This window comes from Rhinichthys klamathensis, unplaced genomic scaffold (assembly GCF_029890125.1).
Source record: "Rhinichthys klamathensis goyatoka isolate OS25496 unplaced genomic scaffold, OSU_Roscu_1.1 h1tg000786l_1, whole genome shotgun sequence".
Taxonomy (NCBI): domain Eukaryota; kingdom Metazoa; phylum Chordata; class Actinopteri; order Cypriniformes; family Leuciscidae; genus Rhinichthys; species Rhinichthys klamathensis.
In genome coordinates, this window is record NW_026607183.1 from 43,713 (window position 1) to 163,163 (window position 119,451).

Sequence of the window (119,451 nt, forward strand, 5' to 3'; positions counted from 1 at the left end):
CACGTTTTGACACCTCATTCATGGGTCTGTGACAAAAACTGCGGGAGGAGTAGCGCGTCAAAAAGTGGCCGGAAGAATAATAAGAAGAAGAATAATAAGTATGTGAGATAACAATAGTGTTGCTTCGCCATAGGCAAGCACCACTAACTAGAATGTACATTTCCAGAAGAAAATGTGAAGTGGTGCTTGCAGTGGCAAAACTCGCCGCTCGGTTGCTAGCATGCGGTTAGCTAGTTTTCACCAAGATGCTAGCATGATTAGCATGTTGCTAGCATCATGCTAGCATGATTACCATGTTGTTAGCATTATGCTAGCATTATTAGCATGTTGCTAGCATGATTAGCATGTTGCTAGCATGATGTTAGCATGATTAGCATTTTGCCAGCATGATGCTAGCACGATTAGCATGTTGCTAGCATGATTAGCATGTTGCTAACATGATGCTAGCAAGATTAGCATGTTGCTAGCATGTTGCTAGCATGATGCTAGCATGATTAGCATGTTGCTAGCATGATGCTAGCATGATTAGCATGTTGCTAGCATATTGCTAGCATGATTAGCATGTTGCTAGCATGATGCTAGCATGATTAGCATGTTGCTAGCATGATGCTAGCATGTTTAGCATGTTGCTAGCATGTTGCTAGCATGATGCTAGCATGATTAGCATGTTGTTAGCATCATGCTACCAACACGCTAGCATGATTAGCATGTTGCTAGCATTATGCTAGCATGGTTGCTAAGGTGTTACTAGGTGGTTGCTAGGGTATTATGGGTGGTTGCTAGGGCGTTGTTAGGCGGTTGCTAGGGTGTTCTGGGTGGTTGCTAGGGTGTTGCCAGGCGGTTGCTAGGGTTTTCTGGGTGGTTGCTAGGGTGTTGCTAGGCGGTTGCTAGGGTGTTCTGGGTGGTTGCTAGGGTGTTCTGAGTGGTTGCTAGGGTGTTGCTAGGGTGTTGCTAGGCGGTTGCTAGGGTGTTCTGGGTGGTTGCTAAGGTGTTTTGGGTGGTTGCTAGGCGGTTGCTAGGGTGTTCTGGGTGGTTGTTAGGGGGTTGCTAGGGGGTTGCTAGGGTGTTGCTAGGTGGTTGCTAGGGTATTCTGGGTGGTTGCTAGGGTGTTGCTAGGCGGTTGCTAGGGTGTTCTTGGTGGTTGCTAGGGTGTTGCTAGGCGGTTGCTAGGGTGTTCTGAGTGGTTGCTAGGGTATTGCTAGGTGGTTGCTAGGGTGTTCTGAGTGGTTGCTAGGGTGTTGCTAGGTGGTTGCTAGGCTGTTGCTAGGGTGTTCTGAGTGGTTGCTAGGGTGTTGCTAGGTGGTTGCTAGGGTATTCTGGGTGGTTGCTAGGGTGTTCTGGGTGGTTGCTAGGGTGTTGCCAGGCGGTTGCTAGGGTGTTCTGGGTGGTTGCTAGGGTGTTGCTAGGCGGTTGCTAGGGTGTTCTGGGTGGTTGCTAGGGTGTTCTGAGTGGTTGCTAGGGTGTTGCTAGGGTGTTGCTAGGCGGTTGCTAGGGTGTTCTGGGTGGTTGCTAAGGTGTTTTGGGTGGTTGCTAGGCGGTTGCTAGGGTGTTCTGGGTGGTTGTTAGGGGGTTGCTAGGGGGTTGCTAGGGTGTTGCTAGGTGGTTGCTAGGGTATTCTGGGTGGTTGCTAGGGTGTTGCTAGGCGGTTGCTAGGGTGTTCTTGGTGGTTGCTAGGGTGTTGCTAGGCGGTTGCTAGGGTGTTCTGAGTGGTTGCTAGGGTATTGCTAGGTGGTTGCTAGGGTGTTCTGAGTGGTTGCTAGGGTGTTGCTAGGTGGTTGCTAGGCGGTTGCTAGGGTGTTCTGAGTGGTTGCTAGGGTGTTGCTAGGTGGTTGCTAGGGTATTCTGGGTGGTTGCTAGGGTGTTGCTAGGCGGTTGCTAGGGTATTCTGGGTGGTTGCTATGGTGTTGCTAGGCGGTTGCTAGGGTGTTTTGGGTGGTTGCTATGGTATTCTGGATGGTTGCTATGGTGTTACTAGGTGGTTGGTAGTGTTCACATTTGGTTACTATAGAGTTTTTATAATGTTCATGGCATGATTTAGCACTTAGCTAATCAATATTAGCATGTAGCTATTCACAGCTAGCATGTTTAGCATGTTGAAAGTCCTGTGTGCTAGCATGAGTCAAAAGACCCAAACCCCATCTCTATACGATGTTCTGATGCAGAGATGTAGGTCTTGCAAAATGGTTGCTAGGGTACTCTGTTTGGTTGCTAGGGAGTGGCTTGGCAGCTGCCAATAATGAAACTCCAAAGGCTGCTTGTCAGTATGAATTATATAAACCAACCCCCATCTCTATACGATGTTCTGATATAGAGATGTAGGTCTTGCAAAATGGTTGCTAGGGTACTCTGTTTGGTTGCTAGGGAGTGGCTTGGCAGCTGCCAATCATGAAACTCTAAAGGCTGCTTGTCAGTATAAATGATATAAACCAACTCCCATGCCTCTGTGACATTCAGAATGGAAGATATGCCTGTTTGGATTTTGGTTGCTAAGGTGCTCGACAATGGTTGCTAGGTTGTGGCCAGTAAGTGTTGAGGTGATTCAGGATTGGCTGTTTGCTGCCCCGAGTCAAACGAGCCCACCCTCATGTTTCTATGACTCTTATATTCTGAGATATCCCTTTGATCTGTTTCAATGGAAGTCTATGGAACTTGTTGCTAAGGAGCTCTAAATGGTTGCTAGGGCGTGGCTAGATAGCTTCACAATGATCCTGAGAGACTGATTGGCCGTCTGAGTAAAATGAGCCCGCCCCTTTGTCTCTACGACACTGTGATCCAGAGTTATGTTCAATATAAAAGCGGTTTCTATGGTGTAGGACGGCCCATTTCATGGGCCGTCCTACACCATAGTAAGTCAATGGGGCAACTTTGGGCCCCTCCTGCCCCCCACGGGTGCAACTTTTACCCCATTGTGTGGTATGTTCTTACAGAGCCTGTCAGCCTCTTCAAATGTGGTAAATTACACGTTTCTGCGACATCCTCGTTCCGAGCTACGACGCGTCAAAGTTTGACGCAATGTTAAGTCTATGGGATTTTTCGGCCGGTTTTTCGCCCCTGGGGCGAACATCGTACCCCCGATCCCTTATAAAAGTCATAGCACACCATTCCCGAACAGGCCGCACGTTTTGACACCTCATTCATGGGTCTGTGACAAAAACTGCGGGAGGAGTAGCGCGTCAAAAAGTGGCCAGAAGAATAAGAAGAAGAATAAGAAGAACTAGAATGTACATTTCCAGAAGAAAATGTGAAGTGGTGCTTGCAGTGGCAAAACTCGCCGCTCGGTTGCTAGAGTGTTGTACATGATTGCATACAAGCCAACAACCATGTCTGTACGATTTTCTGGTGCAGAGATATGGCTTATTCATGTGTTCAGGTGGTTACTAGGGTACTCTATATGGTTGCTATGGTATGCTTATACAGTTTATGAGATGATATTTAAAGACTAGTTGACAGTCTAAGTCAAAAAAGCCAAACTCCATGTTTCTACAATTTTCTGGAGCTGAAATATGGCTTGGAAATGTAGTTTTATGGTTGCTAGGGTGCCCTAAGTGGTTGCTAGGGCATGGCTATGAAGTTATTATATCACTACTTATTGGCTTCTTGATAGGCCGAGTCAAAAAAGCCCAACCCCAAGTCTCTATGACCTTCTGCTCAAAAGATATGATCTCACAAATTTTGTGCCAATGTTAAGTCTATGGGACTTTTTTCGGCCAATTATTTGCCCCTGGGGCGAACACCGTACCCCTGATCGCTAAGAAAAATCATACCACACCTCTCCTCAATAATCCGCACAATTTGACGCCTCAATCAGGGGTGTGTGATGTCGGCGTGTATTTTTTAACAGATAATTACTGTGGAGTTTTTATTTGGAGTTTTTATAGAGTTTTATAGAGTTTTTATAGAGTTATTTAGTATGGCACGAGGCCTGCGGCCTCGTGCCTATCACCCACGGTTGCTAGGGTGCTGTAACTGGTTGCTATGGTGTGGCTTTGAAGATTTAGGGCCATTACTTATTGGCTGCTTGATAAAATAAATCCTCTGAGGGAGAGAGAGAGGGCCTGACAGCAGGGCTGTCAGGCCCTTTTCTGTGGGTGTGTGTGAAAGTGACAGTTGAGATTTAAATTTCTGAAAATTCCGCAATGTTAAGTCAATGGGATTTTTTTGGCCGCTTTTTCGTCCGCTGTGCGAACATCGTACACCCGATCTCTTAGAAAAGTCATAGCACACCATTCCCGAACAGGCCGCTCGTTTTGACACCTCACTCATGGGTCTGTGACAAAAACTGCGGGAGGAGTAGCGCGTCAAACTTTGTCCAGAATAATAATAATAAAAATTAGAATAAGAATAATAAGTATGCACAATAACACTAGTGTTGCTTTGCCTTTGGCAAGCACCACTAATAAGAAGAATAAGAATAATAAGTATGCACAATAACACTAGTGTTGCTTTGCCATAGGCAAGCACCACTAACTAGAATGTACATTTCCAGAAGAAAATGTGAAGTGGTGCTTGCAGTGGCAAAACTCGCCGCTCGGTTGCTACGGTGTGGTAAATGATTGCATACGAGCAAAGAACCATGTATGTACTATATTCTGGTGCTGAGATATGGCTTATTCATGTGTTTGTATGGTTACTAGGGTACTCTATATGGTTGCTATGGTGTGCTTATACAGTTTATGAGATGATATTTAAAGACTAGTTGACAGTCTGAGTCAAAAAAGCCAAACTCCATGTTTCTACTATATTCTGGAGCTAAAATATGGCTTGTAAATGTAGTTTTATGGTTGCTAAGGTGCCCTAAGTGGTTGCTAGGGCGTGGCCATGAAGTTATTATGTCACTACTTATTGGCTGCTTGATAGGCCGAGTCAAAAGAGCCCAACCCCAAGTCTCTATGACCTTCTGGTCAAAAGATATGATCTCACAAATTTTGTGCCAATGTTAAGTCTATGGGACTTTTTTCGTCCAATTTATCGCCCGCCGGACGATCATCGTACAACCGATCGCTTAGAAAAGACATAGCACACCTCTCCTCAATGAACCGGTCGATTTGATACCTCATTCATGGGTCTACGAGAAAACGTGCGGGAGGAGTAGCGTGCCGAAGTTTTGTCTAGGTGAATAGTAATCACAACACTAGAATGTACATTTCCAGAAGAAAATGTGAAGTGGTGCTTGCAGTGGCAAAACTCGCCGCTCGGTTGCTAGGGTGTGGTACATGAGTGCATACGAGCCAACAACCAAGTCTGTACGATATTATGGAGCTGAGATATAGCTTATTCATGTGTTTGTATGGTTACTAGGGTATCCTATATGGTTGCTATGGTGTGCTTATACAGTTTATGAGATGATATTTAAAGACTAGTTGACAGTGTGAGTCAAAAAAGCCGAACTCCATGTTTCTAGTATTTTCTGGAGCTGAGATATGGCTTGTAAAGGTTGTTTTATGGTTGCTAGGGTGCCCTAAGTGGTTGCTAGGGCGCCGCTATGAAGTTATTATGTCACTACTTATTGGCTGCTTGATAGGCCGAGTCAAAAGAGCCCAACCCCAAGTCTCTATGACCTTCTGGTGAAAAGATATGATCTCACAAATTTTGTGCCAATGTTAAGTCTATGGGACTTTTTTCGGCCGATTTATCGCCCGCCGGACGAACATAGTACAACCGATCGCTTAGAAAAGACATAGCACACCTCTCCTCAATGAACCGGTCGATTTGACACCTCACTCATGGGTCTACGACAAAAGGTGCGGGAGGAGTAGCGTGCCGAAGTTTTGTCTAGGTGAATAGTAATCACAACACTAGAATGTACATTTCCAGAAGAAAATGTGAAGTGGTGCTTGCAGTGGCAAAACTCGCCGCTCGGTTGCTACGGTGTGGTAAATGATTGCATATGAGCAAAGAACCATGTCTGTACGATATTCTGGTGCTGAGATATGGCTTATTCATGTGTTTGTATGGTTACTAGGGTACTCTATATGGTTGCTAGCATGATTAGCATGTTTCTAGCATCATGCTAGCATGATTAGCATGTTTCTAGCATCATGCTAGCATGATTAGCATGTTGCTAGCATCATGCTAGCATGATTAGCATGTTGCTAGCATCATGCTAGCATGATTAGCATGTTTGTAGCTAGATGCTAGCATGATTAGCATGTTGCTAGCATCATGCTAGCATGATTAGCATGTTTCTAGCATCATGCTAGCATGATTAGCATGTTGCTAGCATCATGCTAGCATGATTAGCATGTTTCTAGCATCATGCTAGCATGATTAGCATGTTGCTAGCATCATGCTAGCATGATTAGCATGTTGCTAGCATCATGCTAGCATGATTAGCATGTTGCTAGCATCATGCTAGCATGATTAGCATGTTGCTAGCATCATGCTAGCATGATTAGCATGTTTGTTAGCATGTTTGTAGTTAGATGCTAGCATGATTAGCATGTTGCTAGCATCATGTTAGCATGATTAGCATGTTGCTAGCATCATGCTAGCATGATTAGCATGTTGCTAGCATCATGCTAGCATGATTAGCATGTTGCTAGCATCATGCTAGCATGATTAGCATGTTGCTAGCATCATGCTAGCATGATTAGCATGTTCCTAGCATCATGCTAGCATGATTAGCATGTTTGCTAGCATGTTTGTAGCCAGATACTAGCAAGATTAGCATGTTGCTAGCATCATTTAGCACTTAACTAATCGATATTAGCATGTAGCTATTCACAGCTAGCATGTTTAGCATGTTGAAAGTCCTGTGTGTTAACATGAGTCAAAAGACCCAACCCCCATCGCGATACAATGTTCTGATGCTGAGATATAGCTGTTACAAAATGGTTGCTAGGGTACTCTGTTTGGTTGCTAGGGAGTGGCTTGGCAGCTGCCAATCATGAAACTCCAAAGGCTGCTTGTCAGTATGAATGATATAAACCAACCCCCATCGCGATACAATGTTCTGATGCTGAGATATAGCTGTTACAAAATGGTTGCTAGGGTACTATGTTTGGTTGCTAGGGAGTGGCTTGGCAGCTGCCAATCATGAAACTCCAAAGGCTGCTTGTCAGTATAAATGATATAAACCAACTCCCATGCCTCTGTGACATTCAGAATGGAAGATATCCCTCTTTGGATTTTGGTTGCTAAGGTGCTCGACAATGGTTGCTAGGGCGTGGCTAGGAAGTGTTGAGGTCATTCATGATTGGCTGTTTGCTACCCCGAGTCAAACGAGACCACCCTCGTGTTTCTATGACACTTCTATCCGGAGATATCCCTTCCATCTCTTTCAATGGAAGTCTATGGAACTTGTTGCTAAGGTGCTCTAAATGGTTGCTAGGGCGTGGCTTAAAAGCTTAACAATGATCCTGAGAGACTGATTGGTCATCTGAGTAAAATGAGCCCGCCCCTTTGTCTCTATGACACTGTGATCCAGAGTTATGTTCAATATAAAAGCGGTTTCTATGGTGTAGGACGGCCCATTTCATGGGCCGTCCTACACCATAGTAAGTCAATGGGGCAAATTTGGGCAGCTCCTGCCCCACAGGGGTGCAACTTTTACCCCATTGTGTGGTATATTCTTACAGAGCCTGTCAGCCTCTTCAAATGTGGTAAATTACACGTTTCTGCGACATCCTCGTTCCGAGCTACGACTCGTCAAAGTTTGACGCAATGTTAAGTCTATGGGATTTTTCGGCCGGTTTTTCGCCCCTGGGGCGAACATCGTACCCCCGATCCCTTATAAAAGTCATAGCACACCATTCCCGAACAGGCCGCACGTTTTGACACCTCATTCATGGGTCTGTGACAAAAACTGCGGGAGGAGTAGCGCGTCAAAAAGTGGCCAGAAGAATAAGAAGAAGAATAAGAAGAATAAGAAGAATAAGAATAATAAGTATGCACAATAACACTAGTGTTGCTTTGCCATAGGCAAGCACCACTAACTAGAATGTACATTTCCAGAAGAAAATGTGAAGTGGTGCTTGCAGTGGCAAAACTCGCCGCTCGGTTGCTAGCGTGCGGTTAGCTAGTTTTTACCAAGATGCTAGCATGATTAGCATGTTGCTAACATCATGCTAGCATGATTAGCATGTTGTTAGCATTCTTTTAGCATTATTAGCATGTTGTTAGCATGATGCTAGCATGATTACCATTTTGCTAGCATGTTGCTAGCATGATGCTAACATGATTAGCATGTTGCTAGCATGATAAGCATGTTCCTAGCATCATGCTAGCATGATTAGCATGTTGTTAGCATCATGCTAGCATTATGCTAGCATGATTAGCATGTTGTTAGCATCATGCTAGCATCATGCTAGCATGATTAGCATGTTGTTAGCATCATGCTACCAACATGCTAGCATGTTGCTAGCAAAAATAAGCATGTTGCAAACATGTTTTAGCTAGATGCTAGTATGATTAGCATATTGCTAGCATCATGCTAGCATGTTTAGCATTTTGCTAGCATGGTTGCTAAGGTGTTACTAGGTGGTTGCTAGGGTATTTTGGGTGGTTGCTAGGGCGTTGCTAGGCGGTTGCTAGGGTGTTCTGGGTGGTTGCTATGGTGTTGCTAGGCGGTTGCTAGGGTATTCTGGGTGGTTGCTAGGGTGTTTTGGGTGGTTGCTAGGCGGTTGCTAGGGTGTTCTGGGTGGTTGCTAGGCGGTTGCTAGGGTGTTCTGGGTGGTTGCTAGGGTGTTCTGAGTGGTTGCTAGGGTGTTGCTAGGTGGTTGCTAGGGTGTTCTGGGTGGTTGCTAGGGTGTTGCTAGGCGGTTGCTAGGGTGTTCTGAGTGGTTGCTAGGGTGTTGCTAGGTGGTTGCTAGGGTGTTCTGGGTGGTTGCTATGGTGTTGCTATGCGGTTGCTAGGGTATTCTGGGTGGTTGCTAAGGTGTTTTGGGTGGTTGCTAGGCGGTTGCTAGGGTGTTCTGGGTGGTTGCTAGGGCGTTGCTAGGCGGTTGCTAGGGTGTTCTGGGTGGTTGCTATGGTGTTGCTATGCGGTTGCTAGGGTATTCTGGGTGGTTGCTAAGGTGTTTTGGGTGGTTGCTAGGCGGTTGCTAGGGTGTTCTGGGTGGTTGCTAGGGTGTTGCTAGGGGGTTGCTAGGGTGTTCTGGTTGGTTGCTAGGGTGTTGCTATGCGGTTGCTAGGGTGTTCTGGGTGGTTGCTAGGGTGTTGCTAGGTGGTTGCTAGGGTGTTCTGGGTGGTTGCTAGGGTGTTGCTAGGCGGTTGCTAGGGTGTTCTGGGTGGTTGCTAGGGGGTTGCTAGGTGGTTGCTAGGGTGTTTTGGGTGGTTGCTAGGGTGTTGCTAGGTGGTTGCTAGGGTGTTCTGGGTGGTTGCTAGGGTGTTGCTAGGCGGTTGCTAGGGTGTTCTGGGTGGTTGCTAGGGTGTTGCTAGGTGGTTGCTATGGTGTTCTGAGTGGTTGCTAGGGTGTTGCTAGGCGGTTGCTAGGGTGTTCTGGGTGGTTGCTAGGCGGTTGCTAGGGTATTCTGGGTGGTTGCTATGGTGTTGCTAGGCGGTTGCTAGGGTGTTTTGGGTGGTTGCTAGGGTGTTTTAGGTGGTTGCTATGGTATTCTGGATGGTTGCTATGGTGTTACTAGGTGGTTGGTAGTGTTCACATTTGGTTACTATAGAGTTTTTATAATGTTCATGGCATGATTTAGCACTTAGCTAATCAATATTAGCATGTAGCTATTCACAGCTAGCATGTTTAGCATGTAGCAAGTCCTGTTTGCTAGCATGAGTCAAAAGAGCCAACCCCCATCTCTATACGATGTTCTGATGCAGAGATGTAGGTCTTGCAAATTGGTTGCTAGGGTACTCTGTTTGGTTGCTAGGGAGTGGCTTGGCAGCTGCCAATGATGAAACTCCTAAGGCTGCTTGTCAGTATGAATGATATAAACCACCCCCCATCTCTATACGATGTTCTGATGCAGAGATGTAGGTCTTGCAAAATGGTTGCTAGGGTACTCTGTTTGGTTGCTAGGGAGTGGCTTGGCAGCTACCAATGATGAAACTCCAAAGGCTGCTTGTCAGTATGAATGATATAAACCACCCCCCATCTCTATACGATGTTCTGATGCAGAGATATTGGTCTTGCAAAACGGTTGCTAGGGTACTCTGTTTGGTTGCTAGGGAGTGGCTTGGCAGCTGCCAATCATGAAGCTCCAAAGTCAATGTGAATGTATAAACCAACCCCCATCTCTATACGATGTTTTGATGCAGAGATATAGGTCTTGCAAAATGGTTGCTAGGGTACCTTGTTTGGTTGCTAGGGAGTGGCTTGGCAGCTGCCAATCATGAAACTCCAAAGGCTGCTTGTCAGTATGAATGATATAAACCAACTCCCGTGCCTCTGTGACATTCAGAATGGACGATATTCCTCTTTGGATTTTGGTTGCTAAGGTGCTCGACAATGGTTGCTAGGGCGTGGCCAGTAAGTGTTGAGGTGATTCAGGATTGGCTGTTTGCTGCCCCGAGTCAAACGAGCCCACCCTCATGTTTCTATGACTCTTATATTCTGAGATATCCCTTTGATCTGTTTCAATGGAAGTCTATGGAACTTGTTGCTAAGGAGCTCTAAATGGTTGCTAGGGCGTGGCTAGATAGCTTCACAATGATCCTGAGAGACTGATTGGCCGTCTGAGTAAAATGAGCCCGCCCCTTTGTCTCTACGACACTGTGATCCAGAGTTATGTTCAATATAAAAGCGGTTTCTATGGTGTAGGACGGCCCATTTCATGGGCCGTCCTACACCATAGTAAGTCAATGGGGCAACTTTGGGCAGCTCCTGCCCCCCAGGGGTGCAACTTTTACCCCATTGTGTGGTATATTCTTACAGAGCCTGTCAGCCTCTTTAAATGTGGTAAATTTCACGTTTCTGCGACATCCTCGTTCCGAGCTACGACTCGTCAAAGTTTGACGCAATGTTAAGTCTATGGGATTTTTCGGCCGGTTTTTCGCCCCTGGGGCGAACATCGTACCCCCGATCCCTTAGAAAAGTCATAGCACACCATTCCCGAACAGGCCGCACGTTTTGACACCTCATTCATGGGTCTGTGACAAAAACTGCGGGAGGAGTAGCGCGTCAAACTTTGTCCAGAATAATAATAATAAAAATTAGAATAAGAATAATAAGTATGCACAATAACACTAGTGTTGCTTTGCCATAGGCAAGCACCACTAACTAGAATGTACATTTCCAGAAGAAAATGTGAAGTGGTGCTTGCAGTGGCAAAACTCGCCGCTCGGTTGCTAGAGTGTGGCACATGATTGCATACGAGACAACAAACACGTCTGTACGATGTTCTGGTGCTGAGATATGGCTTATTTATGTGTTTGTATGGTTACTAGGGTACCCTATATGGTTGCTATGGTGTGCTTATAGAGTTTATGAGATGATATTTAAAGACTAGTTGACAGTCTGAGTCAAAAAAGCCAAACTCCATGTTTCTACCATTTTCTGGAGCTGAAAAATGACTTAGAAATGTAGTTTTATGGTTGCTAGGGTGGCATAAGTGGTTGCTAGGGCGTGGCCATGAAGTTGTTATGTCCCTACTTATTGGCTGCTTCATAAGCCGAGTCAAAAGAGCCCAACCCCAAGTCTCTAGGACCTTCTAGTCAAAAGATATGATCTCACAAATTTTGTGCCAATGTTAAGTCTATGGGACTTTTTTACCCAATGATTTGCCCCTGGGGCGAACACCGTACCCCTGATCGCTAAGAAAAATCATACCACACCTCTCCTCAATAATCCGCACAATTTGACGCCTCAATCAGGGGTGTGTGATGTCGGCGTGTATTTTTTAACAGATAATTACTGTGGAGTTTTTATTTGGAGTTTTTATAGAGTTTTATAGAGTTTTTATAGAGTTATTTAGTATGGCACTCGGCCTGCGGCCTCGTGCCTATCACCCACGGTTGCTAGGGTGCTGTAACTGGTTGCTATGGTGTGGCTTTGAAGATTTAGGGCCATTACTTATTGGCTGCTTGATAAAATAAATCCTCTGAGGGAGAGAGAGGGCCTGACAGCAGGGCTGTCAGGCCCTTTTGTGTCTGTGTGTGTGAAAGTGACAGTTGAGATTCGAATTTCTGAAAATTCCGCAATGTTAAGTCAATGGGATTTTTTTGGCCGCTTTTTCGTCCGCTGTGCGAACATCGTACACCCGATCTCTTAGAAAAGTCATAGCACACCATTCCCGAACAGGCCGCACGTTTTGACACCTCATTCATGGGTCTGTGACAAAAACTGCGGGAGGAGTAGCGCGTCAAAAAGTGGCCAGAAGAATAATAAGAAGAAGAAGAATAACTAGAATGTACATTTCCAGAAGAAAATGTGAAGTGGTGCTTGCAGTGGCAAAACTCGCCACTCGGTTGCTAGGGTGTGTATAGCTAGTTTTTAGTAAGATGCTAACAAAATAAGCATAATGATAGCATGATTAGCATGTTGCTAGCATCATGCTACCGTGTCTTTAGCATGATGCTAACATGATTAGCAGGTTGCTAGCATGTTTGTAGCTAGATGCTAGCATGATTAGCATGTTGCTAGCATCATGCTAGCATGATTAGCATGTTGCTAGCATCATGCTAGCATGATTAGCATGTTGCTAGCATTATGCTAGCATGATTAGCATGTTGCTAGCATCATGCTAGCATTATTAGCATGTTTCTAGCATCATGCTAGCATGATTAGCATGTTGCTAGCATCATGCTAGCATGATTGGCATGTTGCTAGCATAATGCTAGCATTATTAGCATGTTTCTAGCATCATGTTAGCATGATTAGCATGTTGCTAGCATCATGCTAGCATGATTAGCATGTTGCTAGCATCATGCTAGCATGATTAGCATGTTGCTAGCATCATGCTAGCATGATCAGCATGTTTGTAGCTAGATGCTAGCATGATTAGCATGTTGCTAGCATCATGCTAGCATGATTAGCATGTTTCTAGCATCATGCTAGCATGATTAGCATGTTGCTAGCATCATGCTAGCATGATTAGCATGTTTCTAGCATCATGCTAGCATGATTAGCATGTTGCTAGCATCATGCTAGCATGATTAGCATGTTGCTAGCATCATGCTAGCATGATTAGCATGTTTGTTAGCATGTTTGTAGTTAGATGCTAGCATGATTAGCATGTTGCTAGCATCATGTTAGCATGATTAGCATGTTGCTAGCATCATGCTAGCATGATTAGCATGTTGCTAGCATCATGCTAGCATGATTAGCATGTTGCTAGCATCATGCTAGCATGATTAGCATGTTTGCTAGCATGTTTGTAGCCAGATACTAGCAAGATTAGCATGTTGCTAGCATCATTTAGCACTTAACTAATCGATATTAGCATGTAGCTATTCACAGCTAGCATGTTTAGCATGTTGAAAGTCCTGTGTGTTAACATGAGTCAAAAGACCCAACCCCCATCGCGATACAATGTTCTGATGCTGAGATATAGCTGTTACAAAATGGTTGCTAGGGTACTCTGTTTGGTTGCTAGGGAGTGGCTTGGCAGCTGCCAATCATGAAACTCCAAAGGCTGCTTGTCAGTATGAATGATATAAACCAACCCCCATCGCGATACAATGTTCTGATGCTGAGATATAGCTGTTACAAAATGGTTGCTAGGGTACTATGTTTGGTTGCTAGGGAGTGGCTTGGCAGCTGCCAATCATGAAACTCCAAAGGCTGCTTGTCAGTATAAATGATATAAACCAACTCCCATGCCTCTGTGACATTCAGAATGGAAGATATCCCTCTTTGGATTTTGGTTGCTAAGGTGCTCGACAATGGTTGCTAGGGCGTGGCTAGGAAGTGTTGAGGTCATTCATGATTGGCTGTTTGCTACCCCGAGTCAAACGAGACCACCCTCGTGTTTCTATGACACTTCTATCCGGAGATATCCCTTCCATCTCTTTCAATGGAAGTCTATGGAACTTGTTGCTAAGGTGCTCTAAATGGTTGCTAGGGCGTGGCTTAAAAGCTTAACAATGATCCTGAGAGACTGATTGGTCATCTGAGTAAAATGAGCCCGCCCCTTTGTCTCTACGACACTGTGATCCAGAGTTATGTTCAATATAAAAGCGGTTTCTATGGTGTAGGACGGCCCATTTCATGGGCCGTCCTACACCATAGTAAGTCAATGGGGCAAATTTGGGCAGCTCCTGCCCCACAGGGGTGCAACTTTTACCCCATTGTGTGGTATATTCTTACAGAGCCTGTCAGCCTCTTCAAATGTGGTAAATTACACGTTTCTGCGACATCCTCGTTCCGAGCTACGACTCGTCAAAGTTTGACGCAATGTTAAGTCTATGGGATTTTTCGGCCGGTTTTTCGCCCCTGGGGCGAACATCGTACCCCCGATCCCTTATAAAAGTCATAGCACACCATTCCCGAACAGGCCGCACGTTTTGACACCTCATTCATGGGTCTGTGACAAAAACTGCGGGAGGAGTAGCGCGTCAAACTTTGTCCAGAATAATAATAATAAAAATTAGAATAAGAATAATAAGTATGCACAATAACACTAGTGTTGCTTTGCCTTTGGCAAGCACCACTAATAAGTATGTGAGATAACAATAGTGTTGCTTTGCCATAGGCAAGCACCACTAACTAGAATGTACATTTCCAGAAGAAAATGTGAAGTGGTGCTTGCAGTGGCAAAACTCGCCGCTCGGTTGCTACGGTGTGGTAAATGATTGCATACGAGCAAAGAACCATGTATGTACTATATTCTGGTGCTGAGATATGGCTTATTCATGTGTTTGTATGGTTACTAGGGTACTCTATATGGTTGCTATGGTGTGCTTATACAGTTTATGAGATGATATTTAAAGACTAGTTGACAGTCTGAGTCAAAAAAGCCAAACTCCATGTTTCTACTATATTCTGGAGCTAAAATATGGCTTGTAAATGTAGTTTTATGGTTGCTAAGGTGCCCTAAGTGGTTGCTAGGGCGTGGCCATGAAGTTATTATGTCACTACTTATTGGCTGCTTGATAGGCCGAGTCAAAAGAGCCCAACCCCAAGTCTCTATGACCTTCTGGTCAAAAGATATGATCTCACAAATTTTGTGCCAATGTTAAGTCTATGGGACTTTTTTCGTCCAATTTATCGCCCGCCGGACGATCATCGTACAACCGATCGCTTAGAAAAGACATAGCACACCTCTCCTCAATGAACCGGTCGATTTGATACCTCATTCATGGGTCTACGAGAAAACGTGCGGGAGGAGTAGCGTGCCGAAGTTTTGTCTAGGTGAATAGTAATCACAACACTAGAATGTACATTTCCAGAAGAAAATGTGAAGTGGTGCTTGCAGTGGCAAAACTCGCCGCTCGGTTGATAGGGTGTGGTACATGATTGCATACGAGACAAAAAATACATCTGTACGATGTTCTGGTGCTGAGATATGGCTTATTCATGTGTTCAGGTGGTTACTAGGGTATTCTATATGGTTGCTATGGAGTGCTTATACAGTTTATGAGATGATATTTAAAGACTAGTTGACAGTCTAAGTCAAAAAAGCCAAACTCCATGTTTCTACTATTTTCTGGAGCTGAAATATGGCTTGGAAATGTAGTTTTATGGTTGCTAGGGTGCCCTAAGTGGTTGCTAGGGCACGGCTATGAAGTTATTATATCACTACTTATTGGCTTCTTGATAGGCCGAGTCAAAAGAGCCCAATCCCAAGTCTCCATGACCTTCTGGTCAAAAGATATGATCTCACAAATGTTGTGCCAATGTTAAGTCTATGGGACTTTTTTCGGCCGATTTATCGCCCGCCAGATGATCAGCGTACAACCGATCGCTTAGAAAAGACATAGCACACCTCTCCTCAATGAACCGGTCGATTTGACACCTCATTCATGGGTCTACGAGAAAAGGTGCGGGAGGAGTAGCGTGCCGAAGTTTTGTCCAGGTGAATAGTAATCACAATACTAGAATGTACATTTCCAGAAGAAAATGTGAAGTGGTGCTTGCAGTGGCAAAACTCGCCGCTCGGTTGCTAGGGTGTGGTACATGAGTGCATACGAGCCAACAACCAAGTCTGTACGATATTGTGGAGCTGAGATATGGCTTATTCATGTGTTTGTATGGTTACTAGGGTTCCCTATATGGTTGCTATGGTGTGCTTATACAGTTTATGAGATGATATTTAAAGACTACTTGACAGTCTAAGTCAAAAAAGCCAAACTCCATGTTTCTACTATTTTCAGGAGCTGAAATATGGCTTGGAAATGTAGTTTTATGGTTGCTAGGTTGCCCTAAGTGGTTGCTAGGATACAGCTATGGAGTTATTATATCACTACTTATTGGCTGCTTGATAGGCCGAGTCTAACGAGCCCATCCCCAAGTCTCTATGACCTTCTGGTCAAAAGATATGATCTCACAAATTTTGTGCCAATGTTAAGTCTATGGGACTTTTTTTGGCCGATTTATCGCCCGCCGGACGAACATCGTACAACCGATCGCTTAGAAAAGACATAGCACACCTCTCCTCAATGAACCGGTCGATTTGACACCTCATTCATGGGTCTATGACAAAAAGTGCGGGAGGAGTAGTGTGCCGAAGTTTTGTCTAGGTGAATAGTAATCACAATACTAGAATGTACATTTCCAGAAGAAAATGTGAAGTGGTGCTTGCAGTGGCAAAACTCGCCGCTCGGTTGCTAGCGTGCGGTTAGCTAGTTTTTACCAAGATGCTAGCATGATTAGCATGTTGCTATTATCATGCTAGCATGATTAGCATGTTGTTAGCATTATGCTAGCATTATTAGCATGTTGCTAGCATGATTAGCATGTTGCTAGCATGATGTTAGCATGATTAGCATTTTGCTAGCATGTTGCTAGCATAATGCTAGCATGATTAGCATGTTGCTAGCATAATGCTAGCATGATTAGCATGTTTCTAGCATGTTGCTAGCATGATGCTAGCATGATTAGCATGTTGCTAGCATGATGATTAGCATGTTGCTAGCATGATGCTAGCATGATTAGCATTTTGCTAGCATGTTGCTAGCATGATTAGCATGTTGCTAGCATGATGCTAGCATGATTAGCATGTTGCTAGCATGATGATTAGCATGTTGCTAGCATGATGCTAGCATGATTAGCATGTTGTTAGCATCATGCTAGCATGATTAGCATGTTGTTAGCATCATGCTACCAACATACTAGCATGATTAGCATGTTTACTAGCATGATGTTAGCATGATTAGCATTTTGCTAGCATGTTGCTAGCATGATGCTAACATGATTAGCATGTTTATAGCATGTTGCTAGCATGATTAGCATGTTGCTAGCATGATGCTAGCATGATTAGCATGTTGCTAGCATGTTGCTAGCATGATTAGCATGTTGCTAGCATGATGCTAGCATGATTAGCATGTTGTTAGCATCATGCTAGCATGATTAGCATGTTGTTAGCATCATGCTACCAACATGCTAGCATGATTAGCATGTTGCTAGCATGATGCTAGCAAAAATAAGCATGTTGCAAACATGTTTTAGGTAGATGCTAGCATGATTAGCATATTGCTAGCATGATGCTAGCATGTTTAGCATGTTGCTAGCATGATGCTAGCATGGTTGCTAAGGTGTTACTAGGTGGTTGCTAGGGTATTATGGGTGGTTGCTAGGGCGTTGCTAGGCGGTTGCTAGGGTTTTTGGCTGGTTGCTATGGTGTTGCTAGGCGGTTGCTAGGGTGTTCTGGGTGGTTGCTAGGGTGTTGCTAGGCGGTTGCTAGGGTGTTCTGAGTGGTTGCTAGGGTGTTGCTAGGCGTTTGCTAGGGTGTTCTGAGTGGTTGCTATGGTGTGGCTAGGGTATTCTGGGTGGTTGCTAGGGTGTTGCTAGGCAGTTGCTAGGGTGTTCTGGGTGGTTGCTAGGGTGTTGCTAGGCGGTTGCTAGGGTGTTCTGAGTGGTTGCTATGGTGTTGCTAGGGTATTCTGGGTGGTTGCTAGGGTGTTGTTAGGTGGTTGCTAGGGTATTCTGGGTGGTTGCTATGGTGTTGCTAGGCGGTTGCTAGGGTGTTTTGGGTGGTTGCTAGGGTGTTTTAGGTGGTTGCTATGGTATTCTGGATGGTTGCTATGGTGTTACTAGGTGGTTGGTAGTGTTCACATTTGGTTACTATAGAGTTTTTATAATGTTCATGGCATGATTTAGCACTTAGCTAATCAATATTAGCATGTAGCTATTCACAGCTAGCATGTTTAGCATGTTGAAAGTCCTGTGTGCTAGCATGAGTCAAAAGACCCAACCCCCATCTCTATACGATGTTCTGATGCAGAGATGTAGGTCTTGCAAATTGGTTGCTAGGGTACTCTGATTGGTTGCTAGGGAGTGGCTTGGCAGCTGCCAATGATGAAACTCCTAAGGCTGCTTGTCAGTATGAATGATATAAACCAACCCCCATCTCTATACGATGTTCTGATGCAGAGATGTAGGTCTTGCAAAATGGTTGCTAGGGTACTCTGTTTGGTTGCTAGGGAGTGGCTTGGCAGCTGCCAATGATGAAACTCCAAAGGCTGCTTGTCAGTATGAATGATATAAACCACCCCCCATCTCTATACGATGTTCTGATATAGAGATGTAGGTCTTGCAAAATGGTTGCTAGGGTACTCTGTTTGGTTGCTAGGGAGTGGCTTGGCAGCTGCCAATCATGAAACCCCAAAGGCTTCTTGTCACTATGAAAGATATAAACCAACTCCCATGCCTCTGTGACATTCAGAATGGACGATATTCCTCTTTGGATTTTGGTTGCTAAGGTGCTCGACAATGGTTGCTAGGGCGTGGCCAGTAAGTGTTGAGGTGATTCAGGATTGGCTGTTTGCTGCCCCGAGTCAAACGAGCCCACCCTCATGTTTCTATGACTCTTATATTCTGAGATATCCCTTTGATCTGTTTCAATGGAAGTCTATGGAACTTGTTGCTAAGGAGCTCTAAATGGTTGCTAGGGCGTGGCTAGATAGCTTCACAATGATCCTGAGAGACTGATTGGCCGTCTGAGTAAAATGAGCCCGCCCCTTTGTCTCTACGACACTGTGATCCAGAGTTATGTTCAATATAAAAGCGGTTTCTATGGTGTAGGACGGCCCATTTCATGGGCCGTCCTACACCATAGTAAGTCAATGGGGCAACTTTGGGCAGCTCCTGCCCCACAGGGGTGCAACTTTTACCCCATTGTGTGGTATATTCTTACAGAGCCTGTCAGCCTCTTTAAATGTGGTAAATTTCACGTTTCTGCGACATCCTCGTTCCGAGCTACGACTCGTCAAAGTTTGACGCAATGTTAAGTCTATGGGATTTTTCGGCCGGTTTTTCGCCCCTGGGGCGAACATCGTACCCCCGATCCCTTAGAAAAGTCATAGCACACCATTCCCGAACAGGCCGCACGTTTTGACACCTCATTCATGGGTCTGTGACAAAAACTGCGGGAGGAGTAGCGCGTCAAAAAGTGGCCAGAAGAATAAGAAGAATAAGAAGAAGAAGAATAATAAGTATGCACAATAACACTAGTGTTGCTTTGCCATAGGCAAGCACCACTAACTAGAATGTACATTTCCAGAAGAAAATGTGAAGTGGTGCTTGCAGTGGCAAAACTCGCCGCTCGGTTGCTAGCGTGCGGTTAGCTAGTTTTTACCAAGATGCTAGCATGATTAGCATGTTGCTAGCATCATGCTAGCATGATTAGCATGTTGTTAGCATTATGCTATCATTATTAGCATGTTGCTAGCATGATTAGCATGTTGCTAGCATGATGTTAGCATGATTAGCATTTTGCTAGCATGTTAATAGCATGATGCTAGCATGATTAGCATGTTGCTAGCATGATGCTAGCATGATTAGCATGTTGCTAGCATGTTGCTAGCATGATTAGCATGTTGCTAGCATCATGCTAGCATGATTAGCATGTTGTTAGCATCATGCTAGCATCATGCTAGCATGATTAGCATGTTGTTAGCATCATGCTACCAACATGCTAGCATGATTAGCATGTTGCTAGCATGATGCTAGCAAAAATATGCATGTTGCAAACATGTTTTAGGTAGATGCTAGCATGATTAGCATATTGCTAGCATCATGCTAGCATGTTTAGCATGTTGCTAGCATGGTTGCTAAGGTGTTACTAGGTGGTTGCTAGGGTATTATGGGTGGTTGTTTGGTCGTTGCTAGGTTGTTCTGGGTGGTTGCTATGGTGTTGCTAGGGTGTTGCTAGGGTGTTCTGGGTGGTTGCTAGGGTGTTGCTAGGCGGTTGCTAGGGTGTTTTGGGTGGTTGCTAGGGTGTTGCTAGGCGGTTGCTAGGGTGTTCTGGGTGGTTGCTAGGCGGTTGCTAGGGTGTTCTGGGTGGTTGCTAGGGTGTTCTGGGTGGTTGCTAGGGTGTTGCTAGGTGGTTGCTAGGGTGTTTTGGGTGGTTGCTAGGGTGTTCTGGGTGGTTGCTAGGGTGTTGCTAGGGGGTTGCTAGGGTGTTGCTAGGTGGTTGCTAGGGTGTTGCTAGGCGGTTGCTAGGGTCTTCTGGGTGGTTGCTAGGGTGTTGATAGGTGGTTGCTAGGGTATTAAGGGTGGTTGCTAGGGTGTTGCTAGGCGGTTGCTAGGGTGTTCTTGGTGTTTGCTAGGGTGTTGCTAGGCGGTTGCTAGGGTGTTCTGAGTGGTTGCTAGGGTGTTGCTAGGCGGTTGCTAGGGTATTCTGGGTGGTTGCTATGGTGTTGCTAGGCGGTTGCTAGGGTGTTTTAGGTGGTTGCTATGGTATTCTGGATGGTTGCTATGGTGTTACTAGGTGGTTGGTAGTGTTCACATTTGGTTACTATAGAGTTTTTATAATGTTCATGGCATGATTTAGCACTTAGCTAATCAATATTAGCATGTAGCTATTCACAGCTAGCATGTTTAGCATGTTGAAAGTCCTGTGTGCCAGCATGAGTCAAAAGACCCAACCCCCATCTCTATACGATGTTCTGATGCAGAGATGTAGGTCTTGCAAAATGGTTGCTAGGGTACTCTGTTTGGTTGCTAGGGAGTGGCTTGGCAGCTGCCAATCATGAAGCTCCAAAGTGAATGTGAATGTATAAACCAACCCCCATCTCTATACGATGTTTTAAAGCAGACATATAGGTCTTGCAAAATGGTTGCTAGGGTACTCTGTTTGGTTGCTAGGGAGTGGCTTGGCAGCTGCCAATCATGAAGCTCCAAAGGCTGCTTGTCAGTATAAATGATATAAACCAACTCCCATGCCTCTGTGACATTCAGAATGGAAGATATCCCTGTTTGGATTTTGGTTGCTAAGGTGCTCGACAATGGTTGCTAGGGCGTGGCCAGTAAGTGTTGAGGTGATTCAGGATTGGCTGTTTGCTGGCCCGAGTGAAACGAGCCCACCCTCATGTTTCTATGACACTTACATCCTGAGATATCCCTTTGATCTGTTTCAATGGAAGTCTATGGAACTTGTTGCTAAGGAGCTCTAAATGGTTGCTAGGGCGTGGCTTGATAGCTTCACAATGATCCTGAGAGACTGATTGGCTGTCTGAGTAAAATGAGCCCGCCCCTTTGTCTCTATGACACTGTGATCCAGAGTTATGTTCAATACAAAATCCCTATGCAATTTACCATAGTAGGAAAAACACATGCATTTCATGGGCCGTCCTACACCATAGTAAGTCAATGGGGCAACTTTGGGCCCCTCCTGCCCCTCAGGGGTGCAACTTTTACCCCATTGTGTGGTATGTTCTTACAGAGCCTGTCAGCCTCTTCAAATGTGGCAAATTTCACGTTTCTGCGACATCCTCGTTCCGAGCTACGACTCGTCAAAGTTTTTCGCAATGTTAAGTCTATGGGATTTTTTTGGGCCGTTTTTCGCCCCTGGGGCGACCATCGTACCCCCGATCTCTTAGAAAAGTCATAGCACACCATTCCCGAACAGGCCGCACGTTTTGACACCTCATTCATGGGTCTGTGACAAAAACTGCGGGAGGAGTAGCGCGTCAAAAAGTGGCCAGAAGAATAAGAATAAGAAGAATAAGAATAATAAGTATGTGAGATAACAATAGTGTTGCTTCGCCATAGGCAAGCACCACTAACTAGAATGTACATTTCCAGAAGAAAATGTGAAGTGGTGCTTGCAGTGGCAAAACTCGCCGCTCGGTTGCTAGGGTGTTCTTGGAGTTTGCTATGATGATGCAAGGCAGTTGCTAGGGTGTTCTGGGTGGTTGCTATGGTGTTGCTATGCGGTTGCTAGGGTATTCTGGGTGGTTGCTAAGGTGTTTTGGGTGGTTGCTAGGCGGTTTCTAGGGTGTTCTGGGTGGTTGCTAGGGTGTTGCTAGTTTGTTGCTAGGTGGTTGCTAGGGTGTTTTGGGTGGTTGCTAGGGTGTTGCTAGGCGGTTGCTAGGGTGTTCTGGGTGGTTGCTAGGGTGTTGCTAGGCGGTTGCTAGGGTGTTCTGGGTGGTTGCTAGGTGGTTGCTAGGGTGTTCTGAGTGGTTGCTAGGGTGTTGCTAGGTGGTTGCTAGGGTGTTCTGGGTGGTTGCTAGGGTGTTGCTAGGTGGTTGCTAGGGTATTCTGGGTGGTTGCTAGGGTGTTGCTAGGTGGTTGCTAGGGTGTTCTGAGTGGTTGCTAGGGTGTTGCTAGGTGGTTGCTAGGGTGTTCTGAGTGGTTGCTAGGGTGTTGCTAGGCCGTTGCTATGGTGTTCGAGGGTGGTTGCTAGGGCGTTGCTAGGCAGTTGCTAGGGTATCCTGGGCGGTTGCTAGGCGGTTGCTAGGGTGTTCTGGGTGGTTGCTAGGCAGTTGCTAGGGTGTTTTGGGTGGTTGCTAGGCGGTTGCTAGGGCGTTGCTAGGCGGTTGCTAGGGTAATCTGGGTTGTTGCTAGGGCGTTGCTAGGCGGTTGCTAGGGTATCCTGGGTGGTTGCTAGGCGGTTGCTAGGGTGTTCTGGGTGGTTGCTAGGGCGTTGCTAGGCAGTTGCTAGGGTGTTCTGGGTGGTTGCTAGGGTGTTGCTAGAGTAATTTGGGTGGTTGCTATGGTGTTACTAGGTGGTTGGTAGTTGTCAAAGATGGTTACTGTTGAGTTTGTAGCATTTTATTGGCATGATTTAGCACTTAGCTAATCAATATTAGCATGTAGCTATTCACTGCTAGCATGTGTAGCATGTAGCAAGTCCTGTTTGCTAGCATGAGTCAAAAGACCCAACCCCCATCTCTATACGATGTTCTGATGCAGAGATGTAGGTCTTGCAAAATGGTTGCTAGGGTACTCTGTTTGGTTGCTAGGGAGTGGCTTGGCAGCTGCCAATCATGAAGCTCCAAAGTCAATGTGAATGTATAAACCAACCCCCATCTCTATACGATGTTCTGATGCAGAGATATTGGTTTTGCAAAATGGTTGCTAGGGTACTCTGTTTGGTTGCTAGGGAGTGGCTTGGCAGCTGCCAATCATGAAACTCCAAAGGCTGCTTGTCACTATGAAAGATATAAACCAACTCCCATGCCTCTGTGACATTCAGAATGGACGATATTCCTCTTTGGATTTTGGTTGCTAAGGTGCTCGACAATGGTTGCTAGGGCGTGGCTAGCAAGTGTTGAGGTGATTCATGATTGGCTGTTTGCTGGCCCGAGTCAAACGAGACCACCCTCATGTTTCTATGACAATTCAGTCCAGAGATATCCCTTCGATCTCTTTCAATGGAAGTCTATGGGAGTTGTTGCTAAGGTGCTCTAAATGGTTGCTAGGGCGTGGCTTGATAGCTTCACAATGATCCTGAGAGACTGATTGGTTGTCTGAGTAAAATGAGCCCGCCCCCTTGTCTCTATGACACTGTGATCCAGAGTTATGTTCAATATAAAAGCGGTTTCTATGGTGTAGGACGGCCCATTTCATGGGCCGTCCTACACCATAGTAAGTCAATGGGGAAACTTTGGGCAGCTCCTGCCCCCCAGGGGTGCAACTTTTACCCCATTGTGTGGTATGTTCTTACAGAGTCTGTCAGCCTCTTCAAATGTGGCAAATTTCACGTTTCTGCGAAATTCACACTCTGAGCTATGACTCGTCAAAGTTTTTCGCAATGTTAAGTCTATGGGATTTTTTTGGGCCGTTTTTCGCCCCTGGGGCGACCATCGTACCCCCGATCTCTTAGAAAAGTCATAGCACACCATTCCCGAACAGGCCGCACGTTTTGACACCTCATTCATGGGTCTGTGACAAAAACTGCGGGAGGAGTAGCGCGTCAAAAAGTGGCCAGAAGAATAATAATAAGAAGAATAATAATAAGTATGTGAGATAACAATAGTGTTGCTTCGCCATAGGCAAGCACCACTAATAAGTATGTGAGATAACAATAGTGTTGCTTCGCCATAGGCAAGCACCACTAATAATATAATATAATTTATTATATAGAAAATATAATCATATTATAAATATTTTTTTATAAGAAACTATACATATATATATATATATATATATATATATAGCATGTATACATGACTTCTATTATTTTTTATTTTGTAGAGAAACAGAAGTTTTCATTCTATTATTGTGCATATAAACAATTTTATAGTTAATTGAGATTTTAATTGTAATCATAATACTATTTGTTTATTTTCTTCTAAGCTGTTACTGTGTTATGATATTATGTAGAAAGCTGTCAGACGTTATTGTCTCAGTTAAAAGTTTCAGGGGCCGTTCACAGGACATGTTCTTGCTTTTGGTCTCCACTGTTTTTTTAACTGTTGTGTCAGAACTACATTTGGCCTTTTTTAATAATTCACCCTTTAATAACACAAGACCTGCGTTTTTTGCTCCCTACCGTTTTGCACCGTCTAGGTTTTTTACAGCTAACTCGCTTCCTGTGTGAACAGCCTTAAGTTCATAAGCAGGATTTTAAGATATTCCTTACACATTTCACAACCAAAAAATATCGCCGTTTCACACTTTTGCATCCAATATCAAGCTCAGAGTGGGGAAACTGTGTAACTCGGGTAAACTTGGACAGTGCCACATTTGAGTTCGATTCGTTTGAACAGAGCACAAAAACTGATTTTCACTCTCTCTCGTCAAAAGCTGCGAGAAGCGCTCTATAGCCCCGAGCGATGCAGGGGAAAGTTGCGCAGCGGAGAGGTAAAGAGGGAGCGCTTTGATCGGCGGCGTGCGCGTCTCTTCTGCTGGAGGTGATTTGCAGCGCTGTTGCTGCTGCTCTTTTTTTCCTATAAGCAGAGCGCTATGCTAGATTAGCATTTAGTGCATTTCCACAGGCTTGTCGACAGTGCAGGGGCCACGCTTCATCATCCGTCTGTGATTCACACAGGCGTTTCAATTGATAATGAGATGGTCCGCTTCTGCAGTGTCGTGCTGAGGCCACTGAAAGTGCTCTGATAGAAAACAACCAAGAAACACTGCGAGGCCCTTCGTTAAGATCTTAAATAACCATGTGCAGGGGTTTGTGAGGCCCTAAGTAAGATTTGTTTCACTATTTGTTTTAAAGCATTAAAGCGGACCTATTATGCATAGGCAGCGATTTATGTTTCTGCCGGTGGGTGCCCACACTCCATACTCCACCCCCTGCGATGACATCTACATCATTCATTTTTGTTTATTGTAAACTTGTAAGTGCAAATTCATTACCAACCAAGTATAAACATCTTTATTCACCTATGTTTCCATGAGCAAATGATAAATGGGCTAAGCAAGGTGACACATTCACATACGCAACAAATGCCACTTAAAACATTTTAACATGCTCCTTGCTCCATACTTATTAGGCTATACTTTTTTTTTTTTTTTAAGAGTACAGTCCGTGCTTTTCAGTTTTTCTCCGTGCGATGGTGCACTTGATGAATTAATTGCACAAAAGTTATTTGTGTATTGTGAAGAGAAATACATTTCCAACCAAACAAAAACATATTCTTTCCATGAGTGTTGTCACGAGTTGTCTCTTTCTGATAAACCTGATGGTTTTTGAGTTAATTACATAAAATGCATTTTATAATGGTGGAAAAAAACAGAAAAGCTTTTGAGTCAGGTTATGTTGTAATGCTAAATGTAATGGTATAATTATGTGTATCACAACCTGCCGGGACCAGATGTAAAATCCACCAATCAGAGAGGTTTGAATCTCAATTGATTTTTTTGATTGGCCATTTCTTTGGGTGCTCGGCACTTATGCTATTAATCATTTTTTTTTTACATTTTCAACTTTTAGTGTTTAATGTTGCTGTTGGAGCTTGAAAAGGGTCTGCAAATTTACAAAAATTTATTTCAAATATCTTTACATGGAAAAAGTCTAAACCTGTGTCAGTGGAGTAAAATGGCAGCTTGATTTCTTGAACAGGCGTAGCTAACTGGGTCTGTGGCTTTGCACGTCAAAACTGTCAATCTTGATGGGAATGTTGGTGTTTGTGTACGGTTGTGTCACAGCCTCCAAGCACCAAGTATCTGCTAGAACTCGCTCTGATCCAGGATGATGGAGCTGTTGATCCTGTAATGAACGTAGCTCTATGTAGTGTTGTTTTTGGCGGCCTGTTTTAATTTTAGTTTTAGTCTAGTCTTTGTGTCAAGCTGTCATTTTAGTTTTTATTAGTTTTAGTCATGTTCATACTCTTTTTAGTCTAGTCTAGTTTTAGTCAACGAAAACTGATGACATTTTAGTCTAGTTTTAGTCGACGAAAGACATAGTCTAGTTTTAGTCAATGAAAATTGTATTTTAGTCTCTTTTTAGTAATGCAATTCTATTTAACCTAGTCAATATAGTATAAGTAGCCTACCTAGTAGTAGCCTATAGACGAAACCAAAATTTTCTTTTAGCCAAACCCATTTCAAACAATATTATTTTATTATAGTTATCTTATTATATTATTGTTACCTTATAGACTCAAGAATACATCCATTCCAGACACGGAAGACGCTCTGATTTGAATTTACAACATATTTATTTTACCAACCAAACATGTTAGAAGTAGCCTACATGAAATGAAAGTTTTTCCAAATGTCATTTCTTTTTCTCCCAAAGACGAATCCCTTTCTCTGTGTCAGACTTAAAGCAGAACTCCGGCGCAAAATGAACCTCGGGTGTAATAACACATTGGTACAGACTAAATCGTTCCCTGAGATTTGTTTTCATGATAATCGAATATAAAGAGTTTTATCTCTAAAAACAGTTTAGCTTATAACGCTAGTATATTGGGCATCGAGTAAGCAAAAAGAGATCGCTAGTTAATACCATTAACAAGGCTCAAATTAGCCCCACACTAACACGTTAGCATAATGAGTGTCCTTACATGCAAACCGAAGCATTGAGAACTTTGTAAGTGTATAGACAGTTTAATAAGAAGATACTTTACACAGACAGTACAGTTAGCGCATACAGACAGGACCCATCTTGGAAAACAGTCTCGATCAATCAAACCACGAAGGTGAGCGAACAGTACGTGTAGATATTGAAGATAAGATAAATTATATTTGTTTTTTTATTTTCTCTGTTGCGTTCAGTGCTTCTCTTATGCGCTCAGTGCTTTCTTCCGGAAACAACGGACCATATGAGATTCCAAGTCACAGTTCAGCTCACGTATCACCGTGTTCGTGGTTTGACTGATCGAGACTGTTTTCCAAGATGGGTCCTGTCTGTATGCGCTAGCTGTACTGTCTGTGTAAAGTATCTTCTTATTAAACTGTCTATACACTTACAAAGTTCTCAATGCTTCGATTTGCATGTAAGGACACTCATTATGCTAACGTGTTAGTGTGGGGCTAATTTGAGCCTTGTTAATGGTATTAACTAGCGATCTCTTTTTGCTTACTCGATGCCCAATATACTAGCGTTATAAGCTAAACTGTTTTTAGAGATAAAACTCTTTACATTCGATCATCATGAAAACAAATCTCAGGGAACGATTTAGTCTGTACCAATGTGTTATTACACCCGAGGTTCATTTTTTTCAGAATTAACCTCCCGTAACGTTAGGTAGCTAAAGCAATAAGCAAGCTAACGGTAGATGGTCAATGCTGAGCTAAACATGTTTACTCGCCTATCAGGGTGCGTTTTTCAGATGCCTGATAAAATTAGATGTGGTTGAGCCAGAATCTTTTATCGTGATACTGCATATTTTGCATTGAGGGCTTCTTTTGAGCGCGTCTTGTTTGAAGTTTTTGAACCCAAAGCTAACGATGAATGGCACAGCAGTGGCCGATGCAGTCGACATTTTTGTTTGTTATCCTCTCATGTGTGGTCGCCCGCGCGCTGCCAGCAATAGGCCACGTAGTACGTGGTTACGTAGGCAGGTTATAGGTAACGGAGGGAGGGGGATAACAGCGAGCTAATCAGACGTTTCCTAAAAATAAACATTGTTCACGAGTCCCGCAGCTCAAGTCTGAGTCGAGTCTGAAGTCTTTCGAGGATGAGTCTCAAGTCGAGTCTGAAGTCACTGTGTGTGCGACTTAAGTCACACTCGAGTCCGAGTCTCAAACTCGAGTCTCAAACTCGAGTCCCCATCTCTGCAAGATTGTAAAAGAGACTTTGTTTGCAAGCAGTGAATCAGAACCAAATATATAAAGTGCACAAGTTGTATTAACTAAATCATAAACATGAATAAACTAAACAAACATGCATAAATACATAAATACATGTGTAGGAAAAAGGAGTGAGAGATGGAATGATGTAACGATGGAGAAGATCCATCTAACTATGAGAAGAACCAACAGCATTTAATTTTCACATTTCATTAAATTGAATACTTGCATTTGTAGTGGGAACAATTCTTGAAGTTGTGGAAAATTTAAGTTGTTGAGGGTTCCGGCAGTGTCAAGTGGAAGTTGTTTGAAAGTTATCTTTCTCCATGAGCACATGGCTGGTTTGGTCAAGGCCAGGGGCCCTGGGCCCTGTTGAGGCCACGCCGAGCACCCAGGAGAAGTGAGGAAGTCGGAAGAGTGGGTGATTGGAGTTGTTGTTGGTTGGAGTCGTGGTTCCAAACTCCTGAGATTGTCCTTGGTTCTTTGTGAGAGAGTCTTCTCTCTCCTGCATGAGCCCATATCTGGTTGGATCAAGGCCTGCAGGGCCCTGGGCCCTGTTGAGGGGGAAGGGGTTCCCCAGTATCACTAGAAACAGTGTTGCGGCTGGATGAGAAAACCCAAGAGAGGGAGGTCACATGTGGACTGTTTCTAATAAAGCCTGAGAAAGATCCAACCCCTAAGGGTTGAACTCGACCAATAAGAATGGTGACATGTCTGAGAGGGAAAGTGGCTCTTAGTTGATTTATAGTCTTTGTCCCCAGCGTGCTTATAGACTGTGCATTCATGCTCAGATAGATATAACAAATCCACATTGCATTCTAAGAGAAAGGTGATGAACATCAAAGAGTGAATCATTAAATGAGGATTAATTAGGTAGGAGGCATGATGCAGGTGAGGTTACATTGACCTTTAGCTGGTTATATAATAAAATACATATCATAGTATATACATAATCGTACACAAGACAGTAAATCATTTACACAATGCTATGAAGCATGTTCATTTATAGATCAGTTAGTCTATGATTAATGCAGCAAAGTCTGTTTTAAAGAGGGTTTCTGTCTTCCTATCGTCTCTTGTGCAGGTTTCCACATTCCTGTGGAGGTCGTAAAATCTCCTTATCAGCCCTGTAACATGACACTGTTTCTGCCCTTGTGTTCGTTTCATTTGGGATGTTAGTTTTGGAGTTTCATAGACCTTTGTACATAATGAATAATTAGTGTGTGTCTGATGGGTCCAGACCCTACAATCCACATCTTGAATGTGTAGCTTTGTGACATGATTCTGGGGGTCTAGAACGATTTGGGTGAATAATATCTGGATCCAGGGTTTCAGCACCACGGAGTCTTCCACCCTCTCTTATCTCTCTAGTGGAAGTGGGTTGTCGAGGATTTGTGGCACACTCTACAACCCGGTTCCTCAGAGACGTCGGATTCAGTGGCCAAGAGTTGCTTCGCACAGTAAAGAACTTATCTGAAGCAGCAGAGAGGAGCAGCAACTGGCTGTGGTTGAGACGGAAAGATTCTGGCTGGCTGTGTACAGGCAGCCACGCTACGGTTTCGTAGAATTCTTGAAAAACTCGAATAGTCTGTTGGCTTATTTGTATAGTTTACATAGTAATTACAGTTATTACGTTCCTGTGTATATTGCTTGAATGAGGGTTGGTGATTGGGCGGATATGGTGTTTCGCGGTAGTATGCCATACGAAACCGTTTCCACTGAACCTACTTTAACGAAGACAGTGGGGCTCGACAGCCTTAGTCAAACGGGTTGGCGCATATGGTTGGGTTGCGGAGAGATTGTGGTTAGGTCACATGTGAACTCCGAGGAAGGAGCAACCTCAGCAGCAGGAGGGATGTAAAGGTCAGTAAGCTGGGCTGAGTTGAGTGGGGGACGGAGGGTGGTGACTCTGGGATGCCAGAGTCACTGACGAGCCCTCTTGAGGTGTCGTGGGCTAGTCGACGAAACACTGAGGACGGAAGGTGCCCACTTGAAGATCCTAGAGATGTCCCCTACTCAGCTCAATCCAGACGGTTGTCATGCTGGTCCACTGGGGAGACCACACTGTAGTTGCAGCCGTTGTGTGTGCTGACGCGCCAAGTACACTGCAGCCGTTAACGCCGGACAAGAGGAGATTCACATCACCATATGGAAGGAAGCGTAAATGGATGAAGAAACATAGGTTACTGTAAAACTACGTCTTAGTTTGAGCTTATCTTGGCGAAAGCCGAGGACAAATCAGCATGAAGTTTTAACATCTACTCTCGTGTAATGGAAATCATAAGACCAGTATCTTTATCGTACTCTGGGGCGAGAGAACTAGAGCTTCACAAGGGGTGTCAGTGGTGGCTGCCCCATCACAGGACTAAACAGTGGCCTGAACTAGCACCTTTTAGGTTCAGAATTGACTGAGGTCTGGAGGTATGGGGCTGGGAACTACCATGACTACTCCAACAATGGATGCTCTTTTAATTCAACTTGGATCGGGCTGTCTCTGTGCAGGGTGTCAATGGCCACATGTCTGATTGTTGCGCCAGGAAAATTGGTCCAGATCTCCACTGGTGAGGGCCTGCTAACTCCAATGGTCAGCTGGGTTTTGAGCGAAGTCAACATATCTCTACCTGGTAACATCTGTCAAAGTCTGAATGTCAGCTACACAGGCCCCCACAAACACCTTGTATCGGCATGATCCTGACTTCAACCGTTGCAACACAGTAGTGGAATCAGACCAATATGTGACTTGTTTTTTGAGGGTCACTTATGCCTGTATGTGTGCAATTGGGCTCCAGAAAGTGAAGCACATAAGCTCTAGGCGTGGCATACATAGGCATTTATGGGGAGCCAATAGATCGAGCCAGCCCAGGATATAGGCAATGTGGACTTCCTCATGCTCATCTGTGGTCTGAAGGTAGGCTACAGATCCACATACCCTCTCTGATGTGTCACAAAAGACATGTAGCTCCCTAACAGGGAAAGGAGTGTCAGCAAAGGCAGGAGGTCTTGCTAGTTTTCGAGGTAGGGTTCAATTGGGTCATCCTAGCCAAGGTTATGTTTCCATAGATCCTGAATAAGAGTCTTGGCCCTTTTGGTGAATGGTATGGTAAACCCCAAGGGGTCGAATTGGCTTGCCAAAGTCTTACAGTATGTAACCCATGTTACTAATGGTTAGAGGCAGAAACAGAATACACTTCAAATTAAATAACAGATTAAAAGTATGAAGGATGCTGACAGAGTAAATATAAAGCTGTAAACAAATTAATTGTGTGTATATATATATACATATACACTCACCGGCCACTTTATTAGGTACACCTGTCCAACTGCTCGTTAACACTTAATTTCTAAGCAGCCAATCACATGGCGGCAACTCAGTGCATTTAGGCATGTAGACATGGTCAAGACAATCTCCTGCAGTTCAAACCGAGCATCAGTATGGGGAAGAAAGTTGATTTGAGTGACTTTGAACGTGGCATGATTGTTGGTGCCAGAAGGGCTGGTCTGAGTATTTCAGAAACTGCTAATCTACTGGGATTTTCACGCACAACCATCTCTAGGGTTTACAGAGAATGGTCCGAAAAAGAAAAAACATCCAGTGAGCGGCAGTTCTGTGGGCGGAAATGCCTTGTTGATGCCAGAGGTCAGAGGAGAATGGCCAGACTGGTTCGAGCTGATAGAAGGGCAACAGTGACTGAAATAACCACTCGTTACAACCGAGGTATGCAGCAAAGCATTTGTGAAGCCACAACACGCACAACCTTGAGGCGGATGGGCTACAACAGCAGAAGACTCCACCGGGTACCACTCATCTCCACTACAAATAGGAAAAAGAGGCTACAATTTGCAAGAGCTCACCAAAATTGAACAGTTGAAGACTGGAAAAATGTTGCCTGGTCTGATGAGTCTCGATTTCTGTTGAGACATTCAGATGTTAGAGTCAGAATTTGGCGTAAACAGAATGAGAACATGGAACCATCATGCCTTGTTACCACTGTGCAGGCTGGTGGTGGTGGTGTAATGGTGTGGGGGATGTTTTCCTGGCACACTTTAGGCCCCTTAGTGCCAATTGGGCATCGTTTAAATGCCACGGCCTACCTGAGCATTGTTTCTGACCATGTCCATCCCTTTATGGCCACCATGTACCCATCCTCTGATGGCTACTTCCACCATGTCACAAAGCTCTAATCATTTCAAATTGGTTTCTTGAACATGACAATGAGTTCACTGTACTAAAATGGCCTCCACAGTCACCAGATCTCAACCCAATAGAGCATCTTTGGGATGTGGTGGAACGGGAGATTCGCATCATGGATGTGCAGCCGACAAATCTGCGGCAACTGTGTGATGCCATCATGTCAATATGGACCAAACTCCCTGAGGAATGCTTCCAGCACCTTGTTGAATCTATGCCACGAAGAATTGAGGCAGTTCTGAAGGCAAAAGGGGGTCCAACCCGTTACTAGCATGGGGTACCTAATAAAGTGGCCGGTGAGTGTATATATATTAGTGTTGTCAAAAATATCGATATTTCGATAAATATCGATACTGAAATATCTGAACGGTACCAATACTAATTTCCCGAAGTATCGATACTAGCCGAGCAGTCACTTTCACTTCTCTCAAAAGGCGGGTTGACAAACACCACACGTGACGCACTCGTCTCATTCGCTCTGGTTAAATAGCAAAAGTGAAGTGAATGGAAAGATGGCGAGGGCGGCGCCCCCGCGACCGGCTGTGGTTGATTGATAAAGAACAACGCGAGCGGGCATGTCGGAGAATAGCGCGGACACGCGTAAAAAACACACCGCGAGCGGGCATGTCGGAGTCGGAGAATAGCGCGGACACGAGCTACACACCGCGAGCGGGCATGTCGGAGAATAGCGCGGACACGCGAGCGGGCTGCGGGCACCCAACAGATTGTTTGACTATCAACAATCCCTCACATCACTCATTTTTTAAAATTATTGTATAGGTGAAAACAGACTTAAGGAACAGGCTCCAGGGGTAGGCTACTATTTAGCAGCATATGCTCAGCATTAGGGGTGTTTGTTGTTTGGACAGACCTGCCCCCACTGCTAAAACAAATCCTCAAGGAAACACTGTAACTCTTCTCATTTGAACTTTTCTGAAACATTAACCAAGATGGCCTAGTATTGTTGTTGATAAGAGTCTGTGTTGTCTCGTTTTAATTCTTAAAGTTAACATAATCTGACTGAGGAATCTTAGACAAGTAAATATTGTAACTGTGGTCAAATGTAAACTAACTGGTGCCTATTTAACTTTATTCAGAAATTATTATTTAATTCTGCAATTTTCCTTCATTAGCGATTATCATCAATTTGATTACACAGATATTAATTAAACTAAACAGCTAGACAATGGCATCTCTGAATTCAATAATGAAATGCCTTTAACTGAAAATTGAATGTTTAATCTTATTATTATACATTACTGACTCTCTATCCTCCAATTTGATACTGTTAAGTGCTTTTTTGTTACAGTATATTTTAATCTTTGATAACAGTAGGTAATAAAAATACATCATGTTAGCTCTGGTCCAATTAAAAAATATAAACAAATAGAACTCAGGACATTTTTGTTCATGTAAAATATACCTCATTGTCATGTTCTAGACTAGTTATATTTAGCTTTAAATAAAAAAAAAATACCCCCTTAATATTGTGGCAGTTTTATCTCCGTGGTATCGAAAATGGTATCGAATATCGATATTTTTCAAGGTATCGTATCGAAGTTAGAAATTCTAGTATCGTGACAACACTAATATATATATATATATATATACAGTATATACAGTATAATTTATATATATATATATATATATATATATATATATATATATATATATATTAGGGGTGTAACGATACACGTATTCGTATTGAACCGTTCGATACGAGGTTCGTTGGATCATTTTTCCTGCCCACCAAAATATAGTTATTTCAAATCTAGGCGCGTCTCGCGTGGCAAGCGCGCTCATAATGTAAGAGACGCTGGCGTGACCACAACATTGCCCAACATCAAATGGCAAATGTTATGTAAGCGGAACGAAACTGAGCTTTGTGTGGTTGACGGACCGTTTATCAGTTTGAAGTTTTGCGAGATCTAGTGAGAAACATTCACATTTCTCTGTTATTAACGGATCAAACAGCGCTGACGTGGAAACCAGGAAGAAATATTGTGCCATGAATGAACTATCCAGTGTCCACAGATCAGCAACGTTCATCATGGATTTACTGTAGTAACACTACTAACTGTAACCATGGAAGTTTGGCAGGAATAGTAGGCCATGCTTTCAAGTAACATTACGTCGGTTTTATTTTGACATTATGAATACAATTGCTGCCCTCAAATGTTCATCTGAACTAAAATAAACCTTTGTTTATAACTACTACAATATGACATTTCATTTTGTCCAAGGAGCTGTTTTGTTTAAATGCTCCTAAGAAAAGTCAAGTATAGCTCCATCATTGCTCAAAGTAAAAAAATATCATACTTTATGATGTTAGTTTTAATAAAAATCTAATTAAAGAAATTTAATCAAGGAAATTTCTCTGACATTTCCTTCTTTTTGCTGTATCGAAAACGAACCGAACCGTGACGCAAGTGTATCGTATCGAACCGAACTGTGAATTTTGTGAACCGTTACACCCCTTATATATATATATATATATATATATATATATATATATATATATATAGGGAGAGAGAGAGACTTCCGCATTGTCCATTTTGATGGACAGGGACATCATTTTAATGATAATAAGCCATTTAAATAGGCTCTGTTTTTGTTCACATTTTCGTTTTTATTCACAGACTTACAGGACAAGCATATAGGCTAGATTATGCATTTATTTGTTTATGAAGAGAAAATTGAACGGAGACTGTGGGTCACTTTTCAGGTTTCATCTTGAATGTTTGTCCAATAAATCACAATAATCTTTGTTCTTTGTGATTCTGTCCATTTTATCACGTAATTCAAACAATAAATACCATTTTGGTGCTTTTTTAATGTGGCGCAAGAGATCACTGTAGCGCCTCAGTTCAACCGAAGCGGAGCGCGAGTGAACATGATCAGTCCTCCTTTTTTACTATGTTACAGAACAAAATAAGCATGAATAAACATCAGAAAATATGTTGAAAGATGCAGTCCATCTTACTGAAATGTCTCTCAAGTAATCGCTCAATCAGAGCAAGACACCTAACCCCGGCTGCTCCCGACGAGCTGGATGGCGCCTTGTATGGCAGACACCGCCGTCGGTGTATGAATGAGTGTGTGAATGGGTGAATGTGAGGCAAATGTAAAGCGCTTTGGTGGCCATTGGGTCTGTGAAAGCGCTATATAAATGCAGTCCATTTACCATTTACTAACTGCATGGCATGTTTCCAGAACTTCAAGATGACACCCTGTAAAGATGGCTCCAGTGTTGGCCTAGGAAGCAGTTGTTCATTCAAGCTTTGTCCTTGGTACCGGAAGGAACAGTTGAAGACTATTCAGTCTTTCCCATTATGATGCAACATGGGATGTGGAATAAACCAGGACTCTGTTGTCTTGTCTGCCTCCTTTGGTGACATCTTGGCAATTTAGCCTGCAGATTCAAGCTTTTGAATTTCAGAGCAGAAGGTTTTAGCCTGCTCAGGATTCTTTGCCAGATTTCTCTCAATATTTCTGGGTAGCAAGGCCTCTTGGTCTGCATGGAGCAAGGTGATATGAGTATGCCTTAGCAATGGGATTCAAAATACCGCTGAACACCGTAGCAGACTGTAAGAGGTTATAGGGATGTTGGTCCTGCTTTGATCTTGTGATCAGCCTTTCATTGTATGGCAAGGTGTTAATTTGCGCCATAAGCGCTTCATATGCTTATAGCCCATTGCGTGGGGTTGTCATAATGTGCAGACATTGTTGCTGGCCTCTGAGGGGTTGAATTGGACACATTGGGCCTTGCAGTATCCAACCAAGCCTTGTACATATGGCGACCGGGCCACCCAATGTTCTCTTATGTACATGCTGAGGAGGAGTCAGGAGGTGTGGCGTACCGGACCCTATTAGGAGTAAGGTTTTGACTCTGTCTACAGGTTATGTTGGTAGACTTTTCAGGTGCCGATATGCTTTCTGGAGAGCTGCCACAGGATAATTGTGTTCTTGAAGACATAGACCAGAGGCTGTAAAGGCATTATGGATGACAAACCTTCCGGTTGGTTTGGTGATGGGAGAAACCTCCAAGGTTACTATGGACCCTTCAAGTTTGGTATGACTTTGTTGGATTGTCTGTAGAGGGAGAACTTATGGGGCTTCATTTAGTCTAAGCTGCTGAATTACTGGAGGAAGGATGGTGGTTCTCTCGGAGCCATCATTAAGAATAACATAGGCTTCCATTGTTTGGCCACCATTGTGCAAGAGAACTTTGACAACCTTAAGCATAACTATGTGTGAGTGGTTGTGTCTGTCAAGATAGATTTGTGTGGATGTCAAATGTAATGTAGGACAGTAAGGAGCAGTTCTTTGCAGACTTCACATGCCCGTCACAATCTGGGTGGGGGTCAACATCTTGAATTTATCACAGGAGTTGAGATAAGGATCTCGGTTGTCACAATGAGGATAGTAGGTTTTTTTGGCTTGGAAATGACTTTAGCCTGTGCAGGTTCAGAGGGCTTGACAGCTTTCTCAGATGTCAGAAGTATAGGTTTTGACTACTCTCGGGAGAGATGTGGACTTTACAGGATCAGGCTGAAACATGGCAGCTATCCGGCTAGAGATGTGCTTCGCTTGTGACTTTGTTTGTAACCAAGCTGTCAAGTCAGGGAGAGTGTAGGTTCTATCTGTACCAGTTTGGAGAATGCCATGACTTAGACGGTACTCTACAAAGCCGTCTTAGTAAGCAGGTGGCATCTTGCCTAGAAGGCAGTCTACATGAAAACCACACCTAAGCTCATAGCTCATACCCATTATGTCCCTCTAGAGTCCTCAGAATGCCAATAAGGGATTGAGTGATTGGACAGATAAGGCAAATGAGTCGAAGGCATTGGAATCACCAATTTTGTGGGTGTGGTTGTGGTGGTTGTGGGTGGTGCATAAATGCCTCAGTCAACTGCTGAGCACTATCCAATTTCAGATGGCTCAGTAAAACTTGATATTTGTACTGCTCACTAATATGAGTATGATGGCTTAATAAATTGTCCAAGGCGAATTTCAACAAGGCAAAGTCACTTTCGGTGCCACTTTCAAACACTGGTAGTGTGGGGTGAGGGATGCCATAGGCAGCTGCAATAAAAAGTTTGGTTCCGGTTTGAGGTAAGTAACGAGTTTGGGGAACAGGTGGATGCTGATATTGTTGAGGATAGATGGGTGTGTTATATGAGACTGTCACTCTGTGACGAGTGGCTGGAAAGGGATGTGACTGACTGATTGGTGGACTGGTAACAAGGTATTCACATTTGAGGTTGAGGTAATGTTTGCAACAGGAGTCACAGTCTGTGAAATCAGAACACTATCTGTGTGTGGTGTCACAAATTGGGTTGGAGATGGTTGCTTGGGGTTGAATTGAGGTAATGGCCTTGAGACATGGTTAGGAGAATGCTGTGGAAACCTGTTGGTGGCAAGCTCTCCTGAGAATATGCAGCTTGAGATTTTCCTTGGAATTGAGTGACTGCACTTGGGGACAATTGTGCTGTGGGAGCTGGAACTCATGCAGGCATAGTTGCTTGTAATGTCAACTGAAGAGTTTTGATTATTGACTGAACTGTGCATTGGGCACATGTTCTCTGTGCCTCAGGAACAGTCTGTGTAGCTTGGATTATGGAAGATAATGGGTAGGGAGACTGTTGAAATATAGGTGGGTTGGCTAAGAATGACAAGGAATTGAGGTGGTTGCCCAGTGTTGTCTGGTGATGCTCGAGTCTCTGGATCAGTCAAACTTGTATCTTTACTGAGCAGGGAACTCACCAGCTTGGCCACTTCTAAATCAGTTTCTGCTCTTTCCAGCTTGCTTTGTCTTTCTAACTGGTTAGATAATGCCTCCTTTGCCATGAGAGCCTCTTCCTGAGCACATTGAGCCTCTTTAGCTTGAGTTCGTAGTCTCTGATATTCTATTTCTGCCGGCATGTCCACCATTTGTTGAAGGAGGTTGTGATACTGCTGCTGTTTTATTTTATCCTCCATCATGGCTGCCTGGCTGATTGTGAGTGCAGATGTAGCATGAACACTGGAGATAATGGAATGACAGCTGGATTTAAAAATTAGAGCTGGCTTTACTATGGGACGTTTTCGTCTCGAAGGACCAAATTCCGTCTCGAAATCAGCTCGAAGGTCTAAATTCATGTGGGGAAGCGCCTCCCAACATTTACTTTAATTCACTGATTTGATAGCGGACAAATATGGACAGTGATTCCGTCTAGAGCAGGGGTCTCAAACTCAACTTAACTGGGGGCCGCTGGAGGTAGAGTCTGGGTCAGGCTGGGCCGCATCAAGTATTCCACAAAAAATAGTATTCAAGTATTCCAAAAAAGGAGCACAACTGATCCAATCTTCATGAGCTGTCCTTCTGACAGTTGAAGTTCATTTTCCTTATACACAAAATCTTTGTGTTAGCTGCTACTTCATTTTACAAACATTCTTTTTCTTTTCCTTATAACACATATTTGTGATACTTATATGTGCTTATGTCCTTTTTATTTTCTTTATACAACACATTAATGATATTGAATGTTTTTTTTTGGAAGGCACATTTCCTTTTATTATACTTAGAAAAACGATTATTGCTTTTGAAATACAAATATTTGCAGTCATGTCTGCCCGTCTTAGGGCCTGTTCACATATCGCGTCTTTTGCGCGCTCAAGTTCGTTATTTCAAATGTAGGTGCGCGGAATGCGCGCTCATAATGGAAGTGACGCGTTCGTGGTGCGACGCGCTCGTTTTTTCCAAGCGCGTGCGCGCCGCATCGAGATAAAATCATCTCAACTTTTCAGAATGCCGCAAGCGCACCGTAGCTTAGCAACGACAGACGCCTACAGAGCGCAACCGCCCTAGCGCTTTGGAAAAAAGGAGAACGCGGCGCGCCTAGCGTTTTCTACGCGTTTTTGGGAGCTAAATGTGAATTCAGCCTTATTTAATTGTTTCTACACATAGATAGTGTCTCAGGCAAATTACTGACTTTGCACAAATCAAAGCAAACCTTCTTATCAACCTGCTGGACACATATTACTGTCATGAATTGCGTGGAAGCAAAAGCGGTAGTCGGATCTAATTGCAGCAGTAGACTTTAATAATGCAGACTAAACTCAGAACAGACAAGACACTCGTGGTATGTAAATACATTCATTCAATAACTGACAAAGACAGGGCAGAAACACAGGGCTTAAATAATCAGAGACAAACGAGCAGACAGGATAACAAGGGGGCGTGGATAACAAGAAACACCTGGGACAACTAATGACAAGACACTAATGACACTAAACATGACAGGACACAAGACCCACATTATGACATAACCCCCCCCTTAAGGGCGGCTCCTGACGCCCAACAAAACCAAAAAAAAAAAAAAAAAAAAAGTTCAGGAGGGCGGTGAAGCACAGGCGGTCTTGGGGGAGGGATGGAGGGCCAGGCCTGTGCAGGGGAACGGGACCAGGACCAAGGCAAGGCGGGCCTGGGCCGCAGAGCGTGGGCGGACCAGACTGGGCCGGTGACCAGGGCGGAGCCGGACGAGGCGAAGGCCAGGGCGGAGCAGGACGAGGCGAAGGCCAAGGTTGTTGATGCACAGCCTTCATGGTCTCTTCACCGGACCCTTGGCCCCCCCCCCCCAAAAAATACTTGGGAAAACCTAGGGGGACAACCTCCGGGCTGGCAACGGGCTCTGGAACAGTCTCATGGAGCTTCATAGACATTGGCCGAGCGAAGAGCAGAGACGGGGCCGGCAGGCCGAGGCGTCTGGGAACACCCACCGGAGCCTGGCGAACCAAACGAGTCCTCCTTCTCCTCCTGCGACGGCGAGTCACTGGGCTAGAAACTCTCATTTGGCTAGATTCAGCACTTGACTCACTTGACTTGGCACTTGACTCACTCGATTCACTTGATTCACTTGACACGGCACTTGATTCACTTGACTTGGCACTTGACTCACTTGATTCACTTGATTCGGCACTCGGCTCACTTGACTCGGCACTCAGCTCACTTGACTCGGCACTCGGCTCACTTGACTCACTTGACTCGGGACTTGACTCACTTGACTCGGGACTTGACTCGGGACTTGACTCACTTGACTCGGGACTTGACTCACTTGACTCGGGACTTGACTCACTTGACTCGGGACTTGACTCACTTGACTCGGGACTTGACTCACTTGACTCGGGACTTGACTCACTTGACTCGGTACTTGACTCGTGAACCGCGGGTTCGGCTGGGCAGACGTTAGTCGCGGGCTCGGAAGACAGAAACTCAGGCATGTCGGTCTCGGCGGGAAGAAGCTCAGGCATGTCGTGAAAAGCCGGCTCGACTTGGCTCACGTGAAGCGCGGGCGCGACTGGGTAGGACGGGAACGTGGATATGGAGCCGTCCACGAAGCAAGCCTCTGCAATGTACCGGTCCAGAGTCCAATCGGTAATGTCACTCGGCATCCATCGAGCGATTCGGTAATCCAGCCCGCTCCGAAACAGGCTTATGAGCTGGATTTCATCGAGCGTTCCTAGATGGCAAATGGAGAGGAAGTCATTAGCGTAGCTTCGGATGGACTGGTTCTCTTGAAACATTACCGAGAGATATTCTCTCAGGGCCCGGTTGCTGACGACTATGGGAGAGACTGCTGGAGCGACTGCTGGATCCATTTTGCGGATTGCGGTGAGTTCTTCTCCTAACTGCTAGATCCTGGGAGGTCAGTTATTCTGTCATGAATTGCGTGGAAGCAAAGGCGGTAGTCGGATCTAAATGCAGCAGTAGACTTTAATAATGCAGACTAAACTCAGAACAGACAAGACACTCGTGGTACGTAAATACATTCATTCAATAACTGACAAAGACAGGGCAGAAACACAGGGCTTAAATAATCAGAGACAAACGAGCAGACAGGATAACAAGGGGGCGTGGATAACAAGAAACACCTGGGACAACTAATGACAAGACACTAATGACACTAAACATGACAGGACACAAGACCCACATTATGACAATTACAAGCTCAAAATGATTATTCTCACATTGTTTTAGAGCAGGGGTCTCCAACACGTCGCTCGCGAGCTAGCAGTAGCTCGTGGCATGTTCACATATCGCGCTCACATATTTTGCTTGGTCAAGTTCGTTATTTCAAATGTAGGCGCGCGGCAAGGGCGCTCATAAGCGACGCGCTCATTTTTTCCAGGCGCAGTAAGTTTGTACTTCGCGGTTGTGTATGACAACTATTGACAACAAACCCACCGTAAGCTGTCATGAGACTATCTATGGTAGCCCAAAAGGGATAAAAAAAATATATATATTTTTAAAACGCGGCACACGCAACGACGGGCCGCACTAACATTAAACTTTAATGTCAAGTAGGGGGCCACAGGGGCCGCGAGTTTGAGACCACTGGTCTAGAGAATCAGGGACTGGAGGAAGTTTGTCTTATTTACAGTATTTCCTCTTAGTCTTTGTATTTCCTGTCAGTCACTTCAGTAGCAGCATGCGAACACTGTGCTCAACGGTGCAAATCACATTGTATTTTGTAAACCTTTGACGGTCTTCGGTCTACAGTGTGTGAACACAAATAAGCAAGGGGACCATTTAAAATAAGCTGCCTATCAATGGCTACTGAATTAAGTCGAAATAGTCTTGGCTATAGGAACCCCAGTCCGGCCGTACATAGTGATATCCGACCCACAACGAAAATGACAACGTAAATATTATTCCACCCGTTACATGAGATATTAGCAATTCACCCCCAGGACTCTGATTCTCGCCCAAGGCATACACAAAATAAAGGGACGAATCCTGGTTGAGTTAGTGTTAGTAGTGTGTTGAAACTAACGATCATGGTAAGGGGCAGGACATTTCTGTAACTCGTTTGAAGCAGCTGGCCAATCACAACACATCCAGTCGACCAATCAGAGGACATTGCACTTTTCAGAAGGAGGGGCTTCATAGAGACAGGAACTAAACAGAGTGTTACTGACAGACTGGGAAGAGAGTTGCTGAAAGATTGTAAATTGTGAAAAACATTTTAACATTTTTAACATTCAAGCACGAAAGCCTATTCTAGTAGACCCTATAAACAAAATCAAGACTTTGTAAAAAAGCATAATATGGCCTCTTTAAAGAATAAAGATAAATTGGATCCAAAAAGCCTATTCTAGTAGACCCTATAAACAAGATCAAGACTTTGTAAAAAAGCATAATATGGCCTCATTAAAGAATAAAGATAAATTGGATCCATTCGTCAATAACGTCAGATCTGTTTTTATTGTCTGTTTTAAGTGAACCTGGGAAGCTTATCCATCTGAGTTGTGCAATTATGAATTCAAGTCAGTAAAACATACTGAAATAGCCAAAACAAATAAACCATAGATGATCACAAAGGCTTTTTTTTATGTTGGATAAGTGGATAATCATAAGTAAATATGTTTTACACAACCCTTATGATTTATTTATGCATGCATTCAATCTAACAAATAATTGATTAATTTGCATAGAGCAAACCTCATGAGACTCATTTACTTTACATTAGTTGACTACACGCTGGACATACTTATATGAATGATAATGTGTGGCTTGTGAAGAAGTCGGATGCTATTATTCTTCAAAGATATCAGACTTACAATTGTATTTCCTGCCAGACAATAAAGAGGGTATAAATCTGTTAGATTTCCATTGAAGGATGGACCTGAGCCATATCATAGAGTAACGACAGTAGACTCTTTTGACTTGGACAGAATAACTTTGCCGTCACATACTGTAACAACATGCTAAAAACCACTCAGAACTTATCTACACTCCCACTGGCATTCTCTGCATTGTCATTGTGCATTTGCATGAAGATGAACTTTCTTAAATTTGTCTCTCCCTAATGTTGCCTCAGATCACCAGCTCTCATTGAAAATGAATGACTTCTGGTCGCTTTGTTTCTGCAGTGCTGTCAGTGTGAATGCCCTTAACATGAAAGAAATAGCTTTCATTGCTTTGGTCAGGACACGGTGTAAACCAAATGCTAAATCTACCCTTACAGATGAAGTAGTTATGTTTTCACTGAATAAATACTTTCTCCTATCCCAGTTTAATTTGCAGCGTCAACATTACTAGGCATCACTACTTTCATTTTCCCTAAAAGGGAGGTTTTTTTTGCAGTGTTCGGAAGACCTGTTAAAAAAAGAGGGTAATCAAATGGCAAAAAACTATGCACTTCACTTTTGATGTTAAAATTTTGGTACTTATTGGGTGAAATAATAAAGCATTTGTTGAATTAATTACATGATATGCTTGCTGATAAATTCACATATTTTATTAATATATGTTCAGAAAAGCCCCCAAATGAAGATGTCAAATACATCATTGTCAGGATTATGTTGTGTTTAGTGTGCTTAAGTTCAGTTTAGTCTTGATTGCATCCTAGTTAGTCTCCTTGGTTACTAATTACTTTTTGTCTGTCATTAAGTTTCCCTGTGTATTTATACTCCCTGTCTCATTCAGTTCATTGTCGGTTCTCGTCTTACGTACAGTATGTGTAGTTAATGTTATGATTCTCCTTGCCTTTATCTGTGTATTCTCTTCGTGTCTATTAAATAAGTTAGTATCTGATATTCTGCATCATGATTTGGTTAACGACCACGACAAGTGTGACAGAAGAACAGACCGAAATAGATTATGAGGACTGTTTTTCACAAAACGGCCTGTCGCTGGACGATTATGTGAAGGAGTACCTGGAACTATATCACGAGGTGCGCTGGGACGATGAAACTTTGAAACAGGGTTTCTGGAGTGGGATGGACGATATCCTTGGCTAGATGCCACTGTTGGGGGGAGGATCACCGTCCGTTCATCGAGATCATTGATTACGCCTTGTGGGTGTGCGGATCCTCCCTCACTATGGGATTCGTTGAGGACAACAACATCATTATCTCTGACTCCCCAGGACTATCTACACCTCCAGCAGCCATCTCTCTCGGAGACAAAAGCAGGTTTCCACTCCAATCCCGAGGATGAAGCCGTTCACCAGATCCAGCGACGAGTTAGGTCCGTCGAGACAGTTCTCCGATTGAGCCAGTTGAGGAGCGCTGGGTCATCAATTCCGCCACAGAACTTGTCCCTCTCCAGCCCACTACACTCTTCATTATAGATGACCCGATCCCAACCAATATCCTGCCCATTCCACTTTTGATCAGTTTAATGCAACCTTGCTGAATAAAAGTATAAAAGAGTAAAAGTAAAAAAATATCTTGATGATCCCAAACATTTGAACATTAATATGTATTGGATTGTATTATTATTATTAGTATTAGTATTATTAGTATAAGTATAACGGATATAAATATAACAGGTTATAAGATGTACATATAATATTAGTTTTTAAAAAAATTATCACGTTACTTTTTATAATTAATGATACAAATGAATGTTAAATGTGCTTCCCCAGTCCTCACACATATACAAAAATACATTTACTTTTTGTATGAACCAGGTTTTTATAATGTTGCCAAAAACGCTTCAAATTTAGCTTACTTATGGAGAAATATCATCAATTTTGTCTCCAAAGTAGCTTGCTCAGAAACGTGTGTGTGTGTGTGTGTGTGTGTGTGTTTAAAGCTCTGAAATATCTCTTCAACCAGACACCAAATGAGTTCACAGCTTGCAATAAAATAATATATTGTGACAATCCCCTGCAGGTTAATCTCTCCTCACCTTCTCCTCATTCTCTCTCTTGTCTAAGTCCCACCCTCACAGCCGTACATCCAGCAGGAGTCTGATGAGCCGTGGGTGGAGGGAGACGAATACACGGTGACCTGCATCGCTCCTGATGCAAAACCTCCTGCAGAAATCACCATGTTCAGAGGTACGCCATCACTTAAGAGTCCCACTCTTTCTTACGTCCATTAAGCATAGCTCTTATGAGACAATTACACTGTTGATGCACAACGCCGATAAAAGATGAAAACACTCTTTGGGAGCTTTCAAAGCAGTGGCTGTAAACTCAATTCAAGAGACTTCATGATTCATTTACTAAGTTTGTGTCACACCATCTCTTGGCAAGAAGTACCCTGAGGTAGCTTACAGACGCTAAAACTTTTGTGCTTTTTTTCCCCTTCTTTCTCAGATGGAGAGGAGCTGACGGAAATCGATTCTTTCACAATGTCAGGCTCACACGATAAGCTTTTAACGACTCATGCCGAAGTCATGTAAGTTTGTGTGCGAAAAATGAAGTTAAAGATTATTTGCAGTTGAATCCCCTTCACCACTTACCTTTTACTGGAATTAGAAAATACCTAGGATATGAAATACTGTATATAAAGGCAAAAGAAACAGTGGTCGATGGATTTTGTGAAGAAAACACTTTTAATTTAACCACCATGTGAACTGGGATCTAGAGGTGCATTGTGTAATATTTAGGAGGATCTGTTGACAGAAATGCAATATCATATACATAATTATGTTTTGAGTGGTGACCTTTGAGAATGAACCTTTGTTTTTATTACCTTAGAACGAGCCAGTTCTATCTATATACACCACGGGTCCCCTTACACGTTAAGTCGCCATTTTGAAGTCGCCTGAACGGACAAATGCGTTTCGTCACTATGTTGTTCTTCGTGCAAAGAAGCTAGCCAAAGTCCGCTAATAAAACACTGACACAATGATGAACAACAATAATATTTGAACAATAATAATAAAAGTTCTAAGGTGTGCAATTATTTTCAAGGAAACGCACGGCTAAAGTAGGTCCAGGCAGGTCTTGACCGCATTACAGTTCCACTTTGCCAAAATGATTTCAGTTATTTCAAAGGTCTTTACAGCCTTACAGAACCAAAACCCACAACAACACTGACTGAGCAAATAAATATAGTAAACAATAGGATAAAAACAACAAATTATTTCCAAGGTTTCATTTGCCACAAAATTAGTGGATAGTGGGGTAAGATGAGCCAGTGGGTAAGTTGACCCACTCCCTTTATCTTGGCAACCGTACACTTTTATTGTAATGTGAACATATATTTTGGAACCACCCACCATTTCTGCCAGACTTTGAAAAGGAGAAACACATGGCAGGAGTGGAAGACACACAACTGTTTTTGGGTTTGTCAGATGTTATGGCTGTTACATCATAGCAAATTCAAAAAATCGTCCAAGTCTAAAAATATTTATTGATTCGTATTGGTGATATAGCGATGTATAAAACCATGCAAATAATTTAGCTAATTATTAGCCTGAATTGGTAAGGTAGCTAGTTTTGTCCAAAATGGCAGCTATGGGGCGAAGTGAACCAAATGTTGTGGGGTAAATTGAGCCAGCATTTTAACTTACCCCATCATAAGGCACTGTAGTTGAGTTAAATCTCTGAAGTATAAACTGATATAATTTCAATGTAATATTACGCAACTGGTTTAGTTCATCATTGTTTTTTTGTTGCTACATGACGTTTCTCACTAGCTAGACTCGCTACTACACTCACTATTAGTAGACGCTGGTGCCGAACACTGTTGAGAGACACACAGATCGATGTAATTCACACACGTTCTTAATCTCTCTCTCTCTCTCTCTCTCTCTCTCTCTCTCTCTCTCTCTCTCTCTCTCTCTCTCTCTCTCTCTCTCTCTCTCTCTCTCTCTCTCTCTCTCTCTCTCTCTCTCTATATATATATATATATATATATATAATAACTGCATTAGTCTGCTGTCAATGGCTGAAGCCTCCATTACTAGCTCTAAAATTATATTTAGTTAGCAACGGAGGCTTGTGATGAGATGCGTAAGAAATTAGTCCCACACACAAGAGTGTTTTAAGGATAGAAACCTGAAAAAACGTCTTGAAATAGATCATCTGAACAATATTTTGAGCTGTGGTAACCGTAGTATAAGCAGAATAATTGACTCCGGGCCGTTGAATTATTAGAAAAATAATGCACACCCGAGGTGTAACGTCAATTATTCCTTACATAATACTCCACTCTACATAATACAATACGCTGCCATAAAGCGACTCAGCATTCCTTTGTTTCAAGTTCTGAAGTGAAGTTTTAGAATTAGTAACGGAGGACTGGAGAGAGGATCGTTTATAAGTGAGTTATGACCTAAATATCTGCATTTTTTTCATGCAAAGTTGTCTTGTGGCTTCAGAAGACTTGAAATATAGCTTTCAAAGTGCCACTTTATGGTTCTTATTCTTTTTTTCCTTTCTTCATTTTTAGAACTTGACAGCCTCAGTATTCATTCACTTTCATTGTATGCAAATGAACAGCCTGGACTTTCTGCCTAACGTCTCGTTTTGTGTTCCACAAAAGAAAGAAAATCATAGCAGTTGGAATGACGTGCAAAAGGACAATGGAATTTAGATTTTTTGATGAATTCCCCCATTTCAACATATGTTAAACCACGTGTTTTCTTTATTAAAACCTCTTTTCAGCTTTTTATGCAGCATAATTACCTAGACTGACCAAGGATTTTCTTTGCCTGCAGCCTCATACATGTTTAGTCTATGGCAAATCCTGAAATCCATGTGGAATTTTGTCAGAATATCTGAAACGTGTATCTTCTGCATTCCACTTGCGCTGCACTATTGAGTAAGGTATTGCTGAACAATCAAATCTTGGAGGCCAGGTACAGTTAAGTGTACACTGGCAATGCTCCAGGCTGGCAAATGAGTAAAGTTATGAGATCAGTGGGGTTGTGGGTAATTGTGGCAACACTGGGGATGAGAAAGTGTCACAGTGTGAAACGCATTAACGCAAGTCAATCCCTCTCTCTCTCTTACAGCATCAGGGCACAAAGCTCGTACGACACACGGCAACTGACGTGTCGAGCGAAGAACCCAGCTTCCCCTCGAGCTCTTGAGACTGGCATGACCATGAGGGTATACTGTAAGAACCCTGCATTGTGCAAATTCACACTGAACGTCTTTACAATTGAGTGCTCTTAATAATTAATAGTGATATTTTCATTTTTTTTTATTCATGTGTGTGATGTGAAGGGCCACTGGATTTGGTATTTGAAATCTCAGTTCAAGCAGAGTGTAATTAAATGGAGTACATACTGTAAATAATGAAAATAACCAAGACTTTGACTAATTAGATTTTAACATAGATTTTTGCTCTCATAGTGCCAAGTTCATGGCCACAGCTTCGTGACTCGTAGCCAATTGGGCCTTTTTCCTGTCAAGTAGTACTCCTTGTCCTTTCACTGTGAGAAGAGATGTATCCTTCACTCTGAGAGGGTAACAACTACCAAGTACCAAGAGTACACACTGAACCATTCAAATCAACATTAAATGCTGTTTGCAACCCATTTTCACTTCCACAATATGAAACATGACATTTGGCAAGGAACAAATTTAGATTTTTTTTTTCATTTAGAGCCGATTGGCAGTCAAAAATGTTATTTAAATGAACCTAAATACATTAGGCTACTCCTAAGAATATATATATATTTAAGGGTTGGATCAGATAGAAACACCTAAAGTAAATATTCACCAAAAAATGGGAATTCATTATCATTTACTCATCCCCCTACATTGGAGGGACATTGGAGAAAACATTATATTTAAATGCTTTCACGTTCTCTGAAAAGTTTTCCATCCCCCCCCAGGAATCTTTGCGTTCACTCGCAAAGATTTTGTGATGGAAATAATATGAGATGGGAGGCAACGCAAAGTTTCTTGGGAGAATGCCAATGTTTTGCAAGAGAATGCAAATGTTTTGCAAAATAACTCAGTTTCTCTGGAAGAACGCATACTTTTGCAAGAGAACACAAATGTTTTTGCGAGAGAGGGCAAACGTTTTTCGAGCGTACGCAAAAGCATTGAAATATACACTACCGTTCAAAAGTTTGGGGTCAGTGAGAATTTTATTTGTATTTTTTGGAGGAAAGAAATCAATACTTTTATTTATCAAGGCCAGTAAAGACATTTATAATGTTACAAAAGATTCTATTTCAAACAAATGCTGTTCTTTTGAACTTCCTATTCATCAAAGAATCCTAAAAAAAAAAAAAAAACTGTACAACTGACAGACCAACAACTGTTTCAACATTGATAATAATAATAAATGTTTCTTGAGCATCAAATCCTCATATTATACTGATTTGTGAAGGATCATTTGACACTGAAGACACTGACACTGGTGATGCTGAAAATTCAGCTTTGATCACAGGAATAAATTACACTTTACTATATATTCACACAGAAAACAGCTGATTTACACTGGAATAATATTTAATACTATAACTGATTTTTGTTGTATTTTTAATCAAATAAGCGCAGCCATGGTTAGCAGAAGAGAATTCTTTTAAAAGTATTTAAAATCGTACCGACCCCAAACTTTTGAACGGTAGTGTATATTTTTCCTCCCATCTCATATTTTTTCCATCACCATGTCCCCTTAGAGGCTCCATACCCTCATGACTATTCAAACATAAATGCAGAGTATAAAAGAAGAACTGTACAGTGAAAGTACTGTAAATGGGTTTCTAAACAACATTGGACCCCAAATGACTTACAGTATATCGTATGGACAAGAAACTGAGACATTTTCCAAATGTATCTTCTTTTGTGCAAACATTTTGAATAAACAATCCCTTTAAGGTAACAATTGCAGGTTGGCATTTTGCACCAAGTAGGTTTGATTTCCGTTTCATATTGACTTTAAATTGAAAAACAAAGTCCTTTCGAATCAATTAGGGCATCTTGTTTTATCACACAATAATGATAAAACAATGTTAATGATAAAACAATGTTTCCATGTTAAGTCTGTACGCTTACCTGTTATGTTATTAGGTGAGCTTTGAAAACCGATGCGACCTAATGAACAAAATCCATGTGATATGATGCATTTCACAGGCATAAGCTTCCCCCGAAACGCCAATCACATTTTCTCTGCTCGCTAAATTTATGCTTTAAAGCATTGCCCCCCTTCACTCACCCCAGCTCATGGTTCCATTACCGCCCAGCCAGTGCAATAAGTGCTAATGTAGCAGAACCGATGGCCAGCAACGCTGCCTTACTCAGCACGCCTGGCCCATCAAATCCGACTTTCCACTAGCCATTTTCATCTGCAGCAGATTGTAAGCAAGACGGCACTTTGTCATGGCAGAGACTCATCCGTCCATCGCGTCCACTTCCAAACTGATTGGGGCAATAACAAAGAGCGGCCCTGCCCCATAATTTATTTGATGGCAAATGTATTATTCAGCTCCACTGTAATTTATTCATGTTCCACATTGCCTTATTACGGTTTAAACATCTGTTATTTTGGTTTATGGACTGGTGCCAGTGTGTGGGTCGCTCTTTATTCTTAATGGTTTCATCAAAGGGACAAGTGATGTCTTCCCGCTGCACTGGCGTTAAATGTCCTCGATTTAACAATGTTGTACGGGACTAAAATAGAGTCGTGCTCTTCCTGACGCTGTGATGCTGAAACTAGTGGTCGTTTGTCTATCTTGCTCTTTGTTCTTCCATTTCATCTCTCATGACTGGCTTAACATGAAAAGATGCCCATCTTCACAGAACAAAGGCAAGATCTTTTGTTTTAATAATATTTTCCCTCCTTTTCGCACATGAACTGCACTCATTTCATTTTTTACTGGGAGTAGTGTGAGCTGTGCTGTGATCCCTCCGAACACATACAAATGAATCAAACTTCTATCTATTGATGTTGTAACCCTTCTTTCTCTTGTGGGTTCATTCGTTCAGTTCCCCCGCAGGCTCCGGTGATCATGGGATTAGAAAATGAAGAGGTCAAAGCTGGTTCCTTTCTGAGGGTGGTGTGCATATCGTACGGGGGCAACCCTTTAGCCACTTTGCATTGGATTAAGGTGAGAGAAATATACAAAATTCTTCATCGGTTGCCCTTTTCCTTTTCAGAAATAATTACTTGGCCTTTACTTTTACTTGAACAGGATACAAACTAAGACTTTGTGTTTGGCTTGTAGTTGTTATATTTCCCACAAATGAAAGAAACTTTTTCGGTTACACTTTATTTTAAGGTGTCCTTGTTACAGTGTAATTACACAATTAAGTAATAGTAATTAACTACATGTACTTACTATATAGTTAGGGTTAAGGTTTGGTTTAGCGTTAGTTGTGTGTCTCTGTGCATAATTGACTGTTATTACTATAGTAATTACATGTAAAATGTGTAACAGGGACACTGTAAAATAAAGTGTTACAACATTTTGTTTGATTGGTAACACTTTACAGTAAGGGTTACTCTCAGTTGTCTATGTGCGTAACCATGTGGAACTCAGAACAAGGAAATGAACACAACGTCGTCATTCGGTAGGGCAGGAGTTATGATCACACTTAATATGATTGACAGCTCTAGAGCGAATGAGCTCTCTGACTCATTACAGACACGCACGGAAGAAAACAGCGCTCTGTATGCCTTTCCAAGCTCTTCAGATCGCATAATTCAGCTGCTAATGAATAGAAATGGTGATCTGTATAAAGAACATGTAAGAATAAATCTGTTCTCAGACACCACTGATAACACTCAACATCCATTCTCTTATCTCTTGCGGAATACTTTTCTTTGGTGTTTACGCAGGTTTTCTAAACAGCTACCACTCTCACACTTTTGTGCAACAGCAGCGGCTCGGGTAAGCTGAAAAAAGACCCGCCCCATGTCCGACAAGCCATGCCGCTCTCACGCCACAAATCTAGTTATCACACAGTGAAAAATACATCGCGGAGCAAAAAGGAAAACTGACAACATCGGCAGACAAGACAGAGCAGGTTACTTTTGATATGAAACAAAGTCTCAACTTTCAAATTTGGTCGTTTCTTTAAGAAATTTAAGCAATAAATACAGTTTTTTGGCTCTTTAATGTCGTGACAGATCGCTGTAGTGCCTCAGTTCTCTTCCTTCTAGTTAATTTATAGCATCAAATAAACATGAATGAACATCTGAAGGAATGTTTTTTCAACTGTGGAAAGACATCAGTAGACCGTTTTTTCACCGACGTTAATCTACTAACTCTCCTGACTGCTTTGTCAGACAAAATGGCGGATTCGACGGATTATGATTGGTCAGATCGCCTGTCAATCAAACTCCCTGCGAAGGGTGAATTGGGTGGCTTGTTTTGTCGCCGGGCGATGAGGGAAATAATTTACACACTGGTCTGAAAAAAATCTTGCTTTGTTGATCTGCGATTGATTGCGGATGTAGTGAACAGCTCCATGGGGATCAATTGTTTCGATTAAAGTGTGTCATCGTGATGTACATTCGCATCAATTACGTTTATTTGCCACCACAGCACTTTATTTCTTTATTCTTATAGTGTGAATACATGAATTTTGCTTGGGTCTGTCTCACTTGATGCACCGAAATTACCGTAAATTTGCGGTCGAAACTGAAATTTTCATTTTCGGCTGAAATGGTTTTGGAGGGCTGAAATCATTGACCGAAACATTGACATTTAAATGAGCTTCTGTTTCGTGCACATTGTGGATAAATAACAAACATGTTGATTTCTTGCTTTTGATCGATAATGATATGGATTCTCAAGATCAGTCTTTTAGTCTGTGCTGTTTTCTGTTGTAAACATTTCTAAACATTTGTAGCGCACCCATCCAATAATCACAATAAACTCTGTGCTGTGTAATTTTTTATATGAAACAAAGTCACCGCGCCGTGTGGATACTGACATTCAGAATCACAGATTATTCTTTTTGGAAGTATGTCCAACAATAATTTTCACCGGAAAATGTCATCTGATCAAGTAAATAACATCCACTTTTGTTCTGGTTCTGACAATGTAGTAAATCTGACATTGTAAAAATTGCTCTCAAATTGTTCATGTTAACAACGTCAGCATTGCGTGACTACATGTAATGCTCTTCCGATATTATCCTTGTTTTCGCATGGGCCGGTTGCGGTCTCTTTTTTTCTGTAGCCACTCCGAAGTCCGAACGAAGTCTTTTGCATTTTACAGCGGGTGAATCTGTTGTCACTGGTGATCGTCGTTTGAACCTTTCTGGATCCGCCATCAAATTAATAAGTTTAATTATATCAAGTGTTGTGAGAAAAGGCTATAAATCTCCACCTCCAACATCCTCACACGCAATATAGCCTACTAGCCGAGACTCCTTCTTTATGTGTACAGATGTGACGTAATGATGCAAAGACATGCTCGAATCTCCCGCGGAAATCCACCAGTACCACTGGAATTAAAAACTTTATTACAAGCTTACCGCTTTGAATCGAGCTAAGGCAAGCAGAAAGTTTTGAACACTGGCTGGTTATGTATTTTCTCAAAAATGTATTTTGGATCATTTTTAACCCCAAAAAAGCTACAGATTTTTATGCAGCTTTAAATTAAATAAAACATTTTTTTTGCCATGCTGTAGAAAGGGTCCAAATGATGTCACTTCCTGTGTCACAATTTTAAGAAATTTTATATTTGTGTGTGTGCCATTTGGTAATAGGGTTTACCAAAGTACAAAGAGCAATATAACTGTGAATTTTCATCAGCATAACGATCACTTGATAGTTTTTCAACATATGCATAATGATTGATCTGTCACGTCACATAGGCGTATGTATCTCGCATTGTTTATAAGTGATATTATTGACAGTTGCATGTGTTGCAAGGAAACACAGATACATCCTTTTGTTTTATGTACATTTGCTCACCTGTCTAATAAATATATGCAAGAGCGGTGTTGCTCCAAATTAGTCGCGGACGTGGAGCTCTCGGCATCTCGAAAACGCCACGCTGATATTGATCCTCATTTTAGTTCTCCTTTTTTGTCCCAAAGTCTGCTTGCCATGGTCCATAATGTTTGAACGAAACAACAACAGCGTGCAGCTAGACGTTACGCTCTACACAGTTGTCCACGTCTCTCGCCATGGTTACGTCATGGCTATGGCAGTACGAGCGGAAACCGAGGAAAGCGCGGATATTGCATCATTGACAGGCGACATTTTTTACTTATTTAAAATGGGAATTTCTCTGAAATAAAAAAAATCTTTGGAGACTTTTGGGATATTGTAAGTACACAACTGCAGGAAATATATCACACTGTGCAAGTGATTTTTGGATATTTTATTACAAAATTCCTACATATTGTACCTTTAAGATTATTGTATAAAACAAGGATTTTATGATTGTCATTTTTGGTACAGTTCAGTCAAGAAGGTTAAGACCTCTGATGTGGGAGAGGCCAAAACCGTTATTTTGTGTGGAGGATTTGTTTGAAAAGTAGTTATTATGATCGTTTTATAGTTTACCTAACATATGTAATAGTTCACAATCCTAAAAAGTCATGGGACACCAAAGTGTACTGCATTCATGGAAAGTGCCACTTAGATAAATTGGCCCAAATGTTACGTTAAGCAGGTAGCTGTTAGATGAAAAATTATGGGCTGCATCATTCAACCATGTGAGAGCTGTTTACCAAAATGCTTTGCAGGCCAATTACCATGAATGTAATGCCAGAGTAAGGTCAGAGTGGAACGCAGGTTGCTAAAGTAATTTGAAGCTAGCTAGAATCTGGCAGGTGCACCAGTGGTTTTATATTCTTTCAATTTTCCCAACCTCAGAAATTATGAAGCATTGGCATCTCAAACAACTTAATAAATGTGATGCAAAGCTTCACTGCCACTGAAAACTCCGCTGAGACTGTGTCGGAGGACTAACTCAAGATAACAGCGTGCATATGTTCACAAAGAGACTGAGCCGAGAGCCGAGAATGAACAAAACCAGTGCTTTCTTGTAAAGGCCATTCAACATTTGGTAAAGACACGCTCTCGGGTAATGTTAAGAGGACTGCCCTTGTGTAAATTCTTCTCTTAAATAGGACATTAGGAAACTATGGTAAATGTATTGTTTTGTTATTCAACCATTTATTTAGTGTGTGTGTGAGTGTGTGTATCTGTGTGTGAATTAATAAAATCAGCAAGCCTAGGGGAAAGCTGAGAGCTATAACGAAGAACTTTATTAAATGTCTGTGTTTAGAGACAGAGAGAAGATGTCAAGCTTTAAATCATTTGCAAGTGAAGTCTAGGCAGCCGAATCTACTTGTCCATTCATGTAGTGTCCCGCAGACAGACTCGCAGTGGAGACTCTCGTTTTACTTTGATAAAGTGTGTCAGTCCTGACATCTCTAATAATTTTCAGCTAATGCAAATGTTAGTGTCTGCAAAGGCGTTGACTGGATGACTGATTTCAGACACAAATGTCTTTTTCCATCTATCTATCTATCTATCTATCTATCTATCTATCTATCTATCTATCTATCTATCTATCTATCTATCTATCTATCTATCTATCTATCTATCTATCTATCTATCTGTCTGTCTGTCTGTCTGTCTGTCTGTCTGTCTGTCTGTCTGTCTGTCTATCTATCTATCTGTCTCTGTCTATCTATCTGTCTGTCTCTGTCTGTCTGTCTATCTATCTCTGTCTGTCTGTCTCTCTGTCTGTCTAATCTCTGTCTGTCTGTCTCTCTGTCTGTCTGTCTCTGTATGTCTGTCTACTCTCGGTCTATCTATCTATCTATCTAATTATCTATATATCTAACTGTCTATCTATCTATCTATCTATCTATCTATCTATCTATCGTCTCTCAGTCGGTCTATCTGCCTGCTTGTCTGTCTGTCTATCTGTATATCTGTCTATCTGTCTGTCTATCTATCGTCTCTCGGTCTGTCTGTCTGTCTGTCTATCTATCGTCTCTCGGTCTGTCTGTCTGTCTATCTATCTGTCTATCTATCGTCTCTGTCTATCTATGTATATCTGTCTATCTATATGTCTATCTGTCTTTTTGTCTGTCTGTATATCTGTCTCTGTCGTCTCTCGGTCTGTCTATCTGTCTATCTATCGTCTCTCAGTCTATCTTTCTGTCTGTCTATCTGTCTATCTATCGTCTCTCGGTCTGTCTGTCTGTCTGTCTATCTATCTGTCTATCTATCGTCTCTCGGTCTGTCTGTCTGTCTATCTATCTGTCTATCTATCGTCTCTGTCTATCTATGTATATCTGTCTATCTATATGTCTATCTGTCTTTTTGTCTGTCTGTATATCTGTCTCTGTCGTCTCTCGGTCTGTCTATCTGTCTATCTATCGTCTCTCAGTCTATCTTTCTGTCTGTCTATCTGTATATATGTTTATCTATCTGTCTGTCTATCTACTCTCGGTCTGTCTATCTATCTGTCTGTCTGTCTGTCTCTCTGTCTGTCTGTCTGTCTGTCTACTCTCGGTCTGTCTGTCTATCCATCTATCTGTCTGTCTCTCTGTCTGTCTACTCTCGGTCTGTCTGTCTATCTATTTATCTATCTATCTATCTGTCTGTCTCTCTGTCTGTCTACTCTTGGCCTGTCTGTCTATCTATCTATCTAATTATCTATATATCTATCTGTCTATCTATCGTATCTCTGTCTGTCTATTTGTCTGTCTATCTATCTATCTATCTATCGTCTCTCAGTCGGTCTATCTGCCTGCTTGTCTGTCTGTCTGTATATCTGTCTATCAAGATTCAAATAGCTTTATTGGCATGGTAAAAGAAATCTTTACATTGCCAAAGCATTCATAACACTATACAATACAAATAAGTAAATAATTATAAAATAAAAATAAAAAAAGTTTCGGGTCGCTCACTTTACTCAGGTATCCTGCCAATTCATATGTTCTGTTTAGGGCCAAATAGCATTCCAGTTTACTCTGTTTGGCTGTTGCGTCCAATGTTTGAGGTATTTTTCTTTTTGTGTTTTAGTTATTTGGTTTGGTGTGGCTATGTTTTTGTTGTCAGTTTGTGACGTCAGATCTAAGGCCAATCGGCCGAGGGCGTTCTTCTCTGGCTTCAGCTCTTGGTAGGTCAGGGCTTTGTGATGGAGGGTCTGTTCATCGCTATTTTTTTAAGTGGGTATGGAATTTAATGGCTCTTTCTTATAGGTATTACAAGGGGGTATAATCCTAATTCTGCTCTACAGCCATTATTTGGGGTTTTGCGCTGAACTCGTAGCAAGATTTTGCACAGCTCGGTCTGCAGAGTCTCTATCGGGTGTTTGTCCCATTTAGTGAACTCTTGGTCTGTGAGTGGACCCCAGACTTCACACCCATACAGCGCGATGGGCTCTATTACAGTTTTGATTATTTTTAGCCAGATTCTGATTGGGATGTCAATTTGGATATTTCTCTTAATAGCATAAAAATGTCTATCTGTCTATCTATCATCTCTCGGTCTGTCTGTCTGTCTATCTATCGTCTCTCGGCCTGTCTGTCTGTCTGTCTGTCTGTCTGTCTATCTGTATATCTGTCTGTCTGTCTGTCTATCTGTATATCTGTCTATCTGTCTGTCTATCTGTCTATCGTCTCTTGGTCTGTCTGTCTGTCTGTCTATCTATCATCTCTTGGTCTGTCTGTCTGTCTATCTATCGTCTGTCTATCTGTATATCTGTCTATCTGTCTGTCTATCTGTCTATCGTCTCTTGGTCTGTCTGTCTGTCTGTCTGTCTGTCTATCTGTCTATCTATCGTCTCTCAGTCTATCTGTCTGTCTCTCGGTATGTCTTTCAGTACCATCTTTTCTCTTTTTCAGAATGGAGAAGTCCTGTCCACTAGCTGGGAGGTGGACGTTGTGTCACGTAGGTCCAGCAGCATGTTGAGAATGGAGGTGAAGCCAGAGGACAATCATGCTGTGCTGCAGTGCGAAAGCGTCAACCAAGTGTCTCGTTCACCAATGTCCCTCACTCGCACTCTTACCGTCGTGTGTGAGTAGTCAGTAAAAATTAATCTTAAAAAACTTCTGCTCAAAAACCCATTAAACTTCTAAGAAGGCCAAAAGCCTGTTGTTGCTAGTAGTTTTCAGCATAGCCTTAAAACAATAGCTTGATCTTTCATGACACACTGTCACTTACGATAAGCCAATTACACATGCCTGTATCATGGCTGACAAGTTAATCAGGTCAATACTCGCTGCTACTTGCAGTTTCTGTAATCTTTCATTAACAGAGGATGGTTTGTACTGGTGGTCTTGTCACCACAAATTCTAAATGTCAAATAACCATGTCTTATCACAAATCTACTGTCATTGACACATATGGCTTATTGAGAATAGATAGTCACACAAATACTGCCAACATTTGGGCCTTTATTAGAAGATCCCTCTGGACACTTCTCACCATTTCATTGATCAGCTAGATCATTATTTCAATACTGTAAGAGCATCATGAGAACGTATCGTAATGGCCTCAAATCCTTTGTGGCATGACTAGCGTGTTTAAACAATTTGCTGGGAAGATATGCTGACTCGATTTATCTTGCTTCTCTTTCTGTTGTGGTAATCACTTTTCCTCACAGTTGAGCCAGCTGAAGTAAAATTACTGGGCTCCTTTGAAGCTGTAGAAGGACAGGAGATCAATCTGTGCTGTTACACTTCCTCCAGTAATCCACCGGTTCACATACGCTGGTGGCTCGGGTTCAAGGAGCTCAACAGAACGGATGTTACCATCTCTGAGGTATTCAACCTAACACTTAACAGTCAAGACAGAGGACGCGGAAACGTATTCTCTTACAAAAATGTATAAATTATAATTAAAACTATTGTTTTATGTGGCACTCTGAAACAATGTTCCCTCTAAGCTGCGCGCGTGCGCGGCCGCGCAGAAAAGAATAAAATGCCACGCAGAGGACTGACGCAAAATGTGTGGGGAAATCCATTTGATTGTAGTTTAAGTGAGAAATAATTTCAGTGCTCTGGTCAACCGCTATTGAGTGAAAACTGGTGAATGCAGTTTACAGGTTTCATAGAAAGAGAACGATATGAGCGCGTGTGATTGGCAGTGAGTCGTGTGTGCGGACCAAATAGCTCAATACGAGAGGCAACGAGAAATGCAAAGACATGTGAAATAAAATCACATCATAATGTTTTAAAGAAGAGTGGTTTGATTAAAGTGGTGGAAATAACGGTTGATGGACACAGAACGGTAACAATTACACACCCACCCGCGTGCAAATTCAAAATACATCATTAGTTTAAATAGATGTTTTTGTGTGTGGGGGAGTTTCAGGGATGGTTAGATTATAAAAGAGTTCACATTCACTTTTCTTGAAAATATTTAGCTATTAGATCTATTTAAATGCTTCAGTTTGTTTTCATATTATAATAATATAATATGTAAACAAATTGAAGCATTTAAACTGATATATTATATCACTTCAAATACTTAAATTCGTTTTTTATATTATATTATAATAGGCCTATATTTTATTATTTTATAAGCCTAAATAAAGAATCTCACAAGGGTATTGTTTAGGGCTCCTTGCCATTAAAAAGTTTGAAACCCCCTGCTAAAGAAAATATTGGTAATTCATAAGCAATAAACAATCATTTAACTTTGATGGTTTAATGCTTCCTGTACACAATGAATTGACTGTACAAAAACACTTTATGGTTTTCCCAAACCATCTCAGTGTAACAGCTTAATTTTCTTTCATACTATACAGTATTCTATTATTGTAAAGAATTGAATTGTCCTGCAGAAGATTTTGTAAATTATTTTTCATATGATTTCTTGGTAAAGACTGTACAGTTAACAGCACTGTAAAAAAAAATATCAGGTAACCTAAAATGTGCTTTCAGTGACTTCTTAATTAACTGCTTGTTTTTCGAAAATATGATTTAATACCAATAAGTTACATCAAGGGTCAAATAAAATAGAAATGGCACATTCAAGTTAAAAGTTACAACTGAATGTCGAAACCATTGCGTTTCTACGTATGCTGTACAGGTCAGGTATAAAGAACATTTTTGCTCAGGTGGCAAAAAATGTCCGCCCAATAGGAAAAAGTTTTGCTCAGCAAGAAAAAAAATTAGAGGGAACATTGCTCTGAAACTGTTTCCATGTTTTGCTTTTGATAGGTTCATCAACAATACAAACTACCATCTAAACACTCACATGAGCCATTTCACCGACAGAGAAAGGCTTCGTGAGGTGTAGCGCTTGATTAAAGGAATATTTTTCAATTATTGTGTGAAATAAAGCCGGCGACCCTTGAACCGAGAGTGATTCAAAGTCTCCATCAAGACTGTGCTTTTACTCTAGATTCTATTAGTTACTACATAATATTCTGCGAGATCAGGGGCTTTTAGAGTCTCTCTTTTTTTTTTAATCTCCAGCTCTTCCTCTCCAGAGGTTGATTTGAATGAAACATAAGTGAATAAAAGCCGACCCGAGGCTGCTCTGTGCTTCACAGGACACTCCTTGTTCATTTGGAGGTGTTTTACATCTGATCTTTCATTTACATGCCGGTGTTAATTTATTATTTTTCTTTTTCTCTCTCCGAGCTTCTCTTTATGATATTTTCTAATAGTTTGGCCGTAAGTAACCGTGAAGCCAGGGTCAACTCTCTGAACAGGTGTAAATTAGAGCTTAGCAAATGAGCAGAATTAAAAACTCTGCCAATTGTAGTCGACATCGAAACAGAATTTGCTATTGTCTTTTTTCTATATTGTGATTTTTCACATGGGTGGGAATCTTTAGGCACCTCACGATCCGATTCCAAAACTATTTCTTTGTCTAATTTTTTTTTCTTATTGATTAATCTTATTAATAGAATTTAAAATATTTTTTTTTATTTAATTAGACAAGTAATAAGTACTCTTTAAATAATTAAAAAAAAAATTTAAAACAATTGCATGTTAAGCATTTTAAATAGGCTATATAAACTAATATAGCTTCATAACTTAAAATTTAGTAAATAAAGTGGAACAAAAAAAATCATACTACCAACAATAAACAGAGTGCTTTCATTTAAGTATTTAAGACTAGGCTGTCTGAATGTTTTCCGTTCAAGAGCTGTGAGTGATTTCTCTTTTTCACAGCTTAACTGTTGTTGGATGACATTTTCTCTCTTTACCAAGCGCGCGTGAGTATTTGAAATTGAAAGCAGCCTTCTGTCAGTGAGTTTCATATTTTTAATATAAGCCCACTGCATTCTAAACGACATAAATAATAAATAATGTCCTTGTAATTCGCATCAACCTTTCCGAACTTTATGAAAGGTTCGATTGATGTGTGTGTGTGTGAGGAATTGGAAGCAAGCAGAACGCACACGCAGTGTCATCAATAATGTGTGTTTTAAAAACTAAGCTCAGAATCAATCCAGAATCGTTGGAGATGGAATCTTTTCTCCCACACCTAATGTATAGTATATGACCGACACAAATATTACATAAATGAAATATAAACTGTCCTTTCCTTTATGCCAGGCCTATATGCGTAGCGTGGCTTGATGCTTCATCTGCAGACTGCTTTACTCTGTCAAGTGACCAGAGTGTAAAAAATCATGTGTTGTCATATCGTTATATTAGTAATTGTTCAGCCCTAGTTCACAGTGCCATTATGCTTGCCACACACTTGAAGATTTTAAACCCGATTTAAGGCACAATTTGCACCCCCCAATAATCAGAGTTGCATGGCCCAATTCGAGGCTTGTCGCAACTGACATTTTGTCCAAAAAATCCTCAATTGTGGGGTTTCATTATGATCATTTTACAGCTCCCGATCAAGTTAGAGCCTCCCGATCCCAAATCGTACTCTTGTTCGGACTGCCTCCGACATTATACCTGCAATAGCCGATGAGAGCGAGCAAGTGTAACCGGTCCTATTTGACCCGCTCCGAGTGGGATTGAACCGGTTAAAATCGGTTAAGATTTGAAAATCGTCTAGTGTGTCCCAGGTCTTAGCTTGTTAGCAAGGGTTCAAAGTGCCAAATGCGAATAAAAATTGGCGTTAAAACGGTGTTATTTAACAGTTGCCCAGTTACTTCAAGAATTTTGACATTGGATGGTTGTGAGAATGTTATATGGCTTAGTGCGATCATCAAATCGCAACTGTTGTGATGTTATTATAGTCTGACACGGTGCATGTTTCAGTGTAAACATTACAGTAAATGCTACTCTGCAAGTGCTCTGTGTGTGTGCTTGAGTCGCTTATAATTTGCATTTGGGAACGCAACATGTGCCAACCATCTTCCCAAATTCGTAACGAGAATCGGTCATAAATATGTTGTTGTGAACATAGAGGAGCGTTAAGGTCTTCCTGTGGTTTTCCACCAAAATAGAAATTAAGAAGACCATACATGTTTTTATTGTCTGTTGATCTGTAAAATCAAATCAAAATAATAATAATTATTATGATTATTGACAATTACATTAATAATTTTATTATAACATATTGTATTATATTAAATTATTATTACATTTTCTTACAGTATGTATTATTGCAATTGTAAGATATTTCTTTATTAATTAAATTAAATAATAATTAAATATAAATATTTTTAGTCATAATAATTGCCCGGGGGGCGTGGTTCCTTTTTTTTTTTTTAGCTGCAGCTTCTCAAACAAGAAATTCCTATTGGTCGAAGTCATGTGATTGACCCGCCCTTGCGCCGTAAAACATCATCAAAAAAGAGAAGAGCGTCTCTGCAAGAGGGGAGGGGAAGTTATTCTGATTGAAGATTATGAGGCCACATGTATTTTTCTAAAAATGTGCTCGAATAAATAATTTATAATGATTATATTATATTATTATAATTTATAACTGCAATATTCCATAAAATCAGAGTTGTCCATTTTGATTTCATGGTGACTTTAAAATAATGTAAATAATCAAGTCAAATCTAGTTTTCAACACTTTTCCCAGAAGGACTCATAGAAATCAGATGGTTTATACTTTCAATTTGTGTCACTAATATGTAGTCTAATTCATCTTTTAAAACAATTTCAGAGCCGTGGCTTTCCTAAGTGTTACACTCAGTCGGGTTCAAAGATGAAGAAGATTCTGAATTTCCAAAATAAAAGTATTTAATAAGCAAAATAAGCACAGAGCCAATGGCAACGTAACAGCGTGTCTAGCACAAGCTCAAACACAAATAATAACCGACTCTGAAGGCAGGGAAACGTGGAACTTAAATATACACTGATAACGAACTAAGGACAAACAGCTGTGATCACATCTATCACCATAGTAACTAATGATTGCGGGAACAGGGACAACAGAACACCAAGAGAAGCAAACTAAAAGTTCATAAAAATGTAACTAAACAAACAAATAACTAAATAATCCTCTCACTAAGTTTGCCACACTTGCATCTGTTTACGCAGTTAGTGAGATAGTAGAGCCACAATGTATTCCAACGCTTTTGTTTTTTCTTGGTTTTTAATGACCATATGTCAAATCACATCAGTTTCGAGAATGTGTGCCATCAAAGAGAGTGAATCATGGTGGTATAATTTGATGTTTTCACTCTTGTGTGCAAAGAGTATAATGTTACCTTATAATGGCTCTTTACGATGACCATATATTGTTCTCAGTAAAAATGTAAGGTCTCAGATGAAATATTTGTGTTGCAGGGGGACAATGGTGGGATGATGACGATGTCTAACCTGACACATAAAGTGTCACGTGAGGACAACGGTCTTCCTCTGACTTGCGAGGCATTCAACAAAGGCACCCGCTTCTCTAGTGTTCGATCTGAAGAGCTCATCGTTTACTGTGAGAGACCACTTACATTTTTATCTAACATTTAGGTGGAATGATCCCTGATAAATTAATTTATTTTATTTTAGTAGCTTAACTGGTACAGTAATAGGCAAAGTTATAGGTTTGTTTCCCAGAGAACACATACACTACCGTTTTGTTTGTTTGTTTTAGAGAAATTAATACTTGTGTTCAGCAAGGATGCATTCAATTGAACAAAAGTGACAGTGAAGACATTTGTAATGTTACAAAAGATTTCTATTTTAAAAAAATGCTGTTCTTTTGTACTGAATTAAATTATCCTGAAAAAAGAAAACCAGTAGCACAACTGTTTTCAACATCGATAATAGTCAGAAAAGTTTCTTGATCAACAAAACATGATATTAGAAGGATTTCTGATGGATCATGTGACGCTGGAGTAATGATGCTGAAAATGTAACTTTGCCGTCACAGAAATAAAATACATATTAAAGTATATTAAAATAGAAAACATTTAGTTTACTATTTCTCAATATTACAGCTTTACTGTATTTTTTATCAACTAAATGCAGCCTTTGTGAGCATAAGAGACTTCTATCAAAAGAATTTAACAATTGTTAGCGATCCCAAACATTTGAACTGTAGTGATTGTTGAGTAAAATGAATCCATTGTAATTTGGATAAAAGCTTATCTAAAATAAATAAATGTAAACATAATGATGCACTCTTTTTCAAACGTCTCATCAATGCACTTGTGCTGACTGGAATATCAGTTCTGTTAATGTCGCTTCGTCTTATTCTTAGATCCTCCTCAGAAGGTGTGGTTAGATGCTCCTCCACCAAACGTCTTCTTACACTCTGGTACAACTCTCCGTTTAGTCTGTTTCTCCAGTGGGGGAAATCCCACAGGTCAGCTGGTGTGGTTGAAGGTGTGTAGTGACATGAAAGCTTTTGTTGATGTGGTTTTAGTAACAAGTGTGTTTTGTTATTTCTGCCATTAAAAAGTCCTCCATGTCTGTGTGTGTGTGAACTACAGAACAACAAAGTCGTGCCAACCGCATCGAAGCAGGTGTCTTCAGAGCGTGGTGTGTCACGAGATCTCCTTCTCACCCTCCAGCCCAGCGACAATCTGGCCACCTACCGCTGCGACTCCTCCAACAAAGCCAAGAAAGTGCTCTCCGCTCAAAGCAAACTCAGGGTTCTGTGTATGTTTCTAAACCCCCCTGTGAAACCATATCAGTAATTTGGGTTAGTGTGGTGTACTTCTTAACTCTTAATTAATACATACCATATACCAAATGAGCCAAAACATTATGACCACCTGCCTAATATGCTGTTGGTCCTCCATGTGCTGCCAAAACAGCGCTGACCCATCGAGGCATCGACTCTAGTCTACAAGACCTCTGAAGGTGTCCTGCAGGGTTTGGCACCAAGACACTTGCAGCAGATCCTGTAGGTTGCGAGGTGGAGCCGCCAAACTTGTTGGTCCAGCAAATCCCACAGATGCTCAATTGGATTGAGATGATCTGGGGAATTTGGAGACCTTATATATATATATATATATATATTAGGGGTGGAACGGTACATGTATTCGTATTGAACCGAAACGGTACGGGCGTCACGGTTCGGTGCACGAATTTACACGGAGAATACACGGTATAAAAATAAATAAAACTTGCGTGCAAATTAATTAATGTGATGCGGAACTACTGTTAGATATGCGGGTTCTTTAGGGACACATAATCTGTACCATCGGCTTAGCTCTAAACGTGCGTTCACTTAAACGTTGGCTTTATACGCGCGTCCTATTCGCTTTGGACTAGACGCGATAGACGCTCTATTCGCGTTTGGTGTGACCACATAATGAACAGGCTGCGATGTCAAGATTGCAATGCTGGAGTGTGTGTGTGTGAGAGAGAGAGAGAGGCGCGGCCGCGATCGAACTGTGTGTGTGTGTGAGAGAGAGAGAGAGGCGTGGGCGCGATCGAACAGTGGAAACATAAAAAACATACTCCGTCATTTTGTTCATACAGATCATTAAACCTGCAAAGTGTTTACTTATATTTGTGTACACTCGCAATAAAACACAACATTGTGCTTTTGTCACACTGTAAACTCTTGTCAAACTGTAACCTACAACTGTCACCCAACCAAAATCACAAACACACACACACACTGTTTTAAAAGCAAAACATATTTATCCAACTCCATTTCAAAACAGTCTGTGGGTCCCATCTTTTGGACAGTCATCATCATATTGCATTGGTTTTCATTTCTTGTCCTCGGAGCACTAATCTTACACATTCTACATTCATTAAAAAAGAAAATCGAATGTGTTAATTAAAATTAAGGCAAACAAATATATTGATCTGAAATATAGCAATTAATTTTAAATGAATTCAGGTACAATTACCAAACATATCGCAAGGTCTTTTTGTCTTTTTATTAATTTAATTAATAAACGAATGATATAAAACTATTGTCAGTGCACTACAAATAAACTGGTTCTATGCCTTTATTAATAAAACTTATTTAAAAAATACAATGCCTTCTGCATTTTTGTTTTGCTTTTCCCTCCATTGTACCGAAATCGTACCGAACCGTGATGTCTGAACCGACGTATGAACCGAACCGTGACTTCTGTGTACCACCCCTAATATATATATATATATATATATATATATATAGCCTACTAAGTGATATAATAAGTGTTCAACGAGTACAACTATTTAGTGTGTGCAGTGAATAGAACTGTCATCATAGAGTTGATCATAACATTTTCTTATCAAGGACTCTTAATATTTGTATCAATCTTGTAGGGATTGTTAAAGGATTAGTTCACTTCAGAATTAAAATTTCGTTTTATAAAAGGACGATCGTTTGGCTAGATAAGACCCTTATTTCGCGGCTGGGATCGTGTAGAGCCTTTTGAAGCTGCATTGAAACTGCAATTTGGACCTTCAACCCTTTGGTTCCCGTTGAAGTCCACTATATGGAGAAAAATCCTGGAATGTTTCCCTCAAAAACCTTCATTTATTTTCGACTGAAGAAAGAAAGACATGAATATCTTGGATGACGTGGGGGGTGAGTAAAATTTATTCTGAGGTGAACTAATCCTTTAATGGTTTGGGTTTGAACTCTTTGTCTTGTGAGTTAGGATAAAAGCATCTGGTAAATGTCAGTTAGCACAACTTCTTTTTGAATATGCTTTAAAATGAGGATACACTGTGGCAATCCCCACTCACATTCTAATTGGTTGTTCTTTGTATTGTGCCTCGATCAGTTCCCGCAGTGAGCGTGAAGATCGTGGCCAAGCAGAAGGAGCTGCGCAGGGGTCAGACTCTGGATCTGGACTGCCTGGCTGGCAGCAGCAATCCCACTGCAAATATCAGCTGGAGTTTGGGCCCTATCATGTACTAAAACTCTCACTTATACATATACAAGCAGCACCACATCATTACACACATGCACAAATACACACTCACTGCTAATACCGTATCACTTAGTTTAACACTCCCATGGGCATTTTGCCACCCATCTAATTTATTCACATCAATACAACTGAAGAGCATTGACCCTTGATTCACAAAACGCAGGTAAATACATCATAAGCCAGGTTTCCATCCAAGGAGTTTTTTTTTTTTTGTGTGAAAAGTTGTTTAGCGCATCAAAATGTTTACCGATATAGCTGATGGAAATGCCAAGTATCTATCATTTTTTGCAAATATCGACACAATTTTTTTCCTTTTAACTTTAGCATATATGTCGATACTTGAAATGTCATGAAAAACTAGTTTGGAAACACTTTTTGTTGAGAAAAAGGGAACGCAAATAAATGTGGTGTCACACGACAGAATTTGCCTATACAGCACCGTTTCTCTGTACAAAGTTCAAAGGCACATTAAATCGTATTTATATCATTAAATTGTATACTCAATTATTTTATTACTATTGGTAAGAACCATTCATCCTTATTTTTGTAATTTTGTCTGTTTTTTACGATCTAAAAAAGTTAATCAGACAAATATATTGCTTGATCAAGTATTGGTCTAAATAGTCTTATAATTAATAATTTTATGTATACAATTTAATTACAAATAATAAAGTTTTGTTTCAAAATGGATGAGGAAAATAAAGCGCCTGGAAAATCTCTGCAGCTTGTCAAAAAATAAACAACATACATGTCTGTATCTGAATAAATAAAATGAATGCCATACAATCACGATTTCATGGGCAGGATCTGGCTACTTGCAAAATGAAAATCACAAACATGACGCTTGTTAATAAAATAAGTTTATAAAAACAATTTATTAATATCAAATTTTTTTTTTTCAAACAAATTGGAAAGAATAAAGTGGGTTCTCGGCCACGTCATACTGCGAATGGCTTGACTGCATGTTCAAGGCTTATGTTAAACACTGTTGCTATATGATCCAACATTTTACTGTGCCAATTTTTTTTTAATGGATCCTAAAATGTACAGGAATGAGCTGCCCTGTGTACAAAACCATGTGCTTCATCCCATAAATCCAGTTACATGCAGTCCTGTCAGACTTCGCCGTGATTTTCTGATTAATATTTCCTAATTTAGTAATAGGCCGATTATTCGTGAAAATAGTAAGCGGTAAACTGGCTAATTTCAATTGTCTCATTACTCTTTGCATTTTACAAATATTTGCGATGCTAAAGATACAATAGGCCTGTCATTTGCGATATACGGGAAATTATGTATGGAAACGACTTGAGGGAAGAAACTGGATGGAAACTTGGCTATATTCACTCACCGGAATGCATTTCAGATGAATTTGGCTCTAAAATTACCCAGGTAGTTTTTTTTTTGTAATGCTGAGTGTGCAGTCATAGATGACTTGTGATGTGAATCTGTACAAAAAGAGCAGAATTTGTGCAGGAGGGCTCTTTGTAGAAACAGGAAAGTGTGAAATGTTAGCAAAGGCTGATGGGCAGTTTGGAAATCCATCCCAAGACCTTTTTTTTAACTTCAGTATTAGATTTCGACTGGCAGCTGGTGATCACTAAGTCATTACCTTGTTAGAGTCTGTCTCTGGCGCCGTCAATATGTAGCCATTTGAAAAAGAAAAAAATCTTTACATCAATTGTGAGCAGATCAGCTTTTATTTCTAAAGAAATTCAGCTATAAACCTACAGTGTTTGTGAGCAGAGGAGTGGCCCGCTTCAAGTTTTATAGGGTTTCAGTTTTGTCGAATGGTCCCCACGGGACCCTAACGCATGTCGGGCAAACAAAAAGATTTCACAGCAGGTGAACACTACTGTGGAAGGCTTTATCGAATATTCATAGTCTTTTTTTGCAGTGTTGCTCCAAGGGGATGTTTTTGAAATTCTTCTTTGTATAAAATATCCATGAGAAATAACGTTGTAAGCTTGACTTTCACTCTCTCAGACTGAAAGGAGTTGACCAGGCTCCTAAAAAGGCTGAATTTGGTGGGATGTCCCGAACCAGTAAGCTGTCCCTCAATCTTGGCTCCCATCACTGGAAGAAAAGGATCACCTGCCAGGCCTTCAGTAACGTGCTGTCCGAGGGTGTCAATAACTTCTACAGTCTCGATGTGCTCTGTGAGTATTCTTTTTTTGAGCTTGTTTGAACTGTCCGCTGACTACATATGCAAATATAGTCAACGAAATTGATCATGACTAATTGCACAGATATCAATTAAATGATTAGTTGGAGCTGAGTAAAGCATTTAATATACAACAAGTGACTTTAGGAGTCAATATTGTACATTCTTTTATTTCCATATTATTGAACATAAGCCATTTTGTAAGCTTCTGCACAATATTCATTTATTTATTTATAATGGGTTTCGGACTGGCATGTTTAAATTTCAACACATCACCTTTGCATTGGTTGCCCGTAAAACTTAGAAAGCATAGAATTCAAAATTTTCATTTTGGTTTTTGAATCATTTTTGAATCATTACATAAGTCGGTGCGTCCACACAAACCAGCGAGACCTCTCAGATCGGGACATGTAAGATTGCTGTCCGAGTCCTTCTCTAGCTCCAGACTGAAGCACGGTGGTGAACGAGAATTTGCTCATTCTGGCCCGACACTTTGGAACAATCTCCCTGTATCCATCCAAACAGCTCCTTCTCTTTTTGTTTTCAAATCTATGCTTAAATCCTATTTATATGAGCAGATGAGGATGGTTTAAAATATAAGTCAAATAGTTTTATAGTATTGTTTCGAAAAAAAAATATTTAATTTATTTGTCCTCTATGTTCTTAAGGTAATTTTATGTACAACACTTTAGTCAACCCATGGTTGTTTTTAACTGTGCTTTATAAAAAATATATATATATATATATAAATACATAAAATAAATAAATTAAATAATTGGACAGTTTACTCATTTATTTACCATATTTATCCCATAAGATAATAATTGATTTATACAAAATAATTAGTCATTGCATTATTTCTAAATAAATAAATAACAGGATAATTTATTTATTTAGAAATAATGCAATGACTAATTATTTTTTATAAATCAATAAATAATGGGATAATTTACTTCCGTATTATCCCGTATATACCATAAACTAATTCATTTATTTATTTACTTATTTATAAATAAATTAAAGAGATTCATTATTTATTATCCCATTAATTACATTTCTTTTTTTCTTTTTTTAACTAGTGCGTTATTTTTTTGCAATAATTGATAGCCTTAGTTTTAACATGAGTTTGGTTGCTGTAGCTTACTGGTATGAAGATTGAAATACTGTTATGTTGATCTGGCAAGCATTCTGATGTATGTTTGAATGAGTATATTCCTGCTAATGCATATAGCGTGTGTGTGTTTGTTTGTGTGTGTCTGCAATGATTATGGTTTGACTTTGATGTTGTTTTGTCTGATCCAGCCAGCCACCTCTTCAAAGCCTGACACGCTTTGTGAGCATGAAGGAATGTCACTGTGTGTGTGTGTGTGTGTCTGTCTGTCTGTTTGTTTGTTTTTCTATCCCGGTGGGGACTTCAAACTGAATGCACACTGACTCATGGGGACTCGTGTCACTGTGGAGACCTAAATTGACGTCCCCATGAGGAAACAAGCTTATAAATCATACAGAATGAGTTTTGTTGAAAATGTAAAAATGCAGAACGTTTTTGTTGTTGTTGTTGTTGTTGTTGGGTAGGTTTAGGGGTAAGGGGACAGAATATACAGTTTAGACAGTATAAAAACCATTACATCGTCTATGGAGAGTCCCCACAAAGATAACGAACTTTTTGTGTGTGTGTGTGTGTGTGTGTGTGTGTGTGTGTGTGTGTGTGTGTGTGTGTGTGTGTGTGTGTGTGTGTGTGTGTGTGTGTGTGTGTGTGTGTGTGTGTGTGTGTGTGTGTCAACTAAACTATTTCAGAATCTCCACAGTTTGTGATTTATGTATGAACAGACCATAAATGATTACTTTTTCTGTTTTATTGTATTATATTAAGATTATATTTTATCTTTCACTGTCCTAGAGTGTGTGAGTGTGTTTGAGCGTGTGCGTGTCTTTTTGTAGATGTAAGTAAATCGTTTGTGTTAAAATCTGCATTTGCATTTTCATTTGCTCTGTAGTGACACAATGTACATTAATGAGACAGAGACACAGAAGCCCCTCTGAGAGATCAACAGCACAATAAATCACGCGCCTTATTCACACCCAGGCGTTAGAGAGGAAAATAATTCAAAATCGTCTGCTTTCTCAAATCAGTTTTTACGAGCATTTGCAAAATTAACCTTTTGCCCTATGTGAATTAAGAATGTTACTAGCCATGAATATGAGTGATTTTCACAATGTCTTTTAAACCTTTCTTCAGTAGTCCAACTGTAGCTCCTGGATTTGTTTCACATCAAAACAATGGAATATTGTTCTTGTATTTTGCCATTTCTAAAAACATTACCAGACAGCTGTCCAGTAATAATAAACTCTCCAAAGCCATTGTTTGCTTGCATTTCATACTTGTTAACTCTTAAATGCATGAATGCTTTGCCAATCATTATTACATATTCGGGTCTAACATGGATGGATCTCTACCTGTCGCGATAATATAAACTCTCCTGATATTAGAGTAACAATTACAGAAGAATAAAATAGAGCATATTTTGTTACCTTTTGGAGCATTGAAGGGCTCAGTTTGAGCAGATGTTTTATACCATCATCACTGTCCTCATTAGAGCTAATTTCCCAGTACATTCAGCATCTGGCTCATATTCACAATCTCAAACAAATTCTCAAAATTACCATTTTCAACATCTGACAGCTGACAGCTTCTTCACCAGATCCACCGTCAAGTGACACTGACTCTAATATTTGATTGTGTTCAGCTGCAGTAAATCGCTGAGCCATTTCAAGTTTTTCTGATGATACTTCCTATTCTTTTGTTTTCTGCCTGCGGTAACTATGAGTGAAACGTCACTTCATCTTTGTGTATCAGACATTGAATTGCACTTAATCAGTCATCAAAGATTAAATTATTGTTGTGCAGAATAAATATACTTACACTGTTAGACACCTCGGGTTGTTTCGCGACCCTATACAATTTTTCCACAAACGAATGGGAAAACAGGCATTCTTTTATATATTTTTTCTTGTTATATTGTTTATAATGAATTGATTGAGGAATACTAAGAAGGTTGATGTCTAACTTAAAATAAATAAATGAGGAGGAGGGTAGTGAATGACGTCTAAGGTATGCGTTTAAGGGTTCATTTGGACCCTATGAGTATTTAAAAAAAAATGTATTTCAATATTTCCATTTTAAGATGATCATTTTAAAATTATTATTTTTCTTTTCTGTCCAGTAGCAAAATAAAGATACTATACCCCCTACATTGGCTACAAAAAGTAGATGGGTGTTTTGCAGTGCATTGCTAATTATGATTATATAATTAGCAATCATAAATGCATTGCTAATTATGATATAATCATAATTAGCAATGCACTGCAAAACAGCTAGATCTATTTATGTCTTTCTATGTCTTTCTTTCATTTATATCTATGATCTAAGTGGCTGTCTTTACATTTTAGTTAGACCTTTTTTCTATAATTGTGAAATTAATATATATGTATAATTAGAATTTAATATATTAGTCTCAATTAGAATTTAGTCTTAAAACATATGTTAGGAAGTGTCACCAATTGAGCTTATTAAATATTAAAATAGACTATTGAAAACATTTCAATTCTTTTATTTAAAAATATTCAATTATAAAAATGATGTGGATTTTAAAGCGACGTGTTTACATCAGTAAATACCGGCGTGTTAATTTGTGTGTCAGTGCAGAGAAAGTGTTAGTCTTGAATTAGAGCTGCTAATGTATGATGTGATCATTTGTTGAATATGTTTCTTGCGTACCGTATGGTGTGACAAGCACAGTTTGTGAAACTGACTCCTGTGTTCAACATGATGTTGCTTCCACATTAGCACCTTCAAACGCATGTGATACATCTGTGTGTCGTTGTGTGTGATTCAGTTCCTCCGGAGTTTTCGGATGACCAGCCCGATCTGGTCCAGGTCATTGAGGATGAAACCGCCACACTTCCTGTCAAAGTCTTGGCCAATCCGGACGAAATCACCTGCGAGTGGATTTTTCAGGGCGAGAAGCTTGTGAAAGGTAATAGATGACACTACATAACACTATGAGCCGTGTCACCCTCGCAGGCACTCTAAACACTCAAACAGACGCAAACACGCGTTGCCATATGCATTCTGAATAAAACATCGATGGATTCTGGCACTGCACCTTGGCAGATGTGATCTCGTGATAATGTATGCGGCCTAAATGAGCGTCGCTGTCGCTCTGAATGCGCCTCAGAATTTCCGGTCTTCATCTCCATGTTGAAAGCATCTCAGCAGTCCTGTGTCGAACTCCCTGTGGTATTCCTCCAAAGAGGTTTCCCTGGGAGAAGTGTTTTAGCGGATAAGCCACCTGTTTCAGTGTGTGTATATGTGCAGGATTTGAACGTTTGTGTTTGTTTTTGTCGCTCTGTGATTCACCTGTTTCGTGCGGGTTGTTTCATGTCTCTGTATGTTTGCGACAGAAAGAGATCCTCGTTATCACTTCGACGACTGGACCCTGGAAATCGTGAACGTTTCTCGGCGGGACGGGGGCGATTACATCATAGAGTGTTCCAACGCTGAGGGGACGAACCACACAAAGCTCAAACTGGATGTACAGTGTGAGGAACTCAAAACTAACTCTGACACATCATCCTAACGAAATGCAACAAGTTATGAATATCACGTTTCTCCTCGCTGGAAGCAAAAATGCTATAGGAAGCAACGGACAACCAATCAGAATTTATAGGGGAGTTTCAGAAATCTGAGACCACATTCAAAATATTATATTAATTTATTATTCAAAATAATAAATTAACTGGAAATAAGGATTTGATGCTCAAGAAACATTTCTTATTTTTATGAATGTTGAAAACAGTTGTGCTGCTTCATATTTTTGTGGAAAGCGTGGTGCAAAAGTTTGAAGGTAAGATTGTTAAGATATTATAATGAGCAACAACAAATTAATTTGATCAAAATTGACAGTAAAGATATTTATACAAAAAAATGTCAATTTAAAATAGTTATTTCCATCAAATAATCTTGAAAAAAATGTATCATGGTTTTCACAAAAATATATATATATTTTTAAAAACGTTTTAAACATTCAAAATAATAAGAACCATTATAAATAATCGAGCACCAATAATAAATAAGAATAATAAATGAGTACCAAATCAGCATTATTGAATCCTGAAAGATCATGTGACACTGAAGACTGGAGTAATGATGCTAAAAATTCAGCTTTGCATCACAGGGATAAATTATGTATTCACACAGAACATAGAAAATAGTTATTTTAAAATTGCAATAATATTTCAAAACGATTATTACTAACAAGTTTATTCATGTTATTTATTCTATTCAACTGTTTTATATTGAACATTTAATTTTTAAGTCGAAAATATATTAATATGAAGAGTTTTGTAGTCGTCTCAGGCCCCACTGCATGTTTAAAAAAAAGCAGGACTTTGTAAAGCCGGACTTGAAACCTATGAAATTTCACTGTGGCCAGGACTAAGCAGTGTGACTGAAAATAGACTCCAAAATGACTTGAAACTGTTGACAATCACAGTTGATTGGAAAACAAACTCATATTAGCATGAGAGGTGAGGTGACACAGTCTTAGCTAATGAACTCTAATGCCACGTGAATTAAAGATGTTAGCATTTAATACTAAAATTTAATATGTATAAATAATTATTAATATAATCAGAATGTATTGTCACAGTACTGTGAAAATCTCATTGAATTATTCAAATGCTAATTAATTTTTTCCCTCAGTATAAATTACCACAAAAGTTGCACTGCAAAGCCAATCTATGCTGTTCTCAATATTTGCACCACATATGTATTTGCCAATTCAAACCCACACAGACGTACACACTTGAAAGTGAAACGGAGAGAAAGAGAGGGATGCAGAGAGAGAGAGAGAAAAGAAAGAAAGAGCACTCCCACTTCCTTAATGATTTAATAATAGCACTTCTTCAAATCTAGGCCTGCATGTTCCTGCAAATCCTTCTGCGCTAATGGATCTCCTCGTCCTCATACAATAGCATCTGACAGTGGTAGATATTCATTATGTATGGGCCATTTGAATAGCTTTTACCAGTGGTACTGTTTTCCGTGTAGGCCCCCCTCTTTCTGCCCGTTAGGAACAATGCAGAGGAGGATTGTACACGCCAACACGCCAGAGATTACGCTGGTGGTAATGGCCCACTTGGTTGAGGATATGATCCTCCTGGGGGCAGGGATGGAGATGAGGCAGAAGAACAGCATTGGTGGGGTTTACCGTACGTGCCTGAGGCAACCATTTTAGGTCCACTTTTCTAGGAACTTCAACACAACTTGCTTCTCAGAGGCAAAGCAGTGAGATTTAATTTATTTAATTTTTATTAAATAATTTGTACATTTTATTTTGATATTTTATAATTATAATATCTATTATACTTATAGTCCATTTTTTTGTTTTATTTTTTGTTTATATTTGATCAATTAAAATATTTATTCATAGCCTTTTTATTTGTTTAATATATTTTTAAGATTTTTTAGATAGATAGATAGATAGATAGATAGATAGATAGATAGATAGATAGATAGATAGATAGATAGATAGATAGATAGATAGATAGATAGATAGATAGCTAGCTCAATCTGGGGATATTTACACATGAACACAAGGAACAAATAAAAAGGTGGCTGTGGGGACTTGTGATTTAAGTCATGTAAATTAAGTTATGTAGCAAGTTATGGAAAGCACAGAATAGGTTTTAGTAGTGAAAACTTAGAATTAGATTCACTGACTTACAGATATTGTGTAAAATTATACCTAATATACAGGTTTTATTGCACGCCATAAAATAATTAGCCATATATTTTGTCCATACTTACTGCACAAATCCAATTTTTAAAGATGTAAATTGATGATTTAAAACTAGAACCTTTAGTACTACTCCCGCTCAAACTAAGTGAGTTTATACAGGTTTTTTTTTTTTAGAGCTCTGGGAAAGAGAACCTTTATTGCTAAATGGCATAAATGTAATTATTATTGACAAATTAATTCAGCAATTCTTATCACTATAGGTCTGTGAAGCCCTTACCTGGTCAGTGCAAGCATCTAGAAATGTCAGCTGTGCTCAGCTATAAAAATAGTTATACATAGCTGAATGATCCATCCAATGTTCTCTGATCCATTTTAATAATACAGTTATCCTGACAGAGTGTGACAGATACTTTTTGAGGGGGCGTTAATTCTGTAGCCTTTCCGAGAGTGTTTTTAATTTGCCTCAGTAAGCATTACCTCCGTTCCAACATGTGCGGCCTGTGCTGTAGTGACAGCGACTTGAACACTGTTTGCAACCAGCCATGTAGGAATACCGGAGGTTTGATATAAAAGTCTTTCTACACTGCACATAATGGGGATGACATCACAATAGACCTTGATTTTAAAAGCTTTTTTTCACACCCTGTGAATAATTCAAACAGGAAGTGCAGAGACACACTGTATCGGGACTTACACAATGGCAACTCTAGCATCAACCCATCTAAATTTAGAAAATCAAACACTCCGTACGTTAACTTTCCTACGGAATCTTTTGTGCTGTCGTTGAAATTGGCTGAGTTGGAAATTGAACTGTCCTGGTCCTGACAAAAGGAACGCTACAATTAGTGCACGCTGCTATAGGCTGAACACCTAGTGAGATCGCTTTTAAGGAAGTATCTTAACCAAAATATTATTATTTTTTTCATGGGAAGTGGTTAATGTTCACATGTAGCACACCCTATACTGTATGTGTCACAGTGTCTGGTTGTGTTTTCACGGGGTGTCCACTAGAGGTCCCTTCCTTCCTGTATCCATTCACTCTAGAACCACATTTCCCATAATCCTTGTTTGTTTCCATCACTTGTGATTGCACCCAGCTGTTCCCACTTATGTTTTTAGTGTCTGTGCATAAATACCCTGGTTTTGTTAGTTTATGTCACGGAGTCATTGTATTGTTTGTCACGCTGCAACTCTGAGGTTTGTTTCTTGTCGGTTCTCGCTTGTTTTGTAATATTATTATTCGGACTGATTAAAATGGATTTCGACACTGGCATGGATGACTACGATTCTGATTATCTGGATTATGACGCGTGCATGGATGACGATGATTTGGATTGCCCTGACTATACCATTGCTGCATTTGGATCCACCCAATTCTCCACTATCTGTCGTGACAGTATGGAGCACCAGATACTTGACTAACGTTCAAGAGTCTGATGTTAGCATGTTGTTATGCTAATGACTCAAACGACTCTAAGCACAAAATATACAAAGCACAGACAAATATTAGGTGAATATGTTAGTTGGAGGTAATTCTATTAATATTTGTATTACTAAATATGTCGCAATGCCCTGGCAACCACCCAGAACCTAGTTATTGTTAACTAAAGCTGAAACTATTAAAACATTATATATATTAAATATATATTAAAACATTATATATATACACTCATCTAAACGATTATTAGGAATACCTGTTCAATTTCTCATTAATGCAATTATCTAATCAACCAGTCACATGGCAGTTGCTTCAATGCATTTAGGGGTGTGGTCCTGGTCAAGACAATCTCCTGAACTCCAAACTGAATGTCAGAATGGAAAAGAAAGGTGATTTAAGCAATTATGAGCGTGGCATGGTTGTTGGTGCCAGACGGGCCGGTCTGAGTATTTCACAATCTGCTCAGTTACTGGGATTTTCACGCACAACCATTTCTAGGGTTTACAAAGAATGGTGTGATAAGGGAAAAGCATCCAGTATGCGGCAGTCCTGTGGGCGAAAATGCCTTGTTGATGCTAGAGGTCAGAGGAGAATGGGCCGACTGATTCAAGCTGATAGAAGAGCAACTTTGACTGAAATAACCACTCGTTACAATCGAGGTATGCAGCAAAGCATTTGTGAAGCCACAACACGCACAACCTTGAGGCGGATGGGCTACAACAGCAGAAGCCCCCACCGGGTACCACTCATCTCCACTACAAATAGGAAAAAGAGGCTACAATTTGCAAGAGCTCACCAAAATTGAACAGTTGAGGACTGGAAAATGTTGCCTGGTCTGATGAGTCTCTATTTCTGTTGAGACATTCAGATGGTAGAGTTAGAATTTGGCGTAAACAGAATGAGAACATGGATCCATCATGCCTTGTTACCACTGTGCAGGCTGGTGGTGGTGGTGTAATGGTGTGGGGGATGTTTTCTTGGCACACTTTAGGCCCCTTAGTGCCAATTGAGCATCGTTTAAATGCCACGGCCTACCTGAGCATTGTTTCTGACCATGTCCATCCCTTTATGGCCACCATGTACCCATCCTCTGATGGCTACTTCCACCATGTCACAAAGCTCGAATCATTTCAAATTGGTTTCTTGAACATGACAATGAGTTCACTGTACTAAAATGGCCCCCACAGTCACCAGATCTCAACCCAATAGAGCATCTTTGGGATGTGGTGGAACGAGAGCTTCGTGCCCTGGATGTGCATCCCACAAATCTCCATCAACTGCAAGATGCTATCCTATCAATATGGGCCAACATTTCTAAAGAATGCTTTCAGCACCTTGTTGAATCAATGCCACGTAGAATTAAGGCAGTTCTGAAGGCGAAAGGGGGTCAAACACAGTATTAGTATGGTGTTCCTAGTAATCCTTTAGGTGAGTGTATATACACGCATGGAAACATGCAAAATGGAACAGAACATAACACTAAACCACCATACACATATTATATTATATTATATTATATTATATGTGAGGGATAATGTACATCCAGCTGGTTGTTATCTCAGAATAAACCCTGACAGGGTGATCGGGTCTTGCATCTCTCTGAAAGGATTTATTCTGAGATATAACTTTTGGCTCGATGTACATTATCCCGCTTATTACACTCCCGCTTATTATCCCGCTTTTAGTTGCTTTGAAACAATCTATATTGTTAAAAGCGCTATATAAATGAAGGTGACTTGACTTGACTTGACACAGCTACTTGCCACATAAATAAATAATTAGGCATGAAATATTGGGCCGGAATATTTTATTAGGTCTTTAAACGCAAATCTTCTGCAGAGAGAGCATTTGCTAATGCGGCAAGTTCAAACGGATATTTAAGGGATACAGTACAGTCATACCACTTATTACACAGCATTTCGTCACATAAATAATTATGGGGATAAGAGATATTGATTTGAGATGAAACTGTTTTAAAATCGTACCTGTTTGTTATCTTGGAATCCAACAGGGTTCAAAACAATCGTCGCGAAATGGCAGCAGCTGCGTTTGTATGAAACGAGAGAGAGCGAGTCCATGATACTGGGTGACATAGTTAAACAACTGGACACGAAAATTGAGTTGAAATATTTTATTAGCTCACCAAACGCAAAACTTCCATGAAGAAAAACCGTTCCTAGCAAGCGTATAGCGCTGCTGACTTCAGTAACCCGGATGAGCCTGTTATCTGTTTTCAGCGGTTGTTATCGGGGAATAACATACCGCTGGATGGCGCGATTGACCAATCAGAATCAAGTACTCCACAGAGCCGTGTAATAATATATTAAATTATTTGATTAACATTCTGTCACCTTTTTTATGATAAAGTCACATAAAATAAATTCTTCCCTTTATTGATCTTTTGGTTTGGTATACAGATGCCCCGACTGTTCATATGAAGTCCGATCCTGTGTCTGTGAACTTGGGAGACACCGCTGACTTACTGTGTGTCGCTGATGCCAACCCCATCACCTCCAGTATGTTTTCGTGGAAGTGGATGGTGAGTGATGTCTTTGTCACGTCTGTTTTTTTTTCTCCCCCCTTTCTCTTTTGCTTATTCTCACCCTTTCCCACTATATTGTCCTGTGTTAGGTGAGTTGACTCGCTATCTCTCTTTTTATCACCTCTATTTATCTCTCACATCTCTCCTCTTTGTCTCTAACACCCTCTTTCTCTCTGACTTCTCTTTTCTCACCATGTGTCACAGCTACTCTGTAATAGAGGCGCTATATTTCACCCTTCTAACTACAACAATGTCTCACCTTTATGCTTAATACTTCTGGTCTAAATGGAGAAAAATATCTTTCATTAAAGCCTCCTTTCCAAAGGCCACATTTCTCAGTGTTAGCCGGCCGTTTCCTACCATTTGTGCATCTATAGTGCCCCGTATTCTTAGTCAGTGTTTGTGATGCCTCAAGCCGCCCTCTTTCTCTGGATGTTTTTATGTGTGCGTTTGGGAAAATTGAAGTTTGTGTGAAGTCTTTGCCTGCCTTTGTCTCTTTCTTCCTTTTTTTGTTTTGTGAGTTTGTGGCTTTTTTTAGCTAGTTTACCTGTATGTGTGTGTGTTTTACATATAGGGTGAAGAGGAAGTAGATGATCTGGGAGAGCAGAGTGAAGATGAAGGCACTGGTTTGTTAACTATATACGAGGTGACCCGTGACCGGGCAGGTTTTTACCAGTGTACAGCAGACAACGGCATAGCTCCTCCAGGCAGTGTAGAAGGACAGCTCATCGTGCGCTGTGAGTCACATCATGTACTATGCTTGTTTAAGGTGGAAAAAAAGGGTTTTTTTTTAGAACATTGTACATACAGTACACAAATATTACCAGTGGTTATCTCGTAAATGAACATTGGTTTTGATTTCTTTTGTGAAATGATTTCATATTTTATAATAATACTTTTTGAACTTTGCACTTTCTCATCAACTAAAATTTAACTTATTTCCATCGACCAAATTAAGATGTAATTTTAGTTTGAGTAAAACAGATGAAACATAATGGATGAGTAATGATTAAATATTGACTAAATTTAAAGGATTTATGATTTAAAAAAAACTGCATATGACTTGTATCCTATTATATTTTGAAGCCATGCATTGTGTGAATAACAGACTGTAAATTTATTAAGTATAAAAAACGTATTACAAAAATATATACTTCTGTTTAAACGTTTAAGGGCAGTAAGCATTTTTTTTTTTAAAGAAAGTGATACTTTTATTCAGCAAGGGCGCATTAAGTTGATCAAAAGTGACAGTAAAGACTTTTACATTGTTACAAAAAATATATTTAAAATAAATGCGGTTGTTTTGAATTTTCTATTAATCAAAGAATAATGGAAAAGAAAATAACAGTTTCCACAAAAAATTTTTAGCAGCACAACTGTTTTCAACATTGATAATAATAAGAAATGTTTCTTGAGCAGCAAATCATCATATTAGAATGATTTCTGAACGATCACATGACACTGAAGACTGCAGTAATGATGAAAAATTGAAACATTCACATACATAAATTTCATTTTAAAATACATTTAAATAGAAAACAGTCATTTTAAATTTGAACAATATCACCATTTTTATTGTATTTTTATTCAAATAATTGCAGCTTTGATGAGCATAAGAAACTTTTTTCAAAACCATTAAAAAATCGTACCGACCCCATACGTTTGAACGGTACTGTAGGCTATGTTCAGTTTCTTGTAAATGAGTACTGGTCTTCAAAACACTGTTCCATGTTCCTGCAGTTGCTCCAGAGCTTCAGAAGGGACCGCAGTGGAGGAAGGTGGCCAGCCGAGGGGACGGCAGCAATGATGCAAATGTGGTGTGTCAGGCACAAGGCGTTCCTCGTGTGCACTTCACCTGGGCAAAGAATGGATTCCCTTTGGACTTGGGCAACCCCAGGTTGTCATTAGTACAGTAGCTTCATCCAGCCTTGGTTGTCAAGACCTGTTGTATTTGGTTTGTTGTACCTACGTCCTTTCGGGAAAGTTGAAAAAGACACAAAATAATGTCTTCTAAAAAACATAACAATAGACTTAGGGTTTGGGTTAGTTAGCCTGTAGTATTATAATTTGCCTAATGTAAGATCAGTAGAAGTCAATGGCGAGTTCCCATTTGTGTGTGTGTGTGTTTTCAAGATGGTATTTCTGCTGAGCGTGGAGCCATGATCACGTAACTGTGTGTGTAATGCAGGGCGAAAGTATTCTATCTATCTATCTATCTATCTATCTATCTATCTATCTATCTATCTATCTATCTATCTATCTATCTATCTATCTATCTATCTATCTATCTATCTATCTATCTATCTATCTATCTATCTGTCTGTCTGTCTGTCTGTCTGTCTGTCTGTCTGTCTGTCTGTCTGTCTATCTATCTATCTGTCTGTCTGTCTGTCTGTCTGTCTGTCTTATCTATCTATCTATCTATCTATCTATCTGTCTATCTGTCTGTCTGTCTGTCTGTCTGTCAAAGTTTAAAAACATACGTTTTATAGTTTATTAATTTTTGTAAAATCAAATGTTTTGAAAGAAAGTCTAGGCAAGTGGGAGTGATTTTATTAAAATTATATATATATATAAATATATATATATAAATAAATATAAATATATATATATATATATATATATTGGAATGATTTTTTATTCATGTTTTTGAAAGAAGTCTCTTATGCTCACAAATGCTGCATTTATTTGATAAAAAAACAGTAATATTGTAAAATAGTATTACAATTTAAAATAACTGTTTTACATTTTACTGTATGCCAAAAATTATCAAATAGAATAAAAACTATAATAGAAGTAGTCCATATGACCAGTAGTTATCTCGTAAATGAAAATTACAGACAAACCGGTGGTTTTGATTTCTGTTGTGAAATGATGAATGATGATGTTAAAATGAATATAGAAATTGCTTAATCATCTGCCAATCTGATAATAATCAGCCTTTTTTTGAATATTACAAATCCAAACTTTTGAACGGCAGTGAATCAGTTTCCGCAAAAATATAAAGCAGAAAATAATTGAAATGTTAATTGGAATAATGATAAAAGTTTCTTGAGCATATTAGAGTGTGTATGTGTGTGTGTGCTGCATTTATTTGCATAGACAAATGTAATTGGCCTATCTAAATACGATTTGTTGCTTTTGCTGCCTTGAAGGGCTTTAAATTCCTTTGAGAAATGCAAAACAGTTTTGACTGTGCTTTAATACTGAATGTCTCATTTGAGTGTTTATGTGACCTTATACAGGTACGAGCAGAAGACGGTGGTGACAGGTACCGTCCACACCAGCATTCTGACCGTCATAAACGTGAGTGCAGCTCTGGACTATGCCATCTTCTCCTGCACTGCCCACAACAGCATGGGAGAAGACTCTCTAGATGTCCAGCTCCTCAGCACCAGTACGTACAAACAGGAAGTGAGCGGTTCAGGGCCAAGCTGGAACGGTCAGCTTTAGCTGCATGGTCAGGTCACCTTCTCTTGAACCCCACTGAAAGGTGAAAGTGAATTAGCATAAATGTATGAATAAATAAAAGCATAATAAATGAAAACAAACAGACACCGGTGTCTAGGCGTCGCGGTTCTTATCTCCAACTCATAAACCCACACAATGATGATGAGCAGAGCCATGAATAAGATTTCTTTCAATGAGATTTTGTTTTTCTCGACCTGAGCATCAATTAATTACGAAGTTGTGGTAATCAACATCCGCTTGTTTTCAGTCTGGCCCTTTATTTGTAGAACAATTGGGTGGATCGACCTGTCTACCTCTCTCACACAATGACTACCACCCTCTCTCTCTCTTTGTAATACTAATACTTTTTTTACGTTGCAAACCCACCTCTCCATTTCTCCAGCACTGAGTATTATTATCAGAAAATCTCTTTTTTTTTTAAATGCGCTCTCGATTACCATTTGGAAACTCGTGGCTTTAAAACTACACACACACGTTGTTAACAAGCGTATAATGGAGATTTGTACCAAGGTTGTTATACAAAACAAAAAATAAAAAGAGATGAAATTCTGAATATTTATCATACACTGAAAACATTTTTTACTGATTCATGGCCACGATAGCTAGTTCTCTGTTGTACTCTCTTTCTTTCATTGCTCTCTCTCTCTCTCTCTCTCTCTCTCTCTCTGAGGTCTGTGGAATCGACTCGGGCAGGCACGTTTTAATGTTTATCATAAAAACCATGAAATACAATCCAATATCCGCCTCTTTTTGTCCACACCTCCTTCTCTGATTTTACTGCCGTGAATATTCATAATTAATCTGACACAGCGATAATAAATTTTATTTGCTTCTTATCATCAGTCGACTGGGGAACAGAATGGTGCAGATTTTTTGCTCCCTGCTTTGCTATTTCGGATTGACCCCTTCACCCTCTCCCAAGAGAGCCAACAAGATAATTAACCAGTTTCATAGTGTACTGACACACATATTTCTTTCTGTCCGTACAGTAGCCTGTTAATTTATTTCTCATTGTCTCTCTCTCAGTCTCTCTACTCCTCTTAAATAAACATTCTGGAAGCAGTGCTAAATGATTTAGGCTGTAGTTGCTTTTTCTTATTTTAATGAGCTTGTGTTGTCTGTCTCTCTCAGACCACCCCGATCCCCCGTCCGACCTGAAGCTGCTCCGTGTCAACCATAACTCCGTGACTCTGGAGTGGATGCCCGGGTTTGACGGTGGTTTGACTCAGAACTTCCGTGTCAGGTGAAGTTGTCACAAATGCAGCTATGAGGTGTCTAAAACGTGGAGTTCGTTGTGGATATGTTTTTATCTCTCAGTCTAGTGTCACAACACTGCAGACATTTCAGTTGGCTGATATACATGTTTATCTAAGTCCATGGCACCATCATTTCTATATGATTCCCTGATAGGAAAGGTTTATTTCATAGTAATTCAGTCCTGTCTGGTTCAAAAGTTTGAGATCACGTTAAAGGTGTGGGATTCAAAATCTGATTTAAACTTCAAATACATAAATGATGAAGTGTAATTTCAACCTCAAAAGGGAACATCTCAGGTTTACATATGTAACCCAGTTTCCTGAGAAGGGAACGAGACACTGCATCATGGTGTTGTCCCTTTAGGTACGCCATAATGCAGCACTGAGATCCCTCAAAAGGGAACACGGGACATTCATGACATAAAATTAATAAGAAATGTTTAATATCCTGCACTCAAGGTGAGCACTTTTGGATCATTCTCAAATCATGCTGGATCACATGATAATCAGGTTTTACAAGCCAAACATCAGATAATACTCACCTTTTGACACAAATCACTAATGAAATTAATAATGATTGATACATTTATTCATATCTGTATTAAAAATTAAAGTAGAAAAAATGGAAGCAATTTCAACAGTAATTTGGACCCCATTGTATGAAAGTGAAATATAAAATAATTTAAGAATATTAAAAATTAATAGGAATAAAAAATAAGTACAAGTTTAATATGAAAATGTATGAAAAAGGAAAATAATAAAAAATAACATCAAGTGATATTTTTTTTATATTCAACTTTTCACATAGATGTTTATGTGATAATACATTTGGTAATAAAAATTGGTGGTCTCAGACTTGTGGACCCAAGTCAGGTGTCATTTAAGAACACAAGATGAATAAAGAATGAAAGGAAAACATAAGTTTAATTTAGAAATGTATATAAATAAATAATAAAAAACATATGCAAGTACAGTGCTTAGCCTAAGTGAACACACCCATGCTAAAGTTGACTAAAAAGAGGAATACAAAATCATCTTTTGGAAATTGATCTTAATGCCTTAATTTAAAAAAAAAAAATAGGAAAAATCCAACCTTTAAGGATACCAATTTTCTTTGTGAATGAATAATGTATCATCAATAAATAAATGTTCTTTCTTAAAATACAGGGTGCATAAGTCAGGACACCCCATGTTAAATTCCCATAGAGGCAGGCAGATTTGTACCTAGAGATTGGCATGGTTTTATTTCAGTTAGCCTATAGCTGGTTTGATTTGCATTGAGAGATGGTGAAGGGTGTGTGATGATGTGGGGCTATTTTAATTCCAAAGGCCAAAGTACCAACTTTATCAGGATGCATTGTATCCTGGATCCATGAAATAACCGGCCATTAAAAATAAAAATTATATGGGAAATTAACATAGGGGTGTCCTGACTTATATATCAGGGCATGTTATTATATGACTTATATGCCCCCTATATTTTAAGGAAGAACATTTATTTATTTACAATACATTATTCACTCACAAAGAAAATTGGTGTCCTTAAAGGTTGGATTTTGCCTCATTTTTTGAATTAAGGCATTAAGATCAATTTCCAAAAGATGATTTTTAATTCCTCTTTTTAGTCAACTTTAGCATGGGTGTGTTCACCTATGCTAAGCACTGCATGTAAACATTAGCATCTGTTTTATTGCCAGGTACCAGTGGTCAGGATCGGCGAGTTTCATGTATGTGGACGTGTTTCCTCCGACAGCTACAGTGTATACCGTCACGGGCCTCAACCCTTCCACTGCGTACAACTTTTCGGTCAACGCTCTCAATACAATGGGAGAGAGCAGCTATGCAGACAACAACAAAATACTGACGGTCACCACCGCTGGTAAATTCAGCTCAGCCTGTCCAATAAAGCTTTCCCGACACATAAACCGAATTATTCATCATTTGGGTTCCGTTCACGGTGGGTTTTCTTGTAGGTTTAGATACAGGCTTTACTTTCCTCTGATTTGATGAGCCATTCATCAATCTGACCGATCACATCTAATTTGTAAGGCAAAGATCACGGCTGAGTCTCATGCAAATAAGCCGAATGACTGAACGTCTACACCAATCAGTGCACCAGTGTGTTTTCTGAATGCATATTTCAGCTTGCGCGAGGGAGAGGGAGAAAAATCGAGCGATAGAGGGAGAGAGACAGAAAACAAAACCGTGTGATGTATGATAAATGATGATAAGCTACATTCCCTCGGCAAACATAATGAATTCGGCAATTGTAATGTCATAGCATTTGATTTGCAAAACAAATTAGTCATGAGCACAGGCAGCTGACGGAAGTACAGAAAACACAACATGGCCCTGCCACAGAGTTAGTAGAACTGACAAACCTTAGTTATTTAAGAGTTATGAGCTATTTAAAGGGAAAGCCTGATAAATTTTACTCACTTTCATCATAACAAACCCATCTCAACCCAGCACAAAAGGAGGAAAAGAATATCCAAGCTGCTCAAAAAACAAACAAAAAAACAAACAGTGACCAGTGACTGTGAAGATCGAGAAAAAAAAGGGAAATGGCTTTCTGTGAAGAACATACCAAAATTATTTTTTCCCTTTTTTTGCTACTTGCCATGTTTGATGTCATGTAGGTCTATTCTGCTCACCAAGGTTGCCTTTATTTGATCAAAAACACAGTACACAGTAATATTGTGAAATATTAATACAATTTAAAAGAACTGTTTTATTTCAATATATTTGAAAATGTAATTTATTCATTTATGAGAATTTTCAGCATTATTACTCCAGTCTTTAGTGTCGCATTTCTTACGAAATCAATCTAATGTGCTGATTTGCTGCTAAAGAACCATTTCTTATTATTATCAGTAACATTATAAATGTTTACATTATAATGTAGTATTATAACATTATAAATGTCTTTACCTTCCCTTTTGATTAAGTCAAAGCATTCTTGCTGAAGAAAAGTATTAATTCCTTGTTTATCCCAAACTTTTGAACATTAGTAAAGTGTTTCTTTAAATTTGAATTTGAAATGTTTGTATTTTATTTGAAGAGTGAAAGCTTTAGTCCACATTCACTGTAATAGCATGGAATGCATTTTTTAAAACTACCCCTTTATGGACGAATAACAACTAGTAGAACAGGTCAGTTTGTACAGTTCTCACTCAAACTCCAATAAAACATATCCTCAATTCCGTTTGATCACACACAAACTGTTGCTTTTGTTTGAGAAGCATTCGGCAATAACTAGACTACGAAAAAGCATGAGTGAGTTTCGTAGGTATGTGTACTGCTATTGATTCTGCCATCAATCACCTTATTTCAACTCCGTTTAAGCCACATGTAATTGAATGCAAAAATACAGTCCATTCAAGTACCTCGTTTTGTTTGTGTCAAATTAAATAAGCCATTTACTCTGACACAAGTCTTTACATATCACAGTGGGGCTTTTCAGGCTAGACTAAGTCTATAATCTTTGATTTTACACATTGGAATTCATTATTTCCCGCTTTGTACTTGCCGTCCATTCTAATGGACTCTAATGCCGACTACACATAGTACTAGTGTTGTAGGTTCTACATAATACAGCGTGTTTTTGAAATACATCGCAAACAAGAACAATGCACGAATCAATATTCGTTTTTGATTTTCTGAGTTTACACTCATGGTCAGAGCAGAAGAAAGTAACCTCTGCATTAAGTGATTTACCTCGTCTCTGTTTCTCTCTCAGATGCGGAGGAAGCTGACGGTGGGGTCTCACCAGAAGACCAGGATTCAGCTTTTGCAGGTGCTGCATTTCCTCCTCCGGCTCACTGCAGCTGCTATTTATCAAATGTAGAAAAGGCCTGACACCCTGGAATTCAGATCAATTTCTCAGCTCGTACTTCAGTTTCCATGGCCTTTACCGGCCTGTTTCATGTGCTTTCGTAAAGCCTTGGGGCTCAGTGTTTTCTCTTCTGCGGTTTGGTGCAGTTTTGCTCAGGCTGAACGCTTTGGTGCCATTTAATGGGACACAGTGGCTGTTATTGACCCTTGATTCGGGATACGGAATAAACTGACATTAGCTTGCGGCAAATTCGAGGTCCTCCGGATACTGCTTTGCATTTTGATTGGGTTTGTGTAGAAAAGATTCATTAGGGTTTTCAATTTCCTTGGATAGTTCCTATGTCATCAGATTGATTTGGGAATGATACACTGTGTGAGGGATTCTTTTTCAGGGAGAGATTTATCAATGTCTCTCGTCTATGTGAATAAACTAGTTCATGCGGCATTGGAGGTCTTTTCACGCGGCGAGGCATGACTCGAGCGTGTCAAATCTGTACACTCTCTTCTACAAAACAGTGACATATTGCAAATCCAACAAGACAGTGACAGAGAATAGTTGTGCAAATTCAACCCTTGACATCTTTCAACTTCATGAACATATGGCACAGCTGCCATTAATATATGTATCTTGTGCCCAAAAAGTCTTTGAATGCTTAAGTCAAGCTTTAAAATGCCATTGCACTATAAGTCCAGCTAACACATGTCTGAGCTGTTTTTGCAAATACATTTAAGCGACTGGTGTCAGGGTGATTTTTAGTGGATGTATTAAGTCTGTTCCGTTTTAGGACTTTTCCACCAAAAGTACTATTTAATAATAGTTAATAGTGAAATTTAAGTTACAATCAAGATATTATCATTAAAATATAAAGCAATAAAAGTTGCAGGGCAACATTCTCATTTTTGTTTAATTGAAGTTTGAAAACTAAATAAACTAAAACTCGTATATAGACATATTAAAATAAAAGTACTAAACCTTTCAAATTAAAACAATTTAAACAGAAAATATAAAAAATAAAATCTAATTGAATACATTAACAAAAACTATAATATTGCATCAATGATACTAAAATAACACTGGTTATTAATTCATTTATAAGAAAATCGGCGTTAGTTGCCACTATTCAACGCTGGCTGGACAAGGTAAATGAGCCGTTACAAAAAAAAAAAAAGTATTTAAAAAGAATATTAATATTTTTTATTATTTTTAATAGTTCTTTATTAATTAATAATAAAAGTTTAACAATAATATTAAGTATCGTTATTATTATTAGCATTTTTATTGTTGTTTTAAATAATGATTTATTGTGTTAAAAAAAAATATTTAAATACAATATTTAATTGTATTATATAAAAATTATATGCTGCACTTTCTCACATTCCTGTCCAGACAGTTTTTAATTGGTCAGAAGTTAGCAAAAAAAACAAAAAAACAAAAAATGTGTGACTGAAAACCATCAGAAAGTGTCCAAATACTTTCAACATTTTGATCTTAATTTTAAACAGTTAATTATTGTTTTTACACTTTTATAACCATACTTCTTTTGTAAAATCTTTAGCTTGAAAAGTCACTTGTCTTTAATGTCCAGATACTTTTTTCCGGCCACTGACTGTATATCCCTTTAATAAAATACACACTTTTTATATATATATATATATATAACACTTGTTCCTCAACAGGTCGTGGTCTTCCTGTCTATGCCGTGGTGATCCTGGTTGTGGGCGGCCTCCTGTTATTCCTAAATCCACTGAGCTGCTTTCTATTGGTCAGATGTAAAAGCAGAGGGCGGAGCCTGAAAGGTATCCGACAGCGAAACTCCTCAGCGTGTCACCGCTTCTACTCTGCGCTGTTAGACAGCGTGTCCCAGACTGTTCGACTCTCAGCGACAGCACGCAGCGCAAAAGGGATGAACTGTCTGAATCCTAATATGACTTCTCACTTTTAAATCCATCTCTCTCTCTTTCTCGTATCTCGCTCGCTGGCTCCTCAGCCATCTGCATCATCCCGCCATCTCTCCTTTCCAGCGCAGCTGTCACTTCCTCCCTTCGTCTCTCCCCTTATCTCGCCCCTTTCCCTTTCGTCCTCTGTCATTCTCTCTCTCACTCACCCCATCTGTCTTTTTTTCGCCTCGCCCCTTCCTTCAAACTGTCAGGTGTCTTGTCTCTCCCCTCTCATCTCTCGCTCACGACTTTTTTTTTCTTTTCCTCTCTATTCATGAACCTGTCGTCCTCTCTTCTCGCTTTCAATTTGGACGGCCCTTTTTATCAGTTTATTAAAGCTACTGTCACAACACAATTTGTAGGGAGGAACCAATAATTGAAATGGCGTATGATGAATGTTCCGTACACAAACAATTTGGTGTTCTGTCTTTCTGGTGTTCTGTCTTTTCCGGTGTCCTTTCATTTCTGTCATGCTCTCCTTCCTGTGACCTTTGCCCTCTAACAGCCCCACTCTCCTTTGTTTTTTTGTTTTTTTTTTTCCTCCAGAGGACACCAGGAGCATTTCACGGGAGACGAAAAGCGAGGAGCAGAGGTCAGTCATGTTAGTTCTGTTGCAAGTATGCCCACTCAGCCCTGACCCTGAGGTGTCTTCACCCTGGAAAAAATAAGGAGACGAACTAGTTTCTGATGAACATGTGACCGCAAAACTTGTTACTTGGTTTCTAGGTTGTTATTTACTGGCCAAAGTGTAATGCTTGGGATTAGGAGAGTGAACAAACCCCTACGCCTTAATGTGAGCAATAGTAATTGTGATGTGTGGCTTAGAAAGCCGCACTAACAAGCAAGACCAGCATGCTGTGATGGCTCGAAGGCATTCAGAACAACTTCTGCCTGTCTGGGTGAGCCTTCCTGCTTCCAGTGGCTATAGAAGCCCTCAAGACGGTGTATAGAAATGCTGCTTAGCTTGCATCTCCATAAATAGACTCCAGAGAAGTACAGAGTTTTTATTTCACCAGCCTACATTTGACAGAGTCATGAGCTTAAAAAAAAGGCAGAATAGACAAAAGTTTTGGAGTTTTAGTTGGATATTAAAAAACGAGAAACCTAAGCCTTAGGTGTGTAACTTAACTTAAGTGCATGTAACTTTAAAGGTGCACAATGCGACTTTGTTTTTGTTCAAAATTAACAAAATTTAGGTAACGAGATCAATCCTTTTTCCAAAACGTGTTTTTGTCTTGCCCTGATTCACTATGGTAACTTGTAAGCCTATTATAAGTGTTTATATTTTAGACTTGTCGGGATGGTTTTCAAAGGAAATTGTGTCACTCGCCCTTGCGTTTGGTCATATCTGTAAATAGAGAAAAGCTGCTTTGGCTACTTTGAGGCGTGTGGAAGTGGCAGAGGTTAGTTGTCACAACGATCAAAAACGATTCTCCCATCTCTGGGGAATCACCCGTTTAAAACAAACACCGAACAGAGGAGAGTCTGCTGGCTAAAAGAGAACATGACAGAGCTTGTAATAAAAAAAGAACCAACATTAGCTTGGCTTTTCAGAGATGGCGAGAACTGAGGGATGTGAAATGTTGTCAAAGGGACATGGAGTTGGTGTTTTTATTACTCAACATGTGAGGAAAGTATTTTATTGAAGATATAAATTGCCATATGTATCTCTCTAACAGAGTTGATTGTAAAGCATTATCTATTGTGAAGGGTAATTTCATTATGGTTGTTGTAGCACTGTGCTGGAATTTATTTTCAAGGAAGTATCGTGTCTATTAATGGGTAAAGTTACAGTAACATCTTCAGCTAGTCAGCTTGAGATCCTCTCCATCTAATCAGATTATTTCTCTTAAGCCTAGTAGTGAATGTTTTATGAGCAGTAGGATAACCATATTCATCCGCAAAATAATGCAGAGCCGAAGCACAACCAAAACAATGTTCTTCTGCAAAATACATGCAGTTTTGTTTTTAACTGCTGGAGGGCCAGAAGTTACATAGTGTATAGTGTACCTTTAAATTTAACATTCAAAATTATAGGCTATATAATATTAGTTTGGAACATTAAATAATGTATATAATTTTTAATGTATTAACAGATTTTAATATATTAATATGGAAAAAGCCTATATGTGTGTGTGTATGTACATTTTAATTAATGCCAAAATTATACACACATATATATGATGATTCTGTGTATGTATACAACAGGGGTCCCCAACCCCCGGGCCGCGGACCGGTACCGGTCTGTGGGTCATTTGGTACCGGGCCGCACAGAAAGAATAAATAACTTGCATTATTTCCGTTTTATTTATTCACACATTTACCTGTTCACATATCGCGTCTTTTGCGCGCTCAAGTTCGTTATTTCAAATGTAGGCGCGCGGTATGCGCGCTCATAATGGAAGTGACGCGCTCGTTTTTTCCAAGCGAGTCCGCGCCGCATTCGAGATAAAAACATATCTCAACTTTTCAGAATGCTGCAAGCGCACCGTAGGTCACGTGACAAGAACCAACCAATCATCTTCAACACTGAAAACTGCTGCACGAGTAGTTACTTGTAAAAAATACTTTTACTAAAAATGTTAATGCTCACAACTGATTCCTTGTTAAATCCATCATTGTTTATACAGAATTGTTCTATATTCTATATATAAATGTGTATGTGTTTGCTATTTCTGGCGTTTTATGACCACTTCAGTTATAGTCTAACCTCAGACAAATGCAGAGCCGTTGCGCAGGAGAGATAGTTTCACGGCAGAAGCTCTGTTTACTGATGCTTGGGACAACTTTTCTTAAAAGATAATCAAACTGGTCATTGTCCACTCTGAAATAGGCTTTGAACCTCCCATTGTCCAGACGGAGCCCCTGAATCAGCTGGTGAAATTCCCCATGGTTTTTGTAGTATCGGTTGCACGGTCTTGCACCCAAACACTGCAGCGTTTTTTTTGTTTTGTACTCTCCTTAGTAAATAAATCTTGTAACAGAGTTACAGCAAGGGTTTTTCGGTGATGGAAATCCATTGCTGAAATTCCCTTGCTGTAACGGAGAGCGCAGCTGATGGTTGCTTAGCAATGACAGACGCCTCCGGAGCGCAACCTCACGCTTAGCATTTTCTACGCGTTTTTAGGCGCTATATGTGAATGGCGCCTTATAGGGGGCAGAGAGGATGTTACTCATGTTATGTTGTTGGCGCGATGTTACGAGGACGCTGCTAATAAAGTTGCGAGTAGGCCTACACATTGGATTCACGTTTATTATTATATTTAAAAAAAATACCCCAGTTTTTATGCCGGTCGTTTCATTTTATTTTGTTGTATTTATCTGCCACACCTTAAAGGCCGGTCCGTGAAAATATTGTCTGATATTAAACCGGTCCGTGGCGCAAAAAAGGTTGGGGACCGCTGGTATACAACATGCATTAAGTGAATAAATTGTAATTGAACATTTAAACCTTCTAATAATTTCCCATTAATTTCCAATTTTCCAGACTTCTATATTTATTGTCTGCTTCTTGGAAAATCCTCGCTGGTTGCTGAAGTCCTTCTTTCTCGTCTGGTTTTCTAACTTGCAGTTGTGATTTGTGAATGTGAAGTTTCTCTGTTTCTGCAGGTCCATGTCGAGCAGCTCAACACGCTATGCGAGCAGAGAGCTTATCAACGCCTCGGCACAGCGAACGCTCCTCATCGACAGCAGCTCTGAGCCTGACAGCAGCGTCTATGAGACCTACGGACGGGTATATCAATGGACACTCACGCAGCCAATGGAAAGGGCTCTTCTTGCAAAACGTTCAGATAAAAATACATAAAAAAAGAACGTTTGCTGCCCTGTAATGACAAAGATCTCACCTGAATTCACAAACAATATTTATTGCTACTGAAGATGTCCTTTCTTTTTCCTACATCTCAATAGCAGCAGAGTTCTCATTATTACTACAGTCCTGCGCTGTATACTCACCCTGAAGGCCCCGAGGATCATGGTGAGACTAATGTGGATATGCACACTTTATAGGGATTTAAAGCTTAACTTTTTATATTTTTTAGGTTCAAATAATCTCCCTTTCTCAAATAACTTCCTGCCTATTTAGCAAAAATCCCCAGAATAAACTACATATTTTACTTCTAATGTTACTGCCACAATGTTAGGGTGTTGTAGGTGGTTGCCAGGGCATTGCTATGTGACTGCTAATGTTATATTGTTTTTTTGCTCATCGCTATGCAGTTGCTAAGATGTTCTTAGTGGTTAAAGCCCATCACTGTGCAGTTGCTAGGGTGTTCTAAGTGTTTGTAACTCATCGCTATGGAGTTGCTAGTGTGTTCTGACTGTTTGTTGCTCATCACTATGCAGTTGCTAGGGTGTTCAGAGTGTCTGTAGCCTATCGCTATCCAGTTGGTTTTCTGAGTGTTTGTTGCTCATTGCTATGCAGTTGCTAGTGTGTTCTGACTGTTTGTTGCTCATCACTATGCAAATGCTAGGGTGTATCGAGTGTCTGTAGCCTATCGCTATGCAGTTGCTAGGGTGTTGTAAGTGTTTTTTTGCTAATCACTATGCAGTTTCTAGGGTGTTTTCTACATCAATATGTAGTTGCTCGGGTGTTCTGAGTGTTTGTTGCTCATCGCTATCCAGTTGCTAGGGTGTTCTAAGTGTCTGTTGCTCATCACAATGCAGTTGCTAGGGTGTTCTTCTGAGTGTTTGTTGCTTATCGCTATCCAGTTGCTAGGGTGTTCTGAGTGATTGTAGCCCATCGCTATGCAGTTGCTAAGGTGTTCTGAGTGTCTGTAGCCCATCGCTATGCAGTTTCTATGATGTTTGAGTGGTTGTAGCCCATCACTATCCAGTTGCTATGGTGTTCTGAGTGTTTGTAACTCATCGCTATGCAGTTTCTATGGTGTTCTGAGTGGTTATAGCCCATCGCTATGCAGTTGCTAGGGTATTCAGAGTGTTTGTGTGTCCCTGGATGTAAGTTTGTGGGATTTGTTCACCGGTTTTATCACCTGCCAGGCAAAATCACTTAGAAAACGAATAGCTTATCTCTCATCAAGCCACATGATTTGATGTATCATTCACGCCTATTTCACAAACAGCATGTAACTAATTTAATAGTTAGTTAGGGATTTGAACATACCTTATGCCGGGAACACACTTAACGACTAGCTGAAACATTCTAAGATTGAACTGAACACACTTACAGAGTGTTTCCATCGACTGCAGCAGATTTTAAACACCGACTTAACGCAACTCGTTTGGCCATGATCAGTAGTAAGTATCGAATTACATTCATGATCGGCCTTACAGTCGTTAAGTGTGTCCCCGGCTTAAGTATGCGTAATAGTGATCCTTGCCTACAAAGAAATATGTTCTTTCTCTCTGAATGTGTGAGGGGAGTCTTTTTAGATCAGTTCATCACCCAAGTTCTCTGCTTTTAAAAGCTCTTTTGTTTTTATGCAAAGTGAGTGTTCAATATTTGAGCAAACGTTCAAACGTTTTTGCAACTTGAAGGTTCACGGCTGAAGTATTGATGTGCTGAGTTTCCTTCTCTCCAGATGGCAGATTCGGCACCAGCCCTCTCGCTCATGACTATGAGGAGGTGAGAGGCTGGGGGACGTCCCAGGACCTGCAGAGCTACTCACTGCTGCCCCCTGCTGGCCACTCTGATCCACGCGCACCAGTCTCCACATACCATGAGGTGGGTGTGTGATCTGGAAAGATGCACCTAATACATTTCATATCTAAATTCCCAGTTTTAATTCAAAGGATGCATGGTGTATACACAAGCTCTGAATTATGGTATTGCAGAATAATTTTTATATAATAGATTCTGTCAGTTTGCTGTTTCTCTTTTATTTATAGCTGTCGTTTATTGCACTTTTCTCCACAGGGAAGGGTGTTCGGTAAAGCTGATGTGGACGTAACAGCCGGAGTTTATGATTCTATGGTGTACAGACGCAGGAGAGACACAGACTTGCCGTTTGAGCTCAGAGGGGAGCTTGTTTAATAAGAGTGGGGCTGGTGAATGCACCAGTCTAGACCGGCTTGGGTTTACGTGTTGATAAAACATTTTCCCTTTTACTTTTTCTATAATTTGTCTAAAATATGTTGCCGGTGTTGTTACATTCTAGGCCTATATGTTTAATGTGTTCAGTAAATATAGATTTTTTTTTTGGACTAAATTAGATATATTTTTTTTTTTATCTGCTACTTTCGTACAGTATGTCCCCTTTTTAAAACATCAAACAGGGCTTCGAAACACTCCGCTTGTCTGTCCGCCCCCAAACTAACACCATTGGTTCCTTGGAAATCATCCAACGAATGACTTACCTACACTACTGTTCAAACGTTTGGTTGTCTTGGTTCTCTTATACTCACAAAGACTACATATATTTGATCAAAAATACAGTAAAAACAGTAATATTGTGAAGTACTATTACAATTTAAAGTCTTTTTTTCTATCTGAATATATTTTTAAATGTAATTTATTCCTGTGATCAAAGCTGAATTTTAAGCATCATTATTCAGTGTCACATGATCCTTCAGAAATGATTCTAATATGCTGATTTCATGCTTAAGAAATAGTTTTTATTATTATCAATGTTAAAAACAGTTGTGCAGCTTCATATTGTTGGTGGAAACTGTGATTTTATTTTTTTTATGAATATAAAAGCATTTATTTTAAATTAGAAATATTTTAACATTATAAATTGTGAATTAAAATTAATAAATATGGTCTGCTGAATGCATAAATGTAAATGTAATTAATTTCTTTCAAAACAACCTAATTTCTGTTTTCAAAAACATATGTCTCTGCTTATAGGCCTAGGTGTGGAAAAGAAGTAGTTTAACATAACCTTTAAAAATGAGTCCATTCGTATACATTAATATCAATTACAATAGCAATAACAATGTGCAATTACAAGCTACTCTAGTAATTGCATATTAGGTCATTAATTTGTATTACTAAGAACTTGATTATGTGTTAGTTGCTAAGTGTGACCCTTGTCTGTACTTTAATATGTATCTTTCTGAGGCGTAGTTTAGCATTTACTTAGTGTCCTCATCTACCTTCAGTAATAAATAAAAAAAACCTGATAAGAACACACGTGTTATGTAATGCAGCTTTTTAAGCGATGAGGTACACTATCAAACATGCTATTATTTATACTGAACTTAATCGTTTTTCCTGATGGCATACGTTCCTCTTGGGATTCTTGGAAAGCGTGCAGCTTTGTCCCAAGAGGAAGTCTTTGAATGTGAGAATGGGGATAAAAGTCTCGAGTCCTTGAGTCTGCGGAAGCCGACAACAATAACAACATCAACAACAGCCTTCTTTGACACACATTTGTGTTGTTATCATGTATATGTCATCACAAGGAGCTAAACAGGGAAACTAGGCAAAGGGTAACATTTTTTTATTAGTCTGAGAATAAATCATTGGCTTGAAAAAGGAAAAGGTAGAGAGAAACCATTTAAATCCTTACATTTATTTACCTTCCAATATTCATTTTTTTGTGAAACATTAGATATTTTGCAGAACATTCATGCTGCACTTTTTCATATAACATGAAAAAAAAAGTGCTGTCAAGCTCCAAAGACTTGAAATACAGCATACTCTCTAAGTGGCCGTTTACACGACACAAAATGGAAGACTTCTTATGCGTTTTGGTCGGTCATTTACACGACAACGACGTTTTGGGGGCCTGAAAATGCAACCTTTTGAAAACAGATTTAACAGTGCAAGTTTTTGAAAACGATTCCGCTATTGTCACAAATTTGTGAAAAACAGTGACGTCATGCGTATTATGTGTTCAGGTTATAGGCGTGTAGTTTTTCCTTAGAAAGTGACATCGCTAACTACTGGCCTGGCATGAATAATACAGCGTTTTCAGTTGTTTTCACAGATCTGTGTGAATGGGGATTGTTTGTACAACGTTGTCGTCTGCACGTGAAAAATGCAAAGGAAAACTTTTCCGGTTTTAGTACATAATTTCGTGTAAGCGTACCCTAAAAAAAATAGGTGTACTATCTATTAAATATTTGAATATCACAAATGATGGTCTAAGTTGGACATACCAAAATAAATGACTAAATATCCAACAGTTCATTTTGCATATTTAAGTTTTTGTAACAAAAAGAAATTGGTAATTGACCAACATATTATATTTTTAAGATATACTTAACTTAATATTTTTATTAAATTTCAATCAAAATATTCGAGAATGGAGAAATGAAACTGATCAGTTTCAGGAACTACAATTATTACTCATTTCATATCAATATTTTTAACAACAAATTACTCAAAGAGGGGAAAAATGTTGATTTTAAGTGCTTTACTGAGAGTAAATATTGAAATTAAGTGTGTGTTTTTGCACAGAATTAATATAGATGGAGATCCATTAGTGTATAATGTTCTGTTATGTTGGAATTTATAGGGGTTTCTGCTATGTTGCCATTTTGTGGGATTACCATTGTGTACCAAGTATCACATGGCCTACTTTTGTGGTGCGTTTTTGTTCCTTTCTGGATCTCGACAGTCCATTGTCTCTATCTACCTTTGTTTTATGGGGGGGAAAAAGCAGCTTTTAGATTAAACATCTCCTTTGTGTTCCACTGAAGAAAGAAAATCGCACCGGTGTGGTTATTTCTGGGTGAACTGTTCCTTTAAAATCCATCTTGTTTCTTCTGTCTGCTTTGCTGGATGCTTTCAACTAAGCTGGCTTATCAAGAGTGGATGGTAAATTACAGGTTGGGAAGGATGCCAGTGCGTAACAGCTTGTTTAATTGTAAATCAAAGGTAGTCTATAACCCATTGTCTTCTGCGGCTCTAATTTCTGAGATTTTATTGCTGTCGTTTGGCACGAGAACTAACACTGCAATCTTTCCTCCCTTTTTCTCCGATGCTCCTTAATGCTGAGATTCTCCTTCATGTCCACGGAGACCCGGCCGTGACCCTGCGCCCTGGCGCCGGCGTGACAGGGAACAGACTTCCAACGCTGCTAATGTGAAAACAACTGTTCAGACACCTGGCTTGAGGTGGGCCGATCTCATCTCCTCTCTTCTGTGTAGCCACAATCCACTTGCCCTGTTGACCGGTTCACCAGCCATGTCAAACGCCTCAAGGAGCCACGATGTCTGGAGATGGGAAGTTAGTGTTGCCATAGTTACTGTCCCTTTCCACCGCGTTTAATGTTGTGCACCTTTATGATGGAGGAAATACCTGCGTTTTTAGTATTCCATGATATTTAGAGCATCTGGGCACAGTTGTTTTTCCTAAAGATTATTTCTTAGATTGGAATGAACCCATCGGTGATTATCTTTAGCTTCCAAGCGGATGTGATTTCACATGAATTTTTTATTTATTTTTTTATGCTTTTTCTTCTCATTCTCCTTTATAATTGATAAAACTCAGATCAATAAACCAGTCTTACAACAGCAAAAGTATGCAAATGAACGATGAGGTGTTGATTGTCAAGTAGTACAGCAGGATTTTAAAAGAAAATATTATTACGCTGTATATATTGTACTGTTTTCCTCTTGATATTCATCACACTGTTTCTCCATGTGTACATATACAGTGTTAGTCTGTATGTCCAAAGGTTCATTAAGTCAGGTGTAAATTAGTCCCAGGTGCAGGAGAAGCGTCTTGATTATTGATTAATAAGATAAAATGCATATCTAGTATAACCACATTTATTTTCATATTAAACATTGCAACAGACTCAGGTCTCAGTTTAGCACGTTCAAATGTGACCTTTTAATATTAAATGAATGAATAATAAATATATATTTGTATATAATACACATGGATGTATTACACATGTATATTATGTGAACGTATGACAATTTATATTTGTTAGTGTAGGCTAGTGTTCGACGTGCTCAGGAATAGGGAGCAATGAACACTGCGGATCTTGTGTTTGTCTCATCTCGAAAACTGATACAGTTTTGTATCTGTATCATATATGCGAACGTTTGGGGAACATTACATTTGATCATTTTGCAAATATTACATTACTTTTGAATGTTCACTGAACATTCTTAAACAAGTAGGCCTAGTAACAAATAAGCAAAAAAACATCCGACTTAAACGTTTAAAGGCACACTGTGGAACTTTTCAACCTTTATAATAAATTACCAAAACCAATTGAGATGGTACATCGACTTACAATAGGTTGAATGACACGTCTGCCGAAGCCTGAAGGTGTCTGTATCGCTTTTACTAGCACTATGTAACTTCGAGTTTCGGGTAGGAACCCGAGCACAAAAAGAACTACAAAATTCGACCGCTTTACGGCATACGTCACTTCCCCCACCACCCCAACTTCCTCAAATTCTAACGTGAGAGCTCAACTCGCGTTTGATTGCAGGCGTCTGTATGTTGTCGTCATGGCTGAATCAACAGCTACTCGGAAGAAAGCGAAGAAAGCAAAGATTTTGTCAGAGGAGACCAAAAAAAGAAAAAGGGAGAGTTTAAAATAAACATCGGCATAAAAGTGTAAATAATGTAATATTTACTGCGAATTCGTGTAACAAAACTGATATAAGTCACAACATACTGCCGTATACAAATGTAAATGTTTTTTTTTTCCTTTCAGCTCATATATGTTTGTATTTGTGTAAAAGGAAAAACAAACTGAAGACTACAAATAACGGAAATATGTAGTGAGTTATATCAGTTTTGTTACACGATTTCCCGACTACTCGATTTCATCTCCAACCCATTGCAAAGAGATCCTGAAGACGTTAATTGTTTGCTTCAGGTGTGTTTGATTAGGGTTGGAGATGAACTGTGCAGGACAGACGATCGGCAGGAGCAGGATTGGGCAACCCTTTGCCTTGTCAATGCGACTTACCTGATCAGACATTGTTTTCTGCGTATGCTACTTTTATTCAATTTGTTTTCTTTATAGGATTTATATTATTAATCTTATATTTATATTATTATTTTGGTCAGTAGTGAATCGATTAACTTTCTCCAACATACAAATCAAATGCCGTCTGCACCATAAAGACACGGGAGGTTGACCGGTTGACTGTTTGTTGACTTTTGCGACAATGCTGAGACGCTTGTGGCCTCTAGGGGCACTAGACGTGAAAATTACAGATCGAGCGCACCCTAGTGGCCAAAAATTCCACAGTGTGCCTTTAAAAAAAAAAAGAAATCCATGAATGATGTTAAAATATTTCGAGACCCGATAGCCATAACGTCCTATTAACTCTTTCCTCACCATTGATGGAATTTTCTGTCATTATACATTGTACTCGATCTACCGTATTTTCCGGACTATAAGTCACACTTTTTTTCATACCTTGGCTGGTCCTGCGACTTATAGTCAGGTGCGACTTATATATCAAAATTACCAAGATTTACTCGTCACAGGATCGCTGACGGCCCCAGATTATTATTTGCGAGTTTTTTATGTATGTGGTATGACGTGAATGCATCATTTGCCGAAATTGGGGGTGACATTACCGTCTACAGCCACGAGAGAGCGCTCTATGCGCTTTAGACTACAGCTAGTTTTACCGCTGAAAAAATTAACTGAAAACAACTGATATTAACTGAAATATTAGACTGAACGCAAACAGTGGAATGTGGAATAAGATCGCGGGAGCTTGGTGAAATTGCTTTACCGATAACTGTTGGACTCGCTGTCTTATGTTATTTTATTTTATCCTATTCAGCCTCTCAGGTATGTTCTTTATGCTATTGTGTTGCTAACTGTTGATGTGTTACGTTAACAACATACCGGACACATATTCAGCCTGTTGTTCTTTGTGCTATTGTGTGTAGCTGAATAACTTAAATGCCTTCTGTTTTAATGAATTAAAGTCTGTTTAAATAACTTTTTCTTGGTTGGGGATTTTGTTAAATAAATTTCTAAATAAATGCGACTTCTGGTCAAGTGCGACTTATATATGTTTTTTTCCTCGTCATGACGCATTTTTGGGCTGATGCGACTTATACTCCGGAGCGACTTATAGTCCGGAAAATACGGTACTCTGTTTTGATAATCGGTCTGAATCCGATCCAGCTGATTGGCTATGAAGCTAATAAAATGTTTTTGTTTTGTTTTTTAAGCAGAAGCTCTGTTATTTATGTTGATATATTGTAGCCTGTGTTCAGATATTGATACAACAAAATATTCTGGGGAGCCATGAAATTTGTATGAAAATGATTAAAAAAACACTGGCAGGGAAAGAGTTAACATGGCAAGTTTGTAGAGCGTTAGTCAGGCGTAGTCTAGTATAAAACACCATCTCTAGCTCGTATTATACAATATGTTCTTCTTTTGTAATCCTTGGAGAATTACTTAGAGTTAAAAAAAAATTGTATGAAATATCAGGTAGGCCTATCTACATTCTGAGAAAAATTGCTTATTTGAGATATGATGCTTTATAAGTAAACAATAGCACGGTAACGGATAAGGAGGCTGCCGCAGATAAGATGATAACAGTCAGTTCTGTACGAAAAATTGCATAAATCCCATACATCCCCTTCCCTTGTATGTTCTCATTCCCCTTTTGAGCTGAGAGCCTAGAAAAGTCACGCACACACAAAAACACCCAACAGAGCCCTCACTCCAACTTCACTTGTTGTATTGTAATCTGTCACATGATAATAATGAGTCCTTGTAAACAAACACACCCACATGCTCACGCACACAAACAAACTCAATCAACGTGTGTGTTGTCACGCCAGTTGAAAAGAACACAATCCTTTATTTGGATCATCATGTTACCATGCAGTGCGGTGAAACACTGTTTTGCCTTAGGGTAGATCCTCTCAGATCTCCATTGTTTAACCATCTAACGATAGTGAAAGTGCAAACTCTTTTATATTAGTGCAGCCATAGTTCATTAATTATATCTTAAAAAGAGGGAAATGTAGAGTTGAATTCGTTCGTTTGTGCTATTGATCCTCAAATTGTGCTAAGCGGTGTGCGACTAGGCTGTACTCGGACATGATTCTTACATCATGGGTATTAAAGTAACTTGTGTCACACTAAAATCAAAATCGACAATTCTAAATATAGGCTATATATACAGCCCGTTCTCATCCCAAGGCGTCATATACTGACACTTTTGCCAAAACGTCTATATCCAACGCACATGGCACCCTTTAGCGTCATATGAGACGCAGATATATGGCGCCTCCTAGTGGTCTAACCCTAACACTACCCCAGACCTAAACCTACCCATAACCGAAGCGTGTTATATTGACGCTAAAGGGTGCCATGTGCGTTGGATATAGACGCTTTGGCAAAATATAGGATAAATAAAATAAAAGCGTCAGTATATGACGCTTTGGGATGAATATATATATATATATATATTTTTTTTTTTACAAGTGCCTTGTAATCTGACAACATGTCACTCACATGGCATCACAGCAATAGCAAACCACAACCACTTCCCGATGGACAAAATCAAGTCCCGGCCTTCATTTTGACTTGTTCGAGAAGCCATTTTACTCTACATCACAATATATCAATTTTCTTGCAACACAACTTCTGTTTCATGCTAACTTTAAGAAAATGTAAGTTCAGTTCATTTCATTATATTTCATTTAGCTCAATTAATAATTTATTATTTATTTAGGCTACTTTACTTAAATTAATTATAATGAATTCATAGTCTTTGATACTAATTTGTGGTCATCTTATAACAAAAATGAACAAGAAAAGGCTATTGTCTTGAGAGACCCTAGGAAATTAGACTTTGATTAATTTCCATATAAAAGGCACGGAGAATGAATGAATATTTCCTGCAAGTCTTGGTTTGTAAGTGCATGTTGTCATCTCCTCATTTCCATTGAAGCATTAGCTCAAATCAGGATTGGTGTCCCACAATAAAGCAGTTTTTAGCTCTGTCAGCGTGATCAGCGACAGCCAACCAGCTTTCATGCACAAATCTGTCGCAGGGATTTGTGGGTAGAGCGCTGTAATAAACTACATCCAGTAGGTTTACTGTAGCTGCAGCTGTGCACTCATAGATTATGTCACCGCTGTTAAAGGCCTACAGAACGCTTGACTCTGCACTTTTTTTTCTCGAACTTTGAAAAGTGACAAATTACTTTTATCTGCAGAGGACAGATTAATCTATTTTTTATATGTGTATATAAAAGATGACTTGTCATTAATCACAATCCCAGGTTATTCATCAGGGACAGGGACGCAGGGGAATCCGGCTAATTTATGGTGTATCTTTGGCGCTTTTGGGGTGATGTAAACTGTTCTGTCTAGGCTACAGTGTGTGTTGCTTTATTATTGTCTTAAAGATTTGTTTTGAGTCTCAAATGTTGGGTTTTAGCTGCATGTCCTGCTGGTCACAACTCGCATCTAACTCTCTGGTTCTGGCAGTGGGTTGCTGGGAAACACTGTTTGTCTCAGCTCATAAGCACTTCAGCGCAAACTAGCAGCATTTTATAATGGAATTTGCATGCTGAAGTTTTCTGTCAAAATTGCCTTTTCACACTGCAGATTTTAATATTACATGAATAATAAAGCAAGACAAACTAAGGTAATAAGAATTTTGATTGAATTTGGCTTGCAGTCTATCTCCCATTACTCTGCGGCCCCAGTATGTTTTGGTTCCTGGTTTCTGCTCATTTACCATCTGAAAATGACACAAAGCGCAGTACATTAGCAATCAGTGCATTGTGGAGTTGGCCAAAACAGTGAGCAAACACAAATTATTCCGTAATCACAGATGATATAGTTCTGCAAATATGGTTATTCTCAGACATTACCCAGGAGGCTTTGCTCTCAATCCACAGGTTTTGTGGTGACGTTTCCAAATGCAGCATTTCAGCCTTGTTCTCTTAGACATTACTATGTTTACATAATATCAGACTCTGTGTATTTTATAATATATGATATTAAAAAAAGTGAATTACTACCAGGTCAAAATCACGCAGTAGGTAGTCAACCAGAATGCCTATTACCGCCACGTGAGCTGCGGCGGCAAATTCACCGCGGCAAAAATAAACCAGTCGCATTTCAAAGTCATTCGCGAAATGACCGTCGTTCGCGTAATGGACATTTTGCAAAACAGCAGCAATTGCCGCATTTTGAAACGTAAGTGGGGCTAATGTGAATGAACAGTAAGGATAAAATAGCACTACAATATGGTAATTTCCAAATAAGCCTGCTACAACAAACATGAAAAATCGTGGTAAAAACCGCATTTTATTATTAGCCTATCAGCAATACTGTAAAAGTACCGGTAAATAAAATACAACATAAGCATTATAAACACTATTAACTTGTAGGCTATGTGTATTTTACTTTCCCTATAGGCCTACTGACAAATCCTTAAATGAATGCAGAAAACAACAAGAATGAAAAATAAGTAGCCATGTATAATAAATATATATATAAATATATATATATCCTAGGCTATATAGCCTAGCCTGTAAAAATAGCCTATTGTGCACTTTATTGCAAACAATATTTAGCCTATTTTAAACGCCAAGCCTAAACGAATTTATTTTAATCGAAACTGAAACTGTACCGACGTTGAGTTCGCGTATCTCTCATTCGGTCCAAAGTTTCCATATTTGCATTGTAGCATTTGTATGCTAACTATTAATATAAAGAAGGCTTCATACTTCAGTCGAGTCCCAATATACCAACCCATTCTCACTCCCAAGGCGTCAAACTGAAGCATGGTCAAGCGCCACCGGTGGTGTCACAATGAAGACAGCAAAGTCGCCCCTTGCGTCACTCTATGGACGAATTGGGAACTCCATTGCATTCGATGGGAAACCTGTGGCGTCAACAACAGACGTGAATTTTATCAGTAGGAAATCGTGCTGAAGAAGTCTCATATTGAACACATCGCGATATTTGGCATCAAGTTCACGTGTGCCAGATGTTGGTATAAATACGCTGTTCTCCTAATAATGTTTGATATATTGTATTTTCTGTTTGTCGATATTAATCAGTTTAGCTCCCTCATGTTCAGTCACTGCATTATATCTGTCATCTCCACGGAAGCTTTGCGTTTCATTGCTTTCTAATTCAAAACACCTTACTAAACTAGGGTGATTAAACACAAGCTGTCACGTGACGTGCTATTGAGCTTCAATCAGTTAATCATCATAGCCTATCAGGTTCAAGTAGTACAATTAGTTCCAAAGTGGTATTTGTAGTAGAAACACTGTAAAAACAACATGCTTTTACCTCAGTTTTACTGTGATATTTGTTGTAAATTAACAGTAACCACAAAACTTACCATGCTTTTACCACAGTAACCTTAGTTTTACTGTGATATTTGTTGTAAATAACAGTAACCACAAAACTTACCATGCTTTTACCACAGTAACCTTAGTTTTACTGTGATAGGTGTGGTAAAAGGACAGTAACCACAAAACAACTTACCATGCTTTTACCACAGTAACCTTAGTTTTACTGTGATAGGAGTAGTAAAAGGATAGTAACCACAACACTTACCATGCTTTTAATGCCTAATAATTTGAAATACCCAAATTGTAACGTACATCTATACTTTTTCCTTTAAATAATCCTATATATTGAACATAATGATATTTTCTTTTCTCTTTTTTCAGCTGAAAAGACCAAAAGGGCCTTTCGGACTCAGTCAGCCCATTATTGTTTGCCAGCATTTGTTGTTTCTTAAACCTTTTCTTACAAAACCCATAGCCCAATCAGTACGAACATAGTCTCAAAGTCTTAATAATTCACAAGATTTAACAAGTTGTCAAATTCGTACGATACTCGTACATGTTTGTGTACTCGTACATAATCCTGCAGAATATCCTGGGATATTTGTAAATCAGTTGTGCCCCTTCTTGGAAAGTAGTCAATGTCCCACACACTGTCAGAAAGTTTATATTAATTGCATTGTATTCTTTAAAATGATTACAAATTGGACCCTGTCTGTTCATGTTGATACATTATGTCTCTCCACACCTCATAACCTACCTCTGTTTGCAAGAGTGGAAAAGATAATTTGACTTGTCACATGACATCAGATATTCGATTATTTTGTCATAATCAGATCAGTTACACTGCTGATAGCTGTCCCTTTTGCATGTAAATTAAGGTGTTTTTTTAAACGAATTCATATGAATATTGCTTGCTATTAAAGGTGAACTAAGTAACTTTTTTACCTTAACCGAACAGCTTTGGAGTCATTGTAATGTTTATATTACTGATTTCGTGTTGAATGGTGGTCGTCTCGAACCCCCCTGGTGCCTGTCAGTGATGTAGTGGTGCCTGGAGAAGTGGGTATACTCTTAATTTATGCCCCCAATATTTTTTTAAGCGTCCCAGCAATCAGTTCCAGTTTCAGCTACGTTTTCTTTCCTAAATTAATCAATGTTTTTGGACTAATCTGTTCATTTAATTAATGGTTCAATTGCTCACTCATAAAGACAGCCACTTGTGGCCGCCTTCTGGCTTAATGATGCAAGTTGCGCAAACACAAACAAGCGGAGTGATACAAACAGTGAAAAGTCGAACACATTCGAGGTAACGTTATTTATACAATAATAATGCCAATATATTTAATTGGGTGCTTGTGTTGTTAAATTGAGCTTATCATTTCCACCGTTGATCAAACTTATTTCTGTCGGTCATTTAAAACTTCTATCGAAAAACAGCCGTAGCCTATATTTTAACTACTTATCTCGCACTGTATGATCGTTAACTGAAGTGAAACGTCGCGTTGGGATTCGCGCTCGGCTCGCGCTTCTGTGAACAAAAATCCTGCTCGCTTTGATTGGGCTCAAACATTTTGACATGATTGACGAGCGGGTGTTTGAGTGCTGAAGCAGCTCAGACGAGAAGCGTCGCGATGGGCGAATCATTGCAGCACCAAATTAGAGTTAATATTAGGGAATTATTGCACAACTTTCATTATATAGGCTACACTAAAAAAAACGACTGAGGTCAGGACCTCGGGGATCTCAATGATACGACCCTGACTGGGTGTTTTTTTATTCACGAGATTGGATTAGCAACTAAATGATGCGGTTAAGAGGGGATTTAGAAGTGGGTATACGCAATGCCGACTGAAAAAGAAGTGGGTATACGCCGTATACCTGCGTATACCCTGCACTACACCACTGGTGCCCGTGAGCTGCAAAACCACCCTTGCAACTTTGGGCCGGCGGGCCGCCGGCCTCAGTGTTAGGAAGTATCGTGTTATATCAGGTCTCGCTAGGAAACGAATTGCTTTACTGCAAAAAACAGATCTGATAAAATTCTGATAAAATGAGCATCAAACAGAAATAACCCGGCGCCGTATACATGTGGTGTTCGAGGCACACATACAATACAGACTGCCGACAATTAAACAGGGCGCGCAGCTCTTAAAGGGGCCATACCTTATTTCCACTCGTTACAGCGTCCATCCTACTGAACAGGTACCGGTGTACAGGGGGAGGAGATCCGGCCGTGAGTGCGAGCCATCTCTGCGTGCAGACTGATCTCATGAAATGGCGTATGTATGGCACGCCAATTCGTATTTCCATTTTTGGCGTGCTATCAACACGCATAATCGCTTTTCAGCGTGTTTATCAACGCCTTGACTTAACGTTACATTACTGTATATATAAATATATGACCTACCCCAACCCCGTCCCTAAACCTACCCGTAACTGGGGTTAATACCATTTATGAGTCTTCCCCTACCATCCTAGGAAAAAAAATATTGCTCCACAGATGTAAATATACATTTTGCTTCGTTTCGCTCGTACATTTAACGGCGTGTACATACACGCGGAATCACTCGGACATTTAACGGCGTACACATACACGCAAAAGATGACGGTTAATTTCGGCGTGGACATACACGCTGATAGCTCAAAATGCGTATAGATAACATGCCACTTGACTTGAAAGTGGCGTGTATGTTTACGCAAAGTCATGATGTCATGTTGCTGCGTGAGTGCTATTCACGACAGTACAAGTACTTTACAGCGACTCTAGGGGTCGCTGTTTGACAAAAACGGAATTCCTACTTAGTGCTGCTTTAAAGACATACTTTTATTCATGGAAATGTCCGCATATCAGTGAACTTATTACATAAAAATGCATTTAACATTTAATTATGCAACACTCTTTATAGAAATAAATCCAACAGTTATAAACTGACTACTAATCAAATTACCTTCCTTTCTGTCTTGCAGGATTACTTGCAGATAACTTAGTCCTTTTTTCACTAGTGTGACTTACTAGTGAGTCGCAGCGAATGGTGCCGTGATCAACCCTTCCCAGGTAAAGTTTCTACAATATTTCAATCCTTTTTCATTTACTCATCAAATGCTCTCTCCTGAATCATATGGTCTTATAACTCAAATTTTAAAACAAAATACTCCTCGGTGTGGTTAAACTGATGCATAAATACATTTGAAAGAGAAACCTTTTTTTTCTAAGCAATGACCTACAGTTTTGCAATATTTTAATTAAATATAATTGCATGTACTAAAGTGCTTCTAACATTTACAGTGTATATATAGCAAAAGGTATAAATTTAATCATTTAATTATGCCATTCTCCACCATTTGAACTCTTGGAATTAAAATAAATGTAACAAAAGCATAATGCATGCACATCATTTTGAAAGCATATTCCAATAGTTAATGTCAAACTGTTTAAAGACAAATGTAGTGCTAAAACTACTGCAAAACAGTACAAAAAAAAACAGTTAATTATATAAAAAAAAATATGATGAAGTACCTATTTTTACAAACCAAGAAATGAGATTCAACTTTATGTGAAAATATATTTGTTTCTTCCCTTTAAATAAAAATAGGCAAAAACTTAAGAACAACATTTTACATTCTCAACTTTAATTCTATATCCTTGTGCTTATTGTTCCCTTTTATTGTAACTAAATGAAAGGCAAATTAAAATAGTTAATGATTATAAAATATCAGCAAGAAAATGCTTCTATAAAATACATTCACAGGTATATTACATTTGCATTAGCCAGGTAGTGTGATATAATGATACCATAGATGTAGTTATGGTGGATATTTACTAGAGTGACCACTGTAATACAATTTTTAATGAAGCTAAATGCAAGACATCAAGTCCATCTAAATGTAAAGGTAACAAACTCACAGAATACTGTCCAGTATGTGAAGTGTGTCATTTCTGTAATACTCTTTCAGCACCAAACAGAATTCCATAAATATTGATTGTTTTCAAAAGGGTTTCCTGAACACTCTCACTATCTTCAATTGTTAGGACAAACACTTGCAGAAATATACATTTGACTGTTGCATTATGAAGTCGATGCATGACTAGAACTAATGAATGGCAATAATTATGTCATTTACCAAAACTCTTGATGAGCACTGACGCTTTTTCTTTTTTTTAGTTTTGAGGTTACTGTCCTTTTACCACACCTATCACAGTAAATCTAGGGTTACTGTGGTAAAAGCATGGTAAGTGTTGTGGTTACTGTGCATTTACGATAAATATCACATTAAAACTACCAATAGTGTGGTAAAAGCATGGTAAGTTTTGTGTTTACTGTCCTTTTACTACACTTATCACAGTAAAACTAAGGTTACTGAGGTAAAAAGTAGGGCTGTTTTCGAATAAGGATTTTCATAGTCTAATCTGCTTCTTTAGATTTTGCCGTTGTCGACTGATAGTCGAACCTTTTTTCTTTTCTTTTTTTTAGATAGCAGCTAGATTTTTTCCATTTCAAACAAAAGAGCTAAAAAAAACTAAAAGAAAAACATGGTGTGTAACAAATACCTTTTATTTATTTAAAGCCAGATAAACAAAACATATCACACATACAGTATATCAAACATCAGAAAAGTTCACATAAAATAGGAACAAATTGGCTTCAAAACAATAACGTGCCAAAACGTGCTTTGTTTTAAACTTCGCGCTCGTGCGGACGCGTCGAGTATAAACAAGGCTTTACTCCGTGTCAGCGCGCGCTCTGATCGGTAAAGGTGCACAGACCTCTCCCGAATCATCTCCAGCACTCAGCCTCCGACGCACCACTAACTCCGCCTCCGTTTCCCTCGTAAGATGATATTAGTATTTAAACATTCTCTATGATAAAAAATGTTTGTAAAAATTATTTTAATAGCACGGTTTTGGCGGTTATAGAGTTCTAATGATGGTGTTCAACTATAACTGTCGGTCTCACGGTTATATAAAAACCGTCACACCCCTATTGGTTACACTTCCCTACTATTCGATAACACTTCCCTACTATTCGACTATGAGGTTCATAGTCGAATCAGACCTCTCCGAATCGAATCGTCGAATCCTCGACTATTAGAAGTCAGCCCTAGTAAAAAGCATGGTTCGTTTTGTGGTTACTGTGCTTTTACTTCACCCATCACACTAAAATAAGTTTTTAATTTATACTTTACGTTTGGAGTTTAAATAAACCACATCTCACATATTTCAACGGGGTATATTGCTTTATTATTATTTATTATGAATTTCTTAAAGCTGCAGTCCGTAGCTTTTCCTCTTTGTCGCCATCGCTCTGTTCGGAATCTGTAACTGCAGTGATTCGCGGAATTATCATCTTTACGTGGGTTGTAAATCGGCATGAAACAGCGCGGATGAACACAGTGTTTTCAGGCGAGTGCTGCTGTCAGTCACCGCGCTGTGTGGATACTGTCATACAGAATCACAGATTCACTTTTTGAAAGTTTGACCAACATAAGAATTTTCATAAGAAAATGTCTTCTGAACAAGTAAGTAAAATCCATGTTTGTTCTGACCAACTAAGGGGGAAAAAGCATTCGACATGATAAGCTTCGTTAGATTTAATCAACGCGATTTACAGCAACCGTGCAAATTATAGCCTACTTTGTTCTCAAATTGTTCATGTTAACAACATCAGCATTGCGTGACTAATGTTAAATTTAATGTGTTTTATGGTTACCTGTGTAGTTCAGAATTCATATTCTCCATAATAGCAAAACGAGAAAGGCACAACAAAGGAAACTCCATAACTGTGTGAATTAAGAAAACGTACACGATTGAACTATTGAAATGTCTTACTTGTTCAGCAGAAAAAAGCCGTCTCTTCTTCCGTTTTGAACCCCTTCAAAACACGGAGTTCACGCACTTTTCAAAAGCCCCGCCGATGTTTAAATCCTTGTGTTCGCATGAGACGGTTTCTTTCTCTTTCTCTAGCCACCTTAAATCCGAAGTACGAAGTCTTTTGGGTTTTGTAACTGCTGAATCTCCAGTTGACACTGATGATTGTTGTTTGGATCTTTCTGGATGCCATAAGTTTAATTATGTAAAGTGCTGCGAGAAAAGCCTATACATCTAAACATCTCGTCACGCGCAGTATAGCCGGCTAGCCGAAACTCCTTCTTTATGTGTACGGGTGTGACGTAATGACGCAAAGACATGCTCGAATTTCCCGCGGAAACCCACCAGTACCACTGGAATTAAAATTATTATTACAAGCTAACCGTTTTGAATCTAGCTATGGCAAGCAGATAGTTTTGACCACTGGCAGAATAAGTTTTTTTTAATATAATTATTTTGGATTATTTTTAACTTAAAAAAGCTACGGACTGCAGCTTTAAATAGGCCTAACCAAACTAAAACAACATAAGGGCAGATACAAAATGTCATGCCTTTGAAAAATAAATAAAACAACATGATGCCTCGTCTCGGTCTCCTTGAAGATCTGTCTGGCACACACCAAAAATTAACCAAAATACAGCGAATGAAATTGCGCACCTACTTTTGAAAGTCAACATTTCGATTGTTTGACGCTAAATGCATTATATATGCCTAAGTCTCTTTGGAATAAACCACAGCGTGTTTCATGATAAAAAACGAGACTTTACAGTCCGGAAAATAGGCTACGGTAGGTTATAGCAAATGATTTAACGGACCCCCTGGCACTTGCTGGGTCTACACAGACGAAAGCCTGTCTCGGCTCTTCCGTTGTGTCGAGCCATTCGTGAGTTTAGTTGTTTGATGAGAAAACGAAATGTAGCCTAGTTGCAATAAACGCGTTAAGTTTCGTAAGCTCCGTGCAACTGCAGCAGCGGAGGACTAGGCTATTATTAGAATATTACAAATTGAATATTCAAGCTGTTTGCTCATTTTTCTACTCTTAATATTACATCAAAAAACGACTGAACGAACGATACACGGATTCTCTTGAACCACCGCCACGTTTGCGGCAGAAAACCACTGCAGTGCAGCCAAAATGCTCTTTTCAGAGACCCTTTACTCTTCCCTGTGGTTGGCCTGTGACTAGTCTCAGCCTCAGACGTCACGCCCACGGAACGTTGGCTAAACGTCTGATGCATATGGTACACTTAACTGGAAACACTTCAGGAATGTCGAAGTCGTCATCTGATTGGTTGAATTTTATCGGATTTCCGGGGGGTGCGAGTGTCGCGTTTATTTTCGGTCCGCCGGGAAACAAAGCACAGACGTGTGATTGCGGAAGAAAAACTGTTGTGTTTACATGAGTGACAATGAGCATTTATCAAGATCAGCTAAACGTAGGATTCTCAAAAGTATGCGAGGTTCACGGCGTAGACTCTTTAAGAGATGTCCAGGAGTTTTGTTTGAGGCACTTAGTGGAGACAAAAAGAGATATTTTAGCCTGTTTGCCGACGGGATTTGGGAAGAGTATTATTTTCCAAGCCTGGCCGACCCTTTGTCAGCATTTATAAGGCAGATCCAACTTTACTAGTTGTGTCTCCCCTCCTATCTATTACATAGCTGTCAACCCTCCCGTTTTTTCCGGGTTTCTCACGTATTTTAGCTCTTTTCCCGCTGTCTTCCCGTTTTATTATTTTCCCGTAAAATATCCCGTATTTTTACGCTCTGATTGTGTGAGACGTACATGCCAAGCGAAATGGGGTCTTGCCGGTCTTGCGCACCCAACGCGTAATCTTTGCCGCGCTCGTGCGGACGCGTCAAGTATAAACAATTATACTCCGTGTCAGCGCGCGCTTTGATCGGTAAAGGAGCACAGACCTCTCCCTAATCATCTCCAGCAGCCCCCGAAGCACCACGTACCGTTTCCCTCGTAAGCTGATATTAGTATTTAAACATTCTCTGATAAAAAATGTTTAAAAAATGACACACTTTCTCTAATACACACACACACTGTCTCTTTCTCTCTCACTCATTTGTAGTTATAAACTCTTTAGACTTTTAATGATTAGTGCTTCATTTTTAAAGTTTGTGGTGGGTAAGAATCGTGTAAAAAAATTCCCTTATTTTGGGGATGGATTCCGGGAAATCTCCCTTATATTCAATGTTCAATGTTGACAGCTATGATCTATTATGGAAGATCAAGTGAAATACCTAACTGTGAAGGGGATATCAGCCGCGTTTGCGGGCAAACATGAAACAACAGACGCTGACATCGCAGCTGGCCGATTCAGTATTGTGTTCGGTTTTCTTCTCCTCCTTTGATTTTCTATGCTGACTGACTTGTTGCACGCCGGTCTGTTGTTGTGGGGACATTTCCACGTGACGCTGAACGAAACGAACTGTAATTGGTTGTTTGACATGTCGGTCAAACGGCCTTATGGGCGGGCCTTGGCCAAAGAAAGCTGCTATGAGTTCCAGACCTTCAGCCGTCAGTCTGAAGGTCTGGCTACGCGAGACTAGCCTGTGACCTACTTTCTGTACGATCTGAATTTTCCGCGTTTTGAATTTTAGAAAACTACAAATTTGACTTGCTACGTCAAGCGTTACAATAGTCATTATTTAGTTTTTCTTCGTTTCTGATGTCGCAATACATCATACTTTCATGAAGTCATGCAACATACTCTACCTTGTCTGTGGACATCGTTCATTCCAAAGCCGGTGCTGGATAAACGACGAGCGTTCGCGTGCGACAGTAGGCTAAATTATTTACGACAGTGATAATGGACAATTCCGCTTCCAACCTGTAGGGCGACCGCAGAGGAAAAGTTACTTGGTGTTGCTTTAGTTCTGAATTTCTTCTTCATCTTGAAAACTTGAATCTGTATTTTGTACAACTGATATTTGCAGTCCAAGATTTCAGAACGATAAATGATAGCAAATACACAATACGGCGGTAAAAGTATTAGGCCTATTCTAGTTGAGTACCAACTGTATCTCTTTGAAAAGCACTAGCACACCTCTCTTTAACAAGCTGCACAATTTAAGGTATAATTCATTTTTATGGAAAAACAAATGCGAGAGCCAGTAATTAAAATAGTACCATTAAAGAAAGTGAGAGTGATTGAAACTGACAGTCTATGGCAGACTAAACTCTCTGACAGATGTATTTCCTATTATTTAACGTCAATCTTTTTTATATGTCTTTTTTAAAGACACTTGACAACCAGAAAGACGTTTCTGCACAAGCGCTTACTGAACACCTCCGAAGATTTCAGTCAGGTAATTACCTCTAAAACATGCAATAATAACCCAGACATGTGTTTCAGCCAAATTGGTGTAATCAAAGACTCATCTGGTGGTGCTTTCTTTTCCACTTCTCCCATCAAAAGCAGTTTGATTCCTTCATTGTACACATTTGTAATGGTTTTTTTTTCTCTAATTATATTTATAAGAATAAGTTTCATCGATGAGTTATTGATTATATTTATTCTCAGATGTTACTTCTGTCAGAGCTTTCAAGCAGTGCAAAGGGGAAAATATGGAACACAATGAAAATGTTGTCATGTATTTCCCCAAAAGCTAATGTGAATCATATACATCTCAGACTTTTTCCAAAAAGCATAATAGAAGTATCATAAAAGTGGTCCATATGACTTGTGGACTATACGTTTTCCGATGTCATACGATAACTTTGTTTGAGGAACAGACTTAAATGTAAGTTATTATGCATTTAAAACATTCTTTTGAGGTTAGTCTTTTGAATTAATCAATTGATCCAGTTCATAACACTGGGCTGAAAGATTCTTTCACAAAAAATGACATGAGGCTCTAGTGTTTAATGACAGAATTATGACCTATTCCTTTAAAGAAAAAAAAGGTAAGTTTAAAATGAGTTCACAGAGTCAGGAGTTGAATCAGTCTAAATGTTAATGCACTTGAATAGATTTACTGGACCGACACACTCATATGCATGCTCTACATGCATACATGGTTTCTGTTGTTTTATAGCTAGTTATTTTTTATTATTTCATAATGATGGGTCTGTCCCATCCCGTGATGACCGTGACAAATAATGGCTACATTGGTCCCTAATTGCCACTTTTTCTGTCAACTGCAAGGACATGCACTCAAAGCTAAGTGGTGCTCCATAAACGTCCTTGTTAAAACTCTGTTCTCTTCATTATGCTAGGTAGTGCTAGAGTGGGAAGAAATTAACTAGATCTGTCCCACTTCAGTTAATAAAAAAGCTTTTGGGGAAATTACACTTCTTTTTTTTTTTTTAGGCAGTCTGGATTACTTTTAGTGGATTGACATGACGAGACCATTGAGTCCTTGTAAAAACCTTGTAAAACTGTTTTTTGAAATTCCTACCCTAATTAGAAAAGTCGGCATGAAATGGAAGTTGCAATAAGATGTCTTCCCTTTTATGACATATATCCGAGGGAAACGGCTTCTCGAACAAGAAAAAATGTAGCGCAGGAATTGATTCTGTCCATTCGGCAATTGATTGGATTGTTGTGGTTTGCTATTGATGTGATGTCATATATGAGTGACAGGTTGCCCCGCCCTCGCGTCAGTAAACACATCATCAGAGAAGAGATGTCACTGAAAGAGGGAGGGGGAGTTATTTTGATTATGAAGATTACCAGGGCACATGAATAAAAAAAAAAAAACATGTGCACGAATAAATCATTTATAATAAATACTGCATTATTCCATTAAAAGAAAAAGGAAAATAATTGTCCATTTTGATGGTGATTTTAAACTTTAAAATTTGTAGTAAGTTTGTTTGTTTTTTACTTTTTTTTTGGTCCTGCGCTTTTCAGACTTACAATTTTTCTATGGTGAATGATAAAACGCCAGGTAAAATATATAATTGGCTTACATTAATAGAGTAAAGGCCCGTTCATGCCAAGAACGTTAAGTATAAAGATAACTATAACAATAATTAATTAGCATCCACACCAAGGAATGATAACATTGTTTATTATAAGTGTGCTGCAGTTATGGCTTCTGTCGCTTTAAATTCTCAAGCTCTTTAAAACAGGATGGATTCTGGTTGGCTATCAGTGTTTTTATTGTTCATCAGCTGGAAATAAAATGGCTCTGAAATCAATTACAATGATATTGTTCCCCTCTGGTGCAGTGTTGTAGTTTTAGTGTGGACTTCTTTTAGAGTTTTTAGAGGGACTATTAAAACTTTATAGTTATTGTTATAGTTATTGTCCTTGGTGTGAACGTGCCTTAAAGGGACAGTTCACCCAAAATTAAAAATTCTGTTATCATTTATTCACCCTCAAGTTGTTCCAAAACTGTATGCATTTCTTTTTGCTGCTGAACAATAAGATATTTTGAAGAATGTCGGTAACCAAACAGTTGATGGACCCCATTGACTTACACTGTATTTGTTTCCATACTGAAGTCAATGAGGTCCATGAAACCGTTTGGTTTCAACTGTTTCATACATGTTTGGAACAACTTGTGGGTGAGGTAATGATGACAGAGTTTAAATTTGTGGGTCAACTATCCCTTTAACCTGTTCCATGTCTAGGAAACAGATATTATAATGATCAGTAAGTAACCCCCTAGCAACCACCCATAGAACCCTAGCAACAACATAGCATTACCCTGGGTGCAAATTTTTGCATATTTAAAAAGTCTTATTTTTAAATTGACAAGACAAAGGGAAAACTGTGGCAATATATGCAGCATTCTGTGGAAGGAAAGGAATCCTGGGATTGCGGGGGTTAGTGTTGAGAACGTGACATGGGGACGAGGCGTTCTGAATTCTGGAAATCTTCTATTGTTTATTGTTGCAGAACAGACAGTTTTCAGTGTGATTTATATAACGTGTAGGTGTTTAAATATGGAGGACAATAATAGCAGTGGTCTATACTAGGTGGGTTCAGTCAATCATGCTTAACCCTGTACTATTGAATCAGAGCAATGAAGATGTTGATCATTTGAGAATTGTGCAATCTAATTTCTTTCTCAAGAAATGTTGGAGCGTGTAGGAGGAGGGTTTCCAGAGATCGCTTGATGTTCATTACAGCTCTTTTGAGGTGGCTAAAACATCTAAACAGAAACAAAAGTTTCAATAGTTTTGTGATTGTAATCTAACCAAATTGTAGGCATAGGAGGCCTTGCTGTCATGACAACCTCTGGAACGTAGTGTTCTATTTCGTTACCACATTTAGCTGTGGTTACGTGGTTTCCTTCCTCTCGATTTCAGAGAACTCTGTATACTGCTGCACGTCACTCTTAGGTAATCATTTAAAGGAGAAGAATGCAAACTAAGAGAAAATATTCTCAAATAAAATCTTTAATATCTCAGCTGTTTCTCTTATATTGTTACGTTAATGTAATGTCATTGAATGGAGGGCAAATTAGACTTTTGTT

The 119,451-nt window shown here is 39.8% G+C and overlaps 1 protein-coding gene across 1 annotated transcript; it reads left to right on the plus strand.

The window, feature by feature from the left end:
- Window positions 1–44,237: 44,237 nt before the first annotated feature.
- On the plus strand, window positions 44,238–97,115 carry nphs1 (NPHS1 adhesion molecule, nephrin). The gene is made up of 27 exons (XM_056243364.1): window positions 44,238–44,406; window positions 45,353–45,478; window positions 45,740–45,821; window positions 48,388–48,491; window positions 51,317–51,438; window positions 58,160–58,331; window positions 58,921–59,078; window positions 63,980–64,121; window positions 64,890–65,014; window positions 65,122–65,290; window positions 67,369–67,498; window positions 69,505–69,677; window positions 73,579–73,719; window positions 74,147–74,284; window positions 80,341–80,462; window positions 81,040–81,202; window positions 82,206–82,362; window positions 83,711–83,862; window positions 85,068–85,179; window positions 86,890–87,071; window positions 88,932–88,988; window positions 90,704–90,823; window positions 91,511–91,556; window positions 94,574–94,697; window positions 94,874–94,940; window positions 96,505–96,647; window positions 96,840–97,115. The coding sequence occupies exons 1-27, from the start codon at window positions 44,238–44,240 to the stop codon at window positions 96,954–96,956; spliced, it is 3,513 nt and encodes a 1,170-aa protein (XP_056099339.1). The 3' UTR covers window positions 96,957–97,115.
- The last annotated feature ends 22,336 nt before the right edge of the window (window positions 97,116–119,451 follow it).

What these genes read in the sequence shown, in the direction of transcription:
- nphs1 (XM_056243364.1), top strand. Translation starts at nt 44,238, where the DNA reads ATGATTTGGTTAACGACCACGACAAGTGTGACAGAAGAACAGACCGAA. An exon ending in TGAAGAGCTCATCGTTTACT is followed by an intron (nt 64,122 to 64,889) that starts GTGAGAGACCAC and finishes TCTTATTCTTAG; the next exon opens with ATCCTCCTCAGAAGGTGTGG. An exon ending in GTCAGCTGGTGTGGTTGAAG is followed by an intron (nt 65,015 to 65,121) that starts GTGTGTAGTGAC and finishes TGTGAACTACAG; the next exon opens with AACAACAAAGTCGTGCCAAC.